Genomic DNA, 108,908 nt, shown 5'->3' on the forward strand with positions numbered 1-108,908 from the left:
TAAACTTATAACTGATAATGATCAGCTACATAGCACTTATGTAGTGAACATTAATATTGCATAACATGTAAATAATGTTTGTTTATTGTTTTTGCCGATCAAAATGTATCGCCTGCTAGTATAAAAATGGCTGCCTTCTACAGTTGTTAATGTTTAAAAGATTTCACACAAGTTAAAACCCATGTTTGCCTCTCAGAATGAATTTTAACTAAGGCTTTATAACAGCCGTGTTATATTTCAATTTCTCATGAATTTAGACCTTGTCTTCGTATTACAGAACATTGTTCGTGCTTCGTTCATAAACATGTCTGTACTGATTAGGGAAGTAACCGCTGCGAGAAGTGTAATGTATAAGCAACTGTGACGGTTACTTCCCCTGATCAGTAGCAAGACGCGAGAAGGTTAAAATAGCAGATGTAAAACACTTACTGGTATGAGATAAGAAACCATTTACTTTATACATGTATTTTGGGAAAGATATGTTGAGTAGGATTAGAAAACAAGTAATAAATTAAAGCGCACAACTTTTATTACCTTAAGCATACCTTTGGCCTATAATGCGGCAATGTAAAACTTTTGTTTTTTAATCTAGGGGAAGATTTGATTTATTATAGGGTATAAATCGATTAACTTTTACACAAGAGTTTCAAAAGTTTCAAGAGTTTATTTTGAAATACATCTGGGCAATATGCCCATGCGTACACCTACGTATAACAAATAAGCATCTAATGCCGTCAAATATGGAGGGCGATCGTTGCCAAAATTCCAGACATGTAATGTGTTCCTTTTGAAAACTACTTTTGAAAATGCGAACATGTATGTCTAGCATTTTTTATTGCATTCGTGCACAGCAAATGATGATATGCCTCTTAATCCAATCTTTTAATTGAAGGCACCCGCTTTTAAATAACAAGTTTACATGTAAATCTTAACAACTGACCTATGCGTTACACATATGGATTATGGACCTAACATGGAGAACAACAACACATTTACAAGTTCGTATCTACCATTGCATATAATACATAAGCATGTTTACACACTTGTAAATATATATCTGTACCTGAAAAACACAAATGAAATGTAAAACTCGAATGCAGAAAATATAATTTAATAAAACGTGTTCCAGTCGTAGAACTACAACAGTACGTTTACACAGTTACATGTTTAAAATGACAAAAGTAGATTCACAAAGTTAAACGATTCTAAGTCATGCATGACGCCCCGCCTCTCTCTGAGTAATTACGATCTTCTATCACGGAAATGTACGGACAGGTATAATACCCGTCGCCTCTCTAAAGTGAAGGAAAACACGGCGTCCATTCTAACTTTTTTTTATTTCTATAAAAAGTCCAATATTATTGGTATCAAATGAAAGATTACTCCATAAGCTTTCTATGAGTGCCTCGGAAATAAAAATGAATTAAATAGATGTATTGAATTTTTAGGTTTTTTTACTCTGAAAATAACCTTCTCGAATTGGTAAGAAAAACACGGCGTTCCTCCAAACTTTTTTTTAAGTTCGTAATATATTTTGATAATTTTGGATTGAAATAAAAGTGTGCTTCATACGATTTATGATATATAATTATATAATGCCTAAAAATAAAAATGAATTAAATCAAACTGAATTAACTTTTCGTTAAAAAGTTTATCATGTTACTTTCTGTAAAATAGAGAAAATAAGAATCCCTAAAGAACGCTCAAAACGACAAAATTGAGAATGTTGCAGGCCCGGTTTGATTGAGACTGCTCATGGACGGTAATGGAAAGAGCAAGTTATCGTCCACGCCCCCTAGCACCGGCTTAAGCAAAATTCAACATGAACTGGTACAATTTTGAAACATCCGCAGATGTGTTAATATGGCGATTATCACGGAACCTTCAATGTGACACGTAAGTGCCATACCATGAAAAACGGCATATGATCCCCAAGTAAAAAAAAACACACTCTGAAATTCAGTAAGAAAAACATGGCGCCCCCTACTTACTTTTTTTATTTCTTGGTCAATTTTGATAATAAACAAGATCATCAAGGAAAGGCGGCGTTGATAATTTTAGACTCAAGTAAAAGAATCCTTTATGAACTTTCTAGTGATGCCTTAAAAATGAAAATTAATTATGTAGAAGTATTAAAAAAAAATTGTTTCTAATTTATCGTTGTTTATTTTTTCTCTTAAATCCACACTCATATATTCGGAAAAAAATAACGTCGCTTCCTTTAGATACTTTATTCAAAAAGGAAATTGAATATTGAATGAAATTTAAGACCATAAGCTTTGAACAAGTATATTAAAAATCTGGAAACAAAGTGATCCCTCGGAAGCATTAATCACAACAAAATTACATAAGAATTGCAGATTCGGTTTAATTGAGTCTGCACATGAGGGATAATGAACAAGTGCAACATCCCTCACGCCCCCTACCACCGGCTTGAACGGTACTCAATTCTCAACACTTAATAGCGCTGGCATCAATGATCCCGAAGGACCAGAAAAACACTGAAGTGAAGTACGGGGCAACTTTTTACAGCTGCCACACGGCACTTGACACCTGCTGTTGTGAAGTATTAAAATCTGGAAACAAAGTGATCCCTCGGAAGCACTAATCACTACAAAATTACATAAGACTTGCAGACTCGGTTTGATTGAGTCTGTACATGAGGGATAATGAACAAGTGCAAAAAGTTTTTATTCATACTGAAAATACCTTATTAAAGATTGTACATATGTGCTACGGATAAGTATTTTCTTGATTTCGGAAAGGAAATCTCGGTGGCCGCTTTAAAATCCTATTTTTGCAAATACTTGCATAGTTTTTGTTGAAAATGAAATTTGTGCCAATACATTTTTCAATGATACCAATAAGAATATTGGATGGCTTTTACATTATCAATAAAATTACTCCCTTGAAGTTGGTCATTGTTTCCCCTAAAAATTTCCAAATCGCCGATGTTTCTCAGGAATATATGATAAACAAGATCAACAAGGAAAGGCGGCGCTCAATGAACGCAACCCTACATGACCCAGCAACAAGAACAAGTGGCAAGAAGCCCAGGCGGACCCCAAACAAAACACAGGACAGGGCACTAGGCATAGCACGGACAGGCTAATCACTAAAATGATAAATAATTTGTAACTGATAAGAACACGATGTTAAATAATAAGGTAATGCACAAGTTATCATAAATGGTAAAATCAGCAATTTTCAAGTGATGTTGCTAGTGACAAAACTTTTGTAACAAATGTAACATATATATGTTATGAAAAATGCCGTATGTTGTCCTTCAGTTTTATTTAAAAATATGGGAGAGGCGCCGTTTTATACCTGTCCGCAATAGAAGTTCGTAAATACTCCGAGAGGGGCGGGGCGTTATGCTTGACTTAAAATCGTTTAACTTTGTGAATCTACTTTTGTCATTTTAAACATGTTACTGTGTTAACGTACTCTTGTAGTTCTACAACTGGTAGCACGTTTTCTTAAACTCTATTTTCCGTATTCGAGTTTTACATTTCATTTGTATATTACAGATCTATAAGTGTACAAACATGCGTATGTATTGCATGCAATGGAAGATACGAACTTGTAAATTTGTTGTCGTTTTAGATGTTAGGTCAGTTGTTACGATATATATGTAAACTTGTTATATAAAGGCGGTAACCTTCAATTAAAAGATTGAATTAAGAGGCATACAATAAAAATGGTAGGCATACAAGTTCGCATTTTCAAAAGTCATTTTAAAAAGGAACACTTTACATGTCTGGAATTTTGGCAACGAACGCCCTCCATAGTCAAATGGTCAATGTCAATACTTTATGAAACATAATTTATATCATTAAGTTACACAGTACTTTAAGCAATCAGAAAGTGTTAAATAAATATCTAATAGAGTAAATCACAAAACAAAACAAAAATAGATATATATATACGAAACAGTGATACAGCGATCCGGACAGACTTTTCATTAACTGTAAAGAATAGTGTTTCGAACATCGAAATCTTGAAATATATACAATGATAAGTTTCAAATTTCTTTTTAAATTTCATTTTCTGAATTCATCAATGCAACAAATTAGGGTATATTTGGTCTTTTCCATTATTTCTTTATAAAAAATTCGTGAATCAGCATATCGCTAACATTCTAAAATGAAGTGAAATTGATCTTTAAAAAAAAAAAACTATTTTTACATTTTCTATCATCAAAATGTATAGCACTAGGTTTATTTCAGTCTTAAGTCTATGTGAATAAACTCTGAGCCGGGACAACGCTATTCTAAAATTTTCAATATGAATACAGATTAAGTACTTTTGCAATCTAAAGACTGCAATCAATACATACGTACAAGCTTAAGTTTCGTCATTTATTTTTGAAAACCAATCTCGGACAAAAACATCATTGACTCTTTGTTTTACTTAACTAATAAATACATGACATTGCCTTCACCTTTGGATAACCATACATCATTAAAACCAAGTGACTGTAATAAATCTCTAATACTTCTAGGTGTTACATATAACTGTCTGTACAATAAATCATATGCTATTTCAATATGTTTTACAACTTCAAGTTGTATAATTTTAAGCCAGTATTTATTACACTTACAATTCTTTTGCATTTCAAGTTTGTTCTTCCTAGTTCTCGATAAATAAAACTGTTCTGTTTTGTACTCTGAGGCCTAACATTCTTTTACAAACATTTTAATGCACTTGTTTCTAATTTACAACTATCATATAGACCGTTTATCTCTAAAGCATGATTCAAAATTAGTGAGTTGAATTTATCAAAAAGGTTTTATTTATTATTCACAGTTATACACGAGTATTTAAGCAAATCTGGTTGTAATTCAAATAATGCCTTCAAAGCCTGACTAGATAGTGTTTGAAAAGAAGTATTAAAATATCCACCGGTTGTATAGACTACTCCTCAATAAGTGAATATTTCGGCAATCTTTACATGAAATTAAATGTTGGAGTCTCCCTTTTCTCAAAATTATCATATACGTTTTCTTAATATTAACAGTAAACCTCTTACAATTATTCTCCAATAACAATAAACCTTTATGCAAGCCTTCTTTTGTTTCAGATACCGATATCAATTTCATCTGGATATAAATGTAAAAACACTTTTAAGAAACCTAATTTAGCTCATGTCCATTCATAATAAAATATTATTCTATGTAACACAATATTAGGGATAAAAGCGTTTAAAACACACTGATAAGAGCATATTTCTTATAACCAAGGCTACCCATAGATACGTATTCTGATAAATTTGTAAAATTTATTATACTAGTTCGTAAAAAAACATTATCAAATTTCAAACAAATTTTGTTTGAAAAGATTTTTCCTGTGTGGAAGTCTGATGTGCATGTCGGATTCTGACCACACAAATCCATCTGTAGAAAAGTATTGTCTTAAACTTTTGTGAAACAATTAACTATCCATTCTATAAATAGGAACATGTAAGTGTTCAGCTAAGGAAAAAATAATGACAAATATATTACCTGAAACTGAATGAAAGATATCATTAATAAGTTATAAAAGTTGGAGGGAATAAAAAATATATAATCGTATTAATGTAACCATTCTGACAATTAGGGCCATTTGACCTTGACCTTTGACCTAATTACCTAAAAACAAAAGGTGTAATCTACCAGTTATGACCAATCAGTATGTGAAATACGAAGACTTTTCGATGAATCGTTTTCAAGATAATCAGCGGAAATCATTCTGACATTTAAGGTCCTAGTGAACTGGGCATTTGACCTAGTAACCCGAAAATCAATAGAGGTCATGTAATAGTTATGATCAATCAGTATTTAAATATGAAGAATTTGTGATAAATATTTTTCAAGATAAGCAGCGGAAACTTTTCCGACATTAAAGGCCCCTGTGAACTTGACCTTTGATCAAGTGATCCGAAAATCAATGGGGGTCATTTACTAGTTATGACCAATCAGTATGTGAAATACAAAGACTTCATTGTGAATATTATTCAAGTTAATCAGCGGAAACCATTCTGATCATTCAAGCCCCTGTGACGTTGACCTTTGACCTAGTGACCCAAAAATCAATAGGGTAATATACTAGTTATGACCATCAGTATGTGAAATATGAAGATTTTGTGTTAAATTGTTTTCAATATAGTCAAGGGAAATCATTCTGACAGTTAAGGCAATTTTGACCTTTGACCTAGTTACCAGAAAATTGATAGGCATCATTAACTAGTTATGACTAATTAGTTTGTCAAAAATAAAGACTTTATGATGAATAGTAATCAAGATAATCAGCAAAAACATTCTGATATTTAAGGCCCCTGTGACCTTGACCTTTAACCCAGTGACTCAACAGGGGTTATCAACTAAATATGACCAATCTGTATAAAAAATATAAGGACTTTGTGATAAATAATTTTTAAGATAATCAGCGAAACCATTCCGACATGACGTTGACCTTTGGCCTAGTGACCCAAAAATCAATAGGGTAATATACTAGTCATGACCAATCAGTATGTCAAATATGAATATTTTATGATGAATATTTTTCAAGATAGTCAGAGAAAACCATTCTGACAGTTAAAGCCCCTGTGACCTTGACCCTTGACTTAGTGACCCGAACGTCAATAGAAGTCATCTACTAGTTATGACCAATCAGTATGTGAAATATAAAGACTTTGTGATGAACAATTTATAAATTAATCAGCAGAAAACATTATGGCATTAAAGGCCCCTTAACCTTGATCTATAACCTAGTGGCCCAAAAATCAATGGAGTTCATCTACTAGATATAATCAAACAGTATGTAAAATATAAAGACTTTGTGATTAAAGTTTTTAAGATAATCAGCGGAAACCATGTGATCTACCGACAGACAGACCGACAGACGACCCACTGACGACCCACTGACATTATCAAAACAATATACCACCTTTTCTTCGAAGGGGGGCCTACAAATCATACTGCACTTAGAGCTGCATGCGAGAGACATATTTTAGTAATAAATTGCAAATGTGAAAATTTGCGGCGTTGTTCCTTTCTCGTAATTGACGAGAAATCATAAAACACTGTAATGCCCCCTTGCATTTGTTGTCCTCCTCCATACATTGGCCAAGAAGATTTAGAGCTGTTTCTCTGTGGCCAAGGTTTTTATCAGATACGGTTGTTCTCGCAAGGCTTTTAAGTGCACGTTGTTGGTCCTGATGTGTTTGTAGATGTCCGTATGCCTTGTACTGTAAAAAGAAGAGAAAAGGAAGAGAATCAACCACTGCAAAGTTCATCCAAGCGCTTTCTCTCTGCTTTCTGTGTTGCATGTCACCTTGCGTAGATCTCATCATTTCATATTGTAATTCTCGAGGAACACAGCTGATTTCCATTTGCATGAATCTTACACAAAATGATGTTGCTCGATTGATGCAATATTCGTTCTGTTTGCAAAAATTTCTCACAAGTTCTGCAGAACGGTTTGACAATGGGTAAGCCGAGCAAGCACATATAGATTCAACAACATCACAGTTGTACCGATTGTCAATTTGTTTTAGAGTTAACTCCGCTTTATCCATATCACCTGCGCAATACAACACTGACGCTAGTTTAAGTCCGCCGGATGTCACATCCGATTTTAAACCCAATGAGAGCCACTTAAGTGCTTGATATTGAACTGCAATATTCTGTTGAATATTTGATGATGCCATTATCGATCCAAGGCTGGAGAAAAGGAACGGTACAAGACAACGGCTTGCAAGCTTTTCTAATCTGTTTCCTTGTAAGCTATAGTGTACTAGCTTTAAGATATATCGTTTAAGTTCGTCTAGTATATGATTTCTTTGATGTGACAAGCCTCCATAAAAGCATAATATCATATCGCTTATACGTACTGCTATATCATAATTTAACTTATAAGAAATAAACTCATTTATTTCAAGAGGACTTTGAACGATAATTGTGTAACTTTTAAATTTTGATTTATCGAGTATATGTTCTGCTTTTTTTTTTAATTTAATAACTTCTTTTGGGCAACCATATGGATTAGGAAAACAATTTTCTTCACCTTTTTCATTTAGTCGAAACCAAATATGATCCAAATTAATTTTAAACAAAAAGTCACCATCACTCTGTATTATGTCACTTATACCCCGTTCAATAACAAGCTTTTCTTCAGCAGTAAAATTTCCGGCCATTAGGTTGTTTTCTGGAATTATAAAATGAGGGCAATTTTCATTTTGAATATAGCTTTGCAGTTCAAGCAAGCAATATGTTAAACAGGTGAAAAGATTGTTTTTTTTCCAAATATTTTGGTCGGTCTTTTGTATACAGTGTAACAATACAGTTTTACACATATAACTACTCAAAGCACTTTGAGATGTAAGAGAAGTTTTCAAAATAATTTTCATCAAAACATAACAATGTATTTGTGTTATGTTTAGATTAAACATTAGGTATCTTTCTCCTAATGATGTGGATTTCCTCCATTCTAATTCTGGGTAAGTACTTATCTTACTGCTAGCACCAACAAGACAACAACCATTACTAGAAATATATCTGATCATTTCAGACGTTGGCCATCTCCCTATGCTTTGTCTGTTTAGGAAATACGAAGTTGATTGTGGCAATGAATTACAATTCATAGCATAAACTATGTCAATATCACTGTATCCTTTTCCCCCGGGGACAGCATTAGATGGCCCGTGTCTCTCAGAATCTTCATATAAACCACAATAGAATGTATTTTTCAATAAAATTCTCCCACTACTGTCTTTGATAAAATGTTCTTTACCAATACATTCGTTATAAAGGACTGTCTCAAATTCAGGCTTATCAGGTCGAAGTAGTTGTAGGAAACAATATCCAGGTGTTACATACTCCTTATCATGTATCATGAGAAGATTGAATTGATTCTGTTTCCACTCTGACAAGTCCTGTATTACATTACAACCATAATTCACGTGCAGTATGTCAGCATCTGATTTGAGACCTAATGTAGTTGTACCTTCAGACTGACTCCCAAGATAGTATACAGACAGGTTTAAACCCATTGATCTCTGTCCTACGGTTATAATATTCTCCACCAGCATATTTTGTCTCCTTCTTTTCATCACCATATCTTCATTGACACCAATATCCTCTAATACCTCAGATAAATGCAGTGACAAAGTATTTCTATATTCTGGTGAATGAAACATTCTGAAATGATAACAAATAAACAAAATTGTCAAAATGAGATTACATAAATGAAACTTAGTTAGATATGGTTGTAGAATAACATTACCCTGTAACACATATAACCAAAATATTATTTTTTTAATTAATGGAGCTAGAATAATAAAATACTATTTTGAGTCATTAAGTTGTAAATTTGGAAATTGTATTTCCATTAAAAAAATTTATAAAAATACAACCCTAGAATTATATTTTGTTTTATTAAGATAGAAATCAAGAATGATGTCACCGTTTGCTGATAATGTTTTACAATTTTACATTGGTCAAGCATATATTCTCACGGTTAGAATATTATAATATCAAATTATTCAATAAAAAATCCTATTGTTATGAAATATTACTTCCTTGGGTATTTCTATGTTAGAACATGAAGTTGTTTTATAATTTTCCAGCGTCTTTCATAACGGTTTTTATTAGTGTCATAGTACTAGTGCAGATAACAAGACCCAACGCTTTACATTTTCTTATTTCTAAAGTCAAACTCTTCATAAGGATAACAGAGGAAGAATATTATATGAAAGAGGACACCAACAAACATTTTCTGTTACAAAGAGAATTTTAATTTCGTATTTAAATTTGACGGTCAAAGTCATTCAAAGGTTTGAGGTCTAATTGAACTAATCAGCATGTCTGTTTTGCAATTAATGCTCTTTTGTCAAAATTTACAATTTAAGCAAATTTCGATAATTTGACTTTGACGGTCAGGGTCAATGTAAGGTCAAAACTTTAGAATTATTCAACAGATCGGTTTGTTATATGTGTTCTTTTGTCAAAGTTTGAAAAGATATGTAAGTTTTAAGTAAAGTAACACAATTTTCGAAAAAAAAATTCAATAATTTGACCATGACGGTCTAGATCAGTTAAAGGTCAAGGTCATATCAGAATGATTTGACATGTCGTATTTCTTAATATGTGTTATGTCTAATTAAAAGATCTGTAAATAAATGAAAAAATAGTGAAAATTAAAACTAATTTTTATTATTCGAAATAGAGTCAAATAAAGGTTTATGTCAAATTTGAATTTTCCAACATTTGTATTTGTCATAAGAATGCTCTTTTCTAATATTTAGTCAAATCAATAAAGTATTAACATTGCTATGGCCAATAGTAGCAGAGTTCACTTTATGTGTCAAATTCAATTTAAACTTAATCTTCTTCAGTGGCTTACTACAAAGATTTCTGTGTACAAGTATAGGACAAAACATTCAATAATTTCAAAGTTAAAGGCAACATAAAGGTGGAATTACAATCACTTGACCTGTTAAGGCAAGATTTGTAATAGGTTAAGGTCAGATCAAGTTTGATTTTTGAAAGACATTGTTCTTAAGGTAGCTGTGCTAAGAAAGTTATTGCTCATGCTTTTACCCTTAAGGTTAATACAAAATATCGAAAACGGAGATCAACAAGGCGCAGCCAACGTTCACAACCTCCGAATCTACCTCAGCATGACAACCATGAATTTAACTAAAGTTGACAGAATTAATCACTTGATAAACCATTAAAGTACTTTTATAAAGAAGTACCAGCATAATCTTAGTGTGTTTGAGGACAAACTCATCATAAATTGTTATCAGCCAAGTTATCAAAAAATCTGTCACTGAAAGACAAGGACTATGAATTTGAAATATTGGCTGCTGAGCCAAGTCTTGAATAGTAATATTTGAAACGAAAGTATATCCATGAATGTTCGCTATCAGTTCCTCTACTTGTAAAAGGGTTGGTAAGCGAACAGCATTGATCCTGATCAGATTGCGCGAATGCGCAGGCTGGTCTGGATTCATGCTGGTCGCAAATCCATTATGTTGGTTTTGTCATGACGCTCATATAACTTTCACAATTTCATTTTTTCGTGTACATAAGCATCAAATTACTGTACAACAGAGGTAGCATGTGTGTTTTTTCATTTACTTAGTCGTAGTTACATGTATTTAAGTATTTTGCACGAGTTATTATGTGATGCAAAAGAGATAATAAAGTCGTTCACACAAGAGAATTAGCAAATCAAATTGTCATGAACAATATTTCTACCAAGTAGCATCACAATGGGTTATTTATTCCCAAGCTATTTAGTCGACAAGGATTTTACTGTATGTGTCATTGTAGCATTGACCTTTCATCTCATCTCATCAAAATCGTAAGAGATTTTCTACTTTTCATTCAGGTAATTAAGTAACAAAATACATGGCTTATTACTTATCAAGTGAATGGACAAATATTTAAAATTAAGCGTTATTATGACCGTTATCTTTAACCACATGATTTCAAAATCATAAAGTGTCATCTACTGATCAGTTGGCCATACTTTGTGATATAAACCATGGCATATTCCTTTTCGAGTTATTTATCAGACACTGATTATACATGAAGTATCATGGTTACCTTGACCTTGACCTTATGATCACAAACAACAATAAAATTCATTAACCGGTCATGGCCGATGTCCCTACCGAAAAAAATAAACCAGGCTTATTCTTTCTGAAGTTTTCATAAGGACAGGGATAACATAAAAGGGTCATAACGTAGTCAAAAAGAATGTCTGATTGATGGGTCTCATTCCTCATATGAAATGATCCTTAAAAAATAAAGACGTGTATCAAATTTCAAAAAATAATACATTAAGTAGATTCAAAGAGTATTGTTGCATGTATGATTTTAACCAGACTTTTTTCATACATACAGTTTGATCTGATTGGTTAACTATGTTGTGTCCATGACTAAATTATGTCATGCGCTAGAGATGAATAAAAATACATGTGTCCAATCTGAGCAACAATATCAAGATAAGAAAGAAAGACGCGGACAAAAAAATAGCGCGTAAATACTTATTAATTTATTTCTAAAGGAAATATTGCTTTTTTCAAAGGATATTATTAGTAACAAGGCAGTTATCCTACTATTAGAGATATCCTATCAATTCTTATATATTCTCGCGGTTTTTTAGCAATTGTTTTGTTGTTGTTGTTTTTTTCTTTGAAAAATCTGTGATATTCTGTAGCTTGAATTGATAAACATACAATTCTAGGGTTAGGGTTTTTTGTTCAAGTTAACTTGATGTAACATTAGAACAGAGTATCTTAATAAATATAAACTTTGTCCTTACCATTAAAGTTATTTCTTTTCATTCTTGCATTATCAGAAGTGTAAGTTAGATAACCTCAGAAGAATACGTTAATCTGTGAATTTCAACACAGTTTTTCAACAAGAACTAAACTCACTTTCTTTTTAACACGATATTTGACGGTCATTTTTTATAATTTGGATTACTGATTTCCAAATAAAGTAGGTTTGGCGTGGGCAAATAAAATCTTTCATATCTTAATGTCCTGAAGGTAAGATATTTAGTAAGTGTATGTATATCTTCTTTGCCCGACTCTGATAAATCTGGTAAATAAATAGGACTTAGTACTTAGTACTTACTACTAGAGTATTAAAATGCAAATTATCGCAGAGTGTCTTCATTCCACAGATTTCCTCAATACACAAAATCATAAGCTCACATGTGTGAAATCAAAAAGCATTCACAAATAAGTAAAATATCACGTTGCGATTGTTTAACAACCCACATTAAATCTACACACGATGACTTCTGACGAGGAGTCGCAAGCCGCCCTTTCAAAAGAATCTGTCATTCTTTGATGTTTACACACATGTGTTACTGTTGTGTAATCCGAATCATGAAATGTTCCGAAATTTGTTGTATAGATCAGACGTTAAAAAACTGTCAAGAATAGATTACACGTGTTCAATTATTGCCAAAGTTTAAAATATTTTATCAGATAGATAGCGGGTCAATTATTGACATTAACAAACTATTTATCGTGAGTTTTTTTTGTTTGTTTTTTTTGTGTGAGAAAACTCAATGGACTTGTTAAGACTATTTTTTGTTTTATCTGAAAATAATCAGTTTGTCACTTCTAATCAAATCTAAATTAATCTAATTGTATCAGATTTCTCTCGCTCTGTCCTTGAATGTGATAACTTTCTTATTTTTCATTTATTTATTATACATTCATTTATTTTTTTTTTTTTTTTTTTTTTTTGAAGTTGTTTTCTCGACATTTTTACGCATTTTGACATTACAAACACATGATTTTATAATATATAGATATATAGATTAAACATATTTTGAAAATTCAGATCCTTGCCTGATTATAATGCGAGAACGGTTTGACCCATTTTACAGTCATTCTTTCATATTACCGTCAAAAGTTATCTCGGCGTTTCTTTGACAAATTATATAGGTTTATCACAGAAATTCCCGATAGCATATATATATCTAATTTATTATCGGGGTATTTCAACGTATTTCAGAAAACCAAAAGTTTTAAAAGTAATGGCCTTACAACTCGGCATATTTATGGGCATTTGGGATATTTTATATTATCATGTCCACAACAGCTTTATAGTCGGTATGGTGATGCAGAGATATTTCCCGATGGTTCAGTTGTTATTTATTAAGTGAAATACATTGACTTTTGATAATTTTCGTTCGGCACAAAATCTTTTGCCACAATTTTGATTCTTTTTATCTACCTAACATTAATACGTGAAGAGGCTTTTAAAGGCATAGTAAGCTAATTTTCAAACACAATCAATAATCCTACATCATGTCGGTGTAACATTAAATTTTAACCCTGTTGAAAGTTTATCCCAAGATATATTTTCTGACGGATTTTGAGCATTTCAAGTTACAAATTGATACCTAACCGTTATTTATTGACAAACGTGAAAAAATTACCCCCAGTTAAAAACTGATCAACTATAGACAGGTCATTCTTAAACATTGATAAGTGATCAAAACAATCTTGCCAAACATGCCTATATGTTCATGCGTATGAAACGTAATATTTCTGTATTACTTTCAGATTTTTCAGAAATGAATATCTATCTATCCGTTCGATTCAAGTGGACCAGGAGCTAATAATTTGCCCATCCGTCGGTAATTACTGATAATGCTCAGCTATATGACACTTATGTATGAACTTTAATATTGGATTGCATGGATTATGTTTTTTCCCCTACCAAAAGGTGTCGCAGGCTACTATAAAAAATAACTGCATTCTACTGTTATTAATGTTATAAGATATCACACAAGTTAAAAACCCGCCCATCCCTTTTAGAATGAATTTTAACTTAGGAATTATTAACAACCGTGTTATAATTCAATACCCTCTGAATTTGGACCTTGCTTTTGTATGGCAGTACTTTTTGTGCTTCAGGAAGTACCCGCTGCTGCGAGAAGTGTAGTGTATCAGCAACCGTTAGGGTTACTTCCCCTGATCAGTACGCAAATGTTACGAATAGCAAGATGCGAGAAGGTTAGTGTAGCAGACGTTACACTTACTGATATTAAAAAAAATCAAACCATTGACGTGATACATGTATTTTGGGTTTAATATATATGTTGAGTAGGATAAGAAATCAAGACATAGATTAAAGCGCACAACTGTTATTACCTTAAGCATACCTTGGATCAATATTGCGGCAATGTAAAAATATCGGTTTTAAATCTAGGGGAAGATATTAATTCATTTGAGGTATAGATAAGAGTTCAGTTTCATTTATTGGCAATCAGCAATACATTTGTCTTTGGCCATTTACAAACAAAAAACTTATGGCAAAGACAATAATATACATAAATAGCATAGACAAATAATGAAGTACAATATACGATCAGAAGACAGGTAAACTTTCAAGGGTATTTGGCGTAACCATAATGCTTCTTTTATATACTTTGCAAGATTAAACATGTATTTTTTCTTTTATTTGACATCAATGCATTAATTTTTTGTATAGTTGGCCATAACAATTAAGCATATAATACGGTCAAATGGTCAATACCAATACCTTATAAAACATCTATAATTAAGTTACACAGTATTTTTAACAATTAGAAAGTGTTAACTAACAGAAGAATATACAATCACTTAGTGACACAAGTATCAACATGTCTCAAATAATATTACTGGTAAATAAAGGTCAGATACCATCCTATCAATAAGGGAGTAAATCACAAAACAAATCAAAAATAAATATATATATAAGAAATATATATATATAAGAAACAGTCATACAGCGTTTTGGACAAACATTTGATTAACTGTAAAAAATAGAGTTTCGAAAATCGAAAGCCTTAAATATATACATTGATAAGTTTCTAATTTCTATTTAATTTTCTGAATTCATCAAATTTTTAAATGCAAAAAAATAAGGTATATTTGGTCTTTTCCAAAAGTGTTTCTCGTAAATATATATATATATATATATATATATATATATATATATATATATATATATATATATATATATATATATATATATATATATATATATATATATATATATATATATATATATATATATATATATATATATCGTGATTCCGCATATAGCAAACATTCTAAAATAACGTGAAATTCATCTTCAAAAAATTGCATTTCCCATCATTTAAAGGTAAAGCAAAAGGTTTATTCCATCTGCCAGTTTAAATTAATAAACTCGAAGCCGGCACAGTTCAATTCAAAAGTTTGCAATATTTATACAGCGTGGCCGAGAGGTTAACACGACTAGTTATCTAAGGATATTGTTTCAAAAGAAGTATGAATAATCCGCCGGTTCTAAAGACTACTCCTAAATAAGTGAATATTTCGGCAATTTCCTTTTTATCCTTTACATAAAATTAAATGTTAAGTCTGAGTCTCCTTTTTCTCAAAATCATTATTTTAGTTTTCTTAAAATTAACAATTAATCACCACTTATCATGATAATTCTCCAATAGCAATACACTTTTATGCAAGCCTTCTTCTGTTTAAAATACCAATATCAATATAATCTGCTTATTAAAAAACAAGTTTAAGAAACCGAAATGAACTCCTTCAAATTCACTCATAATAAAATATTCTTCTATGTCACACAATATTAAGGATATACGCGTTTAAAACACAGTGATAAGAGAATATTTCTTAAAACCAAAGCTATCTATCGATACGTATTCTAATGGATTTATTTACAAAGTTGATTATACTAGTTCGTAAAAACCTACGGGTCAATTTTCAACGGACTCAAAATCTAATATTACACCGGCGCTTTTCGAAGACAAGTGCTGACTGAAAGCATAATGTGTTCAATTAATTGTCGTTCAAGTTAATTATTAGGCGTATGAAATATTATATCTAAAATTATTAATAAGATAAAAGGTCAAAGCTTATTATGCATCAAATCTATACAATTGCTGTTATTATCAAAATAATGATAGTGACGTTTCATATTTAGAGTTTAAAAAAAATTTTTTTTAAATACATGTATACAGTCAAAATACTTTTGTGAGACTGTTCAGAAGACAGGGGTAAAAATAAATACATGATCATCAATTTAGTCTTGAAGAACGATAACACCTTTGATAAATTTTGAATTCAATACATTTTAACTGTAACATTCCAAACATTTCATACTGCACGTAGAATACGTCAAGGTCAAGTTCAACTAGAAGGGTTTTTGTCACTCATGTGAAGTGTCATTGAAATCCTATCAGTAGCTTGACCTGTGAAAGCTGGATAAAATTATTCTATTTATAACTCTGACGACCATTTTGAGCAGCGAATCGGAATGTACCGGTATTGTGCACAACTAGGGATGGTACTGATTACTCCTGTAAAGTTTGGTTAAAATCCCATCAGTAGTTTGACCTTTGAAGGCAGGATTATATTTTTCTATCTTTAGCCCTGGCGGCCATTTTGTGCAGCAAAGTGGAACGTGCCGGTAATGTGTCAAACAAGGAATGGTACTGATCACTCCTGTAAAGTTTGTTTGAAATCCCACCAGTAGTTAGACATGTGAAGGCCGAACAAGAATTTTCTATTTTAAGCTATGGTGGCCATTTTGTGCAACGAAGCGGATTGTGTCCGTGATGTGCACAACTAAGGCTGGTATTGATCACTCCTGTAAAGTTTGGTTGAAATCTTACCAGTAGTTCGACCTGTGAAGGCCGGACAAGATTTTCTCTTTTTTTAGCTCTGGCGGCCATTTTGTGCATCGGAGCGGAACGTGCCGTGATGTGCACAATTACGGATGGTACTTATCACTCCTGAAACGTTTGGTTGAAATGCAACCAATAGTTTAGTTTGACCTGTGAAGGTCGATCAATATTTCATATTTTTAGCTCTGGTGGCCATTTTGTGCAGCGAAGTGGAACGTGAAGGTAATATGCACAACTAGGGATAGAAATGAGCACTCCTGTAAAGTTTGGTTGAAATCCCACCAGTAGTTTGACCTGTGAAGGGCGGACAATCTTAATGAGGACGGATGTTCTAACGGGACAGTAATAATGTGGCTACTGTACTCTATTGTTCTCTCTTTTGTTGTTTTTAGCCACAAAAAAAAGAAAAAAGCCACATAAAACCATTACGGAATGAATGACATCATCAGTCACACCTATTGTCCCTCTAGCCACATTATTACTGTCCCAAGAGAGCGGACGGACAGAAGGACGGACAAACGGCGAAGGAAAAAGCAATATGTCTCCCAAAGGTTTTGGGAGACATAATTTAACGTTCCTAAATGATTGCAGTGGACAAGTATGAAGATAACACATTTCGTAATACCAATAGGTATAGCTAATTGACCATGTCCATAGTTAGCGAGTACCACACTTTAATTAGTAAAGTGGTACACATGTGATAAAGGATACTAACATGATCCTTGTTTTAAGTCATAAAACCATCAATATACTATCATGTCATTGGAAAGCAAATTATCAAGCAGATTATGCATAGTTTTACGGTATGTAAGCATATCATGTAAAGTTACATCATTCGGAATATTTATAAAAATCACTTCAAGCAACAGAAATTTACGTGAAAGCTTTTTCAGCTCAGAGTAAATTATTTTCAGTGTTCGCCACGTTATGTCCTTCTAGAGCTGTAATCACCGTTAAAACGTCACAAATAAAATCTTTATGAGAACTTAGTTATTCCTTTATGAAAGTCATCCGGCCTAAAAACTGAAAAAATACATGATTGTACAATTTAACCAATTTCGGAAATAGTAGAATACATCAATTTACAGCCTTCATAAGCGCACTAAAATTATATATTATTAATTACTTACTTTTGAATTGTTTATGTAGTATATTTCTTCTAAACTGGATTATTTCTCGAGCGCCGTTGTACTTCCTCTGACAATTTTTATACATCAGAAACGAAACTCTTTAAACAATATTTGACTATTCTCAGGTACACTGTACATTCGAAATGGTGAGTAATCAAAGGCGTGTGCTACAATGGCTTGTTGTGTCATGAGTGCCTGATAAGAAACCACACACGTCTTTTTATCATAAAATATGACCCAAAAGATTATAGAAACACGAAATCGATTATTATTTATTTATTAAGTTTTAAATCGTTTAACATTTAAAAAAAAACATTGGCGGCACGAATTGAGCTCACACTTATATTTTTTAGACAAATACAACCCTTAAAAGCTGTTAACACTTTTCAACTATTAACTTAGATTTTTATCTAACTAAACATTTTAATTTTCATGAATTTGAATTTTCCATATTAAACATTTTATTGAGATAATAAGATTGTCAGATTATTCTCACTCTTAACAGTTACTCCAAATGACTGTTCCACCGCTATCTTATTATCCGCATATGTGTTAACTGTTCCGCCATATCTATTTTAAAGTTCCTCCTTTTTAGCTCACATGAGCTAGCTCAGGTTAAGCTTTTAGGATCGTTGACTGTCCGTCGTCCGCGGCCGTTGTCTGTCGTCCGTCCACATTTGTTCGTTAACACTCTAGTGGTTAAATGTTTGCTTCAATCATCCTCAAACTTTGTCAGGATGTTTGTCTAGGTAATTGCTGGGATAAGTTGGAACATGGGTGATCTCGGATGAAAAACTAGGTCACAGGAGCTAAAATACACTCAAGTGACTACTTGATTTGCTCCAATTATTCTGGGAATTTGTCTTAAAGTTTATTTTATGATTTTCAGGTCAAGTTCGAATATGGGTCGCCTTGGGTCAAAAACTAAGTCACTACGCCCATTTATGGATAATCATTGTTAATACTCTAATAATCACTTTTTTATTCAATTGTCATCAAACTTAGTCAGGATGCTTGTCTTAGTAATTGCTTGGATGAGTTCAAACGTGGGTCATCTCGGATGAAAAACTAGGTCACAGGAGCTAAAAATAAAAACATCTTGTTGACACTCTAGTGGCGACTGTTTTGATATAAGTATTCTGGAAGTTGGTCTGAAATTTGTTTTAATGATTTATAGGTCAAATTCGAATATGGATTACCTGGGGTCAAAAACTAGGTTACACCGCCCAAGTATGGAAAGCCTTGTTAACACTGTAGTGGTCACATTTTTTACTCAATTGTCAGGATGCTTGTCTACTGAATTGCTCGGGTGTGTTTGAACATAGGACATCTAGGATGAATAACTAGGTCACATGATTAAAAAACAGAAAAAATCTTTTTAATTCTCTAGTGGCTATTGTTGTTATCCAAATATCCCAAAGAAAGGACAGCAAGTTTGGTTTATTGATTTCTAAGTCATGTTCCAACATGAGTCACCTGGGGTCAAAAACGAGGTCTCACTGCCCAAATTTGGAACACATTAGTGGTCACATTTTATTTACTAAATTGACATTAAACTTAGTCACGATGCTTGTCAAAGTAATTGCTCGGATGTGTTCGATTGGTCAGATGAGCGATCTATGACCATTTTGGACCTCTTATGTAAATTAAATGACCCTGGTTCTGACGAATAAAAACAAACTTGAAAGATTAAAAAGCAAAAAATATAATTGTCTTTCTTGATAAAATGTCGACTGAAAAACAAGGAATATATCTAATTAATAACACGTATAGACCAAGTAAGTCTTACATATGATTTCATTTCAATTTTACAAAAGCTTTTTAGTCCCCTACCGGTTTAACCGGAGGGGACTTTAGGTTTACCCTCCGTCCGTCGTCCGTCTGTCTGTCTGTCTGTCTGTCTGTCTGTCAGTCCGTCAGTCCGTCCGTCCACAAAACTGGATCCCGCGATAACGCAAAAAGTACTGAAAATATTTTTATGAAACTTGATATATGAATAGATGGCAGTATGGAGATTATGCACGTCTTTTTCTTTTCTTCCTATGTTGAAAATTCTGGTTGCTATGGCAACAAATAGTCTGAAAATATGGCAAATTTAACACATAAACTGGATCCAGTGATAACTCAAAAAGTACTAAAAATATTTTTATGAAACTTGAAATATGGGTAGATGGCAGTCTGGAGATTATGCACATCTTTTTCTTTTCTTCCTATGTTAAAAATTCTGGTTGCTATGGCAACAAATAGCCTGAATTTCAAGATTTCTGATTTAAATTTTTCAGCTTTTTCACTATAAGTTCTTTATTTCTTAAGGTGTTTACTTCAAACTTTAAATATAAGTTTCTGGTCATCAACCACATCATATGTGACAAGGTTTACAACTCTAGCACAAAAATTATCAGTATTACCTCCCTTGAACTTAGAATTTTTATGAAAAAAAATGTTGTCTTTTTTAAATAACTTCTTTATTTCCTAATGTATCTACTTCAAACTTCATATATATGTTTCTTATTATCACTCAACATTTTTGAGGAGGTTAAATACTCTAGCAAGACTATTTCCAGGATTATGTCCCCCTTGAACTTAGATTTTTTTCGAGAAATTGGTATTTTTCACTCCAACTTCTTTATTCCTTATAGGATTTACTTTAAAATCCCACATTGTTATAATATGACAAGGTTGTATAAACATTATTTCCTTACTAGGCAGGGAAACTTAAAACATTACTGTGATATAGACAAACTTAGAACTCAAAAGATTTATGTTTATTCATGTCATTCATTCACTGGTAAAATTGAATGGCCAATCAGAATTCTAACCGGTAGGGGACTTATGGATTGCTTGCAATACTATGATAATTGCTTGTTATATTTGGTGTCTAGCAACAGTTTTCAAAAAAGTTGCTCATTAGTCATATTTCTGAACCATTCTTTGTTTCTTTTTCGTTTCGGTAGTTAGTAAAGTTATAGTGAGTTAGTATTTTGTTTTGGAAGTTAAAATACCACTTTGTTTACATGTTCCTACCTTTATCACAATTCATTTCACATTCAACATTATTTCATTAGGGTAATTAATATCTCGCAATTTCTAAACCAATCATCACAACAGTATTTAACACATATTTGCCCTTTTTTACATTATGAAAATTTATTCATTACCAAAGCATAATGTACTTTTATAGCATATAATTATCAACCTTCAGCCAGTGCATAGTTGTCAATACCTACTGATATATCTAGTATAGTCCTTTAATGGAGTTAGAAAAACCGTTTACTTCCTGGCAAAGTTTAAATGTCTCTGCAAATTCGAAAAAAAACTATTTTACTCAAAGTTGCTTAGACCCTAGACCTACAAAAGTTAATTCCATTACACCACATGACACATGATATGTCAGATTATTTTACAGACTGAATTAAGTTCCAAGAGTTTATTAACAACAAACTGAACAAAGACATTAGCTGGATATAAGGTTTAATAAAAAATAGTTATTTTGATAGCAAAAAATTTGTTGTTGTTTTTAGATCGATATAACACCATAATAATACAAAGTAGAAACATTTTATACCAACATAGCATCTCTCCTATCTAACCAATAAAGGATTTTAACATAAATCTGTTACATTTATATTAAAAACGAAGCATTGTAGGACGACAAAATGGAATTTCTTTCATTGTTATAGATTAAATTTAAGTTAGATTGCTTTCAGGGACATATTTAGAAACATCATTTAATATATAAACGTATCACAAGTTACAAGCAATCTTTATAGCTATACCCGACATATTTTGTCCTATCTTTTGAGAGATTGTAATAGAGATACTTTATTATGTTCTATGGCTACACTAAACTTTGTCAAAACTATTTTTGTATTGAATTTATCTGCATCGCAACCTACTACCATTTTTAACATTTTTATTTGCTTAAATTTCATTCTAAAAGATCTACAATAAATAGTATTACTTGTGTATCACTATAGATTGCTTCAATCTGCGCATCATGAAACTTGATTGAACCAGCAAGTTCGTCGAATTTTTTATCAACCTACAAGGTCTACAAATTTGAGCAGTGTCGGGCAAAAGGACATCCTTTTGATATACATTATATTTAAATAGTAATTAATAAACAATCAATAAAACAAAACTATACTGTAGCTTTAACATTCAAGTGCAGTGAAAGCAGCACAAGTGAGAAGTAACAGTTTCTCAGCACTGCAGTTCTGCTTTAATGAAAGACAGTAGCCATATCAGTGGTTTTAAGTTTATTAGTTTTACAACACGCTAATTAAGTGATATGTTGCAAAAAAAGTTCAACTGACAATTTAGCGAACATACAGACAGATGAACGACGAGTAGCTTGACGAGTAGCTTGACGAATAACGCCAAGGCTATATCACCCCTACCTATCCCTCCCCCAATTTTGTTTCGCGAGATGATAATGTTGAAAAGGCAATTCAAAAATGTTATGCTACTCAACCTGGTAAGTACAATATTAAAGTATTAAATGTTTCAATTATTTACTATGTAAAACAATTTAAGATTTAAGATTTTAAATCTCCCTAGAAATTCTACGTATCTTATACTAAACGATAAGCAACCATACTTTATTCTTGTAGTCTTGTTTCAAACCATACTAAAGTAACAAAAAGATGAAACACGTCCATAATTGTTATTGATTATGACAGATTAAAAGTTTAAGGTTCTCAATTCAAAAGCTGATTTGACTGTAATGTCTTGCAAAAAGAAGAAAAGATATTAATGTGTCGTTAAAGGAAATGCTCAAATCAACCATGGTTATTACAACGAATACTAATCTAATCAATCGCATTGAAAAATTAGCCTCCAAGCACTGTTCGATCTAATAAGAATAATCGCATTATTGCATTGAAAAGGATATTCATTATGGATCAAAGAATTGCTCATCAATTCGACTGGTAAAATACTGATTCCTTTTGAGATATTGTGATCATGAAATTCAATTGTTGTTAATAAAGCCGTCTTTTCCGGATTTTTTTTTCCAGCAGATAAAGCCTTTTGTAGATGTCATATTTTTGAAAGATTTTAGATGATAACTATGCATTTAATATTTTCTGCAATAATTCCGTTATTTATTGAACTTCAAGGTGAATGTTCACAGCTTCGGTAAAAGGGGTTTGTAATATAAATTGTATTTCATCTTAGGTATAAAATAACATCAATATCATTCATTGTTTGATCTAATATCGTTCGCAATAGAAGCGTATATTGTTCATAATAGATTTTTTCCTACAAAACATAATAACTGTTTGTACATTTTTTTTATTCTTTCATCATTACTTCGGCAGATTCATTGGCCTGATTTTGTTGCGGCAAAATATTTTATTTGATTTCAAGAAAAGATAGAAACCAGATATGATACGATAAGTAAATAGCAAAGATGTTTTGTCCTTAATGTTTGTCACATAATACATGTATATTATTAATGTATCTAGATTTTAAAGAATCCCTAAAGGCCGCCCAAAACTACCAAATTGAAAATGCTGCATGTTCGGTCGACTTAGCCTGTTCATGGACGGTACTGGAAAGTACTAAATGTAGCTACTGCCCCCCCCCCCCTTAGCACCGAAATAGGCACAATGAAATAATTTTAAATTTAATTGTCAAATGGTAAAATTTGAACTTAAAAAAACATCAACAGTTGTGTTCACACAACGGATACCAGAGAACCTCTAATGTTACACTTACTACCGTTCCATGAAAAGCGGTGTATTGTCCCTTCATAAAAGAATGCATGTGTCCGTAAGGCAAAACTTTATACAATAGAAAGATGAAAGAATGAGGAGGTCACTACCCCCGGAAAAATTTACAATGCGTTTCAAAAGAAAATTTAAAAGCAGGCAATATCGTTGTATTGATATTAAAACTTTTGCAAGTTTTGTAGTTTCCCGGGAGAATTGTGTGCTGATTCCTTTCGTATAACAACGTAATAAACATTTATTCAGAAAAAATTTTTCAAATGTTAAATTGATTGCTTTCAAGCACTTTAGTTTGGGCGAGGAAAAATAAACACGTAAAACTCGTGGAAAAAATGGAAATTTAACCAGGTTTTCATGTCATTATTAATTCAATTCAAGGGGAAAAGGGTGAAATTTTATCGATTGACAGGCATTTATTGAAATTCTACTAACATTATCGGATCTTTATAGATATCATATTAGGTTAACGTTATGAAATTTGCTTCAATCCTCTCTCGAATAAATTTGCAAAGATATACTAGGCTTAGTGTTCAAAATTAGCATGACTTTATTACAAATGCGAAGTAAAATTTAAAGCCTTGATACTTTTATATAAAAGAAGAAGATAACGAAAAGATTAATTTAACTGCTGTGTTGTAAATTCAATAACATTTTCAAGTTTAATTTATAATCTTTCTTTTATTTTCGACGTGATTGTTTATCGTATTCATTAAGTACAATGTATAAACATCGGTAATTTAATGAGGATATTGTTTAATATACTTAACATATACTCAATGTTTACCTCCCAATATATGTTTTGATGTTTTATACATTACACGAAATCACTTGAATACATTATTATCAAATTTATAAAAAGAACTAAAAGCAGAAATGTTAAAACATAAAGGTTATGACAAGAAGATAGAGCAAAGAACGTGACGTAAAATCAAAACAAAGCCAAAAAACTCATTATTGTTAGAGTTGTTATAACAGCAGAGACTGCATTTCGATTGCATGTCACAAACTTAAATATCTTTGGTACCTCCTTCTAGGCTTTTATCTGTTAGATGCAAAATGTCTACAACAGCATGGTAACATTCAATTTGTGTTCCTCAAAGGGACTTATCTACGTATTTGATCAAGTAGAGCAAATTACTTTTGCATTAGGTTTTGTCGAACAGATGATGTTGAACTAGTTAGAATAGAGACCTTCTTAAAATGTCTTTAAATTAAAAAAGAACAAGAACGAAATATTATAAAATACTCCTTCTAAGATAGTCAATATGACATTTTAGCATAAAAATGTGATTTTGTAAACAGATATGTGTCACTTTTGAAGAACAAAGAATATACTTTCTTTGGAAATGAGCAATATGTATGTGTAAACAATGCAATTGAAATCACAGTTGAAAAGGGAAGCTAATGGAAAATACTATGATTGCTTTTGCGTGGCTGAAATCCTGTGCTTTAAGTTATATGCCGTGAAAAGCTTTGTGTGCCTAGTTTTTCCTTTGTTAAGCTTATCATATCACAGTTTTTATTAAATATAAATACAAGTGAAATTAAAATTTCCTATGCGTATGCGAAGTAAAACATTGAAGGCTTGTATGGCTTTGAATGGCTTTGAATGCTGAAAGAAATTATTGTGTTAATAGGGAACGTTTGTAGAGACATTACATTAACACTATGTTTGACTTTACGTTAATGATATATTTTTAATTCTAACGTTTATGTATTGATTCTTTTATTTCATTTAATTTTTTATGTAGATATGCAAACATTTCAGTATAAACAAAATAGATTATAACATGAAAAGATGTCATAATTCTTTACCCTAAAAAAAATAAAAAAAATATACTGATACTATAAGATCATCTGGTATTTATATCTCGATAAGTAAACTGACATTCTTGGAACACGATGCATATAATTAAAACAATAAAAATGAAGATAAAAAGAAGTTATAAAATATTTTAAGTGCAATCATGTTTTTCCAGGTATAAATGAACGGTGATAGAGGTAAAATCAAGTCAACACTTTGCTATAATATTATTTTCTGTTTCATATTCCATTTCGAATGTCTTGAATAATCAATTATCAATTTACACTCGGAATTATCCATATAGACCATGGCAACTTTTAATATGACCTATTTACATAACCTGAACGACCTTGAGAGTTTACTAGACAAACATAAAAACCTTTGGCTATGGAGTTTTGGTCAGGAAGATTTTACTGTGATGAAAGATAGATGTACGTAGATGTCTTTCCAAAATTGATAATGTTCAAAAATTGCAAGTAATACGTAAATAAGTAAAATATACCAAACCGACCATAAAGTCTTTTTCCCCAAAAGTACACACTTGGGATGTTTACTGCTTAATTAATAATAGTTAGAAATATCAAAGTTGAACCTCTCAAATCTATAACATATATGTAGGCTCTGTACAATGTATTTATCTTCAAAACATTCATTTCTCATTTCTTGTATATGCTCTTATACTTTAAGCATGCATGTTAAATCTTATTGCTTAATTAATATGCTGTTGGCATACGATGAATTAATACACTTATGTTATGTTTGGTTATATTATGTTATGTTATGAAAATGATGTTACGTTTCGTTATCAACTCTAGAATGTCTTCTTAAAACTACTTACAAAAGAGATTATCTTGTATGTAACATCACCTGTCTTCCCATCCCAAATGACAATGAAGTTTGCCGGAAAAACAGCACCCTTGTTTTATTTATCAAGATATGTTAGAATTTGTATATATGAGAATTGTAAGAGTTTCTTTGCACATCATGTTGCAAAGTCTTAAAGTATAAACGCAATATAATTATAAAAGATTTCAATTATTGTTGTTTGACAGTTGCCTGTCGCTATACAATAAAGATCCGTGTGTTTCAATTGAATGATAAAAAAACCGACTGTCAAATATTGTTTCTATTGTGAATGATACCTTTGATATGAAGATTTGATTTAATCATACAATGAAGACATGGTTTTACTGAATTAAGATCTGACAGGAAAAAAACAGACATTTTTCATTGGACACTTTATCAGTCGCTTTTGTGTAAAATATATTTAAATGTAACTTGTCATACATCATGTGTACACATAACTACCTATTAACATATATTGTACGAAAATGTCTGAAATAATTTATTTTATATAGAAGTACCTGCATACTCCTCAACTATTCTATCTTTCTCTCAGATATTTTCTGTCAATTACTTGCATATATGTACATAGTTTTTCTTTATTTTTGCACTCTATAGGGCATACATAAAATTTATAATAAGCCATTTTTTTATTTGTAGCTTTTGTTAAAGAATAGAACGACTATCAGCTATTGCAGCTCTCAGTCCAATTCCTTTCTGCTTTAATGTGTATATATTATCAACATAATAACAATATGTTTAAACCAACATATATTATTGAATTGAGTCTCAATAAATGCTACAATTTTACATATTAACATTTATACTAGTTAAAAGAGTTCGTTTTTGAAATTTCAAACTTTGGTAATTACATTGCAAAATTAATGTGATGATATATTTTTCAACACGAACAAGATATAAATGCTAAGAAAAATAGATATCAAGAGTAAGAAAATACAATACCAAACATTGATTGTTTGATGTTTCACATAAATTGGTTTCGTTTTGTGATTTAAACTCAATATTCAACTATTTTGAAGAAATACATTTTTTTTAAGTTTAAGTAATTATCTAAACAAAAAGCACAGTTAAAGAGAATACATGTCACGCATGTCAGCGTTTTTTTAATTCTTAGAGTTTTTGCAAAATCTTGGCGCACATGTGAAAAAAACGCCGTTGAGATATGGTTATAAAATGCAATTATAGTAATTGCCAATAATTTATCAAGGTTAACAGAGACATTGCGGTGCAAATAGAAATCCCTCGACGTCTACAAATTGACGAATGACATCAATTGAAACGAGTAACGAGTACTGACAAGTTACAGTTCCGTCACCACTGTTCTCATTTAATCAGCTTAGAAATTAATAAATAAAATCAAAAATGACATTTAAACCTTTGAAATTATTTACTTATAATTAATCATAAACTTGTTTTGTGTCCCTAAATTTTATTTTAGTCTGGCCATTTTAGTTAGTTTATTTAATGTCAAGTGTCTTATAGATGCAAAAAGCAATACCATATCAAAAAAATCTAAATTGGTTATTACAAACATTGATCTGTAAAAGTTTTTTTGAACGATTTCTCACTTTTCTGAAATTAGAGCGAAAACATCAAATTTTAAAATAACGTAAACAAAATTAAACAGATGTCTGTTCAAGATACTTATCATAATATTTCTACTTGTTTAATTGAATTAAAAAGAATCGTGAACACAGCGCTTATCGTTACAACAAAGTCTAATCGATTTGACAATTTTGATAATCTCTTTATAAAAATCTCACTGTACCACGTTCGGGAAATCTTTTATAAGGTTTTACAACGCCTAAGAGTAACATTCATTGTTATTAAGTATTTCTGGATGCAAAATCAAGTTCTCAAATGAACAGAATATTGAGATCACAAAGCGATGTAGTTTTTGTGTATTTTATATAAAATTAAGGTATGTAGAAAACTTAATGCCTGTAAAAAAATGTAATAAATTGATTCTATAGGACAAGAAAAATGTAAGAAATTGAGATTAAATATGAATATAAAAGTGCTGTCCCAACAATTGGCACTTGGTGCTATTAATTTTCAGTTCCTTGGTTTAAATATATTTATTTAAGCTCGATTGCGAAACAATTTCTTGCAACTTATATTAAACACTTTCGAGTCCGCTTCCTGGAACCAACCAGTACTGGTGACTTATGAAGAAAGATGGTCGTGACCCGGTTAGGGGTCGAACCTATGTTCCCAGGATTGAGTTGCAGACACCTTAACCACAAGCCGACGGCTCCCCTTTTTGAGTTCCTTGTCCCTGCTTATGGCGGAGGTCACTGTAGTTATTCAGCCCTGTTGATCTGAGGCCGACGTGGTCTTTGTTACTCAATAAAGCAATTTTAATGTGTATTTTTATTCAATGTAGTTTTGAGCCAAAATATATCAGTTTACGCATCAGCATATAGTAAAAATACATTTCTAGCATAACTAAATGCAGTGAATTTATATGCAATACATAAACATTTCATATAAAACAACCTTTTTAGATGGTAAAGGTGAAGCAAAGCATATTAACTTTTATCCATTCGTGACTATTAAAATTGTTTTTTGATATACCTTGTATCATTCTGTTGATTGTTCGAACTTTGAAATGGCATGTATTTTTTATATTTGATAGGTTACAATCATTTTGTCAAATGTTAAAATTCATCAAGTACATGTAAGTAATCTTCAACATATGTTGTTTCTTAACTATTTCTGCTGTTATACTTTTATTTGATGACACATAACATAACATTTATTTTATTAGTCTTAAGCACATTAACAGCTCATCGACATTTACATACAATATGACACATGTTTGTAGCATGCGTAATAATTATAATCATATTTACAGAAATAGAAAAACACAAACATTATACACAAAACACAACGGCTACACACAATAATAAACAGCGAGAATTCATATACTTTTTAACAAAAACAGAAATCTTGGTAAATACGTCATCTATTACTATTATGTTGAAAAGTACACATGTCGAACACTAATTGATCTCTCTAAAAAATGATTGTCTGATTTTAAAAGCCTTAAGAATATATAATGCTAGCTTGATAAGCACATTTTTATTGGTCGAATTTAAAAGTTCAATGAACTTATAAACACCTGCATGATTACAATAATAGTCACTTATATACTTCTTTCTGATGTCTCTATATAATTTACATGTTAAAACGAAGTGGAATTCGTCTTCAATGTCAATCTACACCGATACATGTAACCCGCCGTTTTCCAACGGTTTTATATCCAGTTGGGAAGTAATTCTATTGTCCATAGAAATGGCATTGAATTCTATGATTTGTTTATTTAGTAATGCCGTGCAATATTGTAATTGTTATCAAACATAAGCTTAATATATTAAAATCAATGCATATCTTTTATCTGACATTTCAACTCATTAATTGTACTGACTTTCCACTGGCTATGAAGTTCTGATGTTGCAACCTGCTTCTTAATTTTTTAGACCATTTTTTATTATTTATTAAAGGGTTAAGGTATTCAGAAAGATTAATACAAAGGTCGCTAATACACAGGGCGACAATTGGAAATGGAACTTCACTATAATTATCAAGTTCAATCCCGTCGTTTAACGCAGTAACAATTTTTTGACATCCAATGTTTATATAACCTATCTAGTTCCTTCTAAAACACTTACATATACCATGCTTTTCGTTGAACTGACCCGTCAATTCACAACTTGTTGTTTTAAAAGTAAATGAATGTGGGTTTTATTTTAAGAACGCTTTTTTGTTGTCTTGAATTGGAGCCAACATATCATTAAATTACATTTTCAGATCTAAAATGATTAAACATGTTATCGTGAAATGCTCTTGACATTTAAATGCAAAAGAATAGCATTTTTATTAAGCACTAGTCTCTCTAGGTCATGCCACCAACACTTCGAGACCGCAATTGAAATGAGGGTCTACCATTTAGTGTTTCCCCTGGTGTTAGTGTGCATGTCATGGTTTGTGTGCTCATGTTTGTGTTATGTTATGCTTCACTTCATGTGTAATAATATCATGTACATAATGCTTAAATGAATCTTGTCTTAACCTAAAAAATTGATTATCTGTTTATGTCTTAATGTGCCATGTGAAGTAGAAAATCAAGCATTCATTGAAGCAATACAAAACTGCCGTCAAATGGATGAAAAAGGGAAATATGATAAACAAGATCAACAAGGAAACGCGGCGTTCAATGAACGCAACCCCCATATGACCCAGCCACAAGAACCAGTGGCAAAAGTTTAACAACTTAATCAAAGTTTCGTAACTTAATCAATTAACTTCAAGAAAGAAAAAGTCAGCCTAATGTTTTTAATTTTATCTTTGGGTAGTTTTGAAGTGATTCGACAAATGTAATTTTTTTAAATATTTTTTATATGTAACAAAAAACGTTATATGTGCGTATGAAGCATATTACTATAATTGGGCATGTTGTAGTATTTTAACAAAGCGTTAATAGTTCGAAACAAGGCGTGCAATCTTTGCATAAATATCGTTGTGAGCAATAACATATACTTTCACTATATAAAATACTATAGATTCACTTGTACATTTCGAAAAATAAAAAAAACAAATTCGTGTTTTGTTGCTGTTGTTTGACATTTATTTAATAAATCTATGTTGTAAATGCTTTTCATCATATCATTTTATTTATATCATAAATCATAACGTACAGTAATTATTCCCTAATTCCGAGGTTTACTCTATCTCATGAAAAACCAGTCTTTCGGGCATTTTTTTTGTCCCCGAGCATATAGTAATTGAACCGTCTGTCCGTCTGTCCGTGCGAGGTTAACCTAGAACGGCAAGTTGGATTTTTCTTACGTTCTACTTGTACCAATGGCTTCTAAGTTTGCACACTTACTAATCAATACAAAGTACATGATCTGGGCAAGTTACATAACTCTGGCTTTCATATTTACCAAGTTATTGCCCTTTTCAGCACTTAGAAAATGAATCATAATGGTTAATCTAAAACGGCAAGTTGTTAATATCTTAAGTTCTATCTATACTAATGGCTTTATAATTTCCACACTTACTTATCAATACAAAGTACATGATATTGCCAAGTTATATAACTGTGTCATCCATATTTTCCAGTTATTTCCCTTTTTTCACTTTGAAAATAGGGCCTTGTCTGGTTAACCTATTTCGGCAAGTTGGATTTATCTTAAATTTCTCCTTATTGCTTAATTTCTTTAATGATATCTTTCATATTAAGTAGGTGGATGCCTTTGATGGTCCTCTAATTTTTTGTGGAGTAAGCGGTCTCTAAGGTCAAGGTCAAGGTCACTGGTTTAAAAAATAAATATTAACATTTTTGCTCATACAGCCTTTATTTTTAAGTTGAAGTCTTAGTTTAATACAAACATGCCAAGGGAGGTCCTCCTTTTGGTGCAGTAAGGGGTCATTTGGGTCAAGGTCAATGTTACCAATGTCAAGGTCACCAATGTTAAAAATAGATTTTTACATTTTTACAGGTGTATTGAACTTATTCTATAGACAGATGTTATTTATAATTGATAGAAACATAAACTTTGATGGAGTTAGTGGTCAGTTGGGTCAAGGTCACCAGTGCTAAAAATAGATTTTTACACATTTGCTCATACAGCCTTTATTAAGTGACAGATATATTTTATATTTGGTAGGAAGATAACTTGCATGGTATTCATCCTTTTGATTGGGGTAGGGATCAGTGGGTCAAGGTCACTTGTGTTAAAAATAGATTTTTACACTTTTGCCCATACAGCTTTTTTATTGACAAATGTATTTCATATTTGGTAGGAAGATAACTTGCATGGTATTCTTCCTTTGGATGGAATAAGGGGTCAGTTTGGTCAAGGTCACCAGTGCTAAAAATAGATTTTTACACTTTTGCCCATTCAGCCTTTATTTATTGACAGATGTATTTCATATTTGGTAGGAAGATAATTTACATGGTATTCTTCTTTTGGATAGAGTGAGGGGTCAGTTTGGTCAAGGTAACCAGTGCTCAAAATAGATTTTTACACTTTTGCCCATATAGCCTTTATTTAATGACAGATGTATTTCATATTTGGTAGGAAGATAACTTGCATGAAGTTGAATATTCTTCAACTTCACAAGTCAGAGCAATGACTTGGCAACTTATATTTTTCACAATTACAAAATGCCATGACTTTGTCAAGTTATATAACTTTTGTTTACAATTTTTTGGCAATTTTTCTGTCCATAACTGAGTGAATGGGTAAACATTTTTTGAAATATTGCTACTGACAAGAATCTGAGCCGGGGGCATTTGTGTTAAACAAACACGTTCTTGTTTTATTGATACAATGTTAGACATGTGCGTGTTGTAATATTCAAGTCGTTGATACAGCAAACTTGTTATGTCTAGACATTTTGACATTTCACATATAAATATTACTTTTGTTACAATCCACGAGCATTAATTGTAGCGCTTATTTATGTAGCGTAGTTATGTCATTCTCCTAATTGGTCTGTGCGGGACAGGTGTGCCCTCCTTGATATTTTGTTCTACGTAAACGTTAGAGTTTATTTGGGTGAAATTTGAACAATTAACAACCACAAAGAAAGAGTTCTTAATTGTAAAAATGTCACTTAATAAAAACTAACTTACTTAATGTTTAACGTTATTTGTCCCCGTTGGAACGTCTCCAGCCTATAGACTGTTGTTTACTATACGATGGGTGGAGTTTAGGAATCACATTTCATCTATAAATAGCAACAGTGCGTCTGGTTACAGACTATACATTATTTACATCGTGCACCGCTGATTTTTTTTTCAGTTAAAAATATCGGACGTGAATGATTTTGTGTGATATCAACTGCAACCCTTCTCCGTATGATTTTTGTCGCCACTTCCATGTGAAATATTCTGAATTAACTTCTAAACAATGTCATGTAAAATAATAGTGAAACTTTACCCTTCATGTGCCTAACTATGTGCATGAATTGATTAACGTGTTAATAACTGACATTCTATTTATAAATGTTACATAAATAGACAAAAATGTTTGGGTCTGTCTATAATTTCTCCATTGATTGTTTCTAAGGAATAATGTTCAGCATGATAATACATCTAAAGCTATATTTTACGATTCTCAATTATGTTTCCTTAAATATTTCGGAATATCATAACTCTTAATTTACTAACATAACGTGACTTACTGAATTGACAGCTAATCGATTTTTTTTTGGGGGGGGGGGGGCAGGGTTTTTATTGTGTGTTTTTAGGACTCCTTATCATTTACTTACAACTCAAAATAATAAATAAATATATGATAATGAATTTTATGTCAACATTTCAATTTGTTGTATCTTTGTCTGAAAAAGTTTTCTCTGTTTGATAATTTTCAAGAATAACAACTACACTTTGAAATTGAAATGGCCATTTAATAATAAATGACGGAAAAACATATAATACAATGTTGATATGAAAGTTATCAAACTAACATAAAATTGTGAAATGGCCATTTAATAATAAATGACATATAAACATATAAAACAATGCTGATATGAAAGTTATAATATAACATAAAATTGTATACAAAGCAAGCAAACATTTCTGAAAAATGTATATAAAATTATATACACACATATCCCGAAAAATTATCAAAGGTTGGGTTCTAAGAATATTGCCCAACCTAAGAATATTGCCTAAAACTGTGTATGAAATTAATATACACACATATCTTGAAGTGAAAAGAAAAATCATTTGTATATAAAATTATAAACAAACACAAAACCTTATTGATGTTTATAAGCTTGTCAAAAATTGAATACTGAATGTGGGTGGGATGGTGGGTTATTGAAAATTGTTATGAATTATTTCTTCTTCTAAAATGGCGGACTTAATCAGCATCAATTATCACATTGTACTTACTCATAACGATAACCTTAGTGTACTTACTAGTACGGCTTTTTCGAACCCAATATATTTCGACCTATGACTAAAGACCTAATGAAACCCACCATCAAGCTTGTAAGTGACCATAAAAACATTTATTTTGCAATAAATTAAGTTTTATGTCAACATTTCAATTTGTTGTATCTTTGTCTGAAGAAGTTTTCTCTGTTTGATAATTTTCAAGAATAACAACTACACTTTGAAATTGAAATGGCCATTTAATAATAAATGACGGAAAAACATATAATACAATGTTGATATGAAAGTTATCAAACTAACATAAAATTGTGAAATGGCCATTTAATAATAAATGACATATAAACATATAAAACAATGCTGATATGAAAGTTATAATATAACATAAAATTGTATACAAAGCAAGCAAACATTTCTGAAAAATGTATATAAAATTATATACACACATATCCCGAAAAATTATCAAAGGTTGGGTTCTAAGAATATTGCCACAAATTGTGTAAAACACAATTCCCCCCCCCCCCCTCTATAAACATGGTCTATGAAATATTAAGCTCATTTCGTCCCATACCATAGACTTTCGATTAGGTGAATGTATGTGAATAAGAAAAATCTAAATATTACAGATTTTGTGATTGGTTAATTGATTACTAAGCTTATGTTGTTAAACAACAATTGTACAGAGTTTCTAAATATAATCGTTATTGATGTATTCATTTGAAACGACCTCTCCATTCAACTCGATAACCAGTCTTTGATCTATCCTTCAAGCAATTTTACATCATATTGTCTAATGTCATAGTTTTTGATTTCAAGGCAAAATACCAGTTAAGAGCGAATACATAATTGTAATGTTAAAAAGTATTGATTTCAATATGTTTTTATTTATTTATTTTAAAATAGAGTTTTGTTTGATTACATAATATTTTCTCTTGTAAAAATGTCACTTAATAAAAACTAACTTACTTAATGTTGAACGTTATTTGTCCCCGTTGGAACGTCTCCAGCCTATAGACTGTTGTTTACTATACGATGGGTGGAGTTTAGGAATCACATTTCATCTATAAATAGCAACAGTGCGTTGGAAAGAAATTACCGGGCGAGAGCAATGTAAACAAATTCTTACTGTTTTTACAAAATTAATCTTTTTACAAGGAACAGATCGTCATTTTTGAAGTATTTTCCCCCGAGGTTAAGAAAAGAGACATGACTCAACTGACTTGCATTGCATCTGTATGTTACATAAGTTACATCCCTTTGTTTTTCCTTCTTTATTTGTGCTAATTCTATCATTCTTTCTCCTTTTTTTCGTAAATAATTCATTACGATTCAGGGACCAACATTATAATATAAAGTTTATTTAGATGACATTCTTGTCTTTGCTCACCTTCATACAAATACTGATTTGGAACTGGGCAATGACTTCATACAAAATTGGCAGCATATCATGTCTGATTATTTTCTTTCCTTCTCCCCACCAAATGTACTATAAAATTTGGACAGCATTCCATGTCGGATTATTTCCTCCTCCCTTCCAAATGTCTTATAAGTTTTGGACATACATTCGTATGAAGTATAAGTCAAATAATATCATGTGCTTTGAATAGTGACAGGTTTAATCAATGTTTGCAGAACTAAACATAATTATAACTTTATTTGCAACAATACTGATATCCTGAAAGTATCTTTCAATACGTGTTCACGTTTATTTTCTGAAGAATGTAAAACAGCACAAGTGAATGGTTATAAGGTCAATGTCACACTAACTGGTCAAAAGTCAGCTATTAAATAATATTTTTAGCACATACATTTGTCATGCAAAAAGGATTTCTTAGCACACATGTGTAAAATGATATGACGGTTTGTCGTGCTTAATACTTGGAGAGAGACCTAGCTCAAGTTTCAAGGTAACATTTAGAGGTCAAATGTCACCAAGAAGAAAATATTTCCCCACCCATAACTTTTAAATGCATCAAGGAATACAAAAAATGGCACAAATGTGTAGAATGAAAAGGCGGCGTGTATTGCGCAGACTGAGACCCTTAGCTCCAAGTTCAAAGTCATACTTAGAGGTCAAATGTCAGTATTAAGAAAATCTTGCCCGTTACCCTAATTCGGTCAATCATCAAAGAATCCTTAAGTCACATGGCCAAAGTGTTAAGGATATTAAATCCTTGTTATCCTAAAAATTGTGATAATCAATCAATTTTTTTTTTTCACTTTTCAAATTAATATACTGGGACATGTGTGTTTTGTTGGTTAAAATAACGACCATTTAAATATTAAAATCATTTAAACAGTCATCTGTCCTCTAACAAAAGTGTTGAAAATTGCAAAAAAAGACGATGTCCTGTTGTATAGCATTTTCATTGTGATAAAACTGTCTTTTAAACACATTTTTCATATTATTCAGTGTATTGCAAATATAGTCGGGACGTCCGTGTCTTTTAAACACATTTCTGGTTTATGCTCCCGAGCTTTCACAATGTAATCGGGTTTTTTCCCTTATAGTGTTTGTATATATCAGTGTCAGCAGGATAGAAAAATACAAAATCAACAGAGATGGTAATTTTCACTGAGTACATTTTAACTTGCCACAATCCTCAGCAGATGCTCGTGCGGAAGGGGCATTTACTCGCGAGCATAATACCACGAACTTATCGTAAGATTGTGTGTGTCTGAATCTTCACAATTTCGCGAGTCCCAAAGAAATCTACTTGGTACTGGTATCGATAAGAAGTCATTATTTTTCTACTGCTAGTGGCCTCAACTTGATATTGATTTAAGCAACGTTTGTCCTCGCATTGTGTAACTTCAAAGATTGACAATAAATGCATATTTAAGTAGGATCTGTACCCTGACGGCAGATTTATGCAAGATATCGTCCACGCTACCAGGACCAGAGTAGTAAAATCCCTGAATGATTGGCCGCATATGTTAAATATAAATGATCAATATCTTAATAAACGTTCAATTTTCAAATTTCGAATGTTATTATATGTTATTATTCAAATATCAAATATTTCCAGAGAAATCTTAACATTTCACCAATGATTGTTTGTCAGGTTTAAATGGAAAATTATTTCATGAACACCGACCCGGTATAGATTTAAACAAGCATTATAATCTGTTTTGCTTGTTAAAAAAGGATTATGTAAGTGCCGATTTGGCAGCTGAGAATATAATATGTTTTGTGAAAAGATGATGGTCCAAATTTTATCCTTACACATTATTGTTGTTTTGAGACATACTCGAGTAACTACAGAATTTATGAAAATAATTTAAAAAAAGGACTCAAAAGCGGTTCGGATTAATAAAACCTTTATTAATTTAGCTTCAAACATCAAATTCAAAATCAGGCAAATTTCTAAAAAAGCATTTATTTGATATATTATGTAAAATATGTTTCTTATAATAAATGAACGTATCTTTCACAAGACTGTGATGCGACTGAGATTTAATAAGCAACGTTTGTTTCTTTGCTCCCTTTGCAATGGTTATCATAATAAACGATTGTCAGGCATAACATTAAACAATGTGCCAGCCAAGTCCAATCGGCAGTTTACAGTCCGTGTAAGTAAATGGACATGTATTGATATCCATGAAATTAAACAGAAAACATATGAAGTGCAATCATAGATTTGCTTTATCATACAACTGTACAGTAAATAGAACTGTACTGAGGTATATGCTCAAATGGTACACTTGTCCTTTGACAAATGCATAATTGTAATTAATGTCTTTTGAATGAACAGCTCTACAATTTAGAATATACATATACAAAATATCGATGATGTCTTTGTTTGAAAAACATTCAGCTTTTCTTTTGGCATAACAAGCATCACATAACATTTAATTGTGAGATACGTGCTTTCTCAGTAAATTACAAACATGGAACTTTGCGGCGTTGTTCCTTTCTCTTTGTTGAAGAGAAAGCATATAACACCGCATCGCTTCCATTGGTTTGTTCTCCTGTTCCATACATTGACCTACAAGGTTTAGAGCTGTCTCCCTATGACCAAGGTTTTTGCCAGACACGGTAATATTTATAAGGTTACTTAGTGCTCGTTGTTTATCTTGGTATCTTTGTAGATGTCCGTATGTCTTGTACTGTAAAAAGTAGAGAAAAGGGAGAGAATCAACCACTGCAAAGTTCATCCATTGTCTTTCAAGTGAAGTCCTGTGTTGAATGCCATCTCTTGTAGATCTCATCATTTCATATTGTAATTCTCGAGGAACACAGTTGATCTCCATTTGTATGAATCTGACACAAAATGATGTGATACAATTGATGCAATCTTCGTTTCGTTCCCGACATTTTCTTCTAAAGTCTGCAGACTCATTTGACAATGGATATCGCGTGCAACCACATACAGGTTCAACAATATCACAGTTGTAACGATTTTCAGTTTGTCTCAGAATACACTCTGCTCTATCCACAAAATATAAACAATACAAACTTGACGCTGCTTTCAGTCTTCCGGATGAGACATCAGAGTTTAAACCTAGTGAGAGCCACTTAAGTGCTTCATTTAGAACTGCAATATTCTGTCGAAAATTTGATGATACCATTGCACACCCAATGGTAGAATAAAGAAACGGTAACAAACAACGACTTCCAATCTGTTTTGCTCTGGATCCATGTACACTATAGCTTGCTAGCTTTAAGATACATTGTTTGAGATTGATTATATTATCATTTGACAATTTTTTTAAATGCATTAATGAATTATTGCTAATTTTTTTTGCTAAGTTCCCATATAACCAACCCGAAATCTTTTCATTTATGTCACGAGAAGTTGGTATACCATGAGGTATCGCACGATCTGTATGAAATTTGACCTGTAGTCGATTACCAATATCATCAATACTTATTCGAAGCAAACATCTACCGTCACTCTGTATTATGCCCCTTATCTTCCGTAACATGTCAAGCTTCCCTTCTGTAGTAAATTGTCCGGCCATAAGGTTGTTTTCCGGATTGATAAAATGCGGACAATTTTCATTTTCAATATAGCTTTGTAGTTCAAGCAAGCAATATGTAAAACATGTGAAAAGATTGTTCTTTTTCCAAATGTTTCGGTCGGTGTTTTGTATACAGTGTAACACTACAGTTTTACACATAAAACTAGACAAAGCACTTTCCCTTTGAGGTGTAAGAAAAGTTTTCAAAATTATTTTCATCAAAACATAACAATGTAATTGTGTTATGTTTAAATTAAACATGAAGCATCTTTCTCCTAATGATGTCGATATTCTCCATTCTAGTTCCGGGTAAGTACTAATCTTACTGCTAGCACCAACAACAAAACAACCATTACTTACAACATATCTGATCATTTCAGATGTTGGCCATCCGCCTATGCTAATTCTGTCCGGTAAATGTGAAGCTGATTGTGGCAATGAATTACAAGGAAAACCAAACACTATATCAATATCAGTGTATCCTTCATCCCCGGGCACAGCATTCGATGGACCGTGTCTCTCCGCATCTTCATGTAAGCTATTCATAATTGTATTTTTCAATAATATCCTCCCTTTACTGTCTCTGATATAATGTCTATCAGGAATAATTGTCTCAAAGAGAGGCTCATCCGAACGAAGCAGTTGTAAGAAGCAATATCCCATTGTGACATTCTCATCCTGTATCATAAGAAGATTGATCTTATTCTGTTTCCATTCTGACCAGTTCTGTATTACATTATAATCATGTATCACAGACATAGTGTCAGTATCTGAATTGAGTCCATTAGTAGTTGTGCTTTCAGACTGACTCCCAAAATAATATTCAGTGGAGGTAATACCTACTGACCTCCATGACACAGTTCCAATATTTTCCATCAGCATGCTTACTCTTCTTCTTTTCAGCACGATTTCTTCATTGACACCAACATCCTGTAATACCTCAGACAATTTAAGTGACAATGTGTTACTATAATCGGGTGATTGAAACATTCTGTAACGATAAAAATAGACAAATTGTTGTAATGTGAGAAATAAAACTTTGTTAGATATTGTTGTGTGAATTACAGATATAACTAGATTTTTTTGTTGTTGTTGTTTTAATATATGAAACTAGAACGATATTTTGTTTCATTAAAAAATAAAACTGGAAAATGTATGTTCTCTTAAAAAAATAATTACAACACTGCGACAACTATGAAGCGTGCTAATAAAGGCTTTCTGATTATGTCATTATATGATTGCAACTATTAAAAATGACAAAATCCACCACCTAGCGAGGACAACGCTCGGCTTTTAATAACAGGGGAAGAATGTTGTAGTAAAAAGTACTCCTACAAAACATTATTGTATGAAACAAAATCAATTTCAATTCCATATTTTACCTTGACAGTCAATGTCATTCAAAGGTCAATGTCACATATGGTTTCCTTATCATATCTCAAACTCCGTGCACCGGTTACGCTACGGCTAGTAACCACTGCCTTCACACAAATCACGTGATAATGGACTTATCACATGATTATGTAAAGATGGCGGATACGCAAATGAAATCGTTGAACAATTGTTTTGTCTGTTATAAACAGCAACATATAACTTTAGCTCTGGTGTCAAATCTGTCGATATGATTGAAAAAAAAAATTTTTGTTATGTGTAGAATCGAAATTAATTATTACTTGAATGATTTCCCGTTCGAGAAGGCCATTGTTTTGGAAATAAACGGTGCGATTTTAAAATCGTTAAAAACTATTTTCATAAAATTAATGTTTCTAAAATTATTTTTTTTATTTCAGTTCACATCTTACACGTTGCGGTCTTTAAACATTTGCAAAACCGTGTTTACTTTTTAAAATTAAAAAGAATTTTGAAAAAGTCATATTGTCAAAAGTCTTGACGAAAATGCTATGATGGCAGAGATCTAATTCTGTAAGGGGAGATTACTGCGTGGGAGATTGATCATATCTGTTTTGCGATAAGTGCTCTCTTGCCCAAAAATGAACCAAATCTATAAATAAATAACAAAGTTATGACAATGTAAGCAAAATTCAGAAAAAAAAAATGTTACATTTAGGTGTCTTTGTTTTGTTGTTGTTGTTTTGTTTCTCATGTGTTTTATTTTTCATTTCGACAAATTCAATTTTGTAAATGCTTACTAATGAAATCTAACTAATAAATTTTAATTTCACATTATTGTTTTAATCGTTCTCCGCTAAAATTCTTTTCTGGTGCAATTTACGTCATCAGCAGGTAGATTGGACGGAGTGTAACGCAAATATCAATAGCATATTTGGAAACAATCTCTCGCTGCGTAAAATATATAATAGAACGTAGTTAGGCCCTGAAAAATATTACGTGTTTTCGGTAATCGACTCAACTTTGATAAACCTGCAGACCGAAGATTTCTGTCAGGTCCTCTTCGTACACACGGTAGGTACACACGGAAGAAAAATAAATGATATAATTCTACCAAACACCATTTAAGATTGTAGATCTAAAGAGATATTTAACATTTGATGTCGTTTCATCTTAGCATTAAAATTTAATAGACAAAGCAATAATAAACTTATACACTAGCGAGTAACGATGCAAATTTATTGACATGTTATTATTAAGCTAGACGTTTAAAATGTAACGTTAAATCTCATTTTTCAATACCTTTTAGATTTAGTGTTTAAAATTAGTTATGTCCAATAGGATTGCAGTATTTCAAATGAATCGTAACACATTTACTTAAACTGGTAAAAACTATGTGAATCAGTTTAGTAAATCAACGGTTTATCACACTAAGCAGGTTTATGTTTATTAGTACGTATTTACAAAATTAAATTGGCCACGCGGTACTAATAAACTATAATCCATACTAAAAATCAATCATATTTAAAAAGGCACATATACGTTCGTTTTATCATGTTCAGTCATTATTAAAAACAAAATATGAAACAATTAATGCATATTATAATTAAGTGTCACATGTAAATATTTATATATGTAAAGTGATATGATGCGGTATATTCATGAAAATAACTTACTTTTAAACTGTTCTTACACTTTGATCTTATTATAAACAAAGTTATTTCGCAAGCGTCGTAGTGAAAAAAAGTAGAAATTTCAATTTTTATTTGTACTTCCTCTTTCGATTTGTATACCTAGGAAACGTAACTTTTTCTGTAGTAATTGACAACTTTGCTTACTTATTAAGTCCCTTGAATTTAGCCGATATTTGTTCAAATAATACATTTAAGAATTTAAACACTTTAATTACGTTGATTATTTTTATTCATTTATTTTATTTATTATTATTTTTTTATTATTATTTATTCATTTTTGATAAACAACTCTAACAGCTATGTTATCATAAAAACGTGATTTTTAAAAAACTGTCTCTTTTAATTATTCTATGTTATTTTCTCTGTTTCCAATTCAGCTTTCTTGTCCTATCTATATGCTTTTCATTACATGTATTTGGACCCCTGTTTATTGCATTTTTTGCGATTGTGTTTTAGTGTTCACGCGGTTGTGCATGCGCGCGTTTTGTGTGCATGTATGGACAATGTTAGAACCACCACCATACAGAGCTACAGCAAATGATGAAATCCCAAGAAAAGTTGTTTTGAATGCCCTTGTATGAGGAGCATATCTTAATTAGTGGTAACAACTCAATTTAACGTAGCTTAAAGTCTTTAGCGTACCAGTTTATATACTATGACATGACGTGAACCGCATCAGATGAAAAACAAAAATGTTAAAAAAGCGGCTAATAAAGAATTGGAAGCCAGAACTAAATTTAACCATGATTTGCACGTGAAACTAAAAGTATGAATTACCGTTGGAAAGATTATTGATTTTTCCAAACAACTGTTTATTATCGCACGATTTGCACGTGCAGTAAAATTTTAGCAAGTCGTTCAAATACATGGGGTTTTGTTTATTGGCTGTAAACATGGCTGAGTTGCATTCTGATTTGAGAGAGGAGCAAATAGCTTATTGCAAAACTCGAAAGTTTTTTAGTAAATGCGCGTCAGAAATAAAAACGGATCTAGATTTAGTTTATGGAGAAAATGCACTTCCATGTCGTTCAATTGCCAGGAAAGTGTCAATGTTAAAGGAAGGTAGAACTAATGTTAAGGATTATTCCCGCCCTAGGCGCCCAATTTCCGCAAAAAGATATCAGCACGGTCAAAGCCATAATTGATGACGATGAAAGAAATACCATGGAGGAGATAAGTGACATATCGGGCCCTAGTGCGATATATGTGTTTTCCATCTTGAGAAAAAAGATAAAGTTAAGGAACGTGTGCGCCCGTTAAATTAGGCATTTGCTAATTTCTGACCAGCAAAGGGAGCGGGTTAGAAACGTCTCGGCCTTATTGACTAGGTTCAATGATAAAGACTCTAGATGCCTGAAAGAAATTTCCACAGTGGAATAAATGCGTTTCAATGATTCTATCCCGACAATAAACTCAGTAACAAAATGTAGGTAGGTGAAAAAAGGGATCGCCTAGTTGTTGCTCGATGTAGCAGGAGCGTTTATTAAGAGTTATGTTCGCTCAATTTATTGCTAGTGATGGAATAGTTGCTGGTGTCGCTGTGCCTGAGAGGGGTAGTGTTACTTGAACATTTTACCGTGACAATGTTCTTTCTGCTGTAGTAAATCACAACATTACAAAAGAAACCTAAGGCCCGGGTTGCGCAGGATCCATGATCATAGACCTGCGCACCGGTCAGCCTTAGTTCAAGTTCATTTAGAGGAGCAGCGAATTGAGGTTTTGCTACATTCCGACTATAAACCTGACCTCTCTCCTTGTGCTTTTTGGTTAAATCCACACATTAAATCTTGCCTTTGCGGTAGCCGGTTCGAAACCCGTGATGCCGTCGGAACCCAAATAACAGTTCAAAATGCTTTTTATATGGAATATGAGGCTGGAAATGTGTTAAGACACCGTGGTGAATATTTTGAAGGACCTACTTATCATCTTTAACAGGTAAGATTTAGTTTTTTTTACAAATACGCTCTTATTAAAATATCCCCCGTTTAATATTATGCAATTTTCCTATCATGCATACAATTTGAATTAACAAGCAGCTTAATGATATAAGGTTTGTTTTAAGTTAGGAAACTTTTTACTTAATATATTAATCACGAAACCATAAAAATGTTTAAACTACATAATGTTTGGCGAATTATATATGAAAACATTGTCATTATTTATCTTATGTCTTCTTATATAAAATTGTTTTATTTCTTTTTAAAACTCTATTCTTAGAACAGTAATCTTTTAGAACTTATTTTTTCAAATTTAAAATCATTGCATTTACAAGCCGTATTTTACAGAAAATACTGTAGAAAAACTTTATCTGCATTATTCATTAATTCCTTCACAATGCCTAATTTATTTTGTCGTAATGTCATTTTCATGAATTTGCAAAGTAATTTCAGATATATGCGCGAATTAAATACTTCATTAGTTCACATTTTACGTCACAAATTTACAAATTCAACTTCACATTCACCTCATGTATTCATCATGTAGAATTATTTTTAAAAAAACAAGTCATGTGTCTACTTTCTGTTTGTTAATGAAGTTTGACGGACAATTTATGAAATTTACTTAACGGAAAGTTGAGCAGAGCTTTTTTCAGTGCGTGCTTGCCACGTTATGTCCATCGTTAAACGTCATTATAAGGCTTTAATCACCGTCTAAAACCTTTAAAGTCTGTATAAAACTTTTCAATAGTATTATGAAACTGATCAATAAGCCTTAAAATTTATTAATGACATAACATGATTGTACAATTTTGGTAGAAGACAAAATTTTAAAGCCTCCATCTAACTTTTAAATTGTTCTTGTAGTATGATTTTCCTTCTAAACAAAATTATTGCAAATATGCGTCGTTGTCAAAACAAAAGAGTGAAAATCCATATATTTATGTGTACTTCCTCTTTCGATTTGCATGCCTAGGAAACGTAAATCTTTACATAATAATTCAATATTGGCCTGATATTAAGTCATAAGTCCCTTGAATAAGCTGATTTTTGTTTCAAAAATTATAATATTAAGAGGAAATTTTTTCGTTCGAGAGAAATATGGAATATATTTTCACGAAACATTATAAAATGCCACATATTTTCACGAGCCGGGACGGCGTGGCCGAGTGGTTAACGCGTCGGACTAGTAATCTAAGGATTGCTGACCGCGTGGGTTCAAACCCTGTCAGGGGCAAGCCGTTGTTTCCTTGAGCAAGAAACTTAACATTCATTGCTTAGTACTGGTTGGTTCCAGGAACGGATTCGAGAGTGTTTCAATAAGCTTATAGCTTCCAACACAATCAAACTAAAATAAATTTGTATAAACTATAAACTAAACGTCTGTACAGTGTTAATGACTGAATAAAAGATATTCGTGTCCGGATTTATTTATTTACTTAGTTAGACCTACAGGTGGCAGTATCGATGTTTAGTTTAAACAATATTTTATTTCTATTTTACAACATAAATATATACAGTAAGCATATACAATAACACTGATATATTTCGTGGATTGGAAAACAAGTCAAATGTGACTTATGTAAATTCCTTTCCACACATATTAATGTACTTGCAATAAAAAATATGCACATATTTGGTTAGAATAATACAGAAAAGAGAACTCAGATAACTAATTAAAAAGAATAAATTTGTAAGTCATTATTATCTAGAGTAGATCTAGTAGAATAAGAAAAATTTCTGTTTCAAAATTGTTTCATAATATTGGGAGATTACTCCAAACAATGTCTATTACAAGATAAAATATTGTTTTTAACTAGTATTCAATTTAAGTAAGTTTTTTCAAAAGATTTTGTTTAGAAAGTTTCGAAAAAAAGAGACTAAAGTATTTAAATGAAGTTTTGAATTTAGATAAAGAATAGAGAATATATGTCTGCACACAATATTATCGGGAAGTGATGGACAGAAAAAAGTTGATATTAGTTAGTAAAACGTTTGGAACCTAGGATAAACTGTTGAACTTTAAGAATGATTTTTTTTTCGTTCGTGTTAAAGCTCAGGCGCTCGTCTCCGTACAAGAGATTGTTATGGAAGGGGGCGTAAATACATGCTTCTGATGATATCATAACGAGGTCATGAAAAGAAAAAGTGATGCACTGTCTCTATTTCGCCACATAGACATAATGGAGACTTGATAATAGACTTTCGATGAAGGTCAAAGTTCAGGGACCTACAATCTAAACGAAGACGTGCGTGCAATATTTGGCCTATACGGCTTCTTACATTTAATAAAGGAAAGGCTTTTGTTTTGTTTTTATTAAGGCAACGTTTAAAGGCAGCAACAGAAGATGAGTTTCTTGTATCTACAGGTAGTAAGTTCCATTCTCTTACTGCAGAAGGAAGAAATGATGAGCTATATATTTGTGTCCTTGAGTTTACTTGTCTGTGATTTCTGAGGTGGTAGGACTCGTTGTGTTGGGGTATCAGATCAGAGAGATAGTTTGGAGTAATTCCATTGTACATTTTAAAGAATAAAACTAGTTTATGTTGTTTACGCCTTTCGGCCATAGTATCCCATTTGAGGTCGTTAAGTAATTTACTTATATTGCATACTTTTGTTGCACCTGTTACTATTCTTGCTGCTTCGTTTTGAACTGCCTCAATTTAATTTTTTAACATGTTCGAGAAGTTATCCCATGTAACGTCGGCGTACTCAAGGATAGGGCGGATAAAAGACATATACATTCTTTCCAAGCTTGAACGATTGAGGAGAAATTTCAGTGATCCCATGACGCCTACTCTCTGTCAAGCTTTTCGCAATATTATAGATATATGGGTATCCCATTTTACATTTTCAGAAAGGGTAACACCAAGATGTGTGTGATTTTGTACACGTTTGATTGGAATTCCATTCATTTGAATTGGGGGATGGTTTACTTGTTTTATTTTTCTTGAAAATATCATGGATTCTGTTTTGGACGGATTAAAAGTAACCAGCCAAGCCTTTGACCATTCATGAATTTTTTGAAGGTCGTCATTTAAATGCTTCGCTGCGTCTATGGGATTCTCTTCAATGATATAAAGGCTCGTGTCGTTTGCAAAAAGTCGTATGCTTGAATTTACATCGACAACGATATCGTTTATATATATCAAGAAAAGCAGAGGTCCGAGGATCGAGCCCTATGGTACGCCGGCATTAATTGATGACCATTTAGAAGAACAATTAGCGAATAAAACGCGTTGTTTGCGATCAGAGAGATAGGAAGTGAACCAGTTGAGAAGGGAGCCGTTTATTCCAATTGAGGTAAGCTTATGTAAGAGACCTCGATGCCATACTCGGTCGAATGCTTTAGAGATATCGCAAAACACAGCGCGAACCTCCAAGCTTCGTCAAGAGCTTTGCAAATCTCGTTATATATGTATGTAATTTGATTAATGGTGGAGTCACCTTTGATGAAACCGGATTGATAAGACGTGAGGAGGTTGTTGGTAATACATGTAATATAGTTGTATTGTATTTGTGAATACACCTCTCCATTAGTTTACCTATACAACTTAAAAGAGAAATGGGTCAGTAGTTCGAAGGCTTAGATGGGTCATTCTTTTTTAATTTAGCAGTGACATTGGCTATTTTCCAGGAGGTAGGAAAGGTACATTTTGAAAGTAATATGTTGAAAAAGTCAGCCAAAGGTTTAGACAGAACAGTACATCCTTCTCTTAGTAATCGGGGATGAATAAGATCTGGGCCACAGGCTTTTCGACGGGTCGATTAACGAGATAGCATCTTTGACATCTTCTTCTGTAATTGTAATTTGGGGAAGAGATGAGTTTGTGTGCAAATTCAGATTTGGGAGTTGTGTGTTTTGACTGTCAATGTTTGATTGTGTACAAAAGAAATTATTAAGTAGTTCTACCTTCTCTTTGTTAGTATTTGCAGAAATTCCGTTATCAAGGAGGACTGGGATTGCTGGTTTTGATTGCTTTTGTGTAAAAGATTTTGTCAGTTTAAACCAGTTCTTCGTTGAAGTATTTGATGAGTTTATTTGTTCAATTAATTTATTTTTATATTCATTTTTACTTCTTCTTATTTGTTTGGCAACCGCATTTCTGATTGTTCTAAATTGTTGCCTTTTTGCGTTTTCTTATTAGTTTATGTATTTTGTTGGTCATCCATGGAATATCGTGTGGTCTTATTGTTACTATTTTGTTAGCAATATTGTTGTCTGCGGCATTTAATATGGTACTAGTAATTCGGTTGACTGTTTCATCTATATCATTGTCAGTGTTTATTATGGATTGTCAGTCTGCTTAGTTAATTTCATTTCTGTAGCCAGAGTAATCACCCCTGTCATAAAGCCATATTTTGCGTTTGTATGTGGTACCCTTTGGTTTCGAAAATTTCATTACTGATACGATTGGACAATGAAAACGAATAATATCTGGAATAAATGGGTCTGCAACAAAACTTGTTAAGATATGATTTGTGTTCTTTACGAACATTACATCGAGTAATGAGCAAGAGCTTTCTGTAAAGTGGGTTGGTGTAGTAATAAGTTGTTCTGCATTTCAAGAGGCTATAAGATTAGACAATTTGTTTGAATTAGATTTTAGAAGATTTATGTTAAAATCGCCAGCAGTCAGGATATTGTCAGATCTCTCGGAAAATGCTTGATCTATACACTGTTCAAGAAGAAGCCAATGCTGATTGTTAGAGTCTGGGGGTCTATAAATACCACTTAGAAGAAGTTTACGACTGTTTATATCATGTTCCACCCATACACATTCGATGCTACGTACAGATAAATCAGATCTTGTATGAAATCTTAAGCCCTCTCTGACATAGATCGCTACTCCACCACCGACTCTGTCTGTTCTGTCGCAACGAACCGGGCATTGGAAGTTTGATATTTCAATGTCATTGTTATGCACTTCAGGACGCAGCCAGGTTTCAGTAAAAATAAGAATATCATATGGCTGTGTTTCGAGTTCAAGTATATCAAGCTTAGGTCTAAGACTCTGAATATTTAAACACGTAATACTTAACCCACTATTTATAAGCTCAGAAGTAGAAGATGCAAAAGATGAGTCGGTGCTAGAGTTGTTTTCAGCAAATGGACCAGTATTAGAATGAATATCTCCAGCACAAAGTAATAGTATTGATAGTCATTGAGGAAGTAGAAATACAGAGTAAAAAAGGATGATGATAACCAATGTGTATTTGTCATTGCTTCCAGGTTCTGTCTGTGACACTGTCGTATTTGAATGCATAAACGATATCATGGGGGATGGTATCTAACAACATTTAATAAGTAAGGTATCAGAGACAGAACTGAGGATATATATGTTTATTTGTCACATTCTCCACAAAAATACCGTGTGCAGGTACATTAAAAATGAAACTTATAGAGAAATGAATAAAAAATGAATCAATGGTAGTCATAATAAGAGTGTTGGTGCATCGCTAATGATTAAGATTACTACGGAAATGTGTCTTGAAAAGTATAGAGAATTGTATTTTTCTTAGTGCCGATAAATATAACTGTTTCCTAAAAACTTAATATTAAGTCTGTAGCAAAATGCATGATATGGCATAGTACTGACACAAAAAGGGACAATTACTAACATTTACAAAATATGACAAGTACATAAAGACAAACAATTAGCATTATTTACAAAGAAAATCATATACATGAAAACAAAATAATTACAAGTAATTGAGTTGAGCATGGCTATTTTGATTTTTTTTTTAAATGTTTTGTTTCTTGTTAAATTTGAATTTAAAAGGGATGTAAAGACTTAGTATTTTATGCTTTTATGCAGCTGAACTCTTTACCAAAAATGACTGGTGCATCATTACTTTTAATTTAAAGAAAGGACAATATTTATCAATTCAATAAATATGAAATGTCTGAAAAAATTTATATAAAATTTTGCAGTATAAGTCCAATATCAAAACAAGAAATAACAAGTTAAACAAAATGGTAAAGACCAATAAAACTTTATCATCCTTAATTTAGTATTCAGTTCAAAATTATTTTATTCAGAATCGAAGAAATTTGAAGAAGAAAATTATTGCCTGGTACAGTAATTTATAAGTTTTGGCGCCTATTTTACATGGCTTTTCCTGTAGATAAGATCATTTGATCATTTGCAAAAATAATGGTTCAATATTAAAGTGGTACAGAAAAAAAAGAAAGCAAAAGAACAAACAAACAAAACACGAGACAAGATAAGATCATTTACAAAACGAACGGTTCAGTATTTAAGTGGTACAGAAAGAAACAACAACAAAAGAAAGCAATATAATAAAATAAAATAAAAAAAAACACGAAAAACAGTAAAAATGAAATAAGATAATTGTTATCAATTACATAATTATATGACAGGTAAGTAAAGAGAAGTCAATACTTTTTACACTGAAAAAAAAACAACAACAAAACAACAACAAAAAAAAAACAAAAAAAACAGGGATTTTACAAGTTTATGAAACACGAATATATGTTTGATTCTTTTCCATGTGTTATATTTTCATGATATTATATATAAGGCAATATTTTTACTGAATTAACATCGTTTTTATTTGAAATATGTTTTAAGGTTATTGTTACTATATTTCCCGTAACATTTTATTAAATGAGATATTCACTGTATGAAGAAAACATATATTACAAATAAAACTACACGTATATAGAATTACGAGAGAAAAATAGTTTATAATCTAGTTGAAGCCGAATTCGTATTAAGGATTCTAAGGCCATTTTAAAACGAAAGAAAATAATAAGCTGGTATATTCGTAACGGTCAGTTTGTGAAATCTTTGACTTACTGTTATAAAAATGTAAACAACTCAACCGTTAAATGATCGGTATTACAAACACACAGATAAAAGTATCGATGTTTGGACACCCCACACCTATCTGTCCCTGGACCCCTACTTCAACCCTGAAAAAAAAAATAATTCAACACTCTACGCCTTACTATAAGGTACCAAATACAAAACCACCGATTAAATTATTTTTTTTAAAAATCCACTCAAAATTATAGTTTTAACTATAATTTTGATAATGATATTTTTTTAAATTCAACAAAAAAATGTTATGTATTTATCAGATTTTTCAAGCAAACTAGCGAAAGAAGTCCCCTAAAATAAATATGAGTTTTTACTCCGCCCTTTTTTATATTAATATTTCATATTTATTTTTAAAAAATATGAAATATATTTGACTGATATAGCACAATATTTCATGGGTAAAATTAAATAATACTTGTTTTTATTTAACTCTTATTTTTGATTGATATTTATATCTTAGAAGTATATATTTGTTTGAGTTTTTATGATGTAATAATGATATGTTACTGAAGTGTACATGTGCAGTTTTTCAGGTAATCTGTACATACTAAAGACTGGATATTAAAAGGTGTATGCTGGCTTGTTTTGTCATGCATGCGTGTCTGATAAGAAAGTTTTTAGCATATCCGTTTGAATGGAAACATCTGGAATTTTTTCAGTTTTTCTTTCGATAATTCTATAATGATATAAACCATGGCTTATTCTTTCTCAAGTAATTTTCATCAGACAAGGATTATACATGGAGTGGCATGGTTATATTGACCTTTAACCTTATTACCACAAACATCAATAGAGGTCATCTACTGGCCATGAGCAATGTCCCTACCGAATGAAATAAATCAGGGTTTATTTTTTCTCAATGGGTAACAGGCCGTTAGTTAGTACTTAATGATCAATTCTATAACCGGATGGTGCCCGCTTTTTAGTGGAGTGGAACATAACATATTAGGCAAAATAAATGTCTGATTTATGGGTCCTTGATAGTGACCTCCTTTTATGATTTGATTCTTAAGACATGTATTAAGTTTCAAGTGAATAACTTCAGTAGTTTCAAAGATTATTGTTGCACGTAAGAATTTAACAAGAAATATATTAAGATTTTTTTTTTAAAAATCATAAATATAGTTTAATCTGATTGGTTGCTTAAGTTGTGTGCACGACTTAATTATCTCGTGCACACGATTAAGTAATTTGTGCGCAAACCACAATATCTCGTGATCACGACTTAATTATTTCGTGCGCTAGAGATAAATAAATCATACACATAGTATGTCACAAGGCTGTTATCATACTACAAGAGATATCCTGTCAATTCTTATATTCTAGCAGTTTCTAGCAATAGGTGCTTTTTTTCTTAAATATCAGAGATATTATGAAGCTTTACAAATATTCTTGTAATTGATATTTTTCAACTCAATCTCAAAATTATCAAAATATCTTACAATATTTGCTCGTAACTGAGTTGTAATATCTTTGATAAAATTTACCATACATATTTGAATACGTACATTTCCTGAAGTACTTCATTGAGTTGAACACAATTTTGTAGGGGGGGGGGGGTATTGAAAACATATATGTGTGACGTACATTATGCATCAATTATTGTGAATATTTTATTTTCATAAAAGGTTATTTATTTTAAGACGCTATTATTAGATCAGTTATCCTGATGACCTTATTTTTATATTTAGAAACATTTTATGAAATCTAGAACTCGAATTGAAATCTTGATAAATTAAATGTGAGATTGAAATTGTGAAATATAAATGCTTAGAAATCATATAGTTAGATATGCAACGATGTGAATGTGATAATTTATCAAGTTGTATTTATGCACTAAAATGCTTAACATAATGTTGAAATTATTGAATCGATTAACATAAACCTGAAATCTAAAATTATCGCGTTGAACAGCTGAGTCATCAGTGCTAATGTGTTTCAGTTTTTCTATTTTCTGTTTGAACATGACGTATGTGTCGGAATGATTATGAAAATAACTAACAACAGAAAGTAACATGATAACTTTTTCCAATTCTAGTTAACTAATTTCAGTGCGTGTTCGCCCCGTTGTGTCTATCGTTACGATTATAAGTCATTTTAAGAATGTAATCACCGTTTTAACGTCACAATTAAAGCCTGAATTTAGCTTATCAATTTTGTTATGAAACTGATCAATAAGTCTTAAAATCATTGCATAACCCGTTTGTCAATATCATGGAAATGGTAGAAGACAAAATATTACAGCCTAAATTAGAGCACGAAAAATATTTTATCATTAATAACTTACCTTTGAACTGTTCGGTCGACTTTTTGCCTTCTTAATAAAATTATAGCCAATATGCGTCGTTGTCAAAACAAAACAGTAAAAAATCCTATTTTTTTCTACTTCCTCTTTCGCTTTGTATACCTAGAGAACGTAACTCTTTACATAATAATTCAAACTTTGCCTGATATTAAGTCCCTTGAATTAGCCGAAGTTTAATAATAATAATAATAATAATAATAATAATAAATACATATATTTTATTAATTTGTTATTTTTGATTGATTTTTTTTGTTGTAGTATCATTTATAACTTCATTAAAATTGTTCTTTTATATGATTCTCCTTCTAAATGAAATTATTGCATATGTTTCGAAAACAAAATACGTAAAAACACTATTGAAAAACATATATACGCCAGTAGAATGATAGTGCAATAAAATAATAAATCAGTTTTTATAGCATTTATAAAGACATTTTCCTAAATACAATTACAATTTTACACGAGCTCCTAGAAGAACAAACGGACAGTCATACTGGAAAATGGCTCCTAATTAATTTAAATGTTCTTAACATCTGCACCAGTGTTCACAAAGATTTAAGGATCAGATTAAAAATCAGGATCAAATTTAAAAACTCTAATATTGTTACAATAATATTGTACTTATTAATATAATTATATCCTTACAAAGGTCACAACGTTATAAAAAGTGAGCACTTTAACCTACAATAGATTCTATAATTATGGCACTTTACTGGATTTCAAGTGATTAAGGTTTAGATAGTGTGATATGTTTCCGTGCGAATGTAAAATTAAAAATGTGTAAGTCGCGCAAACATAAACTTGGAAACCAGCGCATAACATAATGTTCCTCCAATTGTGATCTTGGACGCGCGCGCTTATATTTCAGACTACTATATCACATTTTCATGGACTTTAACGACCCATTTATATTATCCATTGTTATCCATTGGGACTGAGAGATAATATTTTGGGTGAGGTCTCTTGGAAAATGTTAGCTAGTCTAAATGTTTTTGACGAACTATATTAAAACATTGTTAGTATTTTTTAACTTGAATAGTTTATTAATTATACGTATTGTTTTCTTTTACAAACCATACCTTGTGTAGTTGATCCTATTTAAAACCATTTCATAAAATAGACGTACTTTACAGAAAGAACGGTAAGAATATTTAACCTTTGTTGATTCATCAATTTAAACGACTTCACACTAATCAATTAATTTACTAAAGTTTACATTTCCACATCAATTTCATGGATTTGATTTTTTGTATATTCAATCAATTGAATTTATGATTATAATACATAATGCACTTCAACTCCATGGCACAATTCCAACGTCACATATCAGATAATCCCACGTTTGAATACACAATGTCAAAGTATCTAATTAAAAATCATGAATAAGCAATTTTAACTTTAGGAAAATTTCTGTTTTATGATGACGTTTATAAAGTCAATATTTATCAATAGATAATAATCATTAAATTCTTGTTAAAATTATCTCCTGTTCAGGTCTCAAGTTTGAAAATATATGGTTATATGAGGATACATCAAAACAGTATAAAAACCTAGATAGGTCAATTTAGATTATTTGCTATAATTATACCTTCTTGTTTACATTATACTAAAGAAGGAAGAGAAATAGTAATTTATCGATAATTTTTGTAAACTATGGTAAATTATATGAATATAGGTTCTGATTTAAAACTACGTAGATAACAATTACAATTTAAGCGCTTTAAATCATTACATTGTGACAAATCAGTTATTATACAGAGTATAAACAAATTGTGGAATGATTTCCATCGCTAGTTTGTTCAGTTCTTTGTTATAATACTATTGCAAATATGAGTTTTATCACCAAGGGTTCCTTACTTATAATGATCGTCAATTTATAATACCGTCAAATATTACCTTAATTTCAACCCATAGACATCACAGCATTTCCAATCTGAGAGATAGCTGATCCCCAGTTCACCGATATAACTTTGATATTGACATAGTACTAGTTTTTGTACATTAATTTAGATATTGCGGCATTTAACGGTAATGTTGAGACATTTAACGGTGCTACATTCAACCTTACAAATGCAACATTTAGCGGTAGAAGATTTTACGACATTTAGCAGCGGTTAAAAACAAATGATTAAACCTGGTTTATTGATATTGAATTGAAACATAAAGTCGGGTTGTACCATATTTTTTCAAGTAGATGTTAGAATATTGGATACAAAAAAAACTAATCGTAATGATCATCTGATTAGTTAATTGATTATTTAGCTTATGTTGTTAGACAATGATTGTACAGAGAATTTTATGTTGTAAATTGATTCATTCATTTATAACGACCTCTCTACCCAACTCGACACCCCATCTATGTTCTATCCTTTCAGCAATTTTAGATCATTTTGGTTTATATCATACTTACAGGCATAACAACAGTTAAGAGCGAATACAGACAATTTCAATATGTTTTTTTTTTCTTATTTATTTTTTTGTTTGGTTACTATATATTTTCTTTCAAGAAGAAATAACCGGGCGAGAGCAATATCGACAATTTCTTACAATGTTTACAGATACTTTTACGAGAATCGGATCGTCATTTTTAAAGTACATATTTCCCTTCGAGGTAAAGAAAATCAATTTGACTCTACTGACTTGCAATATATCTATATATAACATAATTTACGTCCGTTTGCCGTTCCATCTTAATTTGTGCCATCCCTTTGTTCATTGTAAACTATGGTGGAAATGGAATCTTTCAATACGGTTTCACGTCTAATTAATTAATTTTATGTTGTATGTAAAACAACCGAGATGAAGGATTATATGGTCAAGGTGACACTAAATGGTAAAATAACAGCAATGAGAAAATATTGTCCCGTTCAAAACTCTGTCATGCTTCAAGAAATAATGAAATATTTTGGCAAAATTAAGTAGCATAATAGGCCGGCGTGTATTGCGTAAGATAAAACCCCTAGCTCAAAGGTCAAAGTCAAACTTAGAGTTCAAATATCAGCAATAACAGAAAACTGACCCAGTATGCATCAAAGAAGTTTTAAGTTACTAGTCAAAAGTTTTTAGCACAATGAGTCATTGTTCTCCTAGAAACTGTGATAATCAACGCTTTACTTTCATAATAGAAATTATTGTTACCTAATAAGTAAAAAATTATTGATCTTATATATATTATCCAATTTTATGCTCCTGTACATACTAAACTGAGAAATTTATGTTTGCTAAAAAAGGCCTTACGACTATTAAAAAAACAACAGTTCTTCTTCCAACAGTTATCTGTCCTCTAACAAAGGTATTTATAATTGCTAAAATAATCGGAACATAAATGTGCAAATGTGCCCGGGTGGGCACATTAGAAATAAATATTAGGTGCAAAGAATGTGTTGTGGCCTTTTTACAACAGACTATATATAATATACAAACTTTAAATAAGTTGACTCAAAGGCGGTTCATGTCATTAAATTATTCATTAATTAAGCTTTAAATATCACATTCAAAATCAGGTTAAGTTCTGTATTAAATATTCATTTGATCAAGTATGTAATTAATGTTATTTTCTAATAACAATTCAAAATATCTTCCACACGACTAAGATTCGACTTAAATGACATAAGCAATTGATGCACAGGTGTGTCATTTTAATTGCTCCCTTTTCGTCCTGATATTGCTTGTCATTGAACTTTCACTTTTCACATGTCATCGGGCCCGTTATGCGTTTGTACACTGTAACATGTTTACAATATACGTCAACATTTACAGTTCATGTATAATTTGGAGTAATGATATTTTTCGACGTAAAATATAAAACAATATACCGACGTAAGATATTAACAATGCCTTAGCGGATTCCGATCGGCACTTAAAAGTAAACAAATTTGCATTAAAAGATAACTACATGTATTAATGTCAAATTTTTTATTTAACAAAATATCACAGAAAATGATTATTGCAATCATAGAGTTGTTATCTCATGTAACTGTTCAGTAAGTGAAACTACAATTATTGAGCACATGCCCTATGAAAAATTAAATTACAAAATAATGATTAATGCCTTTTGAATGAACAGCAATACAATTGAAAATATACATATTATTCTAAATATTGATGATATTTTTGTTTGAAATATATTTATCATTTTTTCACTCGACATAACAAACATCAGACCCTTTAAATGTCAGAAAGGTGCTTTCTCAATAAATTACAAATATGGAATTTTGCGGCGTTGTTTCTTTCTCTTTGTTGAAGAGAAAGCATATAACACCGCATCGCCTCTTTTGGTTTGTTCTCCTGTTCCATACATTGACCAATTAAGTTTAGAGCCGTTTCCCTGTGCCAAAGGTTTTGACCAGACATGGTAGTAATTACAAGGTTACAAAGTGCTTCATGTTGATCCTGGTGTCTTTGTAGATTTCCGTCTACCTTGTACTGTAAAAAGTAGAGAAAAGGGAGAGAATCAACGACTGCAAAGTCCATCCACATTTTGTCTATATAACTTCTGTGTTGCATGTCATCTTGTGTAGATCTCTTCAGTTCATATTGTAACTCTCGAGGTATACAGTTTACCTCCGTTTGCATGAATCTGACACAAAATGATGTGATACGATTGATGCAATCTTCATTTTGTTCGCGACATTTTCTCTTAAATTCTGCAGACCAATTAGACCTTGGACATCTCCAGCAAACACATAAAGGTTCAACAATATCACAGTTGTATCGATTTTCTGTTTGTTTCAGAATGAACTCCGCTCTATCCATATCACCTACAGAATACAACACTGACGCTAGTTTAAGTCTGCCAGATGTCACATCCGAGTTTAAACCTAATGATAACAACTTAAGAGCTTGATATTGAATTGCAGTATTCCGTCGAATATTTGATGACACCATTATAGATCCAAGGGTTGAATAAAGAAACGGTACCAAACAACGGCTTGCAAGCTGCTCTAGTCTAGATCCATGTACACTATAGTTTACTAGCTTTAGGATACATTGTTTGAGATTGACATTTTGTTTTTCCAACAAATTTAAAATTATTAATGGACAATTGCTCGTGACAATAGTTCGTGCTAAGTTATGAAATAACCAAACCGAAATGTTTTCATTAATGAGACGAGGAGTAAGCATACCATAAGGTATCGCACGATCTGTATGTTGTTTGGCCTGGAGTCGATTACCAAAATCATCAATACATATTCGAAGCAAATGTCTACCATCACTCTGTATTATGTTACTTATCTTCTGTAAAATATCAAGCTTCCCTTCTGCGGTAAATTGTCCGGCCATAAGGTTGTTTACGCGAATTATAAAATGCGGGCAATTTTCATTTCGAATATAGCTTTGCAGTTCAAGCAGGCAATATGTTAAACATGTGAAAAGATTATTCTTTTTCCAAATGTTTCCGTCGGTGTTTTGTATACAGTGTAATACTACAGTTTTACACATAAAACTAGACAATGAACTTTCTCTTTGAGGTGTTAGAAAAGTTTTCAAAATAATTTTCATCAAAACATAACAATGTAATTGTGTTATGTTTGTATTAAACATAAAACATCTTTCTCCTAATGATGTCGATATTCTCCATTCTAGTTCTGGGGAAGTACTAATCTTACTGCTAGTACCAACAACAAAACAACCATTACTTACAGCATATCTGATCATTTCAGATATTGGCCATCTCCATATGCTTTGTCTGTCTAGTGAATGTAAAGCTGATTGTGGCAATGAATTACAAGGATAACCAAAAACTATATCAATGTCATTATATCCTTCTTTCCCGAGGATAGAATTAGACGGACCGTGTCTCACAGCATCATCACCAGCAGCAGTCAATGATGTATTTTTCAATAATATTTTCCCTTTATTATCTCTGATATAATCTTGATCAGGAATGATTGTCTCAAATAGAGGCTCATCAGATCTTAGTAGTTGTAGGAAACAATATCCTGGTGTAACATCCTCATCCTGTATCATAAGAAGATTGATCTTATTCTGTTTCCACTCTGCCCAGTCCTGTATTACATTATAATCATAATCCAAAAGCAATATGTCAGTATCTGAATTGAGTCCTATAGTAGTTGTGCCTTCAGATTGACTCCCAAAATTATATACAGTTCTGTTTTCACATATTGACTTCAATGACACAGTATGAATATTCTCTGCCAGCATGTGAACTCTTCTTCTTTTCATCACCATTTCTTCATTGACACCAACATCCTCTAATACCTCAGATAACTTCAGTGACAATATATTACTATATTCAGGCGATTGAAACATTCTACAAGGATAATAAGAAATATATCTAAATTAGAGAAATAACACTCCATTAGATATTGTTGTGTAAATTACAGATATAACCAAATTTTTGATGTTGTTTTAATATATGAAACAAGAATGATATTTTGTTTTATTGAAATATTAAATTGGAAAATACATAAATCTATGTTCTTCTATAAAAAAAACAACACTAGGATTGTATTTTGGATTTTTAAGATATTTAACAAGAAATACTTGTGTCACACTGGTCAAGAATAAAATCGCATGTTCAGAATTTTATACACTGTTTTCATAAATGAATGAAAGTAATGATTTTCGTATTGAAATAAAATACTTCTTTCTCGGGTATCTTTATAAATTTCAAAATTATGTTGTTTCCTGTCTATGAAGCGTGCTTATAAAAGGCATTCTTATTGTGCAATAGTACGGTTAACGCCTTGTTACTATAGCCAAAACCTAGCGAGGATTACGCTCGGCACTTAAGAGGAAGGATAATGCAGGAAGAATATTGAAGTAAAGAACACTCCAACAAAACAGTATTATTTGTAACAATATCAATTTCAATTTCATATTTGACCTTGACGGTGAATGTCATTCAAATGTCAAGGTCACATATGGTTTCATTATCATATCTGTTTTGCAATAAGTGTTCTCTTGTCCAAGAATGAATCAAATCTATAAAAATAACAAAGTAGTGACAATGTAAGCAAAATTAAATATGTCGGCTTTGTAATGCGTTCTTTTGTATAAGTATGGATCAAATTGTAAATAAATGACAATTTAAGCAAATTTCAATAATTTGACTTTGACAGTAACGGTCAAATAAAGGACAAGGTCAGAATTGTTTAACATGTTGGTTTTGTCATATGTGTTCTTTTGTACAAGTATGAATCAAATTTGTAAGTTAAGACAATTTAAGCAAATTTCATTAATTTGATCTTAACGGTCAAGGTCAATTAAAGGTCAAGTCTTATCAGAAAAAAATGTAACATTTCGGTGTTGTTGTTTTTTTTGTTGTTTTTTTTTTGTTTGTTTTTTATGTGTGTTCTTTTTTCCTATTCGACCTATTCAATGTTGTAAATCAACTAACTAATTGAGTTTAATTTAACATTATTTTTTAACCGTTTTCAGGTAAAAATCTTTAATGGTGCAATTTACGTCATCAACAGGTAGATAAGGCGGAGTCAAATGCAAATATCAATACCATATTTGGAAATAATCTCTCGCTCCATAAAATATAGAATATAACAAAGTTAGGCCTTGAAAAATATTATGCGTTTTCGGTAATCGACTCGTCCTAGAGAAACCCTGCTGAACTAAGATTTCTGTTTAGTTTAAACATATTTTATTGCATTAAATACATGTTTACAAACATGACATACAAATTATGAGTATATATCAAAATGCAAATGGGTTGGGCAACAAGTTCTTACAACATTAGATTAAGCCCTTCCCAGAAATTAATATTACAGAAGAAAATACTTTAAGGCAACAATGATTATTTTTAACATGCATATAAACTTTAAAATATGTATTTCATTTTTTAACAGTTCATTTATTCATTAAAATTTAATGTACAATTTTGATTTTGAAGTGCGATCCATCCACAGGTTGCCATCCCGATCTCACTGTAGTTGTTAAAATAGTTGAAGTTTGGTTTTTGGGGAAAGATTGGTAATGAATATTTGTTATTTAAGTAAGTTAGATTAGAACAAATAAGCAAATATAAATGACAAATTTTAGAAAAAACACAAAATGAAAAGTCAAATATTATCAAAACGATGGGTCGTCTTGATAAATTTTTGAACTGATTCGAAAATGACAACGTTATCTTCGTATTCTAAATTTTCACGACCGAACAATAATGTATCAATGTTTAATGGATGATAAGATCGGGTTTCTCGAAAGAGTATTATTCGTTGTTCGACGTAACGATTACATTTGAAAAAGAAATGCTCGGCATTTTCAATCCCAATATCACATTGACAAAAAGGCTTCGTATTGTAATTGCTCAAGTGATTGTTTTTCATATGCAGCACACCCATCCCAAACAATTGATGCATACTCAAATATCGGACGCATATAAGATATATAAATCTGGTTTAAAGTAGATCTTTTGAGTTGGAATTTTAAAGCACGCATAGAGCCTAATACTTTTGACGCAGAAGCTGAAATATTATTAATATGTTCGTGCCATTTCAAGTCGCAAGAAAGAGTTAATCCTAAATGTTTGTGATTATCCACGAAATCTAGAGAGATATTATCAAAAACTAACGAGGGTTTGATTCCATGATTTTGAGAGAAGAACATAACTTCTGTTTTATTTGGGTTAAAATTAATCAACCATTGTTTAGACATTTATTTATTTTTTCAAGGTCGGAGTTAAGAGTACTTTCAATGTAATTTAGATCGTTAGAGGAAACGGATAAAGAGCTATCGTCAGCAAAAAGTCTTGTCTCGCTTAGAAGATTTTCAGCAATATCGATTACTGTGAAGTCCCCTTTGTACACACGGGAGGTACACACGAGAGAAAAATAAATGAAAAACCATTTAATATTGTAGATATAAAGAGAGATTTAACATTTGATGACATTTCATCTTAGCATGAAAATTTAAAAGATTAAACTAATGCACTAGTGAGTAACGTTATGTTATTGTTAAGCTAGACGGTCAGAATGTAACGTTAACTCTTTTCAATTCCTCTTTAGATTAAAAAATCAATCATATCTAAAAGTCACATAAACGTACCTTTCATCATGTTCAGTCATGAAAACCATTATCATTATTTAAAGCAAAATATGAAATAATTAATGCATAAATTAAGTCTCACGTGTAAGCATTTATATTCATGAACATATCTTACTTTTGAACTTTTCTTATAGTATGATTTTATACTAGCGTCGAAGTAAAAATTCCTATCATTCATTTGAACTTCCTCTTTCCATTTGTATACCTAGGAAACATTACTCTTTAAGTAAAAATTGGCTAGTTTGCTTACCCATTATGTCCCTTGAATTTCGCCGATGTTTCACTTAAATTACATTTGTTATTTTTATTTTATATTTTGTTTATTTTATTTTTTATCATTTTTTTATTAATATTCATTTTGAACCGGCTCCGTGGTCGAGGGGTTAGAGTCGATAACTTGTAATCCAGTCACCTCTCTGGCGTGGGTTCGATCCCGGGAGATGCTTTTTAGTTTAGCGCGGAGGAAGGTAGAGTAGTACTGGTGTAACTCTCCAGGAACGATGGTTATGAAACTACCCGCCTATATGACTATAATACTGTTGGGAAAGAGTGTAAAAAATGAAACAAACAAACAAAAACAAACATTTATTTTTGATTATTTGAAAAGAGTGTTAAGTAGATAGATGTAAAAACATGCAGACTTTCAGGAATACGAAATGCCTGCCAGATGACAAGGCTATCAGCATTTGCATTAAATTAGAAACATCTGAGTCATCATTAAGTTTAACAGTAATACAGGTGAAATTAAAAATACCTGAATATGTTATTGTTCCGTATATAATCCTTGCAAGGTATTACACAATTAAAGCTATAAATAATACTAACAGCTATGATATCATAAAAATATGAATTTTAAAACTTTCTTTTTGAAAGTCTATTATTTTAAAAATACAAATGTAAATGATTTTCAGTTGTGTTTATCTTTAAAAGTCATAATAATGCTGTAATTACAATTAAAAACGTCACAAATTAAGCATTGATAAAACTTCCTTATTATTCTATTAATTTATGATGATTTAATATACTGCAGGAAATTGCAGAAAGCAAAAGATATAAAAGATTGTTCTTTTTCCAAAAGTTTCGATCGGTGTTTTGTATACAGTGTAACAGTACAGATTTACACATATAACTAGACAAACCACTTTGAGATCCTTTCAAAATTTTCATCAAAACATAACAATGTATTTGTGTTATGACAATTTAGTTGATCGGACGCGAACATCAGTTTCTTTTTATGTTTGCTAATGTTAATTTCTCATTTGTTAAACTTTTAATTTTCTAAAACTATATTTTGTTGTTGTAATTGTGTTAAATATATTGATGTGATTATGTGCAGTTATATACTTTTAGGTTAACGGTAAACACGAAAATGTGTATATTCAAAGGCGTAAACTACAATGACTTGCTGATTATGTAGCTTAAAAGGACTCCACTGAGGTTTTTTGACATGACGGGACTGGAAATAATTTTTTGAGATCATAACTCCATTTGATGTAGATCTATACTAATAACTTATGTGCAAAATTTCAGATCATTAGCTCGCTCCGTTTTTCCAGAATAATTATTATAATAGTGAAATATGACTCAAAATTGAAAAACGTTTAAACGCTTTTGACTCAAATCGACTGAGAATAGCACAAACATGATTTTCAATATATTTCTTGTGTATTTCTTAGTTATATTTTATTCATATTTCTGTCTAAAGTGCTCATGTTTATCTATGTGAAAAATTAAAATATTATGTTTTAGGCTTATAAACCTCAGTCGAATTCCTTTAACATTTACAAAACATCCTCTGTTGTTCTTTGCATGCCTGATGCGTCTTATCAGCATCTGCATTTAAATGGAAGCTCGCGTCATCAATAGGTTTACCATAAACCCAAATGAAATAAGAAAATCTGTATCAATCTGTTTATAATCACAGACACTTGGGGTTTGGAGCTCAAAACGCCTTTAAAATCCAAATAAAATGCATATTTGTTAATCCCAGCACATGTACTGATCATATATATCAAAAAAACTTTATATAAGCCGTTTTGAAAAAAATTCATATTTCAACATCTATAATAATACACAAGATAAAAATGTTCGACGGAAAAAATCCGCACCCCTACCGTCATAATCACCATGTATTTTATTCCATTTCCAATATTTTCACATAATCCTTTGGTCCATCGACACAGAAGATATAATTCTTCACGATGATGGTCAATTTTTAACTTCAACGGTAATATAAACAACGCAACAGCCGAAATAAACATCAAGATTATCGCCGTTTTCCTTCATTGACAAAATCTTTCGATAAATTCAATGGACCAGTCGGCTATGAACGAAGCTATCCGATTATGTGGCCCCAGCTTTGCCGTGTGCAAAATGCGCAGCGCTTTTAAGTTTGGGAACCACATAATCGGATGGCTTCGGTCATAGCCGACTGGCACGTTTGAATTTATCGAAAGATTTTGTCAATGGAGGAAAACGGCGATAATCTTGATGTTTATTTCGGCTGTTGCGTTGTTTATATTACCGTTGAAGTTAAAAATTGACCATCATCGTGAAGAATTATATCTTCTGTGTCGATAGACAAAAGGATTATGTGAAAATATTGGAAATGGAATAAAATACATGGTGATTATGACGGTAGGGGTGCGGATTTTTTCCGTCGAACATTTTTATCTTGTGTATTATTATAGATGTTGAAATATGAATTTTTTTCAAAACGGCATATATGAAGTTTTTTTTTTATATATATATATATGATCAGTACATGTGCTGGGATTGACACATATGCATTTTATTTGGATTTTAAAGGCGTTTTGAGCTCCAAACCCCAAGTGTCTGTGTTTATAATGTTCACATTGTGTTCCACATTAAAAGTTATGAATAACACTTACAGCAATGCTATCATGAAACTCAGATTTTTAAAACTCCTTTCAATTATTCTATGTTATTGTCTTCGTTAATATTGTATCTGCCATACCATATCATTTTTTGATTAGGCACAAATATGTGCATTGATAAACCAGTACAAAGAACCTGTAAAGTATGCAAAAAAAATGATGTCCCTCATTCTTAACAATTATTATGATGGAAGATGATATTTTTATCGAATAAGCATTGTCAGATTGAGGTACAACGGCTCGTACTTACATGACAAGTTAATATTTCGAGCATTTGTATATATATCATATAACTGGTCTAATTTAATTTTAATTTAAGGGCTATTTAAACTTCCATGAGGAAAAAAAACACAAACTGAAATTAAAGAATAAATAAATATATTTGAAAAGATCTTGTAATTTTAATTTACAAAATTTCAAGAAGGCTATTTAAACTTCCATGAGGAAAAAATCACAAACTGAAACTAAACAATAAAAAATATATTTGAAAAGATCTTAGTTATTATAAATCATTAAATTTTAATGATAAACTTTCTGCAAAACGGGTCTATCTTCACACAGCTCTCTGTTGCATTAAATAAATGGATGTTATTAAGAGAAATGCACTATAAATATATCCTATTGATAACAAAATGCAACATACATGTATATTTATAAACAACATATGTAATGCTAATCGTATTTCAATAAGTTCACAAAAATCGGCATCTTAAAATTTTTAATACAAATTATAATATTTATTATCTTTACAAATTTCATTTATTACCTCAAAATCAAGTTTTTCTATCAATCACATATTACTTGTTACACCTCAAGAATGTATAAACGATATGACATGTCGGTGCAAATACATGTATGAGGATATATATTTTAACTTGAGGTCACATACATCTTGCAAAAATGTTTTTATTTTGGGTGATAAGTAAAAAAATTCAAATGTATTTGTTTAGCTGTTTTAATTTTATTGAAACTCTTGAAAAAATATTTTATCCTCTTCCGTGGCCTGCATAATATTATTTTTTTATTTTACCTGTTCAATCAGTTTAATATTGAATCTTCACTTAAAATAATCATAAGGAACTTAAAAGGAACAGTAAGGAACAGTAAAATCTAACATAATAACACCACACTATGAGTATAGCTAGGGCTTGAAAAAATATACGCACAATGAGGCAATAAGTGCGGAGTGGGGGAGGTAAGGTGGCCTCCCCCGGCAAATTTTGATAAGTAAGATGTTAAGTGGTGGGCTCTGACATGTATTGAATCACCTTTTGCACGTAAAACGTGAAACATTTTCAGGTCATTTTTTTCATAAAATTGATAAACATATAGCAGCTCGTTTTGCTTTTTTAACTTATTTCATTATAACTTCGAACAAATTTGTGAAGAAAAAAGGCAGTGTTCGCCTTGAAGTTATCTTATTTTACACGTGCATATAAACATACACAACATTTTTTCCATGTGAAGTTTGACTGAGGATGCATGTCATGAAATTGGTTTATGTATGAACGACCGTTCATTCGTAAAAACGCAAAGGCAAAACACAGAGCACAAAATACCCCATCAAGTAAAAGCTGTACCTTAAGTAGGAGTGCTTCTCTTGGTCAAACGCAAAAACCGGCACTTGCCTACTTGTTGCCCTTTTTCCGAGTTATCTGAGAGGTGCAAACCAACCTGTTTGTGGCTCGAACCGCGTGGTGACGACAACATTTATTTAGAATATGGCATTCTTGGTCGGCTTTTAATATAAATACTTCCGATACATAGGAAACGTGCTCCAACGGTTCTAGAGGGGCCAGAAGAAGAAGCAGGGGTAGACAAAGAGAAGGAAATGAATGGAGAAGAAGAAGAGGGAGAAGGAAATGCGACATTGTTGTCTGATTTGCTGATCACAAGAGGGTCACATGCCATGTCTTGAAATCTGTGTTGTTTCTGCCTGGTTAGATTCAATTTTGACTTGGGTAGGGTCCTCTTAAAGCACCTTAAACAGGGTCGCTAGTCCTAAAATTTGGCGGATGTTTCTTTTCATTTTGACAACTAACCACACACCAAAAATTAAATTTTACTAAAATCTAGATCTTAAACTTTAAGAATTAAAAGTCGTTTTAAAATAGAGATATTCCAAAGGAAACTATATGGGAAGGATTGCTTTAAATCTTTATGAAAATTCTTAATATTTTTTTTCTGAGTGTTGAACCAAAGATAAGTATTTATCAAGACTGTCTATGTATATGCATAACTGCTGAGCTTTACATTTATCTCTGTTATTAAGTTTGTAAATGCTTCGAGATTAAGAAAAAACTACATTCCTATTGCATATAGATTTCATAACTGCTAGAAACGTCTTGCGATCGAGAGTGACGCAACCATTTACACTCGTACATAGTACAAGTAATCACATCATAAACTAAACAGTATGACGCAACGAAATATTTTGTAAACAGAAATTGAGATCTAAATCTATAGCGCTAAAATCATTAAATCTTTATTTCAGTTTTTTACCTTCGGATTTTTTATACGCAAATGTGTATTGTGCGTAATGGGCACTATGTCGTTGAATGACACTACTACATGAGATATAGTACTTAAAGCAAAGAGAAAGATAAGAAAATTATCAACCTTATAAAAACTCTAATGTCACTTTTTAGCACAATTATAAAAACTCTTATTTTTGTTTTTATACTTTACTGATTTGGTAAGAACAGGTAAAAACCGTGATTTACTCTAGGAATTATAGTCCCCTTGCACAGACTAAGGAGCTCTAAATACTATCCCTTGAGACTGGAAATGCATTTTCCCTTAATTGTATTTACTGGATTGTTGAAGGATTTAATTTGTTTCTAGTTTTTTCTTTGTCTGGAGGCCAATCTTCATAAATAATCCATCACTCTACTTCATGACTTGAATCTGCAGATAAGTAAAAACTACGAATCCCCCCCAATCTGCTTTGAAATTTTCACTGTAGTATTCAATTGTATTAGAATTTTGCGACATAATTTTGATAAGAAATCTACAAAGGATATTTCCGTAACATCGTATTACTTGTTACGTCTTGAAGCCCTGACAGTTGCAGACAACTTGAGTGTTGAGATTTTTTTTAATTTCTGCTTTCATGTTTAACTGTTGTTTGAATGGATCATTTTCTGACTTATTTTCCTATCATAAAAATTGTCTGCAATCATTTGTATGGAATTATCAATATAGGTACTCATTTCAGCATACCACTATCACCTCGAATATCAAAATTAGCATCCATTTCAACATAATCAATATCATTTGCACTCATTTAACCAGACCTTTCAATATCAGCACTCTTTTCAACATCACCATTAAAAAAACTTCAAAAAGGATAAAATTGCAGTATAGTATATATAGAATACTCTTTTTTTTCATTTACAGTAAATTCAATGTAATATTTATTTTTTTCACTGTAATGAAACAATTATTCCGTATTTTAGTGTTCTATTGCCGGACTTCTTTCCGAAATCCTGTATTTATAGAAAAAACTTTAGTTACACAACTTGAAGATAATTTTAAAAAAGTGTATCAAAATTACAAACTAAAATACAAATTACAAATACTAAAAAATAATATAATATATTATGATTTTAAAACATCAAACTTTGTACTTTATGTACTTCAAGTACTAAGTATTGATTTTTTACTGTTATTTAACAGCAACACTGTGAAAACTTTAAAGATATTACAGTGTCATCATTAAATAAATAAATATTCTTAATGCAACATAGTTCTAACTCAAGTTAGCTTTATGTTGCATTCAGTTGTTATTTTATTCACTTTTGTCTATTTGGTAAATGCAACACAATGCTATCTTAAGTTGCATTTATGAGGTATTTAAAATATCAACTTTTTTAGATGGTGCGAAATACCAAGTGGCAATTTAAACAAACAGAAAATTCACAATAATTCCCAATATTTTATTTAATAATTTATAAATCTATTTTCGAAGAATTCCAAAAGGTCATTTTAAAAATGATAAAGTTTGGCCCCTGTTGCGTTGAGCTATCGAAATATCAATAAGGAATATAAAACTGTACATCCTACATTAGTGCACTAAATTTATATTACCAATAATAAATTACTTTATGTTCTCGTAGTTTCTCCTTAAAACTAATTTATTACAAAAGTTTCGTGGCGAAAACACGGACGTAAAATTACTGTTTTACGTCCTCTTTCGGGTTTGTTTTATTCATTTCATACATGGACGAATAGCTCCATACTTATTTATTGTTGTCAATATAATAAACTGTGAATTAAAATCCTGATAGTGTGAAGCCACGGAATTGAAATCATGAATTTATAAAATGAAAGAGGTTATTTGATTTGGTTAGAATTGTAACGATGTGAATTCACTTCAAGCAACAGAAATTTACGTGAAAGTTTTTTCCGCTTATAGTAAATTATTTTCAGTATTTTCAACGTTATGTCCATCAACATAAGTCATTCTAGAGCTGTAATCACCGTTCTAACGTCACAAATTAAGCCTTTATGAAAACTTATTTATTCCTTTATGAAAGTCATCCAGCCTTAAAACTGAATAAAATACATGATTGTACAATTTTACGGAAATGGTAGATGACATCAATTTAAAGCCTACATAAGTACACGAGTATTATAATATCATTAATTACTTACTTTTGAATTGTTTATGTAGTATGTTTCTTCTAAACTGGATTATTTCACAAGCGCCGTTGTCAAAACAAAAACGTAAGATTAAAGATACATCAACTATTTGAAGGAGAGTGGTGCTATCCTTTTCCTCTTGGTGTGGGTATCAAAGCAAATTTGGTTTAATCTTTGTGTGATATATCTTCAACATCAATATCTCAATAGACCCAAAAATAATTTCTTGTAATTTCACGAATGTTTGAGTTGATCCATAAAAGGAGATCCAAAGCACGGTTTTGATATAATTATAGCCCATGTATGTATGTATGTATGTATGTATGTATGTATGTATGTATGTATGTATGTATGTATGTATGTATATATGTATGTTTGTATGTATGGATTCAAAAACAACATCTTTTTCCATATTCAATATATGTATGTTTGTATGTATGTATGTATGAATATATGTATGTATGTATGTATGTATGTATGTATGTATGTATGTATGTATGTATGTATGTATGTATGTATGTATGTATGTATGTATGTATGTATGTATGTATGTATGTATGTATGTATGTATGTATGTATGTATGTATGTATGTATGTATGTTTGTATGTATGTATGTATGTATGTATGTATGTATGTATGTATGTATGTATGTATGTATGTATGTATGTATGTATGTATGTATGTATGTATGTATGTATGTACGTATGTATGTATATATGTATATGTATATATGTATGTATGTTATGTTATGTTTTGTTATGTTTTGTATGTATGTATGTATGTATGTATGTATGTATGTATGTATGTATGTATGTATGTATGGATCAAGATCAAAGTTGTTTGATCTATATTGGGTACATCGTCAATGAGTATTTCAGATTTTGATTTAAAGCAAGTCACTTTCGTGTTGTACCTCTGCTCTAGATATTGCATGTACAGAAATAATCACTTTCTTGTGAAAGTGAAGGCAATTAGTATTTGTAAACTTACAGCCATCTCAGGAACGATGCGTGAGTGAACTATGTTCTGGTGAATTCAGTGTGGCTTGCGTGAAAACTACCAATACAATCAATAGAAATGTATCAATTCTTTGCAATATTACTTGTCAATGTACAAAAATGTTGATCTAGTTCAATGTGTCACGTATCATACTACATTAACATAAAATATTTTTATGGTATTGCATATGTTATTGCTATGATGAGATTCGACTCGATCACATTTTTACAAGATTTACACTTCAGTTTGAATTCTAATCTTTGATTGATAGTATTCTTTTTTAAAGTAAAATTTAACAATACATATGTTATAATAACTATTACTGTTAATCAAGACTATTTAAAAGTATGAACTGTCGGTGTTTTGTTCAATATTTCAAAATATATACATAATATTATATGTAAATGATTTATCTGTAAAGATTACCAGAAGATCACATTGTATAAGAACAAATTTTTCTAACTATTATTTAATAAAACGATGCGGTATGTTACTTAAAAAATACAGACATTTCAACTGTTATCATGTAAATATACTTGTATACTATCCTGTAGGTACTTTACGTTAACTTATTAAAGTTCAGTTTTCTTTAACCAAACTGCCTACTTATAACAATAAAAGAGTGTTGTAGTTTGATATAGGCAAGTAAGTAAAGAGATTAAAAAGCAAAAAGAAATATAATTCTATGTATTGATATAGACTGTTGACTGAAAAACAAGAAATATGTCTAATTACACTATAAGACCCATTAAGTCTTATATATGATATCATTTTATATTTGGTGCCCACTAACAATTTTCAAAAAGTTGCTTATTGGTCATATTTCTGAGCCAGCATATGTGTCTTTTTCTTTTCGGTTATTAGTACAGTTATAGTTAATTATTTATTATGTTTTGGAAGTTAAACTACCACTTTGTTTACATTTTGTTATCTTTATCACAATTTATTTCACAGCCAACACTATATCATTTGGGTGATGGACATCTTACATATTTTCTCAATCAAATATAACTACAGTATTTGACACATATTTGCCCTTTCTGCATGATGAAAAGTTTATTCATTACCGAGGCATAATGTGCCCTTAAAGCTGCACGCTTCCAGATGAGCCAAAATATTGAAAAAATTCAATCTTTTAAAAAAATGTTTAAAGATCTTAAGAAAAGTAAAAAGATTAAATATTCAATTAATTATTATCATACTATGTACGATTAATGACTGCTTTTGCAGTATCAATCACTATAATTTTACTGCGTTTCTAACGCAGTAAGAGGTATTTATGTATACTTTGACCTCTTGTTGGTAATTAACGTGGATTTTAAGTGCCCTTTGCAATGTGTCAATTACTTTCCTTGTCCACTTCACAATATTTTACCTTTTAATACATTTTCAAACTTTCATTGAAATTAGCATGAATCTTGAGTCATGCTGCTTTAATAGCATTTAACAAACAACCCTCAGTCAGTGTATAGTTGTACATATCTACTGATTAATATCTAGTATAGTCCCTTCATGAAGATAGAAAAACATTTTACTTCCTGACAAAGGATATCTGTCTCTGCAAGTTCGAAGAAAAACTATTTACTTAATGTTGAGTAAACACACCTTTATAAACCTAGACATACAAAAGTTAATTCAATCACGCTACAGGACACCGGATATGACAGATTATCTTACAGTCTGAAATAAGTTCCGAGAGTTTATTAAAATCAAACTGAACAAAGACATTGTCTGAATATAAAGTTTAATAAACAATTAATTATTTTTATAGCAAAAAAAAATGTTTTGTCTCTAGAGAAAGTTTTTTTTAATTTATTTAAGGTAATTGATTTACATTGATTTTTATCGACAGTTATATACACATCTCACAGGTAGAAAAAAAACACATGTGGTACATAATATTTCACATATCAAATTTAATTTGAATGTACATCTGTTCCTTAACATTCGACAAATATCAAAGCATGTTCTTTACAAACAGTTAAAAAACTTAATGCGTTTACCAATAATAAGGTTTAGATAGTATACAATGACAAAAAAGAGATACGCCACCAGACGGTCGTTAACAGTACAACAAAGGTTGTTGATAACGTCGAAAAATGAATACAACATGTCGTCAAGCGTCATTCGTATGTATAGTACCGCTAACTAGCACATAGTCTCTGGACCCATCTTCAGAAATAACGTTTCGACCAGTATTATCTGTAACATAAGCAAAATAAGAGAAATCCAATAATGAATAATTCAAAAATACAACAGAAATTATATTACCATCTTGACGAAAACTATGGTCAAGATACCTTTTTTAAAAGGCTAAAACAATTATTTGTTTCAAACTCTATAGACGGCCAGTACTTGTGTCAACTCAGTAAGCAAAAGGTCAATGCTTCACATATTACCCAATGGATATAATATTATAATAGTACGCATTTTATACAAAATAGTATCTCTCCTATCTAACCAATAAAGGATTTAACATATTAAGCATTTTACATTTATATTCAAAACGAAGCATTGTAGGACGAAAAATAGAACTTCTGTCATTGTTATAGATTAAATTTAAGTTATTTTGTTTTCAGGGACATATTTAAAAACAACATTTTATATGTACTCGTATTACAAGTTAAAAGCAATCTTTATAGTTATTCCCGACATATTTTGTCGTGTCGTTTGAGAGATTTTGATAAAGATAGTTTATTATGTTTATGGCTACACTAAACTTTATCAAAACTATATTTATATTGAATTTCTCTCCATCGCAACCTACCATTTTCAACATTTTTATTTGCTTACATTTCATTCAAAAAGATCTACAATTCATAGTATTCTGCAATAAATTATTCATGAACTTCCTTTTAATGGTATAAAAATTGACAATTAATAATTATCTTTTTGAATACAATTTTTCACAAAGCATTTTCAACAAATATGCAGTATCAGTAGCAGATACAATTTTCTTAATATGAATTTAAATAGATGTTTATAGCAAGACGTTTTTTTTTCAATATATTGTTTTTCAATTTGAATAATTAATTTGAAATCCTCACTTACTTGTGTATCACTATAGATTGCTTCAATCTGTGCATCATGATAATTGATTGAACCAGCGAGTTCGTCTAATTTTGTACCTACCTACAAGGCCTTCAAAATTGAGCAGTGTCGGGCAAAAGGACATCCTTTAGATATACATTATATTTAGATAGTTATTAATAAAAATCAATAAAACATTATGTTACTCACAAAACTATAGCTTTAACATTCAAGTGTAGTGAAAGCAGCACAAGTGAGAAGTAACAGTTTCTCAACACTGCAGTTCTGCTTTAATGAAAGACATGTAGCCACATCAGTAGTTTTTATTTATTAGTTTTACAACACACTGATTCAGTGTTATGTTGCAATAAAAGTTCAACTGACAATCTAGCGAACATACAGACAGAGGAACGACGAATAGCTGGACGAACAACGCCACGTCTGCATCACCTCCTACCTATCCCCATTTTTTGTGAAATGATAATGTTGAAAAGGCAATTTGAAAATGTTATGTTACTCATCTGTCTAAGTGCAATTAAAAAGTATTAAATGTTTCTAATGTTTACTATGTAATCCAAATGTTTCAGATTTTATATCTCCCTTGAAATTTATTATTTATACTAAATGATAAGCAACCATACTTTATTCCTGTAGTCTTCTTTTAAACCATACTAAAGTAAATAAGATGAAACATGTCCATAACTTTTATTGACTTTAAAAGTTTAAGGTTCTTAATTCAAAAGCTGATTTGACTGTAATGTCTTGCAAAGAATAAGATTTTAATGTCAGGTCGTAAAAGGAGAATGATCACAGCAACCATGGTTATTACAAAAATCAGTGTTTGATCTAATAAGAATAATCGCATTTTGCTTTGAACGGATATTCATGGATCAAATAAGAATAAATTAATTCGACTGGTAAAATACTGATACCTTTTGAGATATTGTGATCATGAAATTAAATTGTTGTTAATAAAGCCGTCCTTCCAGATTTTTTTCAGCTGATAAATCCTTTTGAAGATGTCTTATTTTTGAAAGATTTTAGATGATCACCATGTATTCCATATAATTTGCAATGATTTTGTTATTTATTGAACTTCAAGGTGAATGTTCACAGCTTAGGTAAAAGGGGATTGTAATATAAACCGTATTTCATCGTACTAGGTTTAAAATAATATCAATATCATTCATTGATTGATTTAAATTTATATAGTTCGCAACAGAAGCATATATTGTTCATAATAGTTTTTTTTCCTACAAAACATAAATACTGTTTTTTCTTTCATCATTACTTCGGAAAATTCATTGGCCTGTTTTTGTCGCGGCAACATATTTTATTTGATTTTAAGAAATTAAAAGATAGAAACCAGATATGATAGATAAGTAAATAGCAAAGATGTTTTGTCATTAGTGTTTGTCATATAATACATGTAACTATATCATTAATGTATCTAGATTTTAAAGAATCCCTAAAGGCCGTCCAAAACTTCCAAACTGAAAATGCTGCAGGTTCGGTTGACTGGGCCTGTTCATGGACGGTACTGGAAAATTCTACAATGTAGCTACTGCACCCCCCTCCCCTTAGCACCGACTTAAGCACAATTAAAAAAATTTAAATTTAATGGTAATATGGTATAATTTGAACTAAAAAAACATTAACAGTTGTGTTCATACAACGGATACCATAGAACCTTCTATGTTACACTTACTACCGTTCCATGAAAAGCGGTGAATTGTCCCTTCATAAAAGAATGCATGTGTCCTTATAAAATAGAAAAATGAAAGGAAGTTACGCACCAACATGAATATCACGGTTGCACTGTCAAAAGACAAATTTAAAATGCAGGCAATATCAGTTGTATTGATATTCAAACATTCGCTCTTAAGTTGTGTTGTTGTTGCGTGAGAATTGTGTGCTAGATTCCTGCATATAACAACGTCATAAACATTGATTTCAGAAGATTATCAAATTGTTACACTGTATTGCGTTCAAGCACTTCCGTTCGAAAGAGAAAAGGATAATGCACGTAAATTTCGTGAAACATGGAATTAAACCGGGGATGCATGTCAATATTATACATTGCAATATCAAGGAATAGGGATTTAATTTATCGATTGACAAACGTATATTGAAATTCTACTAACATTATCGGATCTTTATAGATAACATATTAATTATAACAGACAAAGCACAATGTGTCAAACACTGAAATTTGCTTCAATCCTCTCTCAAATAAATTTGCAAAGATATAAAAGGCTTAGTATTCAAAATTAACATGCCCTTAATACAAATGCGAAGTAAAACTTTAAAGACTCCTTCTATGCTTTAATCTGTGAGATACAACTTGTACAACAACATGGTAACATTCAATTTGTGTTCCTCAACGTCTGAAAAAAAAAGACTTTTATCTACGTAATTTATCGAACAGATGATGTAAAAATATTAAGAATAGATACCTTTTTAAATTTCCTTAAAATAAAAGGAAAACATGACAGAAATATTATATAAAGAGTCAATATGTCAATGTGTCAAATTGAATGTGATTTTGTAAAAAAAATATGTGTTACTATTGAAGAAGAAAGAATTCACTGAAGTTTAAAAATGAGCATTTTACATGTCCACAATGTAAATGCAATGACAGTTGAATGGAAAATACTATGATTGCTTTTGCATAGCTGGTTTCTTGTGCTTCATGTTACATGCCGTGCGTTGTTTTCCTTTTGTGAAAATAATCATATAATAGATTTTTATTAAGTATTAATGCAAGTGAAATCATAACTTTTATGCGAAGCGAAAAATTGAAAGCTTTGTATGGTTCTGATTGGCTGAAAGAAATTATTTTGCTAATATAAACATTGCAACAATTACAATAACAAACAATATGTTTGACTTAATATATATTTTTTCAATTCTAACGTTGATTCTTTTTTGGTGCAGTTTTTCTGTAGACATACATACATTTTGGAGTAAACGAAATAGTTTATAACATGAAAAGATGTCAGAAAAAAGAATAATAAATATACTGATACTATAAGGTCATCTGGTATTCATATCTCGATAGGTATTATCTTGGAGCACGATGCATATACTAAGAACAATGAAAGTAAAGATAAAAAGAAGTTTAAAATATTTAAAGTGCCATCATGTCTGTCCAGGTATAAATGAATGGTGATAGAGGTAAAATCAAGTCAATACTTTGCCATATTATTTTCCGTTTCATATTCCATTTCGAATGTCTTGAATAATCAGTTATCAATTTACACACGCCGGAATTATCCAATATATAGACCATGGCAAAATTTAATATACCCTATTTACATAATCTGAACGACCTTAGCAGATTAGTAGAAATAGAACTTACTTGCCTTTGACTATGGAGTTTTGATCAGGAAGATTTTACTGACAGAGATGAAGCATAGATGTACTTAGATGTATTTCCAAAATTGATAATATTTAAACCGCAAGTAGTTTGTAAATTAACAAAATATACCAAACTGATCATAAAGATTTTTTTCCAAAGTCCACACTTTCGTAGATCTATACTGCGTAACTGATAATAGAAAGAAATATCAAAGATGAATCTCTCAAATTTATCACATATATGTAGGCTATGTACAATGTATTTATCTTCAATACATTTATTTCTCATTTATTGTATATGCTCTCATTACATACTTTTATGCAGGCATGTTAAATCTTATTGCTTAATTCATATGCTGTTGGCATACGATTTATTTATAAACGTATGCTATGTTATGTAAGGTTATGTTATGATATGATAATGATGTACAAAACGTCACTTAGATTACTTTTCGTTCTCATCTCCAGAATGTCTACTTAAAACTCACTAACAAACAAGGTTATCTCGTATGTAACAACACATGTTTCCCATAAAAATAACAAATAATTACGCCACAATTTTGTAAAACATACTTTACTCATACTACTTCAACAAATTTCAACTTTGTTTTACCAAAGATGTAACTTTGTGGCACTTCTGACAAAGATTTACGACTCTGTTCTCCACTAGGAATGGTATTACATTTAGCTGATGAGAATAACTCTTTTCAGTGCAATCATTGTCTGAAGTCTGTCGGAAAAACAGCATCCTTGCTTTAATCATCAAGATACGTTAGAATTTGTATATATGAGAATTGCAAGAGTTTCTTTGAACATCATGTTTCAAATCTTTAAAGACTAAACACAATATACATGTAATAAAAGATTTCAATTGTTGTTGTTTGACAGTTGACATTCGCTATACAAATAAAGGTCCGTGTGTTTCAATTGAATGATTAAAACCGACTGTCAAATAGTGTTTCTTTTGTGAATGATACCTTTTGTATGAAGATTTAATTTAATTATACAATGAAGACATGGTTTTACTGAATTAAGATCTAACAGGAAATTTTTTCTACTAAAAGCAAGAAAACAGACATTATTTTTTATTGGACACGTTATCAGTCGCGATTGTGTAAAAATATATTTTCACATAGCTTGTCATACAACATGTGTTCACATAAGTACCTTTTGATATACATTGTATGAAAACGACTGAAAATAGTGTATCTTATATTGAAGTATCTGCATACTACTCTACTATTTATCTTTCTCTCTCTTATTCTCTGTCAAATACTGACATATTTCTTTTTTTCTAACTTTATAGGGCATAATTAAAATTATAATATGCCATGTTTTGTTTTTACGTATAGATTTTGTTAAAGAATAGACCATGAGCTATCGGTCCAATTCCTTTCTGCTTTCGTGTGTATATCATCAACATCTTGAATAACAATATGTTTAAACCAACATATATTATTAAATGGAGTCTCAATCAATGCTACGATTGTACATATTCACATTTATAATAGTAAAAAATGTTCGTTTTTTGAATTTCAAACTTTAGTAATTACATTGCAAAAATAATGTGGTGATATATTTTTCAACACGAACAAGATATAAATGCTAAGAAAAATATATATCAATGGTAGGAAAATACAATACAAAACATTGATTGGTTGATGTTTCACATAAATTGTTTTCGTTTTGTGTTTTAACTCAATATTCAATTAATTTGAAGAGGTACATTTTTTAAGTTTAAGTGATTATCTTCATAAACAGCGCAGTTAAAGAGAATACATACCACGCATGTCAGCAGCAAATCTAATTCTAAGAGTTTTTGCAAAATCATGGCGCACATGTGAAGAAAAAGCCGTTGAGATATGGTTATAAAATGCAATAATAGTAATTGCCGTTAATTTATCAAGGTAAACAGAGTCATTGCGGTGCAAATAGAAAACTCTCCACTTTTACAAATTGATGAATGACATAAATTGAAACGAGTACTGACAAGTCAGAGTTCCCTCACCACGATCTGTTCTCATTTATTCAACTCAGAAATTAATAAATAAAATCAAAAATGACATTTAAACCTTTGAAATTATTTACTTATAATAAACCATAAACTTGTTTTGTGTCCCTAAATTTTATTCTAGTCTGGCCGTTGTAGTTAGTTTTTTAATGTCAAGTGTCTTATAGATGCAAAAAGCAATACCATATCAAAAAATCTAAATTGGTTATTACAAACATTGATCTGTAAAAGTTTTGAACGATTTTTCATTGATCTGAAATTAGAGCGAAAACATCAAATTTAAAAATAACGTAACCAAAATTAAACAGATTTCTGTTCAAGATACTTATCATGATATTTCTACTTGTTTAATAGAAATAAAAAGAATCGTGAACGTTACAACAAAGTCTAATCGATTTGACAATTTTGATAAACTCTTTATAAACGTCTCACTGTAACACGTTCTGGATATCTTTTTTAAGGTTTAACAACGCCTAAGAGTAACATTCATGGTTATCAAGTGTTTCTGGATGCAAAATCAAGTTCTCAAATGAACAGAATATTGAGATCACAAAGCGATGTAGCTATTTTGTATTTAATATTAGATTAAGGTATGTAGACATCGTAATGCCTGTAAATTATTGCCATAAATTGATTCCATAGGACAAGAAAAATTTTAGGAATTGAGATTAAATATGAAAATAAAAGTCCGCAGTAGTCACACAAAAACTGACACTTGGTGCTATTAATATTCATTTCCTTGATTTAAATATGTTTATTTAAGCTCGATTCCGCAACAAATTCTTGCATCTTATATTAATCATTTTTGAGTCTGCTTCCTGGAACCAACAAGTACTGGCGTATCATGAAGAAAAATGGTCGTGACCCAGTTATGGCTCGAACCTATGATCCCTTGATTGAGGGGCAGATATCTTAACCACTAGGCCATCGCTCACATTTTTTAGTTCCTTGCACTTCTTATGGGTGCGGTCACTGTAGTCACTTTTCCCTGTTGACCTGAGGCTGCACGTTATATTATATTATTAAATTCAGCAAGTTGAATGTGTATATGTATTCCATATAGTTTTGAGCAAAATAATACAATATAAGTGTGACAATTATTACGAGTTACGGCCCTTTAATATTAGAATGCCATTTGCACGTTGCAAACGTAAACACTACGTTCTGAGTTTTATATATAATTATATTTTCAAGGTTAGTTTGCTAATATTCTGTTGTAAATAATGATGTGGGTATTCCTTTGATGTTATTTTAATGAAATGTATAAATAGTTTCTACTACAATGTTTTAATTGACATGTTTTTGTAATGCGGAGTATGTAATCTATATAACATTATTAGCAGGTGCTCGTTTCTGTATAATTGTATTGTAAGTTTAATAGCCAATCATAAATATCCGTAAGAGGGCGTTGTTGTGCAAAGCATATATAAGCAGAGGAATTCAAGGTGAGTTTTAGTTTGTGTTGGCGGAAGTCAGATTGTCAACATCTAATCGTGGAGCTTTGAAGTTATACCTGCTATATATTGTCTGTAATCCGTGTTCTCTAGGGGGCAACGCTACCGGAGAGGATTGCAGGTTTTTATATAGTAGAAAGTAAACCGGGCTGCAGGATATGTGTTGGATAATTGTTTGAAAATAAATAAAACAGAAACATAGGAAATACGAGCATAGTATAATAGGTAGACATCGAGACGGGTTATATGTTAAAAAGGCATCGAGACTAGGTATAGAGACTAGGAAAGATTTGTGACTGTAAACAAATATATCAATATTGTGTATTGTTTATCTAATATGTGTTTAATTCAAGTTGATTAACTTATATTTCAATTATTTTGAAATCATTGGTCTTCAATCATTTAGGTGAGGAAACCTAGAGGAAAATTATTAATATAATATATTGATTATAAATACGTATTTAAGCTTGGTACACGTTACATAAGCATAAAGATATTGTGAACATACATTTCTACAATAAATAAACCCTGTGAATTTATATGACATCATATTAATCATATTAATCATATTTTTTAAAATCGTGAAGCAAAGCATATTAACTTTATCTATTCGTGAGTTTTACAAAATTTATGTTTTTTCAAAGATGTGTACTGTTGATTGTTTGTACTTTGAATTGTCTGGTATCATTTTTTATATTTGATAGGTTATAGGATTCGTTTGTTCAAATGTTAAAATTATTCAAGTACATGTAAGTGATCTTAAAAATACGTTATACCTTTGTAATGTATGTTGTCATCTTAATCAAGTTATCTTCAACGATAGCACAGCGTGTTCTGGCTTTTCTCTAAACTGTTATATCAAGCGTGGAAGTAATTCAAATGTCCATAGAAATCGGAGTTTCGTGATAATACAGCATCATTCTGTGTAATGTCAGATCAAATAGAAACAAACAAATATAAACCAGTTTATGTTTTTTAATCTATAAAAATACACTTTAAAGCTTTCTCTTCACCGCAAGCATCTGATTATTTTTATTTTTGTTATTATCATCATTAAAATTATTATTGGGTTTTCTTTGACATCGATTTACAAACAGTAATTGGAATTCCATTATTTGTTTATTTAGTCAAATGTGGTTTTGTTTTTATCAAACATAAGCTTAATATGATAAATCTATGCATATCTTTTATCTATCATTACATTAAGATGCAACATATGTATACAAAATACAACATTTCCCTTGTTTAAAAATATAAGCAAATTTAGAATATTTCAAATTAGTCTGTAAAATACATTCATTCAAGTATATCAAATATAATTAATGATCTTTTAATGATGAAATTGAAATATACATGTATTATTTATATTAACAAGCAAAAATTTTTTTAATGCTTTCTAAATGTCACTGATTTACAGTTTCACTTATGGCTATTTCAACAAATGTTATCACATTTTCCAATCTTTTCCACAGTAGAGCTTATTCGGTTTCACCTCTCTACCTGACCTAGTGATTGTGAATGGTTTCGATTTACCTGGCACATTTGCAGGAGATAGGGACTCTGTAGGGGTATTTTGACTTGTCTGTTCACTTAAAATAGATTCCCGGGGTTCATTTTCCTGCTGTGCTCTAGATTTAAAAAGATATTTGTTGTATATAATGTTACTTTTTGGTTTGCAATATTCTTCGAATTTGTCATAATATGATTTAAGTTTCTTTCTCTGATCGTTTGATAAGTCCCATGTTGAGTATATCTGTCGGCCCTTTTCACCGACCCATAACGTCAAATAGTTACATTACATTTCTTCCGTTTTACTTGTCAACGGCCCTTTAAACATGAATTCTGCATGTTCTTTGAATCTATTAAACGCACTGTTAAAGTCCTTCGAATCCCGGTCTTTACGCGCATTTTGTTGATGATTATTTTCCATATTTCTAATAACTCCGTTATAAACATACAATTATAAAGCGTTTTACTGTAAAAAATTATAATCTGTTAACTTACCCATGTTGTATTATGGGTATATTTATTAACATGTACACAGAGCGTGCACTTGTAATGTAAAACACAGACACGTGTTACTAGTTCTATCGTTTAATGACCACTGAATATTCCAAGTATATAAGTGGCGAGAAGATAATGGACATGCGCATTACAGTATAAGATATTATTAAGATGAAACATATGTATACAATATACAACAAACATGGATTTGCTTTTGTGTCTTCAATTTATTTCCGATGGTCGAAAATCACTCATTTGAATGCACAATGTCAAAAGAATCAAATTATCAAATTTAGAATCATGACCTAATAATATAATAACATAATAATTTTGACTTTCGGATTCTTTTTTTATAATAATGATGTTTATGTTTTTACATCTATTGAAAAGAACAATATAAAATTAAACTCAGTTTTTTAAATAATGTCCTCTTCAGGCTTCTAATCAAATATGTGGTTGTATAAAGATACATTTAAAACAATATCATACCCTAGATCAATCTTATTGATTGATACATTTTATAAGCTTTGACAAATGATATAAATATTTAAAAATAAATTAAAATGATTTTAGTGTACTTGTGCACCTAGGTTTGCGCATGAATTTGTTCAGTATTTGTAGAATAATTGCCCTTGACATAGTAAAATTTGCAATTTGTAATGTTCAACCAAGTGTTGCACGTAGCTAAAATACTGTTTGACAAAGGGTCACGAAACTTTACAGGAATATTGCTCAGCATGTGAAGTTGTGCACTGGGGGTTTCACTTGTGTCAGAGTCATGGTCCTTGACTTAGTAAAAATTTACAATTTTGTACTTGTGTCGCACGTATCTCAAAAAGAATTTGAGCTAGAGCCATGAAGCTTTACAGGAATGTTGAACAGCATGTGCAGTTATGCACCTTGGTGTTTGCGTATTCAGTATTTGTAGACTTATTGTCCTTGAATAGTAAAAATTTCCAATTTTTAATTTGTGACGCCGATCTCAAAAAGTATTTGACAAAGAGTCATGTAACTTCTTAGGAATGTTGGTTAGCATGTGCAATTGTGCACTAGGGGTTTTGGTTGTGGATTTATTCAGTATTTCTAGAAGTATTGCCTTTGCAATTTTCAACTTGAAACTGTATATCTCCATAAGTATTTCACCTATAGCTTTGAAACTTTCCAAAATATTGGTCGCATATATAGTTGTGCATCTGGGGGTTTGATTGTGGATCTATTCATTATTTGTAGATTTTTTGTCAATTACTGAGTAAAAATTCAGTTGTCAACTTGTGTCACATGGGCCCCAAAAATTGAAGTAGGTTCAGTTAATTAACAAAACAGTGTGAGTATGGGGCACCTATGTCCTATGGACACAATTCTAGTTACTTTTGAAATTATTCATCAATTTCAGCTTTATTTGCTCCTACACATCCCTGATAATGACGGAATTGTAAGCAAAAATAAAATTGATGAATCAGTTAAAAGTAGTCTTATCTTTGAAAATTGTGAAATTATACTTTGATAACTTTTCTGTGAAATTATCAAAATATAATTTTTAAAGATAAATCAATAATTTACTCAGAAGCATAATATAAATTTGTATTGTGTATATTCTATTATTTTTCAATTTATTTTATTTATTTATATGTTTTTAATATTTTTGATAGTTTTTTCAGTTTAATGAAGAAAATGACACTATTGATATGACCTCGACCCCTTCATAACTGTAACGGGGGATGGAACGGAGTTTCCCATTTCGGGCCTGCGTATTCCTTTGACAAATCAATATGTTAAATTTGAGTTTAATATGTACAATTGTTTGGGAGATAAGGTATTGAAACTGACAATTTTCAAAGTTAAAGGGGCATTTTGCTGAAACAAAAACACTTCGACAATTCAAACTTGACCCGTGTAATATTTTGCTGTACCCATATGTCAAATTTGATTTTTTTTCATTTGATTTTTTATACAAAGTTCAAGAGATACAACTCTGTCAAATATCGTCGAACCATGGCCGAATTCGAACCTGACCTGTGTTTACCTATGACATATCCATATATTTAATTTAAGTTCAATGTGTACAAATTGTTGGACATATCAAATACGGAAAATTCTTGTTTCAAAGTTAAAGAGACAAAATTATACCCAAGTTCGAACTGGACCTGGCATTTTTATGACATATCCATATATTTAGTTTGAGTTACATGTAAACAACTGTTGGAGAGATGATGAACGGAAACTGAAAACTTCCTTTTTTAAAGAATATGCCACAGGTATTTCATTGCGGGGGCATTAAAAAAACAAACAAATAGCAAAACACGAAAAAAACGATAAACAATCTTTCGGCACTTAGAGGGAAAATTAAACAAACGAGAAAAATGATTATACATAAAACATATTTTGTGAAACTCTGCGGCGTTGTTCCTTTCTCTTAGTTTAAGAGAAAGGACATACGCTGATAACGCTTCCTTTAGTCTGTTTTCCTCTTCAAGACATTGACCGAGAAGGTTTAGAGCTGTCTCCCTGTGACCAAGGTTTGAATCATACCCGGTAGTAGTATTTATAAGGTTACTTAGAGCTCGTTGTTGATCCTGGCGTCTTTGTAGATGTCCATATGTCTTGTACTGTAAAAAGAAGAGAAAAGGGAGAGAATCAACCACTGCAAAGTCCATCCACCGTCTGTCCATTTGCCTTATGTGCTGCATCTCATTTTTCATACATCTCATCAATTCATACTGTAGCTCTTGAGGAACACAGTAGATTTCCGATTGCAGGAATCTTACACAAAACGATGTTGCTCTACTAATGCAATATTCGTTCTGTTTGCAGAATTGTCTCCCAAATTCTGCAGAAAGGTTTGGGAATGGATGATTCGAGCAAGCACATACAGATTTAACAACATTACAGTTGTATCGATTTTCAATTTGTTTTAGAGTTACCTCCGCTGTATCCATATCACCTGCACAATACAACACTGACGCTAGTTTAAGTCCGCCTGATGTCATATCCGAGTTTAAACCCAATGAGAGCCACTTAAGTGCTTGATATTGAACTGCAATATTCTGTTGAATATTTGATGATGCCATTATCGATCCAAAGCTAGAGAAAAGGAATGGTACAAGATAACGGCTTGCAAGCTGTTCTAATCTGTTTCCATGTACGCTATCGTGTACTAGATTTAAGATATATTGTTTGAGTTTGTCTAGTATATGATTTCTTTCATTTGACAAGCCTATATTATAGGCTAATGTCATATCGCTTATACGTCTTGCTATATCACAATTTAACCTTAACGAAATTACGTCATTATATTCACGAGGAGATCTTATATAAAAAATGTTGATATCATTTGATTTAGTATCGATCATACGTGCTTTATCACAATTTATCGGAAGTAATTTATTAAGGCAACCACGATATGGATTAGCATAAAGTGTGTGACAATTTCTGTCACCTTTATCATATAGTCGAAAAAAAATAAAATCCAAATTAATTCTAAACAAAAAGGCACTATCACTCTGTATTATGCAACTTATCCTCCATAAAATATCAAGCTTCACTTTTGCAGTGAACTGTCTGGCCATTAGATTATTTTCTGGAATTATAAAATGTGGGCAATTTTCATTTTTAATAAAGCTTTGCAGTTCAAGCAAGTTATATGTTAAACAGCTGAACAGATTGTTTTTTTTCCAGAAGTTACGTTCGGTATTTTGTATACAGTGTAACAGCACGGTTTTACACATATAACTAGACAAAGCACTTTGAGGTGTAAAAAATTCTTTCAAAATAATTTTCATCAAAACATAACAATGTAGTTGTGTTATGTTTAGATTAAACATTAAGTATCTTTCTCCTAATGAGGTCGATATTCTCCATTCTAATTCTGGGTAAGTACTTATCTTACTGCTAACGCCAACAAGACAACAACCCCTACTAGAAATATATCTGATCATTTCAGTCGTTGGCCATCTCCCTATGCTACGTTTGTCTAGGAAATAAGAAGCTGATTGTGGCAATGAATTACAATGCATAGCAAAAACTATCATGTCAATATCATTGTATCCTTTTTCCCCGGGGATAGCATTAGATGGCCCATGTCCCTCAGGATCATCATATAAATCACAAAAAAATGTATTTTTCAATAAGATTCTCCCACTACTGTCTTTAACAATGCGTTCGTCACGAATGTCTGTCTCAAATAGTGGCATATCATGTCGAAGAAGTTGTAGGAAACAATATCCAGGAGTTACATTCTCATTTTCCTGTATCATGAGAAGATTAGATTGATTCTCTTTCCACTCTGACAAGTCCTGTATAACATTATAATCATGATGCACGTGCAGTATGTCAGCATCTGAACCAAGTCCTAAAGTAGTTGTACCTTCAGACTGACTCCCAAGATGATATACAGACAAGTTTAAACCCATTGACCTATATCCCACCGTTTGAATAGTCTCCATCAGCATATTTAGTCTCCTTCTTTTCATCACAATATCTTCATTGACACCAATATCCTCTAATACCTCAGATAAATGCAGTGACAACGTATTTCTATATTCAGGTGAATGAAACATTCTGAAATGATAAATAAACAAAATTGTCAAAATGAGAATACAAAAATGAAACTTATTTAGATATTGATGTTGAATAACATTACCGTATAACACATTATATTAACCAAAATATTTTTTTTTTAATTTATGGAGATAGAATGATAAAATACTATTGTGTGTCATTAAGATGTTAAATTGGAAGTTGTATAACCATTACAAAAATGTAAAAATACAACCCTAGAATTATATTTTGTTTTCTTCAGATATAAATCAAGAATAATGTCCCTTTTTGCTAACATTGTTTTATTACATTACATTGGTCAAGCATATCTCACGGTTAGAAGTTTTATTATCAAATTATTCAATAGAAAAGTCTATAAAATATTTCTTCCTTAGATATTTCTATGTTTGGACATGAAGTTGTTTTATAATTTTCCAGCGTCTTTCATGACGCTTTTAAGTGCCATAGTACTAGTACAGATAACAAGACCCAATGCTTTACATTTTTATATGCCCAAAAGAATTTCGGGCATATTATGTTTTAACCCCTGGCGACTGTCCGTCCGTCCGTCTGTCTATCCGGGCGAATATCCAATGGTCTTTGAGCTTCATTCCGTCCATAATTTTAGTTAATAAAAACAGGAAATCCCATAAACCGACTGGTTTATGTGGTAAATTCTACTGGTTTATTGGGAAAAGTGCCACATAAAGATAAAAAAAAGCACATTAACCCCAAATGTTGACATCTCCGTCCGTCAGTTAGCAATTTTGTTTCCGGAGCATAACTTAAGTTCCATTTGGCCCACAGTATTCAAACTTCATGGGATGATTGTCCATATTGGGTAGAAGACCCTTATTGATTGTTGGGTCACAGGGTCAAAGGTCAAGATCACTTTTACCCTAAAACTAAAAATAGTTTCCGGAGCATAACTTAAGTTCCATTTGGCCCACAGTATAAAACATCATAGGATGATTGTTCATATTGGGTAGAAGACCCCTATTGATTTCGGGATCACAAGGTCAAAGGTCAAGCTTTTACCCTAAAACTGAAATTGGTTTCCGGAGCAAAACTTAAGTTCCATTTGGCCCACAGTAATCAAAGTACATAGGATGATTGTCCATATTGGGTAGAAGACCCTTTTTGATTTTGGATCACAAGGTAAAAGGTCAAGGTCGCTATTACCTTAAAACTTAAAATAGTTTCCGGAGCATAACTTAAGTTCTATTTTGCCCACAGTATTCAAACTTCATGGGATGATTGTCCATATTGGGTAGTAGACCCTTATTGATTTTTGGGTCACAGGGTCAAAGGTCAAGATCACTTTTACCCTAAAACTAAAAATGGTTTCAGGAGCATAACTTAAGTTCCATTTGGCCCACAGTATAAAACTTCATAGGATGATTGTTCATATTGGGTAGAAGACCCCTATTGATTTCGGGGTCACAAGGTCAAAGGTCAAGCTTTTACCCTAAAACTTAAATTGGTTTCCGGAGCATAACTTAAGTTCCATTTGGCCCACAGTAATCAAAGTACATAGGATGATTGTCCATATTGGGTAGAAGACCCTTTTTGATTTTGGATCACAAGGTAAAAGGTCAAGGTCACTATTACCTTAAAACTGAAAACAGTTTTCGCTCAATTACTTTAGTATTAATCAAACTACATCTGTAAAATTTTATAAGATGAACAGCCATGTCCAGTTCATGACCCCGATTGATTTAAGGGTCATAAGGGCAAAGGTCATGGTAACATTGATCTTTACACAAAAAATTGTGGTTTCTGGAGCATAACTACAACTTGATGGTGGTGCTTTGAAAACAGCAACTGTATATACATATGAAGGTTCTTCAGCTATAAAGAAGGAAGCTTTTTGAGGGAGGTAATAGTGTATTTAATTCCAATGTCTTACAAATTTTTCATCGTTTCTAGCAAAAAAAACCCAACACTTTCGCGCATACATTGCTCCGCCTAGCCGTGTTCTTGTCTTATTTCTAAAGTCAAACGCTTCTTTAGGATAACAGAGGACGAAAATGTAATATGAAAGAGTACACCAACAAACATTTTCTGTTACAAAGAGAATTTAAATTTCGTATTCAAATTTGACGGTCAAGGTCATTAAAAGGTTTGAGGTCATATTTGAACTAATCAGCATGTCTGTTTTGCAATTAATCCTTTTTGTCAAAGTAACAATATAAGCAAATTTCGATAATTTGATTTCGACGGTCAGGGTCAATGTAAGGTCAAAACATCAGAATAATTAAGAGGATCGGTTTACAAAGGGTCCTTTTGTCAAAATTTGTAAAGATATGTAAGTTTTAAGTAAAGATACACAATTTACGAAAAGAATTAATTTTATGTCAAGGTCATATCACAATAATTTAGCATGTCGTATTTCTTAATATGTGTTATGTGCAATTAAAACATCTGTAAATTAATGAAAAATAGTGACAATTTAAACTAATTATTTTTAATTCGAAACTGAGTCAAATAAAGGTCAGTGTCATATTTGAATTTTTCAACATATGTATTTGTCATAAAAGTGCTCTTTTCTAATATTTAGTCAAATCAATAAATTATTTACATTCCTATGGCCAATGGAAGCATAATTCACTTTACGTGTCAAATTCAATTTCAATTTATTTTCTTCAGTGGCTTACTTCAAAGATTGTTGTGCACAAATATAAGACAATACAATTAGTAATTTCAAAATTAAAAGCACTAGTTTAAGGTCAGATAAAGTTTGATCTTTAAAAACATTGTCATGAAGGTAGTTGTGCTAAGAAAGTTAATCCTCATGCTTTTACCATTAAGGTCAATAAAAAATGTCGAAAACGAAGATCAACGAGGCGCAGCCAACGTTCACAACCTCCGAATCTACCTCAGCATGACACCCAGGAATTTATATAAAGATGAGAAAATTTATCACTGGATAAACCATTTAAGTACTTTTATAAAGAAGTATCAGCATGATCTTTGAGGACAAACTCATTATTAGTTGTTTCCAGCCAAGTCTGTCACTAAAAGACATGGACTATGAACTTGAAATATCAGCTGCTGAGCCACGTCTTGAGAATTTATATTTGAAATGAAAATAAATCCACTGTATCGACAATCCCGTCACGTGACTCTAGGAGGAAAACAAACACACGGCTGCTGTTGTAATAACTACAATTTACTATGGATAATGAACGAAAACACACATCTTGACCACATTTATTACTGATAAGCTCAAATATTAGATAATATTACAAGTCTTTTTCCAGGTGTAATTATCCATTTATAATTTTTATTGTGCTAATTAAGGTATTACCATCCTAATGCCTTACCTCCGCTTTGAAAAGTATTCAAATACGCTAGAACAACTGTTAACTACATTGAAACTGAGGGCCATGGGTTCACACCTCAAATGGGCCAATTTTTTTATATTTTTTTTTCTTTTAACATTATTTATGTATCTCTCCATCCATTTTGGGTAGAAAGAAAGTGTTTATTTTTTATTATTTAATATATATAGGTATTTATTGGCTAAATAATGCTAAATCTAGTAATAAATATGGTACCTGATATTTTCAAAATGTAATAAAATCAAAACTAGACGGTAAAAATATTTAATATTTTACAAGATCAACCAATATACTTTTTTAAAAAATTTAGGAAAACTTTGAAAACAGGCGCTCATTCGGGTAAAATTTTAAAGATTTTTTAAATAAGGCTCCCTAAGTAGGAAAATGGTCAAACACGTGTTAAAAATGGGTGGGGTAGGGTAACATTCTTATACATATTTTATAAATTTTTAGTAGAAACCATAATTTGGTTTATGTTGATTGTTAGCTGAATACTACTATTTGTTTGTTACCAAAAAATGATGGGAAAACGTTTTTCATTAGAATGTTATTGCAGATTATATAAAGGTTACTCATTTCTGAAAAAGGGCCCTCATAAACCCTAGCTTCAGTTCATAAAAGTGGCCATAACTCGATTTCCGTACGGTAAAGTTTGTTTAAATTTTGCATACAGGTGTACTTTAAGGTATGTATCTGACCTATGATATAAATTGTTTAGTTCCTTATAGTGCCCACTATGGTGGTAGTACCTTAAAAAGTAATAAATGCAATTTAAACTACTGTTATGTTTTTAGATATCAAGTGTTCATAGCACAAAAAATGTGGATTATAATAATAAAAGTTACAGAAAAAAGAGGCCTTATGATAAAGGCCTCATCTTTTTACTCTAAAGTTTCTGCAACTGTACATGAAGCATTTGCTTGTAAATTTAAGGTGTGAAGCAAAGGACAATTCATAGGAAAATAGCGGCTATGACATGAATGGAATGAGGAAAAAATGAACTGAATGCCAATTTTAGTGAAAATCAAAGTAAATCTAATCAAATACACATGAAACATGTTGAAGTGATTTTCTTCCACAAAAGATCTGTCAACATTCAAAGTAATATAACATTGACAAGGTAGAGTTTGCAACTTCATAAAAATATGTAGGTTTAATGATAAATCCTTTTGTGGTTATTTACTATATTAAATGAATTGACAAATGATTTAAAACCATACTTATCTTGGATGAAATGGCCAGACCTACAAATAATGTGTGAATGTATATAGATTAGCATATACCTGATCTGTGAGGCCTTAGAAAATTATTTACGAGACTAAAAAGGACAAAAATCTATGAAAAAGTACTTGTAACAAAAATAAGTTTGGAACTTTCTGACAAGGGAAACTGGCATTACTCTTTACGGTCTGTACACTTTATGATCAACACAGCATCCCAATATTGCTTTCTAAATTCAATTCTAAAGTCAAATTTTTGAAGAAAATATCTTTTGAAGAAATAATAAGAGAAAAATCAAATTGGTCCCTGTTTTAAATATTTAAGTAGGGATTGATAATAGATTTTTTTTTCAAATCTGGAGGCTAAATATTAAAGTGACATTATGCTCATATTTTCATAGTAAAGTTGAGCTGAATTGACATTATATTTCAAAAGATTGACTGTCAAAATGGTGTTTGACCAACAGTTGATATTGGAAAATGTTTAGGATGAAATTATAAATCTGCAAAAAAAAAGACTGTCCCATTCTTTTTTTTTAACTAAGCGTTATACATAAATTCTAACAGACATAAACAGAAATTTCATTCGGATCTGTGTGTTATTAATTGTTTATGCGAACTTAATTATTTAATTAAAAGGAATTATGGCAAACTGAAAACATATTTTGATCTTCACCCGTTCACTCACTATATACCCTTGGATGGGCATAATGTCACTTTAATTGATTAATTAATCCAAGTTTTCAATTTTATTAGTGAAAGTTAACCATTTTTTTAACAAAATTTTGTTGTTGACATGTATTATGATATACCGGTACAAGGACTTTAAGGACAGATGAAAAGAAAGAAAAAATATTATTTTAAAGCCCAATCTCAAATTTAATGTTAAAATTTCAGATTTAGTATTGGGTTAAAGCTTAAAAATCTTTCTGCTAAAGGAGATGAGTTCTACTGTAGTCTATTTGATTCCTTGTATGCACTCTTCCTCTTCCTCACTTTTATGATGACAACTTTTATATGGTTTTCCCCTTAGATAATGTCGCCAGGCAAACACTGTAGATATTGCAAATGCTGCAAGTTTCCTGTCTACTTTGTAGTCATTAAAATCTGTTATTATGAAATGCCCTGAACAAATTTAATAATACTGATAACTTGTAGGCGTTTATCACCTGATTCTTTCCAAAATAAAATGGTCTAACTTGTTTAAAAGTAATCATATTTAATGGTTTACTTTTAACTTTTACAGGGCTTCCAATATAAAAAACGTAATGCTATCATGAAGTGGGTATTGACAGAAGTTATTATATTTTTACACTAAAATTTCTTCTAATAAAGTAACAAAATTTTGTTATTTTAGCTCCAGCTGACAAACAATTACTCTGATTAACTACCATTTTTTTCTAAACTTTTAGGTTTAATAATAATTAACTATTGTCTGTTATGTTATAGGAGTTAATACATCATTATTTGTCAGTAAAACACCATATATTTGTTGACTGATAAGAAATTTGTAGGCAGATTAAATGTTCATAAACGGTGGGCAGTGTGAATGTTTACCTCCTACAGGTCACGTGACTATCTTCGTTGATACAGTGTATTTACAATCATCATGTTTGGAATACAAGTTTTACCTTTACCTTCAAATTTGAGACCTGTCTTTTATGCGCCCCGTATTATCATTATGTCTTACACATTATATTAAATTATTTAAAATTCATCCATTAATGACAAAATTGTTGAACGGACACGAACATCTGAATGTTTTTATGAAAATTAATACAATGACATTCAATCTTCAAGTGTAATCTTGACCTTTGATTTAGGTCCTAACGCAGTTTACGTCGTCTTAAGTTCAACACATTTATGCATAGTATTTTTTATAATATTTTTCTTGAAGATCCATCAATCAATGACAATTTAGTTGATTGGACGCGAACATCAGTTTATTTTTATGTTGTTTTTTTTTCAGTTTGACCTTGACCTTTTGGCTTCAATTCCAGATTTGGAACATTTTGTCCCAACTTGCTACACTTTAGCAACAAATCCATCATGAATAATAAAGATAACGACTAGGCATAGCTTTGACGGAAGGACGGACCTTACAAAAATTATTACTCAAAATGTTTGTATAATTTTTTATTAATTGCTCTATTAGTGTTTTTAGCAATTTTTCAGTCCCTTACTTGGTAAATTGGTTAGCTTTTTTGTAAAATTGTTACTGACAAGAATCTGAGCCGGGGCATTTGTTTTTGATGTGATAATGTTCAGTTATATACTTTCAGGTAAACGGTAAACACGAAAATGTGAATATTCAAAGGCGTAAACTTAAATGACTTGCCGATTATGTAGCTTAACATTTACAAAAATCGTCTGTTATTCTTTGCATGCCTGATGCCTCTTATCAGCATCTGCATTTAACTGGAAACATCTGCGTCATCAATACGTTTACCATAAAAATTAATGAAATAAGAAAATATGTATCAAACTGTTTATAATGTACACAAATTGTGTTCCACATTAAAAGTTATGAATAACACTTACAACGATGCTAGCAAGAAACTCAGATTTTTAAAACTACTTTCAATTTTTCTATGTAATTGTCCTTGTAAATATCTCCCATACACTTTTATTTGTTGATCAGAAATATGTGGATTGACAAACCAGCACAAAGAGAATGTAAAGTATGCCAACATAATGATGTGCCCCATGCTAAATAATTATTATTGAAGATTATATTTTTATCAAATAAGCATGGTCGGATTGAGGTACAACGGCTCGTACTTACATGACAAGTTACTATTTCAAGCATTTGTATATATACGAGTATCATATAAATTTATTAATATACAACATTTCAAGAAGGCTATTTAAACTTCCATGTGGAAAAAATCACAAACTGAAATTAAAGAATAAATCACATATTTTAAAAGATCATAGCTATTATAAATCATTAAATTTTAATGATAAACTTTCTGCAAAACGGGTCTATCTTGACACAGCTCTCTGTTACATTAAATAAATTGATGTTATTAGGTCAAATGCACAATAAATATGTCCTATTTATAACCAAATGCAATATACGTGTATATTTATAAACAACATAAGTAGTGTTAATCGTATTTCAATAAGTTCACAAAAATCGGCATTTCAAAATTTTTTAATGCAAATTTCAATATAAATTACCTTTACAAACTTTATAAATTACCTTCATTCCTCAAAATCAAGTTTTCTATTAATCACAAGAATGTAAAAACGATATAACATGTCGGTGCAAATACATGTATGTGGATACATATTTAAATTTGAGGTCACATACATCTTGCAAAAATGGAATAAAATACACACAATGTCATCCTTACAGTAATAAAACTTCTGTTAAACATCAGTTTGGCTATAATCTTTTTCATTCTGGTTGATAAGTAAAAACAATTAAAATGTTTTTTGTTAAGCTAATATAATTTTATTGAAACTCGTGAAGGAATCTTTTTTACTCCCTGGTGGCGTGCATACTATTTCTTTTATTATTTTACCTGTTCAATCAGTTTAATATTGAACGTACACTTATTTTAATCATAAGGAACTTTTAAACATGATTTAAAGGAACAGTAAAATCAAACATATTAACACGAAACCAGAAGTAAAGCTAGGGCGGGGTATGGTTGGGGTAGCCTTCCCCTGACAAATTTTTTAAAAATTAGATGTTAGATGGTGGGCTCTGGCATGTCTTGAAGCACCTTTTGCACATAAAGCATGGACCATTTTCAAGTCATTTTTTTCCATAAAATTGATAAACATATAGCAGCTCGTTTTACTTTTTTAACTTATTTCATTATAACTTCGATAAATTTGTGGAGAAAAAAGGCAGTGTTCGCCGTGCAGTTATCTTATTTTACACGTGCATATAAACATATACACAACAAATTTTCCATGTGAAGTTTGACTGTGGATGCAGATCATGAAATTGGATTATGCATGAGTACCCGTTTAATTGTAAAAACGCAATCAACCAGATAAGTTTTTTAGTATTTCTAATCAAATCAGTTTCGTAAGAACGGCTTTAAGTTTTCTTTTATGCCTTCTTATTTATCCAAGTGTATTTATTGTTTCCAAATGTACGAGTATTTTTGAAATCAAGAAAAATTATACTCGGAGAACCATTCTATTCCATCCTAAGAGAGTAGGGAAATTACCAGATACAACGAGATAATAAATGGTCTAATGATCATTGAATCCGCTCTTCCATCCTGTAGATACGTACAAAATGGTCTGCTCTTGTGATGGAATTCATGTGTTCTTTTGAATGTGTGTGCCCATCAACGACTTGTTTTTGCTTTGTTCCAGTCGATCGACGGACGAGCAACAGGCACATTTCCAGCCGCATTAAAGGCAAAAGACGGAGCACAAAATACCCCATCAAGTAAAAGGCTGTACCTTAAGTAGGGGTGCTTCTCTTGGTCAAACACTTGCCTACTTGTTGCCCCTTTTCCGAGTTATCTGAGAGATGCAACCCAACCTCTATGTGGCTCGAACCGCGTGGTGACGACAACATATTTTCTTTAGAATATGGCATTCTTAGTCGGCTTTTAATATCAATACTTCCGATATCCCGGAATCGTGTTCCAAGGGAGCTTGGTACGGTTCTAGAGGGGCCAGACGAAGAAGCAGGGATATACAAAGAGGAGGAGGTGAACGGAGAGGAAGAAGGGGTAGAAGGAGACCTGACATTGTTGTCTGATTTGCTGATCACAGAAGGGTCACATGCAAGGTCTTGAAATCTGTGTTGTTTCAGCCTGGTCAGATTTATTCTCGACTTGAATGGGGTCCTGTTTAAATACCTTAAACAGGGTCGCTTGTCCTGGAATTTGCCGGATGTTTCTTTTCATTTTGACAACTATCTAACCACACACCAAACATTAAATGTTACTAAAATCTAGATCTAAAACTTTAAAGATTTTAAGTCGTTTATAAAGAGAGCTAGTCCAAAGGAAGCGATCTAGGAAGGATTGCTTTAAATTTTTATGCAAATTTTTTTGCCGAGTGTTTAACCAACGATAAGTTTTTATCAAGACATGAGGTTCCTTATTGTCCATGTAGATGCATTACTACTGAGCTTAACATTTATCTCTGTGCAATACGTTTGTAAATGCCTCGAGTTTAAAAAAACCCCACATTCCTATTGCACATAGATTTCATAATTACTAGAAACGTCATACGATCGAGAGTGACGCAACCATTTACACTTGTACATAGTACAATTAATTACGTCATAAACAAAGCAGTATGAAACAACGAAATATTTTGTAAACAGAAATTGAGATCTTTATCTATAGCGATAAAATCATTAAATCTTTATTTTATTTTTTTACCTTAGGATTTTTTTATACGCAAATGCGTATCGTGTGTAATGTGCTCTATGCCGTTGAATGACACTACTACGTGAGATACACTTCTTACAGCAAAGAGAAAGATAAGCAAATCATAACTCTTATAAAATTTATGTTACTTTTAAGCACGATTATAAAAACTCTTATGTCACTTTAAAAGCTAAGTTTCTATTTTTCTCCTTATACTTCACTGATTTGGTAAGAAAAGATGAAAACCGTGATGTAATTTAGGAATTATAGTCCCTTTGCATGGACTAATGGGATCTAAATACTACCCCTTGAGACTGGAAATGCATTTTCCTTTAATTGTATTTACTGGATTTAATTTGTTTCTAGTTTTTCCTTTGTCTTGAGGTCAATCTTCAAAAATGATCCATCACTCTACTTCATGACTTGATTCTGCAGATAACTAAAAATTACGAATCTCATTTTCCACTTGTTCATTTACACCTATAATAGCATTTTTGGTAGAGGCACAAAAGTAAATTACTTTGATCGTCAGAATTCCATAAACATATAAAATCTTAGCAACTGTTTTGCAGTGTTTTTTTTTTTTTTTTTTTTTTATTGTTTGTTTTTTTGCAACAATTGCTATTAAATAGCTTTAAAGATTCAATATGTGCTCGCATCTGATTAACTAGCTCTTAAAATGTTTTACTTTGGTCTATTTCAATGGTATCTTCTTTCATTATCAGCACAAAATTCCATATTTGTTTGCTTTTGATGTGCTTTTGATACATATCTTGGGGATATCGTTCAACTGTCAGTGAAAAATGTATTGCATACTTATTTTTGTTATGTTACTCCATATTCTGACTTATATGGAAGCAACCAATGAACACTATGTAAACGCTTGGAATCAGTAGAAGTTTCATATATTTCTTTTAATTTACGTACAGTTTAATTTATTATAAAGATTCATTGTTTTGTATATTTTCCAAGCTGAAAAAAACATGGACTAATTTTTGACGCTTATCTTCTGTTAACATATCATGGCACTTCCACGTACAATTTTGTCATCACCCATTTTATCCGAGCTATCAATATCAGCAAAAAACTCAACATGACCATTATCATTAAAAGTTATTTCACAAGCATAAAAATCGTCTGCACTCATTTTTACGGAATTATCAATATAGGTACTCATTTCAGCATAACAATTATCACCTCTTCTCATTTTACCTAAACTGACAATGTTCGTACTCATTTCACCATCATCATCATTTTCACTCATTTAACCAGACCTAGCAATATCATTTTACCTGAACTATTATAATCAGTACTCTTTACACTATCACAATTATCGCCTGTACCCATTTTACTACACCTATCAATATCATTTTACATGAACTATCAATAATAAATCATGAATATCACATGCATTAATGTAATCTTAATATGTTATACGTTTTTATAAATCAGATTTTTGTGTTTTTGTTTGAATGAGAAACTTATATTTACTGTAACTGTTCAGAAAGTTCAAAAAGGGTATAGTTGCAGTATAATACGTGTATAAATCATATACTTATAAATGACATATTGATAAAATAAAATGTGTTTATATTTTCATTTACAGTATTGTCACTGTAATTATTTATTTTACATTGTAGTTAAACAATTCCGTATTTTTAGTGTTCTCTTGTCGGACTACTTTCTTAAATCCTATATTTATAGAAAAGGTTTGAATATCTTCTATTTTGCATAATATCTGGGGTAGATGCAGGTTATTCAAAAGAAAAATATATCTTCAGATTACTATAATTATAATAATGTATTTGAATCCGGTCAAATTATCATCTGAATGTTCATTACAGAGGCATTTTACTGTACAGCTTGTGAGTTACACCACTTGAAGCTAATTTTAAAAAAGGTGTATCAAACTAACAAACGTCATAAAATGTGTTGGTTTTTAACTTCGTGTTTAAATATTGTCAGGTCCTATGGATTAAAGCTATACAATTATAATATGTGTAAACTTTTTTCTTACTTTAATTACTCACTGTGTAGTCACATTGTTTGCATAGTTATCAAAGAATAAAATATTTACGATAATATTTGTATATAATATAAAATATTATATTATGACAGTAATGTCATTACATTTAAATGGCATTATAACAATAATAAACTTTGTTCTACATGAACAACAAATACTTAGTAGTGATTAACTGTTATTTCACAGCAGCACTGTGCAAATAAAAGAAGGTACAGTGTCATCGTTAGATTAATAAATATTCTTAATATAACATAGTTCTACCTCAGGTAAGCTCTGTCTTGCATTCAATTTGTGTTTTTTACTTCTGAAATATTGGCAACTTTAACACAGTGTTAACTAATAGGGTGTTAGCCCTCTGTTTCATTTTTGAAATATTAACTTTTAGATAGTACAAAATACCAAGTGGCAATTTAAACAAACAAGAAAATCACAATAATCCCTAATATTTTATTTATCCAGGTAGGTCCAAAATGCTAAAACAAGTCATTTTCTAAAAAAATGAATTAGGTTTGGCCAGTGGTGTGTTAAGCCATCGACATATCAATAAAGAAGACTAAAATTTACAGCCTACACAAGTGCACGAGATTTATATTATCAATAATTAATCACTTTATGATCTTGTAGATACTCCTTTAAAGTAAATTATGGCACAAGTTACGTTGCGAAAATTACTATTTTTACTACCTCTTTCGGTTTCCTTTTCTTTATTTCATAGACGAATAGCTCCTTACTTATTTTTCATTGTCAATAGTAAAAACATGATAATGTGAAACCATGGGGTTTGAAATAACGAATTTATAAAATAAATGTTAATTTATTTAGCTAGAATGGTAATGTGACTTCGTTTAGTTGAAATAATGAATTTGTAAAGTTCATTTCCTGTTGCTTAACTATTGGGTTATGTGATTTTATTTACCTAAAGTTGAAATCGTAAATATCTGATTCATCAGTTAAACATGATTATTATGTTAATAATAATGACAGTCTTATATGACAGTCTGTAACCAAATAACAGGGCCATTATGAAAATACTTAATTATTGATAATTTTATTAATCAACTACACATAATTTCAAAATGTTAAGTATTTAGTGAACAAAAAATAAGTAATGCAACGTTCCGTTGTTGTGAGGTATTGCAAATGAGATTCTTAATTTACTTTTATTTAATCAAATTTTTCCAATATCATTATAGCCGCGTTTTTTCATAAAGGCCGTACTTTTTACATAATGGCCTTGTTTTATGTTCATAAAGTTGTGGTTAACTTCATATTTGCCTTACATTTAAAGTCAAAACGTGCCTTAAATTGAAAAGTTAATTAAAATAAATTGTAAACATTTTAAATTGTTGCGTTCAGTGACAGAAATTAAGTGTTTGTCACTTTATAGTATTCATATTTGTCATAATGTAGAATAATTTGACAGACACGTCATGTATCTACTTTATGATGAGGCTTTTTTGTATTGTATATCAAAAGAAAATAAGCATAATATCAGACTACTTTTTTCTTTCTTTTTTTCTTTTAACATTATGTGTGTATCTCCCGGATCCCTCTTGAAAAGAAAAAGGTGTTTGAATTTAATTATTGAATTAATTTAGGTATTTATTGGCAAAATAATGCTTAATTAAATGACACCATTGTACCTGATAATTTCAAAGTCTGTCTAATCTGGAATAAAACTACAAGGTAAAAGTATTTATATTTGACAAAATCAACTAATATACTGAAGGTCAGTTTAGGCAAACTTTGAAAAAAGCCCCTGACTTTGGTAAATTAAAGGGATTTTTCATAAAGCTCTTCCAATAGGAAAGTAGTCAAACAAGTGTTTTTAATGGCTAGAGTAGGGTTATATCTTTATACATATTTCAAACGTTTTGAGTAAAAACAATCTTTTTGCTTTTGCCATATGTAAGCTGAATGCTATTATTTGTTTCTTTGAATTGATCAATAGGAAAACATTGTCCATAATGATGATTTATAGATTGTTAGAGTTTTCTCATTTCTGAAAAAGAGCCATTCTAATAGCCAAGTTTAGATTAAGAAACTCGTAAACCGTTCGATGAACTATTTACCAGTTCACTTTGACTCTATTTGGCAGTAAATCTACGATGCATTCAAATTCTTTTCACAAAATTATTCTTTAACTGGTTCAAGATAAATACCTTTTTCACATTTTGATTTTGTTCTCATTTTTTCCTCGCTTTGATTATTTGGGACAATCAGTAGCATACTTCCGATTATAACTTTTAACTATACAATTAAGAAAGTCTAATCCCGCAATTATGTTTGATATCTTTATATATAACTTTTAAAAATTCAGATATTTTGAATTTTCAGCAAAAGGTTAAAAGCGACATAAGTGAGATTTCCCAAGACGAATACGTTTATCTGTGGATTAAAAACATAGTTTCACACAGTTTCACAACATATCAACGTTTTAGGTCATTTTAATAAGCAAACACCTCAAAGTGTTTCCCCTGGCAGATTGTATTCACAGTGACTGCATTCTCATACTTCGCAAGATCTTTAAAGTCACTTGACGTAACAGAATATAATATAATATAATAGGAACCAAATGTTTAAAAAAAAATATTTTATAATAATTTTTGGTTGTTCTGAAATGGTTTGAAAATTCATACATAACGTTAGATTTAGATATTTCAATAGGAAGCTCGCCCGGTTAGTTCAATAGGTAGAGCATTTGACTGTGAATGGGGCGACTTTGGGTCGATTCCCGGACGGTGCAGGTCACTTTTGTTGTGATTGATCATGGAATCTTTTCTACAGTAATTCGCACAGTACCTCTGCTCGCGTATGTACAGAAGTTTCAGTTTCTTGTTAAAGTGAAGACAACTGGTATGGGTCAACTGCTTGACAGCAAATCCAATGCGGCTTAATGCGTGATTCATAATGAAAACTACCAACACCTTCACCGCATATTCAGAAGCAAAGGTAAGAAAGCCATGCTACCGCCCCATCTCTCATCTACTAATGTAAATAGTAATCTTTTATTAAAAGTACAAATCACTCCTCTTACTTTAATTATTACATATTGAAATGTCTTTAAATCTGAGGACTACTGCAACGTATTAAACAACAAACACGAAAAAATTATTAGCGCTTCGGATATGTAACAGTAAAATAAAACAATTTTCAAGGCTGATTTTGTACATTACCTTGACTGTTCAATTACCTGTGACTGTTTACATCATTTGGCGGCGTATTTGATTTGCAGTATTAACATTCAAGGTAGGAAACTCCTAAGTTACACTCTAAGGAACTGTAAAATTGACAACACAACTGTTTACATAGGACAGTTACATGCCTTAAATTACACTTGTATGCAAACATTTAAACAAAATTTATCGTATGGGTTATGAGTTATATACATTTTTCTGAACTAACAATTTGCTTTTAAACGGCTCTTTTTAAGAAATGAGGAAACAACTCTGAATAATCTATAATATTATAATTATGGAAAATGATTTCCTATTGATAATTGTTAAGAAACAAACAAAAGCATTAAAGTAACAAATCACACGATCAAAATGATTGTTTCTACACAAATGTTTTTATTGTACATATAAATGTTAACCCATTCTACATTTACCACTTAAAACGCATATTTGACCATTTCCTTATTCAAATTTTCCCATAATTATACCACCTTAAAGGGCGTTTTTCAAACTTTGCCTTAATTTTCTTAAAAGTATATTGCTTGATCTTACAACATATAAAATACTTTAACCGTGTAGTTTTTTCTTTTATTAGACCTTTTAAATATCTAGTACCATGTTTCCTTTTAAATTTGGCACTATTTAACCACTTTTTACCTACAACAATTATAAAAAAATAAAACACTTGTTTCTTTTCATAAGGGATCTTAGAGTTTCATATATAAAGATAAACAGAAAAGATAACAGATAAAAAAGTTGCCCCTTTTGAATTTTGAACCCACACCCCTCAATTTCAATGAAGTTGAATACTCTTTAAAGCGGAGGTAATGCATATGGGGTATACTACCTTAACTAATTGTAACCTTGTGTTATTATACTTCCCTGCCTACAACGGCTTAGAGGTCGTAAAGATATGCCGAGGTATTTCCCGATGATTCTGTTGTTATAAATTAAGTTAAATGCAGTTAGTTTTGATAGTTTCCAATTGATACAAAATCTTTTGCCACAATTTCGATATTTATTATACGTTATTCGCAACATATAAATACATGTAGAGGCTTTAAAAGGCACAAGGGAATTTTAGAATACAATGAATTATCCTACATCATGCCAGTGTAACATTTAAATAAAACACTATTGCAAATTGACACCAACGTTCATTTTTTCAGCGAATTTTGAACAATATGCAAATCAATCAGTGATAATTGATAATGGACAACTATATGACACTTATGTAGTGAAATTTAATACAGCATTGAATGTAGAATAATGCATGATTATGTTTTTTTCCAACATAAGGTGTCGTCTGCTAGTATAAAAATAACTGCCTTCTACTGTTATTAATGTTAAAAAGATACCACACAAGTTAAAACCTATCTATCCCTTTTACAATAAATATTAACTTAGGGATTTTTACAGCCGTGTTATAATTCAATATAATTATCATGAATTTAGACCTTGCATTCGTATGACAGTACTTTTTTGTGTTTTTGTTTTGTTTAATATTTCTGTACTGATCAGGAAAGTAACCGCTGCTGCGAGAAGTGTAGTGTATCACCAACCATTACGGTTACTTCCCCTGATCAGAACAGAAAAGTTACGGGTAGCAAGGTGCAAGAAGTTTGGGGAAGCAGACGTTACACTTACTGATATTAAAAAAATCAAATCATTGACTTTATACATGTATTTTGGGTTTAATAGCTATGTTGAGTAAGATTAGAAAACAAGTCATAAATTAAAGCGCATAACTTTTATTACCTTAAGCATACCTTGGGTTATATTGCGATTGGGAAAATACTGATTTATTTAAGGATATAGATCGATTACTTTTACAAGAGATTCAAGAGTCTATTTCAAAATACAACTGGGCGATATGCCAATGCGTACGCAGTACAAATAACAAATAAGCATGACATCCAGTCAAATGGTCAATTCCAATACTTTATAAAACATATATCATTAAGTTACACAGTATTTTAGCTATCATGAAACGTTAACTAATAATAGAATATACTATCACTTAGTGACACAAGTCAACATACCTCGAATTAGATTACTGGTAAATAAATTGCAGATACCATCCTATCAATAAGGAAGTAAATCACAAAACAAAACAAAAAAGACTGGTGATTCAGCATAAAGCGAACATTTTAAAATGAAGTGAAATTCATCTTCTAAAGAAAGACACTTTTTACTTTTCTAGCATCAAATCGTATATCACTAGGTTTATTCCACCTGTCAGTTTCAATTTTTAAGTCTATGTAAAAAGACTCATAGCCGGGTCAGTACAATTCTAAATATTTCAATATCAATACAGTTTAATACTTTTGAAATCTAAAATCTGCAACTAATACATACGTACAAGCTCTAGTTGTGTCATTTATTTTTTAAAATCTTGGACAAAAACATCATTTACTCTTTGTTTCTCTAAACTTATAAATACATTTACATTGCCTACACCTTGGGATAACCATACATAATTACAACCAAGCGACTGTAATAAATCCTAGTACTTCTATGCCTTATATGTTACTCTCTGTACAATAAATCATAAGCTATTTAAAATATTTTACAGCTTCAAGTTGTATAATATTAAGCCAGTATTTTATTACACTTACAATTCTTTTGCGTTTCAAGTTTGTTCTTCCTAGTTCTCCATAAATTAAACTGTGCTGTGTTTATACTCTGACGCCTAACATTCTTTTACAAACAATTAAATGCACTTGTTTCTAATTTACAACTATCATATATACCACTTATCTCTGAAGCATAGTTCAAAATTGGTGAGATGAATTTATCAAAAAGGTCTAATTTATGATTCACAGTTATACATGGGTATTAAATCGAATCTGGTTGTAATTTAAATAATGTCTTCAAAGCCTGACTAGAAGAGTTTCAAAAGAAATATTAAAAGATCCACCAGTTGTAAAGACTTCTCCTTAATAAGTGTATATTTCGGCAATTTCCATTTTTTCTTTTACATATTTTTTGTGATGGGTTTTACGTCACATCGACACTGTAACGGTCATATCGCGATGTTCCAGCTTTACTGGTGGAGGAAGACCTCAGGTGCCCCTCCGTGCATTATTTCAGGCACGAACGGGCACCTGAGTAGAACCACCGACGTTCCGTAAGCTAGCTGGATAGCTTTCTCACATGAAAGAATCCAAAGTCCCTGTCCGGATTCGAACCAACAGCGGTGAGGGGCAAGTGGTTTGAAGTCAACGACCTTAACCACTCAGACACGGTCGACCCCATAAAATAAAATGTCCAAGTCTCCCTTTTCTCAAAATCATCATTTTAGTTTTCTTTATATTAACAGTTAATATTCATTTCTTATAATAATTCTCCAATAACAATAAACCTTTATGCAAGCCTTCTTCTGTTTCAGATACCGATATCAATATCATCTGCATATAAAAGTAAAAACAATTTTAAGAAACCTAATTTTACTCCTTCAAGTTCATGTATAATAAAATATTCTTCTATGTCACACATTATTAAGGATATAGGCGTTTAAAACACAATGATAAGAAAATATTTGTTATAATCAAGGCGAGCTATAGATACGTATTTTAATGACTTTATAAAGTTGATTATACTAATTCGTTAAAACACACATCATGGGACAAACAAACTTTGTTTGAAAAGATTCTTCTTGTATGGAAGTCTGGTGTGCATGTCGCGCTCAGACCACATAAACCCTCTGTTGAAAAAATTTTGTCTTAAATTTTCGTAAAAACAGTTATCTATCATACATACAGATTATATTTGCGAAAACCTTTCGCAAGGGCCCAGGCGTGGCTATGTTATGCTTGTGAAATCGTTTTCATGATGTTTTAAACGTTCAACTAAATTTTAACTAACAGTTAACAATGACCCTAATTTGATCAATATTTAACAATTGATCATTTCTCAACAACATTTTATCAAAATTTTAATATTGAACGGGTCAATTCTCAATGTTGAAAAATGACATACGAGTCAATTTTCAACGGACTCAAAATCTAATATAACACTTGCGCTGTTCGAAGATGAGTTTTAAAAAGTGCTGACTGAAAGCAAAATGTGTCCAATTGAACAATCGGTAAAGTTACTTTTGATGCGTATGAAATATTAAATTTAAAATAATTAAGAAGATAAAAGGTCAAAGCTAATTATGTATCAAAGTTATACAATTGTTTTTATTCCAAAACTAATGGTAGTACGTTTCACATTCAGAGTTTTAAGAAAAGTTTTGTTGAAATCCCACCTATAGTTTGACCTGTGAAGGCCGGACAATAGTTTATTTTAGATTTGGTGGCCATTCAGTGCAGCGAAGCGGCATGTGCCGGTGATCTGCACAATTAGGGATGGTACTTATCACTCCTGTAAAGTTTGGTTGAAATCCCACCAGTAGTTTGACCTGTGAAGGTCGGACAATCTTAATGCGGACGGACGGACAAAATGACCGACAGACGGCGAAGAAAAAAACAATATGTCTCGCAAAGTTTTTGGGAGACATAATTAAACGTTATTTAATGTCTTGCCTAAATGATTGCAGTGGACAAGTATGAAGATAATACATTTTTTAATTCCAATAGGTATAAATAATTGTAATTATCCATGCCATAGTTTACGAGTTCCATACTTTAATTAGTAAAATGGAATACGTGTGATAAAATACTTACATGAACCTTATTTCAATGCATTTACTGGGTTTAAACTTGTTATACTTAATATTCGTTAAGCTTTGAAAAATGATAAAGAGATAAAAGGTAACGTTATCTTTCCTTTCTTCAATTTCTCTTTAGATTTAAAAAATCTACTGAATTAAAAAGTCAGCAATACGTATTTTTTCTCATGCTAAGTCATAAAACCATTATTATACCATTATGTCATTTGAATGCAAACTATCAAGCAGATTATGCATATTTTACGGTATGTAAGCATATCTTGTAAAGTTACATCATTCGGAATATTTATAGTTTATTTCGCTTAATAGTAAATTATTTCGCCACGTTATGTCCTTCTATAGCTGTAATCAACGTTAAAACGTCACAAATAAAGACTTTATGAGAACTTAGTTATTCCGTTATGAAAGTCATCCAGACTAACAACTGAATAATATACATGATTGTTCAATTTTACCAATTTCTGAAATAGTAGAATTAACAGCCTTCATAAGTGCACGAAAATTATAATATCATTAATTACTTACTTTTGAATTGTTTATGTAGTATGTTTCTTCTAAACTGGATTATTTTACAAGCACCGTTGTACTTCCTCCGACAATTTTTATACATAAGAAACGAAACTCTTTAAACACTGTTTGACTTCTTTCATACGAAATGGTGAGTAATCAAAGGCGTGTGCTACAATTACTTGTTGTGTCATGAGTGCCTGATAAGAAACCACACACGTCTTTTTATATTCTGTGTCGATGTGACGTAAAACCCAAAACAAACAAACGTCTTTTTATTAAAACATTTGACTCAAACAAGTTATAGAAACACGAAATCGATTATTATTCATATCTTCAATTTTAAACCGTTTAACATTTTATGAAAAAAAAAACATTATTAGCAATCGGAAAACATCGGCAGCACGAATTCAGCTTACACTTATATTTTTTAGACAAATGCAATCCGTAAAAGCTGTTAACCGATAAATTCAAGTACTTTTCAACTATATAATTATATTTTTGTCCAATTAAACACTCTAATTTTCATTCATGAAAATTTTCCATAGAAAACAGTTTATTGAGATAATAAGATTAATCAGATTAATCACCCTCTTAACAGTTACTCCTACTGACTTTTCCACTAGTGGTCAAATTTTGCTTCAATCATCATTAAACTTTGCAAAGATGTTTGTCTAGGTAATTGCTTGGATGAGTTCGAACATGGGTTATGTTGGATGAAAAACTAGGTCACAGGACACTAGTGGCGACTAGTTTCGATCAAGATGTCCTGGAAATTGCTCTGAAATTTGTTTTTAATGATTTCTAGCTCAAGTTCGAATATGGATCACATGGAGTCAAAAATAGGTCACCCCGTTTAAATATGGAAAAGCCTTGTTCACAATCTTGTGGTCATAATTCTTTACTTAATTGTCATC

The 108,908-nt window shown here is 31.1% G+C and overlaps 3 protein-coding genes across 3 annotated transcripts; all 3 read right to left on the minus strand.

The window, feature by feature from the left end:
- Window positions 1-908: 908 nt before the first annotated feature.
- On the minus strand, window positions 909-18,420 carry LOC132727347 (uncharacterized). Its single transcript, XM_060712782.1, has 2 exons — window positions 18,321-18,420; window positions 909-9,179 (listed from the first exon to the last, which is right to left on the minus strand). The coding sequence occupies exon 2, from the start codon at window positions 9,176-9,178 to the stop codon at window positions 6,965-6,967; it is 2,214 nt and encodes a 737-aa protein (XP_060568765.1). The 5' UTR covers window position 9,179; window positions 18,321-18,420; the 3' UTR covers window positions 909-6,964.
- Window positions 18,421-37,058: 18,638 nt separating this feature from the next.
- Window positions 37,059-53,811, minus strand: LOC132727341 (uncharacterized). The gene is made up of 2 exons (XM_060712778.1): window positions 53,715-53,811; window positions 37,059-40,588 (listed from the first exon to the last, which is right to left on the minus strand). The coding sequence occupies exon 2, from the start codon at window positions 40,585-40,587 to the stop codon at window positions 38,485-38,487; it is 2,103 nt and encodes a 700-aa protein (XP_060568761.1). The 5' UTR covers window position 40,588; window positions 53,715-53,811; the 3' UTR covers window positions 37,059-38,484.
- A 3,888-nt stretch (window positions 53,812-57,699) lies between these two features.
- LOC132727342 (uncharacterized) lies at window positions 57,700-62,917 on the minus strand. The gene is made up of 2 exons (XM_060712779.1): window positions 62,869-62,917; window positions 57,700-60,006 (listed from the first exon to the last, which is right to left on the minus strand). Exon 2 carries the CDS (start codon window positions 60,003-60,005, stop codon window positions 57,900-57,902), a length of 2,106 nt encoding a protein of 701 aa, XP_060568762.1. The 5' UTR covers window position 60,006; window positions 62,869-62,917; the 3' UTR covers window positions 57,700-57,899.
- Window positions 62,918-108,908: the final 45,991 nt, after the last annotated feature.

This window comes from Ruditapes philippinarum, unplaced genomic scaffold (assembly GCF_026571515.1).
Source record: "Ruditapes philippinarum isolate M1 unplaced genomic scaffold, ASM2657151v2 ctg688_1_1_1_1, whole genome shotgun sequence".
Taxonomy (NCBI): domain Eukaryota; kingdom Metazoa; phylum Mollusca; class Bivalvia; order Venerida; family Veneridae; genus Ruditapes; species Ruditapes philippinarum.

Coding starts and splice junctions, on each gene's coding strand:
- LOC132727341 (XM_060712778.1), bottom strand. CDS start 40,587: ATGTTTCAATCACCCGATTATAGTAACACATTGTCACTTAAATTGTCT.
- LOC132727342 (XM_060712779.1), bottom strand. CDS start 60,005: ATGTTTCAATCGCCTGAATATAGTAATATATTGTCACTGAAGTTATCT.
- LOC132727347 (XM_060712782.1), bottom strand. CDS start 9,178: ATGTTTCATTCACCAGAATATAGAAATACTTTGTCACTGCATTTATCT.